This window comes from Cyanistes caeruleus, unplaced genomic scaffold (genome assembly GCF_971803275.1).
Source record: "Cyanistes caeruleus unplaced genomic scaffold, bCyaCae1.hap1.1 HAP1_SCAFFOLD_74, whole genome shotgun sequence".
In the NCBI taxonomy this organism is placed as follows: domain Eukaryota; kingdom Metazoa; phylum Chordata; class Aves; order Passeriformes; family Paridae; genus Cyanistes; species Cyanistes caeruleus.
In genome coordinates, this window is record NW_028255887.1 from 225,719 (window position 1) to 369,897 (window position 144,179).

Genomic DNA, 144,179 nt, shown 5'->3' on the forward strand with positions numbered 1-144,179 from the left:
TTCATTTGAGAATGCATTTATTCCTAGGAATTGGCTGGTTCATGAATCACTGAGAAGTACATTGTCATGTTGAGCAATGAGCATCTATTCCCTGCATTTTCACAGCCTTCCAACAGATTGCAAATTTTGGATTTGCATATGTGTGTCACTCGAATCACTATGATAAAAATTAATGCAATTAATTACTGCAATTAATGTAATGAATGTAAAAAGGAGTATGTCTTCAAAGAGCCAGTACTCAATCTGGGAAGTAGTCTTCTCAATACTTTAAAATCTCTCTACAAATACTTTTGACTTAGAAGTTTTTTTCATTCCCAAATGTCTAGTCTGCTTGATAAAATGAAACAAATAGTTTGAACCTCATAAGTCATATCCAAAAATGTAATGATATGTTGAACAGTTGTTGTATATATGTGCTCCAAGCCATGCATTTTATAATTTAATTTCCAATATTTTCCTTTAATGACTTTTGCTTTATTCCAGAAAATGAATAATGCTATTAATTCAGTTTCCTCCCTCAAAGAGGTACTGTGTAAAAAGGCTGCTTTTTAAAAGTAAAAATCTGATATGAATGCTGATGAATATTAAATCCAGAATACAGACATTTTGTTCCCAAAGACTCTATGGGAAAAAATTCAAAAAGAATAATCTATAAAACAATATTGCAAGAAATACCCTTAAAATTAGTTCCATTATTCTTTACTAGGCATTAGTATTGAACAATTCAAAAATTATTTTCATTTCATTATATCAGGCTTGATGAATAGATGATATAGTAAATTGTTTGAATGGAAAGAGCTTTGTTTGTCCACTGCCCTGATCTTCTGTGTGCCTGTGCCTGAGAACAGCATATGAGAAAGCAGCTTTGACAATTTAGACTGAAATATTGAGTATTTTCAGATCTGGACACAATAGGAACTATGTAAGAATTTGGTACCTACTGGTGAAGAAGGCAGGAAGAGAAATTTGGCTTACACTGTAAGAAAGAAAAGATTAGACCTTTTCTTGGGTCACACTTTTTTAGAGTCTTTATTTAACCAAATACATCAAGTAAAATAAAATTACATACTAAACCTTGTAGAAGCAGGTCAGCCTGTCAAGGTTTTCCCTTAGAGCGATGTGCCCTGAGGCAGCTGTGATAAACTTATCTCAACCCTCTCCTGGAGAGATACCCCTTAGACCGGACCATCCTGTCTCGTCATGATGAGATATCCCACCATACTTTGGTGACTATGCCAATCCTTTGTAACCCATTGGTTTTCCCCCCTGGTACCACTCTGGCTTTCCTCCATAAAAACCCCAGTTTCTGCCCAGTTCAGCAGGGAGCTGCCATCCCTGGCTACCCTTCTTCAGAGCTGCTGGACAATAAAGGCTGTCTCTGTGGAATTGCCACATGACACTCCTGTCTCTATCTCTGAGCTGGCCCGGAATAACCTTGCAAGCAGAGCTGAAATCACTGAGCTGAAATCAATTGCAGCTGCAGGCTGCCCCTTGCTGAGGTTACTCTGTGGACAGGGATTGCCAGAGAACCCGTGGAGGCTGTCTCTTGTGGGACAACTCTCTCTGGGAAAGTCGTGGCATCCTGGGTCAGACCAATGGACCTGGCCTGCCTACCACAAGGCCTCCCTCCTTCTAAACTGAAGAGTAGTTTAAAAAAAATTTTATCATAAATAAATAAACAAAAACCAAAAACAAACAAACAAGCCCAAAACAAAACAAGAAAACCCCACAGACACAAACTGACAAAAACTGAAAAATCATTTTCCAGCAGTTCATGGTTTACATACCACTATAACAAAAGGGCAACCATTTTTGTTCTGAGAGAAAAAGTGAATAAAAAAAAATAAAATTAAAATATACAGAAAATCTGCTGTGAAATATGTTTTCCTTCTCATTATGACTGGAAAATCCAGCTAGTTGAGTTAGAATATGCAGAGATTAAAAACTACTGCTCTAGCTAAAAAGTAGAGTCAGTGGAAATAGCAAAAGGCATCTGGGCATTTTGTTAATTATTTGTTCAGCAGTTATCTTCAGCCTAATGTATAAAGACACTGTCAAAAATTGTGAGCCAAAATATAACTTGTTTCTGTTCTGCTTTCAGTCAAACAGATGGTTGTTTCCTTTTTCTCTTTTCTTGTTTTACACTGATGTTTCTCATTAGTTTTTAGCCTTGATCTACAAATGTCATCTGCTGTACATTCTCTGCAATGTAGAAGAAGAACTCCACTGTAAATTACCATGGTTAATCATAATGTAGAACACATCAACTGGAAATAGTTTCCATTTGGCTAGGCACATTCTTCACCAGTTAAAGCATTTGGGAATTATTACCAGAAATGCTGATATCATTCCCTCAGAAAAATATCTTCCATTATCTATGTAACGTTTTGTCTTGTATTATAAGTTCTTCTGTATGTTGAAGGAGACATACTATCATGACATATTCTGCCTTTGTTTTTTAAGAGCGAGGCTATTTCTCCACCTTGTTCTAATTCTGGGTTATAAATTTGTTGCTTTGCAGGACATGGAAATGCTATATAAGAACCTGCAGAGATCCGAACAGTCAAGAAATAAGCCACACTAAAACACAGAATTCTGTCTATACTTCAGTAGCACTTAAAAAATTAACTACCAACCTTGTAATGTAATATACAAGGAGTTGGTAAAATTTGGAAGTCTCCTCTTTACGACAGGGGTTTTGTTTGTTTGTTTTTCTGTATGGTCTATTTTGCATTTATTTTCTTTTTTTTTATTATTTTTTGGGGGGGGAGTTGTCTTTCAGAAGGTTTTGTTTCTTTGTTTTTTAATAGTGTAGTCTCACAAGAGCAAAGAAATGCAGTTTCTCAGCTGGAAAGTAATGCTTTCATCTTTGAAACCTGTTGCAAAAGTTAGTTAAATTCAGACATCTACTGGCCAACAAGCCATTGCTTAACAACAGAGTTAAAATACCAATTATTAGTTTATTTGTTGTTCTATAAACAGTGGAAGTGGAGGTAAGAAACATATTAATCAAAAGAATATTTTCAAAGCATGTGAGGGAAATAATAAAGGGAAATAAAGATACACCACCTTTAACATATTTCTCTTCTGATTTGCAGATCACCAGTGAACTTGATATATTATCAGACATTGGGTCTTGAGGATGAAAGCAAGAAAACTGCAGCAACTTACTTTAGGAAAAGCATCAAGGCTGCTTCAAGGTAGAAGAAGAAATGAGAAACACTGAATGGCCCTAATCATGACCATCAGATATCTCCAAATCAGACCAGCCAGGAGATTTAATTGTGAGGTTACCAGAGAGAGACCAGTTTAATTTATCAGGAGCTACTCAGAAAGAATGGAGTCATGAATGCAATGTCATAATCCTGATGGCCATGCCTCTCCAGAGGGTATAATGAGGATTCTTTTCAATCTGTTCATGTCAAAATGGTGATAGAAGAAAAAGAGTTAACAGTGGTTTTTTTCACTTTTTTTATCAGTTTACAAGGCAAGGTATAAATCAAATTTAATATCTGCAGTATATATAAAAAGACAAGGTGGGTGTTGATCCTCTAGTTCTGAAATTTCTCCATATATGTCTGCACAAGCCTATAATTGTAGGAAGAGGAAAGGGGAATCTCAAAATAATCTTCCTTTGAATTTCACAGTCTCTGAAGTGTTCTTGCTTTGATTTATGACTGTGTAGGTAGGAATGTGCAGCTGCCCTGAAGTTCAATTAATGATTCTGGATCAAATTTAGGCTTTCTAAAATAAATGGATTTTGAATTGGGACAGTTTCTAACTGGTGATTTTCTACAGCTGTGGAAATGGAATAACTTTAAGACAATAAGAGACAGCTGACAAGGATAACTCATAGCTGCCTTATAGCTATGACCAAACTGAAATGGGAATAGCTGAGTATCAGTAAATACCAGTCAAAGATCACTGTCCAGTGGAAAACTGGCTTCACTTTGATGAAAGGGTAGGAGTACCCTGTAGCCAGGTATAGAGATAGATAGCTGAGCTATGAAAACACAGAGACTCCATCACTTATTTTAAAGATTTTTAATTCTGCACAGGTTAAAAAATTTCTTTGCAAGACAACACATGCTATGGGAATGTAAATACAGGATATAGGGTAGAGGATTGCTCAGACAAAGCAAAAAGAAAATATTTGTTTCCTAGCTTATACATTCCTTGTTTTTCTACATGGGCCACTGCTATTCACACCAAGAAACCCAGCCAAATTCCTTCTTTGCTATCACAATTCAGTCCTCATATTTGTATGTAAACATTAAGGAATTTGATTCCTTATTCAAGGACTGCAATATTTAAATTCTGCAAGTGTCAGGAAAGATGTTATTTTTCTCTGGTTTTGACATACCAGTTGAACAGTGGGATTTTCCCCATAGTTCATATGGTTGGTGATTGCCCATCTCTCTGATATGTCAAGGTCTCTCCTCAGGGCCTCTCTGCCCTCAAGAGTCAAGAGCTCTTCCCAATTTAGTGTCCCTGGCAAACTTATTTCATATTTGTTCAATTCCTGTGGCCAGATCATGAAAGAAGATGTTGAAGAGCACAGGGCCAAGGATGGGCCCTGCTGAATCCAACCAGTGACAAGTCACCAGTATGATGTCTCCCCATTCACTGTAACTCTGTCCCCAAGCCATGAGCCAGTTGGTCACCCATTGCATAGCATGGCTATCCAGCTGGACAATAGACAAGAGCTCTAACTGTTATGACTTTTATTTTTATTCTTTGAATCAAGAACTAGAAGAAAGATTAATGTAACAGTGTTGCTCATCTCTGATTTTACTAACTGGAATATTAATTCCCATGAGTAACTTGGATATTTAAAAATATCTAAGGTCAAAGTAGTATTTGCATAAGTAAAATGGTAGTAACAATCATTGCAGATAAACCCAGCATAAGGATATCCTTTTTTATTAGATAGCCATTTGTGGAGGCTCTGGAGCCAAAGGCTATGATGGTGTGGAAGGAGGCCTCTAAGGTGCAAAGTTAAGGGATAAAAGGGAGGTTTTCTCCCCACATGAAAACAGAAGGAAAAAGCTTTTCACATAGTTCTCTGTACCACCAGCTCAGCGTACCCCACTTATATGTAACCAGTCGGTCTGTGGGCTGTCCCTCCCCTTTTTTACCTTCAATGTCCTTTCCCTAGAAAGTTCTCCCATCCTCATTTCCCCATTGGCCCCAGTTTGCTGCAATCCTCCACCCCTGTTACCCCATTGGCTCTCCCTCTCCCTGGCCCCTCCTATGCACCACTTTACCCTGTTCCTATTGAACCCTGACCCTCAGATCCACCCCCTCAAACCATATATTTCCCTGGACCCGCCATTGATCCCTGTCTTTGTTCCTGGACCCCTTCAGTGTGTAGCTGCAATAAATCCCACTGGAACTCCATACAAAGACCCTTCCTGGCTCTCCAACATTACTCTGCTAACTGTGGCATGGTTGTGCATATGTACGTGTGAGTGTAATTGCAGCCTGCCCAGACGCCTTCCTCTCTGGAGGCGCTTTCAGGAAAGTAGCATCATCTGACCATCACCATCTGACACTACAGCCATTTTCAAAATATCTGACATAATAAGTATTTTTATTACATCTTCTAACAAAATCTAACACAGTTAAATGGGGACAACCAATTCTCATGATCTCTTTTAAAAAAAAAAGCAAACTAAAGCACAACAACATAATTTTTGTATCAGGTAAATCTATCAAAATCTTGGGAAACCCATTTCTGGCAGAATTCAGGAGTTTACCCTGGACGCCCTGGGGCCTGCCACCAGGGTGGTTGTGCCTCAGCTCTGGAGGGGCAAAGGCAAATCAGGAGAGACACCCCTCTAGTATAGAATGAGAAAAGGTCTCCCTCCTGCGGAGCTTTATAGATGCATAGTTTTCGAGGTTCAGTGTTCTATTGGTTCACCAAATTGAAGCAATACTTCTGCACTGTTTGTCCAGTCAGGTTAAACCCCAGAATGTTCTCCCTTCTCCTGTTTGCTGCATTTCCACTCCCTTGTTACCCTATTGGTAACATATTTTAATAATCTGCTTAATGCCACCTTTGCTGCACATGTTATGGTGCCCCATGACCTGAGGCACTGTATGCAAATCCTGCTCTGTCCCACTGAATTCATCTTGTTGGAGGGAATATGGAAAAAATTGCTGGTGCAATTGTTAAAAGACTATGCTCAGGAGGATGGATGGGCACACTTCACAATGGACCACATGGCATGGGAAGGGGATTTTACTGAGCCAGAAGGCCAGGCCATAGACCTTCCCCAGCCCAGAGGATGTAAAGGGTGCTACAAAAACCCTTTTGCAAGTTCCAGATGGGATCACACCAAACTTGGATTTTACGAACATTCACCAAGGGCCCGATGAGTCGTTCATAAAGTTTATTGACTGCCTTACACAGGTGATCAACAAAAAAATAAAGCACCGCAAGGCTAGGAACTACTTACAAAGCTAGTGGTGACCAACTTGAATATGACTGTTGGGAAGTTTTACATTCTCTCCACCTGCACCCAGCCAATCATGGTGGAGGCCTACACTCACTGAGTGACATCAGATTGGGATGCCAACCTTATGAAGGCTGCCAGTCAGGGTGCAGTGGAAGCACTGCTGACTGCAAAAGTAATTTCCACGTAACACAATGACACAAAGGAACAGTGCTTTAACTGTGGGAAGAGGGAACACTATAGAAAGGACTGTCACAATAAAGGTGATAACAAATCCCAATTCTCAGGATGCACTCCTTGCCACCCACACTGTCCTCAGTGCAAGCAACACTAGCACATGCACCATCCCCTGTGGTGTTACCAGCATCTGGGAAACTTCCAGCTGAGCGCAGAGTGGCCTCACATGATGACACCAAATGCAAGGCCGTTTTGCTCCTAGCCAACATGGAGACCCAGTGTGTGGAGCACCTTCAAGGTATCAGGACGGGACCATTGCTGTGAAGAAGCTTGACCCGTGGCAAGTCCAACCAGGAACCCAGAGGCAGCTGGTAAGTGCTCTTTCCGTCCACATTGAGGACAGTTTTGTGCACACCATCCCAATCGGCACATAAGGGCCTGAAGATGAGCCCTGGGATATTTTAATTTTATCTGATACACGTGATGGGATAGAGGGACTGATGATTTTGCCAGAGGTACTGACTGTAACATCTTTACAAGAGATAACAGTCTAGGTTTTATGCCTCAACCAATCCCCTGCCCAACTCCCTGTCAGCAGGGATGACTGTCCCAGTTTTTGAAGACAGGTGTCTGGTAGGGAGGGCAGGAGCCTCCCTTGGAATGAAAATGTAGACCCCCTCCCTCCATTTATTATAATTTTGAAATCAAGGGCTCTTAGGCAGAGATCTGGGGAGAGGAATAACAGTTCTTTACTATTATGTATAACAAGGCAAACAAACAACAATAACTACAGTGTTAATAACAAAACAGAACCAGGGACCCAGTGACAGCCTTCTCACCTGAGACAGGAGAGGATGGAGGAGAGGCTTTGCTTCACAAACCCCCGTGGGTGGGCAGTCCCGGTGCTCCTGCAGGGCTCTGAGGAACACTCAGCTGGAACAGCAGGAATGAGCTGAGATCCTGGCCAGGTGGATGTGGTATATCAGCAGCTCTGCGGCAGTGGCTGGCACTGCCACATCCCAGCAGGACAGGGGGTGTGAGGCCACCAACAAAGAGGGAAAGAAGAAGAAGCAGAAGCAGCTCCGTCTGGGTGATGGCGAAATTCCCCTCTCCCCACCGCAACAGCCGTCCACAAAGGTGTCCTTGTCTGAAGCTGAAGAAGCCCACCAAACTGCCCCCTTCCCCCCTGGGCCCAGCCAAACTCTTTGTGTTTCTCAGGTACCCACCAAGTACCTGCAGTCAAGTTTTCCCCACAACTAATGGGTAAAAATTCCACAGGCAAGCCAGAACTAAAAAAAAAACAACACCTAACCCCCAACATTATCCACCCTGAATTTTTTCTCATACCAAAATGTTACATCAAATATTAAACCTTTAAATTATATGCAAACACACACTACTTTATGCATATGTACATGCAGATACAGATAGAAGCACAGTGTCATGGGTAGTTCACCCTAAAACAAGGTCCCCTTGAGGTATGCACCGGGTCTCTCCATCCTTTTGCATCACCCACCAGGTGCAACCCGGTCCCTGAGCAAAGACAACCCCACAGATGGGATTGTCTTCGCTGGAGGCAGAATTAACCCAAACAGTTTTTCCCAGCATATGTACCACTGGAACCTTATCTCCATCTGTTGTTCTAAAGGGCTCAGATTGGGCAGGGCCTGCTTGATTAGTGGAACCTCGGGTGTTTACTGACCATGTGGCTTTTGCTAAGTTAATCTCCCAGTTCTTGAAAGTCCCCCCACCCAGTGCCTTCAAGCTGGTTTTAAGTAGGCCATTGCACCATTCAACTTTCCCAGCGGCTGGTGCATGATAAAAGATATGGTACACCCACTCAAGGCCATGTTCCCTAGCCCAGGTGTTTATAAGGCTGTTCTTGAAATGAGTCATTGTCTGACTCAATCCTGTCAGGGGTGCCATGCTGTCACGATCCGCAAGGTGGGATTCATGATGTGGTTCTTTTAGTCAGTCTTAGAGTACAAAAGATTATCAGCAAACCAAGGACTTAAACAGCAAAACACACTTTTTTGAGTGGTCATCAGCACTAATATGCGATAGAGAGAAAAGAGGAGAAAGCAAAGCATTAGGAAAAGAGAGTAAGGGGATTATAGCTACCAACATCAAAGTCCACTCAGTTGTGCAATGACGCAGAGTCTTCCGTCCGTTGGGGAGATCTCAAAGGAAGCTACGTTTGGGGTATAATTTTATAGTCTTTTGCAAAGTGAGGGGCGCAGGGCCAAAAACAGAGGAGATTGATGATCATTGTGATGAATTCCATTGCGCGGGGAGCAGGTGTAGGGTACAGAGCGATCCATGTCTTGCAAGTCTTTGCTCACCAGCAGGAACAAGGACAAGGTGTTGTGGAAAACCCATTGCACAGGGTACCACACACAAGCCTCTGCTCACCAGCAGGAACGAGAGCCATGAGTCGTGGAAAACCTGTTGCGCAGGTTACCAAGCCTCTGCTCACCAGCAGGAACGAGAGCAGTGTACCGTGCAACCACCTGCAAACAATCACTTGGCAAACATCCATCTCAGCTAGGCCCAAACCCCCAAAACAAGTCCCTTGTGATATTCAGGGTCTCAGTCTCTGTCCTTGAGACGGTTGTGAGACAGATGAGGGAATCTTCGGACTGTCTCTTACACCACCCCGTGGCTCACAATCGTCGAGGTCTTTCTGCACGATGTTGTAGTGCTGTTGCAGAATTCTTCTTTGAAGTCTTCAGGACTCGTTACAGTTGGTAGTATATGCCAGAAAAAACAGAGACTGGTAGTAGGGAAAAGATAAGGGACAGAAAAAGGAAAAAGAGAAAACAAAAACAGTAAGAAAATCAATATATTGGTTTCAAAGAAAAACTATTCCATATATATAATTTCAACTAAGACTTACATATTGGTTTCTTATCTTAAAACAAACAATAAATTATATTCTAAAGTACAACATGATAAAATGATTAACCTCATAGTCACAATGTCAAATTATTATAGTGCCTGCATAATTCATCGAGTATCGATAACCTTAGGGGTATCAGCAGCATGTGAAGTACCAATCATATTGTGTGCATCCATTATGGAAGTCAATTCTGCCAACTGCTTCATCATTCTCCAATTCAGGATGTACAAGATTGCTGATAGAACAAAACCAAGTAAAACTAAAACCAAGAGGACGATGATGGGATGACACAATTTGTTCAAAATACCTGTAGCAGTTGGTGACCACCCAAAAAGAGCGTCCCACCACTCGTGCTCAGCATCTTTCCTTACTCTTTCCAGAACACGATGTATTCCTTTCACTTTGTGGTGAACCGTAACTAAGGTCTTTTGTCCATCCTTTTTGATCTTTTCCAAAATTTCAATTAAATCCTGGTGAAGCAACAATTGCCTCACCAGAGTAAAGTTCATTCCAATTGGAGCAGGCACTAAATGATGAATCAAAGTGTAATTATACTGCAAAAGATAATATGAAGTAACTGGAGCTAAATAAGAAAAGTCACAACCTACAATCTCAGTAAAATTGCATACACAAAAATTTGAATGATTCTTAGTATCCACTACTATGTTTTCTACAAGCATACTATCACAAGCAGTTCTCAAGCATACACATCCATTGCCTACATACACAAGCACTGTTTCAGAAGTGTCATTAGGATGGATTTCAAAATGAGAGATATTCTGTTCTGTGTCTAAACAAATGTCTTGAGCTTTGATTGCATTACTTTCACTGATAAACCCTTGTTGTTCCCGGACAATACAATTTTCTAAACCAACAGTTTGCCATTTCCCACCAATCTAACGGGCCCATTCCCTGTGCTCTAAAGGATAGAGAACAGCTCCGTCATGATTCAGCCGCAGTGCAATGATAGGAAAGATTGAATGTACTGAAGCATTACGTATTGTCAACACAAAAGCTGTAGCTGTGTTTGTGGTGGGATCGTAGGTAAAATTTACCAAATTCCACCAAGATTGAAATTCTTTTTCAAAATCATTGGCATTGTCCCAGACTATTTTCCGAATCTCAGTGGGAAAAGGTGCCTTCTTAATTTATGCAGCAACTGACTGCACCCACAACTGGGCCTGAATACAGCTAAGAGCCAGAGAAACATTGTTTTGGGTAGCACTGAGTGCATCAATTATTAATCTGTGATCATCTACATTTACCCTTTCCCAATTTGGTAATATGTTTGATAGCAACCACTGTTGGCTTCCCAAAGCAGTTAAAGATGACCTCAGTGGTTGTTGTATTTTGGTCAAATCTTTAGTTGCAACAGCCAATTTATTCATCAATACTTCTGAATCATTACTATTCAAAATTCCTAGTCCTGATCCCACAACACCGGTTATATCTCTTGTCATCTGTTTGTGAAAAGAATTTTGCTTTCGCAACCAGGTTGTCCACCCCTCAAAGGAAGTTTGCAAAAAAGGTGAACAAGCTGGCTGAATCTCTGAGACATTGTTTTGCATTAGTAATTTGACTTGTTCAATAGATCATGCTGGATTAAATAGCATTTGTTGTTGGCCAGTTTTCCTGATTACATAGGGTCAAATTTCGGAAATTTTTGGAGTCAATCTAATTGGTGGCTGTGTGGTAGGTACTACAACCTCAACATTAAGCTCTTCCCAATATTTGGTATTGTTTTTACCACACACGACTTTGGAGGACAATTGTACAGCTGTTAAATTCAGCCAACAATCTTGATTCCAAGTTTCACAAGCTATAACCTGGCCACGAGATCCGGCGACTTGACTGTGTACAGGCTCAGTGTGGGATCCGGTACTCAGTCTGCAGCGTATTGAAACATCATGACCTTGAGTTAACAGAAAAGAAGGGAAAACATTAGCTTTGTCATTTAGCACAAAAAGGGGTATTCACACCATGGTATATGATTATTATACTTAATATCGGCCTTGCTACAGCATTTATTTTAAATCTATAAGTTCATGATTTATCTGATCTTCATGTCCCTCGGTGTTCTTCTATAGAAAATAAACAAAACAGAGTCTGCCACATAGGGGCAGGAGATTAAAATGATGGAATTATCCAGTGGGTGTTTATCCAATGCTCTATCCCCAGGGCATTGGAGGCTACCCATGCATATTCTCCTGTAGTTCTTTTAAAAGTTTCAGTTTGGACTAACCAAGATATAATCCCCACTCTTACCAGCAGAAAGCATAGAATTTCTTGCCACTTTTCCTTTTGCCATACTGTTTACTTCCCAGTCCTTTTGTTGCCAAAAAGGAAGCCCCTCAGTATATCCCTTGAACATATCATAGGAGTTAGTGTAGATACAGAGAAGAGAGGTATTCTGTACCTCATGTTGGAAAACATTCCAAACAGCTATCAGCTCTGCAGCCTGAGTGCTGCTTTCTTCCTCAGTAATGATTTGTTCAGCAGAGGAAAGGTGGAGGGCTACTGCCCCGCACCTCCACACCTCTCCCTCTCGTTTGGCAGAGGTATCAGTGAACCAAGAGTTTGCTGATTGTTTTTGCTCACTGTCCAGAACCTGTGAGTGGTGTTGCTTTGGCCCACTGCCCAGAATCAGTTGAGGGCAACGTGGAGTGCTTGGTACAATGGGGCTGGAATCCTGCCACTGAGAGACCAATTTACTTAATTTTTCAAGTGGCAGGTTAACCATTAAACCCTTCGGTACCCCTTTCTTCACCCCCAAGTTCCACCAATACTGTAGGCTAGAAATCAGCCTACCCTTTTCTTTTTTTATGTTAAGAGGAGTTTCTTTAATTACCAAGTTATGTTTGTCATGGCTGCTACTTAAGCTCTCAGTTTTTTGTATCACCTGATTTTTTACAGCTTCTTCTGTTATTGAGAAGATGTTAGAGTCATGTTCAATCTGGGCATACCACTTTCTCACTGAGGCCCTCTGGGCCACCCCGTCAGGGTGGAGAGTCCCAGTAGTGACTGTCTTAGTAATTTCAAAAGGGCCTTTTAATGCAATTGGTTGTTGTGTAATTTTTTCTACTTCTATGAGAGCTGGATTAACTACCAACAATCTCTTTTCCTAGGTAGTGTACCTCTTCAGCATCTTTATTTTTTATTACTTCTTTTTCATCTCCTCCCACAAGGATATCATCTATGGTTGTTTGGAGGAGAATTGCTGTAGGTTTCAGTGATTCTAAAAGACCACAAATTAAAGGGGTCATAATTTCAGCTTTCACAGGTAACAAAATTGGTGATTCATAACCAACAATTAATTTTCTTTCATGAATCAGTTGTAGACAAGCTGCCTTATGAATGTTTTAGAGAATTTGGTCTGGGGAGCTGTTTAGAGATACAGGATCTCCCCTTATCAGGGGGTTAAGTCCCCCTGCCCAATATGCAGCTCGCTGTATTAGGGACCATGGGTTGTGGTTATCTCCTGTTGTTAAGAAAACACCATGTCCCCAATAACCACTTGCTTCTTGTTCAGATAATCGAATTTGATCACCCCCTGTGAGAGACACTCGAAATACGTATTCTGTCTCTGACTCGTGAGGGAGACGCCCGTACTCCTTCTTTAACTTAGCCTATTCAGTAGCAGTGTACGGGATTTCTTTAGTGGTTATATGTGGATCAAGGTCTTCATCATTGATATAGTTATATTCTGTTTTAATCAAAGGTCTTATTTGGGAGCAACAGTTTTCGCCACAATTTTTTACCAAATGTAATTCTGTTTGAGGATATATGTGATTTATCTGAGGAGTTTCTTTTTCCAGCGACTCCTTAAAGGAATCAGCACACTGTGAATTTTTGGCACACTCCTCACTCAGAGCAGTTCGTAACAAATTATTTTCATTTTGCAAACTTTCAACTAAATTTTGTAGGGATTCAATAATTGCATTTTCTTCCTGCCTTCGTCTCGTGCGAGCCTCTACAGCTGACGTAAGGCAAGCTCCCAATACAGAACAAATTATGGTTTTATTACGGCCAAATTTGAATTTTGCCTCATGTTGCAGGGAGCAAATTCTATCAGTTACATTTTCCAGGTTGTACCAATTATTTTGAGCCCATTCTTCCCCAGCTGGGGAGGGCTTAGCATTGTGTTTTGCTAACAAAGCAATGAATGCAGCTTTATATTTTATACTAGAGTTTTCAGAGTGTTCACTCATGTTTGTGTGTGTGAAGGGTTCAGTACCACTACAGGGAGGTAAGACTTAAGTTACGCACAGACGCAGCCTTTGCCACGTCACCCTTCGCGTCCCTGTATGGATGAAGAGACAAAATCTGCTTGGGAGGCACCCCTTTATGTTAAAATTCAAGTTGTCTCTTTACTACACCAAGCAGTCAAAATTCATCAAAAACACATAACAGTACACAGAACCACTACAGGGAGGTAAAACTCACACTACATCAGACGCAGCCAACGCTGCGTTCCCCCCTGTCGTGGGTGGAGAGACCAAATCTGCTTGGGAGGCACACCTTTATGTTAAAATTCAGACTCTCCGCTACACCAAGCAGTCAGCATATAAAAAACCAGTAAGTCCCACCTTTTGTACTCAAAGATCCCGTGTAAAATTCTGAAGACAGAGCCCTCAAATGAGTGTAGGGGTGCTTTGCACCTGGGCGTGTGCAGTTTGCGAGAAATTCGAGTCGCCTCCCTTGCTTTCTAGACACTGCTCACCAGCATGGCAGGCTAGGTGCGGCTGAAGCGAAACATCCTTCCCCTGATACAGACTGCACAACAACCTGCAACCCCTTCTGTCTCTCAGAATCCTGTCCGTGACGCCAATTTATGTCACGATCCGCAAGGTGGGATTCGTGATGTGGTTCTTTTAGCCGGTCTTAGAGTACAAAAGATTATCAGCAAACCAAGGACTTAAACAAGAAAACACAGTTTATTGAGTGCTCATCAGCACTAATATGCGATAGAGGGAAAGAAAAGAGAAAGCAAAGCATAAGGAAAAGAGAGTAAGGGGATTATAGCTACCAACGTCGAAGTCCACTCAGCCGTCCAACGACGCAGAGTCTTCTGTCCGTTGGGGAGATCTCAAAGGAAGGTGAGTTTGGGGTATAATTTTATAGTCTTTTGCAAAGCGAGGGGCGCAGGGCCAAAACCAGATGAGACTGATGATCATTGTGCTGAATTCCATTCCATGGGGAGCAGGTGTAGGGTACAGAGCGATCCATGTCTTGCAAGTCTTTGCTCACCAGCAGGAACAAGGACAAGGTGTTGTGGAAAACCCATTGCACCGGGTACCAGGCACAAACCTCTGCTCACCAGCAGGAATGAGAGCCATGAGTCGTGGAAAACCTGTTGTGCAGGTTACCAAGCCTCTGCTCACCAGCAGGAACGAGAGCAGTGTACCGTGCAATCACCTGCAAACAATCACTGAGCAAACACCCATCTCAGCTAGGCCCAAACCCCCAAACCAAGTCCCTTGTGATATTCAGGGTCTCAGTCTCTGTCCTTGAGACGGTTGTGAGACAGATGAGGGAATCTTCGGGCCGTCTCTTACAGGGGTCTATGTGCTGCACTCAGGGAAGAATGCTGTGTATATGTAAACAAAAGTGGGGTAGTAAGAGAAACTATGGCCAAATTACGGGAAGGACTGGAAAAGAGAAAGAGAGAACAAGAAATGCAACAAAGTTGGTACGAATCCTGGTTTAACTATTCTCCCTGGTTAACAACTCTGCTATCTACCATAGCAGGACCGCTAATTTTACTAATTTTAGGACTTACTTTTGGCCCTTGCATTTTCAACAAAACCATTAGCATCATGAAAAGCAAGTTAGAAGCAGCTCACCGTATGTTAATACAAGCTAAATATGAAACCTTAAATGGGGAAGAGACAGAAGATTATTTAGGACTAAGTAAATAAGAACTACAAAGATTTAGCGAACAAAAGTAAGAAATAGAAAAAAAGGGGGGATTGTGATAAGCAGAGACCCTTTTGTTCTCCTAAACATGTAGATACGATGCTTTGCAAAACTATGCTTTGTGGAATCAGGATGAGGTTGAAGGTTGCTACTGACGCTTGCACAAGTCACTAACAGCCTTACGAGCTTTCTTGAATACCAGAAAGTCACCAAAGATAAGCCTTAACAGAAAACAGTGAAGAAAGGTCAAAGGATAAGATTGAGGAAGACCTGTGATCTTCATCCCGCGACCACCAGAAGGCAGAAAAAAGACCCCCTAGCAACCGGAGACACATGCGCAGAGACACCAGAGAAAGGACACGTAACCCGGAAGCTGGGTTAAAAGGGGGAGTACAGAAACCAGCGGTGCAGCAGTTTCGCGGAGCGGGAACTCTCCTGCTCCCCTGTCGCCCAGCACTGATCTTTTGCTTATTGCTTGCTTGCTGTAATTAATAAAACTTTTTTCTCATTGAACCATATCACTCTCTTGAGTGAATTCATAACACTATGCAAGTTGAATTGGGGGACAGCACAGCTGGCAAATACCTCCCCCTTTTCCTTTTAATTCGGAAAACCATCCTACAGAGGCAAAAGCCTCCGGCTTGCTCTTCCCCTCACCTTCCCTCAGCACCCCCGTCAGAGGGTTTGTCCCAGGCATTACAGGCAGACAAAAACTGCCCGTGCCCTTCCCTCCCCGCAGAAAACCCCAAAAAACATAGCTTTAAATCCTCCCTGCAAGGAGGGGAGAGCTCTGCTGAACTTACTCAAGAACATGTGCAGAGCCAAAATGGCGCCGGCCACGTGTTACCCGGCCACATGGTGAATCCTCCAGTGTATCCCCTTTCTCCTACCCATAATCCCTCCCACCCACCGGGTCCCGCCCATAACTCTTATCACAGCCCCTTTGTTCCTCCTGATGTTCCACCCTGCACCACCCCCCAGCCCTGCCTGGCCCCACCCTATGACCTTGTCCCCCGAGGCTGTAACCCTATCCCCTATCCCTCTGGCCCCTGTCCCATGGGGAGGAGGGGCGGGGAGGGAGAGAGTTACACCCTTTGCTTATGCAGAGGGGCAGGGGGAGGGGTGTCCCGGCCCTGCCCCTCGATGGGGGGCTGTGAGCCTTCCGAGCCCGGCATGGAGGGTTGCGGGCTCTCTCCTGGCTCCTGCAGGGGTGGGGCTGAGTCTGTCCACAGACCCGATGAGGGAATGAAACCCCCAGAACCCGGCATGGAGGGGGTGGGGGGGAACCCCAGGACCCGGCATGGGGGGGGGGGGTGGAACCCCAAAGCCTGGCGTGAGGGGATGCGGACCCCCTGAACCCGGCATAAGGGGGGGCCGCCCCCTGCTCGGCTCCTGCGGGGGAACAGGCACCCCGGAGCCCAGCGTGGGGGTGGGGCGGAACCCCGGAACCCAAGTGGGGGGTGAGGGGCGGAGCCCCTCCCAGTTCCCACGGTCTGAGGGGAGGTCCGGGGGGCGGAGATGAGGTGGGAGTTGGGGCGGGGGCTAGAAATGGGGCAGGAGCCAGGGGCGTGGCTGGGGGCTGGGCCGAGTGGGGGGTGAGGGGCGGAGCCCCTCCCAGTTCCCACGGTCCGGGAGGCGGGCCTGAGACCAAGCAGGGAGGTGAAGTTGCCTCACCACATTCCAAAGGCGGGTGTGGTTGTGCTGCTGCAAATTGCCCTGATGGCCCCGGGGGACGCCCCGGGGGATGGAAGGGTGGATCCTCTCAGCCTGCTCCCAGTGTAGAGCCACATGGTGCCCCTGGGGGATGGGGGAATGCAAGCCTTCCCAATATCTGGGCAGGATAAGCCTGTCCCCACTGCCGGTTCAATGCAACTCCCAGGAATGGAGAACAAAATGATTGTGACTCAGCCTTTTTCCCTACTGCTGCTCCGGTAACTTTTACTGGAACAAGACCACAGAATCGTACTTACAAACCGTTTTCATACCAAGGCAAAAAAGAAATTTGCAAAGTACAAAGAGAATTTGGCCGTAATAGTGAAATATTTAAAAGCATTGTTAAAACAACATTAACCTCAAATGATTTAGTTCCTACAGATATTAAAGATCTTTTTAGGTGTTTGCTTACACCATCTGAATTTGAATTATGGGAAAACACATGGAAGCGATTTCTAAAAAAAAACATACTGGTGGAATTATTAAAAACTAATCACCAATATGTAGATTTATTAAATAATCCTATTACTTTAGAGCATTTATGTGGTGAAGGAGTATGGGAAAAACCTGAGGACCAAACTAGGGCATTGCCAAAAGCTGTGATAGATAAAATCACTACAGTTGCAGAAAAGGTTTTCACCCAGCTACCTACAGCTGACACTAAGGGCAGTTATATTAATGTAAAACAAATGCCCTCAGAAGGATTCCTGCAATTCTTAGACCGATTAAGAGAACAAGTCTCCCGTCAGGTAGAAGACCCTGTGGTACAGACAGAGTTAGTCAAGGAAATTGCTCAGAGAAATGCTAATGAATCTTGCCATAGAATTATTTTAGGTTTGCCTGTGGATCCCCCTCCGACCCTTGCACAGATGTCAGCAGCCTGTGCAAGGAAAGCAGAGATGTTTTCCCAGGAAAAGAGACCTCCCTGGACCACCCCAAGACCTGTTGCTGCAGTTTCATCTGAGACAAGGAATGAACAGATGACGTCTGACCAGCAACAGCGAATTTGTTTTTACTGGAGAAAACTGGGACATTTTGCTAAAAACTGTCCTTTAAAACAACAGAAACACACGGATACCAGCTTGCCAAAAAACTTACATCACAGCGCTTATCCACTCAGCATGCAGACATAAATGAAGTGGAAACGAATCTCTGTCCTTTAATAAAAAGGGGGAAGCGGGGTGAAAAACTGCAAAAAATATAATTGTGAAAAACGTTTGCCTAATAAGGTCTGGCAACCACAAAAGCAATTCAGACTTGTAACTTCTAAAGCTTTTTGTTTCAGATCTGACCGCTGGACTGTCGTGGGAGTAGATTTGAAGGATAATTCACAAGACCTGGCTGGACTGGATAGTAGGTATTTTGTTATTGGAGACACAGCACACACACCAATAGAGCCACCAATAGGTGGCTCCCATGACAATCACGGGAGACCTAACACACCTCATTCTCTTAGCTAGGTGCCCCCAACCACCTTTCTATATAGACAAAGGGCAGGTAATAGCCCAGGTAATCCCTGTTCCAACAGAAGTCCCAGTAGATGACAAAGCACCAGGAGTTTACTGGGCAGAAGTAGTGGGTGAAAACAAGCCCATTATGGGGTGTAATTTAACACATAAATCAGAACATCTCCATGTAGAAGGGTTAATTGACACTGGGGCAGATGTGACTATCATACCGGAGAAGGTGTGGCCCTCACACTGGGAACTACAACCAGTGGCAGGAAAAATACAGGGTGTTGGAGGGATGAAACTGGCAAAAATTGCTGGAGATATCGTCCAGATCGAAGGTCCGGACAGTAGGATAGCTAGTGTCCGACCTTTTGTAATTGACTACAAGTGCCCCTTGTGGGGGAGAGATACCATGTCTCAGTGGGGGGTAAAACTCACTATTCCTGAGACACCTCAGGATTTTTGATAGAGGCCACTGTAGAGAGTCCTGTCCAAAAATTATCTTGGCTAGATAATGATCCAATTTGGGTGAACCAGTGGCCTCTCAGCAAACAAAAATTTGGGGCGCTAGAAAAATTAGTGGAAGAAGAATTGTCTAAAGGACACATAGTAGAAACAACCAGCCCTTGGAATTCCCCGGTGTTTGTAATAAAAACACCAGGGAAAGATAAATGGCGTCTCCTTCAAGATTTAAGAGAAATAAACAAAAAAATACAAGACATGGGATCTCTCCAACCAGGAATGCCCTCCCCAACCATGCTACCACAAAATTGGCTACTAGCAGTACTGGATATTAAAGACGGCTTTTTTCAAATTCCCCTGCATCCAGAGGATGCACCAAGGTTTGCCTTTTCCATTCCTACCATTAACAGGGAAGCCCCAATGAAACGGTACCACTGGACAGTATTACCTCAGGGGATGAAAGCCAGCCCCTTCATCTTCCAGTGGTATGTGGGGTCATTGCTGTCCTCAGTGTGTGCTGAAAAGAGAGAGGCTATCATTTTGCATTATATGGACGATATTTTAATATGCTGTCCCAATAACAACATACTGAAAGATACCCTTGACCTAGTGGTTAAAGTTTTAACCTCTTCTGGATTCTAATTGCAGGAAGACAAAGTTCAAAGGATGCCACCTTGGAAATAGCTGGGCCTGGAAATTACAGCACGGACTGTTGTTCCACAAAAATTGGAAATTATTGGTAATCCTAAAACTCTAGCAGATCTTCATTCTCTATGTGGGTCACTAAACTGGGTCAGACCCTGGCTAGGTCTCACCAATGAGGACCTGGGCCCCCTACTGAATTTATTGAAAGGGGAGAGAGAGTTACTGTCTCCCAGGGAACTGACTCCAGAAGCAAAAACTGTAATTGAAAAGGCACAAAAGGCCTTGACAGAAAGACAGGCACACCGCCTCAAACCTGAGCTGCCTTTCAAATTTATTGTCCTGGGGAAATTGCCACACCTACATGGGTTAATATTCCAATGGGCCAAGGGGCAGAGGGACCCACTCTTAATAATAGAATGGGTTTTCCTCTCCCATCAAAGACCCAAGACTATCACCAAGCTACAAGAGCTGATAGCTCAGCTGATTCAAAAGGCCAGGGTAAGGCTGCGGGAACTGGCAGGTTGTGACTTTATGTGTATTCACCTCCCAGTCAGGCTCTCTGGAGAAGGGAGAAACTCCCCTGAGAGACTGACCAAAGAGATGTTTGAGCATCTGCTGCAGAGCAATGCTAACCTCCAGTTAGCTCTGGACAGCTATAGTGAGCAAATTTGAGTTCATGCACCATCACACAAATTGTTTCATGAGGCATTCCCTCTCTTTCCTCGTGAGAAAAGGAGCCAGAGGCCACTCAAAGCCCTCACAGTGTTCACTGATGCATCTGGGACATCCCACAAGTCGGTGATGACTTGGAGAAATCCACACTCAGCTTTGGGAAGCTGATGTTGAGTTTGTAGAGGGGTCACCCCAGATAGCTGAACTAGCTGCGGTCGTGAGAGTCTTTGAAAAATTTTCAGAACCAATTAATTTAGTTACTGACTCAGCCTACGTAGCAGGAGTGGTGTCCAGAGCGGAACAGGCAGTTCTCAAGGACATTGAGAAAGAGCATCTCTTTAGATTGCTTTCAAAACTGATTTACTTAGTCTCAAATAGAGAACAACCTTTCTATGTGATGCATATAAGGGTGAACACCCCATTGCCAGGTGAAATCGCTGAGGGGAACTGGAAGGCTGATTCCTTTGCTGCCCCAGCCGAAAAGGTATGTCTCCCTGGTGTGTTTCAGCAGGCAAAAATAAGTCAACAGCAATATCATCAAAATGTGCCAGGACTGATTCGTCAGTTCCAGCTGACACAGAATCAGGCCAAAGCCATCATGGCTACCTGTCCCAATTGTCAGCTCCAGGCAGTGCCATCATTAGGCATCGGGGTTAATCCCAGAGGCCTTAAGAGCTGTGAGGTGTGGCAAACAGATATCACTCACATTCCCAGTTTTGGTCGCCTTAAGTATGTACATGTGAGTATTGATACATACTCAGGAGTAGTGTATGCCTCTGCTCATGCAGGAGAAAAGTCTGTGCATGCTAAACAACACTTAGTACAGGCCTTTTCTGTATTGGGAATCCCTAAAGAAATTAAAACAGATAATGGCCCAGCGTATAAATCCAAGGAGTTCCTGGAATTTGTCCAGCAGTGGGGAGTGGAACATAAAACTGGCATCCCCCACTCCCCCACAGGTCAGGCTGTAATCGAGCGTACACACCAGACGCTCAAACAAGTCCTAGCCAAGCAAGGTAGCGAAGCAGTGTGGATGTCTCCCCAACAGAAGCTCTGTAAAGCTCTGTTTACTATTAATTTCCTAAACTGCTCATTTGAAAACATGAATCCTCCTGTAACTCGGCATTTTAATGGTGGTGATCAGTTTAAATTGTCACAGCATCCACTGGTGTTAATCAGGGACTCTGAAACTTGGCAAACCAAGGGTCCCTATGAACTTGTCACCTGGGGGCGAGGTTACGCATGTGTATCCACCCCTTCAGGCCCCCGATGGATCCCTCAGAAATGGGTAAAACCTTTTGTTCCAAAGAATCCAGCACCAGCAAGAAGAGAAGCAAGTGGCTGTCGCTTCCAAGAGAAGACGTTGCTGAAGAGAGCAAGAAGAAACCTCTCTAGCCTCTGACCTGCATACTGTAACTGTGAATATGTTTTAAAGAATGTCTGTTTCCTTTTTTTTTAGAAATAACCTACCTCTTACTCAAATCCATGTTGAGCCTTAACCCTGCTGTCATCCTGCTCGCACTGAGCAGCCTGACAGCAGCCTGGATCGTCCCACAGCCAAGCCAGAACGTCTGGGTGACCCTGGCACAAACACTCCAACAGGAAAACATATGTCTATCGACTGCAGCAGCAAAAAATCCTATGTCTACCTGCCTGGTAGGAATTCCCTTGCAGCATGATGAATTCACACACAGCTTTAGTACACTGACTCCTGAGGCAGATAATTAACTACACAGCACTCATGTAGAAGCAGAGTTAAGAAACCCAGTAGAAGAGTGGCTACCTCATTTTCCTAAGGCAACCCAGGAACCCCAGGAGTTAGAGTTGCTGGGTTCCGCCCCAGCATCATACTGTGTACACTTTAGGGTCTGTCCTCCAACTCATAAAGAAACCTTCCACCATATAGTACAACATCGAGAAGAGTTCACAGCAAAAAGGTGGTGCCATGTACTAAGCTACATCAAAGTGCACTCTTCAGCTCATACACATCCCAAAAGCCTCCCCAAAGGACTGTTCCTAATTTGTGGGGACCGTGCATGGGCAGGAATTCCATCCCGTCTCCTTGGAGGGCCGTGTACCATAGGGCGTCTATCACTGGTAGCACCCAATCAAACATTAATTGGCGAGTGGACCCATAAAAACAATTTGACCAAAAAAATTCAAAAGAGAAGTGCTACAAAATTAGATGAAAATTCTGACTCAGAGATTTTTCATTGGTCAAAATCAAAAAGAATTGCTGCATCCATTCTCCTTCCCTGGGTAGCTGCAGCTAAGGCCCTAGGTGAATTGGGACACCTAGAATGCTGGGTAGTAAAACAAGCGAATTTAACATCTAATGCCATAAGTGCCCTCCTAGAAGATGAGGAAATTACCAGGCAGGCGACACTTCAAAACTGTGTTGCAATAGACTTTCTCCTATTGCTCCACGGGCACGAGTGCCAGGAGTTCGAGGGTCTTTGCTGTATGGATCTAACATCGAAAGCTCCTAACATCCATGCCACTCTCTGAGAGATGAAAAGCATGATCAGACAAGTCAAGCAAGAAGCAGATGACTGGTTCAATGGACTGTTTAAGAACTGGGGACTCTCGGGGTGGTGGGCTTCAGTAGTGAAAACTATTCTGTCACTGCTAGTCATTGTTTTGCTGACGGTGTTAGTGTTTGGAGTGCTAAGCAAAATACTGTACAGAAGCATAATTAAGCTAGTCTCAGCTACCTCAGATGTTAACCATATAGAGTTCGCAGACCGGAGTAACCCTCACCAGCCTGCAAATGGGGATTGGTGGGCCACTTCAGGTCAGTAAGTCGTATAAGCTCATTACCTTTCATTTAATTACATATATCAAAGTAGGGGCAGATGTGGTGGTGCATAGTTCTGGGAGTTACTTTGTTTCTCTGTGACGTATTTTTCCCCTCCCCTCCCTGTCCCTGAAACATTATCCCATTGGTTGGTGTTATATGTCTCCCCGCCCCTCTCCCGAGGTTTGAAAAGATCCGGGAAAGAGTAACCCGGCCTCTTCTCTCTTCTGGAAGCTAGCCAGCATAAACATCCTCCAATCCCCCGGAGGGAGAAGCAGCACCTTTTTGGTCTTTTCTTGGTCTCAAAGGGCCTCCCTGACCCCTCCATTCAACAGAGCTAGCTTGGATTTACTTCGGGGGGCAAAGGGAAGGTCTCTTCATCCTCACTCAGAGCAGTTAATAAGAAATGAATTTCATTTTGCAAACTTTCAACTAAATTTTGTAGGGATTGTATAATTGCATTTTCTTCCTGCCTTCGTCTCGTGCGAGCCTCTACAGCTGACGTAAGGCAAGCTCCCAATACAGAACAAATTATGGTTTTATTACGGCCAAATTTGAATTTAGCCTCATGTTGCAGGGAGCAAATTCTATCAGTTACATTTTCCAGGCTGAACCAATTATTTTGAGCCCATTCTTCCCTGGCTGGGGAGGGCTTAGCATTGTGTTTTGCTAACAAAGCAATGAATGCAGCTTTATCTTTTATACTAGAGTTTTCAGAGTGTTCACTCATCTTTGTGTGTGAAGGGTTCAGTAGCACTACAGGGAGGTAAGACTTAAGTTACGCACAAACGCAGCCTTTGTCACGTCACCCTTCGCGTCCCTATATGGATGAAGAGACCAAATCTGCTTGGGAGGTACCCCTTTATGTTAAAATTCAAGTTGTCTCTTCACTACACCAAGCATCCAAAAATTCATCAAAAACACATAACAGTACACAGAACCACTACAGGGAGGTAAAACTCAGTCACACTACATCAGATGCAGCCAACGCTGCATTCCCCCCTGTCGTGGGTGGAGAGACCAAATCTGCTTGGGAGGCATCCCTTTATGTTAAAACTCAGGTTGTCTCTCCGCTACACCAAGCAGTCAGCATATAAAAAACCAGTAAGTCCCACCTTTTGTACTCAAAGATCCCGTGTAAAATTCTGAAGACAGAGCCCTCAAATGAGTGTAGGGGTGCTTTGCACCTGGGCGTGTGCAGTTTGCGAGAAATTCGAGTCGCCTCCCTTGCTTTCTAGACACTGCTCACCAGCGTGGCAGGCTAGGGGCGGCTGAAGCAAAACGTCCTTCCCCTGATTACAGACTGCACAACAACCTGCAACCCCTTCTGTCTCTCAGAATCCTGTCCGTGACGCCAATTTATGTCATGATCCGCAAGGTGGGATTCGTGATGTGGTTCTTTTAGTCAGTCTTAGAGTACAAAAGATTATCAGCAAACCTATGACTTAAACAAGAAAACACAGTTTATTGAGTGCTCATCAGCACTAATATGCGATAGAGAGAAAAGAGGAGAAAGCAAAGCATAAGAAAAAGAGAGTAAGGGGATTATAGCTACCAACGTTGAAGTCCACTCAGACGTCCAACGACGCAGAGTCTTCTGTCCGTTGGGGAGATCTCAAAGGAAGCTACGTTTGGGGTATAATTTTATAGTCTTTTGCAAAGTGAGGGGCGCAGGGCCAAAAACAGAGGAGATTGATGATCATTGTGATGAATTCCATTGCGCAGGGAGCAGGTGTAGGGTACAGAGCGATCCATGTCTTGCAAGTCTTTGCTCACCAGCAGGAACAAGGACAAGGTGTTGTGGAAAACCCATTGCACAGGGTACCACACACAAGCCTCTGCTCACCAGCAGGAACGAGAGCCATGAGTCGTGGAAAACCTGTTGCGCAGGTTACCAAGCCTCTGCTCACCAGCAGGAACGAGAGCAGTGTACCGTGCAACCACCTGCAAACAATCACTTGGCAAACATCCATCTCAGCTAGGCCCAAACCCACAAAACAAGTCCCTTGTGATATTCAGGGTCTCAGTCTCTGTCCTTGAGACAGTTGTGAGACAGATGAGGGAATCTTCGGACCATCTCTTACACATGCCTCCAAAGGACCTGCTTTTCAAGTCCCAGGATGGTGTTCCGGGCAGTGGCATGAGGCACAGGGTAGGTTTCCAACCATCCAGTGGTGGCTTCTACCATTGTAAGCACGTAGCACTTGCCTTGGCGGGTTTGGGGCAGTGTGATGTAGTCCATCTGCCAAGCTTCTCCATACTTATATTTGGACTAATGCTCACCATACCATAGCGGCTTCAGCCGCTTGGCCTGCTTGATCGTGGCACACGTGTCACAGTCATGGATAACCTGAGAAATACTGTCCATGGTTAGATCCACCCCTCAGTCTTGTGCCCACTTAAAGGTGGCATCTCTACCCTGATGACCTGACGTATCATTGGCCCATCGAGCTAGGAACAACTCTCTCTTGTGTTGCCAATCTAAGTCTGTTTTTGACACCTCTATCTTTGCAGCCTGATCCACCTGCTCATTGTTTCGGTGCTCTTCATTAGCCCTGCTCTTGGGGACATGAGCATCTACATGACGGACCCTCACAGAGAGTTTCTCTACACTGGTAGCAACGTCTTTCCACTCATCAGCAGCCCAGATTGGTTTTCCCCTACACTGCCAATTGGCCCTTTTCCACCTTTCCAGCCGTCCCTACAGAGCATTGGCCACCATCCATGAATCAATGTAGAGGTAGAGCTTCAGCCACTTGTCTCTTTCAGCAATGTCCAGGGCCAGTTGAACAGCTTTGAGTTCAGCAAGTTGGCTTGATCCACCCTCTCCTTCAGTAGCTTCTGTGACCTGTCGTGTGGGGCTCCATACGGCTGCTTTCCACTTCTGGTTCATCCCTACAATGCGACAGGAGCCATCAGTGAACAGAACATATAGCATGTTTCTTCTGCTGGCAGTTGGTTGTACAGTGGAGCTTCTTCAGCTCGTGTCACTTGTTCCTGCTCCTTTTCATCAGTGAGACCAAGGTTTTCTCCTTCCAGCCAGTTTATAATTATCTCCAAAATCCCAGGGCAATTTGGGTTTCCAATATGGGCGCGCTGTGTGTTGAGGGCCATCCACTTGCTCCATGTAGTGTCGGTGGCGTGGTGGGTAGCAGGAACCTTTCCTTTAAACATCCATCCCAGCACTGGTAGTCGGGGTGCCAGGAGGAGTTGTGCTTCTGTGCCAGTCACGTCTGAGGCAGCTTGAACTCCTTCATAGGTGGCTAAGATTTCCTTCTCTGTGGGAGTGTAGTTGGCTTCGGACCCTCTGTAACTTCGGCTCCAGAATCCCAGTGGTTGGGCTTGAGTCTCCCCAGGCACTTTCTGCCAAAGGCTCCAGGACAAGCCATTGTTCCTGGTTGCAGAGTAGAGCACATTCTTCACATCTGGTCCTGTCCTGACTGGGCCAAGGGCTACCACATGAGCAATCTTCTGCTTGATCTAGGCAAAGGCTTATTGCTGTTCAGGGCCCCACTGGAAAGTGTTCTTTTTGCGGGTGACCAGGTAAAGAGGGCTCACAATCTGGCTGTACTCAGGAATGTGCATCCTCCAAAAACCTGTGGTGCCTAGGAAGGCTTGCATTTCCTTCGTGCTGGTTGGTGGAGACATTGCAGTGATCTTATTGATGACCTCAGTGAGAATCTGATACCGTCCGTCTTGCCACTTTACCCCCAGGAACTGGATCTCTCGAGCAGGTCCTTTGACTTTGTTCTTCTTGATGGCAAAGCCGGCTTGTAGTAGAATCTGGATGATCTTTTCTCCTTTCTCAAATACTTCCACTGCCGTGTTCCCCCACACAATGATGTCATCAATGTACTGCAGATGTTCTGGAGCTTCACCCTTTTCCAGGGCAGCCTGGATCAGTCCATGGCAGATGGTGGGGCTGTGCTTCCACCCGTGGGGCAGTCGGTTCTAAGTGTACTGCACTTCCCTCCAGATGAAGGCAAACTGAGGCCTGCATTCTGCTGCCAGGGGAATGGAGAAAAATGCATAAGCAATGTCAATAGTGGCATACCACTTCGCTGCCTTGGACTCCAGCTCATACTGGAGCTCCAGCATGTCTGGCACAGGAGCGCTCTGTGGTGGAGTCACTTCATTCAAGCCATGATAGCCCACAGTCAATCTCCATTCTCTGTCATATTTACACACAGGCCAAATGGGACTGTGGAAGGGTGAGTGGGTTTTGTTGACCACTCCTTGGCTCTCCAGCTCTCGGATCATCTTGTGGATCACAGCATCTCAATTTGTCCTATACTGCCGGCGGTGCACCATTGAGGTGTCAATTGGTACTTGATGTTCTTTCAGGAGTCGTACTTCAGATGGGTTCTCTGATAGTCCAGGCAAGCTGTTCCATTCTTTAATGTCCTCTGCCTCCACAGCAGCTATTCCAAAAGCCCACCTGAGTGCCTTTCGGTCTTTGTAATAGCCATTCCAAATGAAGTCTATGCCCAGAACACACAGGGCCTCTGGGCCTGTCACAATAGGATGTTTCTGCCACTCCTTCCCAGTCAGGCTCACCTCGGCTTCCAACAGAGTCAATTGCTGTAATCCCCCCATCACTCCAGCAATGGAAACAGGTTCTGCCCCCACATGTCTTGATGGCATTAGGGTACACTGTGCCCCAGTATCAACTAAAGCTTTGTATTTTTGTAGCTCTGATGTGCCAGGCTATTGGATCCACACCGTCCAAAAGACTCGGTTTTCCCGTGCCTCTTCCTGGCTAGAGGCAGGGCCCTTCTAGCACTGGTCATCCTCTCCTCCCTGGGCATACATGCTAGAGGTTCCTTCAAGGGGATCATCCTCTTTCCTGTAATATCTGGCAGTTTGCTCATGGGAGGTTGAGGCTACCTTCACTTTAGTGGAACTTATCTGGTTAGTGTTTCCCTCCCTGAGTTGACACACTCATGCTGCCAGGGCAGAAGTGGGTTTCCCATCCCACTTTCCCATGTCTTCCCCATGGTCACACAGAAAGAACCACAGCTCAGCTCGTGGGGGGTACCTTCTCTGTCTAGCTGGGGAGTTTTGGGCCTGTGACTCACACTGTGCCATATGGGAACTGCTCTTCCTCATCTCTTCCCTCATTTTCCTCATCTCCTCTTTGAGTTCCTTAATCACGGCAGAGACCTGAGCCTGGCCATGGCCATGGACCGTACTCTCATAATTTCTAAACTTGGTGGCAACAGAACCCACTGTCTCTCTGTCATAGGATGACTTTACCTTTAAGATAGCTTTGGGAGCTAAGGAAGTTGAAGCTGCTGGTGGCTGATGGGAGTCTTTTCTCTTGACCAGTTATCGGTCATTTCTGAGAATTGGTGGCAGTTTTAACCATCCAGAAATGAGATCAACTTGTGAACACCTCAAGATGTAAAGCCAGAGCTCTCTTGATCTCTTTGGTTTCCGGCTTCTGAAGAGGTAACAGGCTCTGTCTTGGCCTCCTCCCCCGCTCCAGGCCAGACAAGGCCGCAAAGGGCCGGGGGGGAGAAATGGAGCCAGCTGGCCTGACTTAGTTTGTAGTTTCTGCTGTTGAACTGAAACCTGACACCGTGAACATCTGCAGCTTTCCAAGACTTTAATTCTTTTACTACCTGGATGAGACATACAGATTACTCCTTTTTCCGAAAGAAAGAGAGAAAGAGAGAGACAATCAACATGAAAAAGACATCATAAAACCATCAAAGACAGTGAAGAAAAGAGTTAAGTTTTAGATGGGGAAGAGAGAATAAGGAGATGCTTTATAAGCTGAAATATTTTTCTGTTAAAGCTATGGAGATGGGCAATAGTGTCCTGAAAAAAACTCCTTTAATTCATGGCAGAGTATATTGGGAGGAATGGAGTGTTCAAAGTGTGGATTTTGAGCAAAAGGTGGAGTAATTTTGATACAGTGAGGTGCTGGAACAGAGGAGGGAGAAGTAATAGTTGAAGATTTGGGGCCATTGTAGAGGCAAAGAGAAAACTTGTTTCCAGGAAAGCTCACAGAGACAGATGAAGAGAACTTTTGCCTTTGAATAACTCATCCTTAATAATGACATCCCTAGACTCATTGACCCATAAACACCTCAGAGTGATGTGAAATGGGAGGAGTAAACTCTGATGACAGGATTTCCGGGCAGCTGGCATCAGAAAAATAGAAAGCTATAACAGAAATAGTTTTCTTGTAAGAAACTCCATAGATTAGCAGAAGAAGATTTCTGTTTCTCTACAAAGGCCGATGAAAAGGTTTTAGCAGGAATTGGGACTGTTTTAAGCACCAAAGTTCCAAAGTTTTTTGTCTCTATGTTGTCATGCGAACAAGGAAATGGTTGGGTAGTGGGGGATAAAGGAGTTTTCTGGAAGTTTATTCTGGTGTTCTTGTAGCTTTGTCAATAAACTTTCTTTATTCCTTTTAAGCCTGTTTTGCTCTTGTTCTAATCCATATCTCACAGCAAGAAATAAGTAAGTTTTCTAGCAATTTTTTTAATTACCGCTTTAAAACCACGACACTCTCGGTTGTTATTGGCATTAATCACTGAAATGAAGGTGGTGTATTCATGTGGTCCTAGATTTCCCAGATTCCACATCTGCCCAGTGCACCTGACTTTGTTGGGGTCATTATCATGCTGTCCACCCCTCCCAAAAAGGACCTCCAATACCACCACTTCTCTCAGCTGTTGGATCCCTTCCTCAAGGGTTTTCCAGAGTCTTCTATGATGGTGTTCCTCCATTCTCTCTCTGTGGACAAACCTCTCTCTTACACTCATTCAAACCTGCTCCCAGAGGGAAAGGGGCTCTGGCTCCTTTACGAATACCTGATTCACACCTGAGTCCTGCGTCAAGGGTCGCATATTCCTTGCCTCACCAGCATTCAGTTGCACACCTGTACCCGTAAGGTCCCAAGACCCAAAATAACTAGGTTGCATAAGCCTCATGCCCCCACCTGACAATGTCTTTTTGCAGATTACAGAGGCTCTCATACGTTGGAGACTCGGTGATGATTTAAACCTCTGCCTCCCCTGTGGGTTTTAAGGACCCTCCTTTCTTATCCTTATCAATTGGGTGCTGTGATTTCATCTTAGACTTCCTCATTTCCACAGGGGCAACTGCTGCTGGTTGTGACTGCCCTTGTGGTTCAGCTGCAACCTGGACAGTTGTAACATCTGTCGGTTCCACAGCTGCATCATCAGACACTCCCTCTTCAAGGCAGGGGGAGGGTTTCCCAGAAGATGAGGAAATGCACTCTAGCCTCTGGCCCATTTATCTCCCTCACCAGAACCTCCACCCACTCTGGGTGGTTCATTTCTGAGGTGGGCTGTGGGGCAGGGTCAGGCTCTGGGGCAGCACCCCTAGGCTCTGAGATGGGTGTCAGGGTACTTAGTCCAGTCGATTTCCCTTTATCTCTGAATGTTTAGTAGAACAGGCCAAGCAGCAACGCCAGCCACTGTATGATGTCATTAGCATCCAGAGAAGATTTTAACCTTTTGAAAACTGGTGGGGTAGGCCCAAGGAACTGCGTGAAAAGTTGGGAGAAAATTTCCCCAGCTGTCATTTTCTCCCAGTAGGTACCATTATTAAAGCAACCCCAAAACCATCCAGTTAGTGTGTGATAGCTCTGAATCCATGAGCCTGCCTTCCAAAGGAAGTTAAACATCCATGAATTCCTCACCTTATCAACCCACAAAACAAACTGGATAATAGCCACAGTAGCCTTAGTTATAGGACCCCTATTTAGATAAGGTGCAGCAAATTGGAGAAATATAGCCATGACCACATCCCCCCCAAGCCTGGGTAAGCTGGACCACATGATTCTACCTAACGAGGTTTCTAAATCCAGCACACATAGATTAGGTTATTTAAGAATTGTTATTCCTTTTCTGCCCTTTTTCTCTCAGTGCCCTTAGGCCCCACCATTGGGCACCAAAGTCTGTTCCGGTTTTGGAAGACAGGTGTCTGGTAGGGAGGGCAGGAGCCTCCCTTGGAATGAAAATGTAGGCCCCCTCCCTCCCATTTATTATAATTTTGAAATCAAGGGCTCTTAGGCAGAGATCTGGGGATAGGAATAACAGTTCTTTACTATTATGTATAACAAGGCAAACAAACAACAATAACTACAGTGTTAACAACAAAACAGAACCAGCAACCCAGTGATAGCCTTCTCAGCTGAGACAGGAGAGGATGGAGGTGTCATGGAGTTACTTTACCTTTAAGGGAGTTGGAGTTGCTGGGAACTGCCTGGAGTCTTTTCTCCTGACCAATTATCGGTCATTGCTGAGAATTGGCAGCAGTTTAGGCCATTGAAAAGTGGGATCAACTTGTGAACCCTACCTTAAAGTGTAAAACCAGAGCTCTCTGGGCTCTCTTTGTTTCCTGGCTGTGAAGGGTGGCGGAGCTCCAGGCCTCCCGTCCCTGCCCAGGCCATGCGGCCGGGCAGGGATGGGGTCGGGCTTGCCCCGTCTCCCGGCCAGGAGATGGGGGGGGGGGGGGGGGGGGGGGGGGCATGCCTGGGGAAGGTTTTCCTCGGGCCCGGGCCGGGCTGCGCTGATCTCTGGCTCGGCTGCAGGTTTTGCTGTAACTACATTCACTAGAAACTGCCGAGTGAAGAAAGAGAGAGGCCCTGGACTTGCAGCGAGCTGGAGCAGCGACTACACTCTCCAGAGCAGCTATGAAAGACTTTCCATCACAGACAGCTCTAGTTCCTGTTCGGCAGAGATCACCGAACCACCTACAGAAAGCCTGGGCAAGATTTTAACTCTTTCATTACCCAGATGAGACTTGCGGATTAATCTTATTTATCCAGAGAGAGAGAGAGAGAGTGATCAACATGAAAAGAGACTTTATAAACTACCAGTGACAGGAAAGAAAAGAAGCTTCAGGAAAGGTGGAGAATTAAGAAGATGCTTTAATTAAGCTGAAATATCTTTCTGTTCAAACTATGGAGATGGACAATGAAGTCCTGAAAAAAACTCCTTTAATTCATGATACAGTATCTAGAGAAGAATAAAGTGTTCAAAGTGTAAATTTGAGTAAAAAGTAGAGTAATTATGGTATAGTGAAGTGCTGGGAGATTTGAAGCCTTGAGAGGTAATGAGAAAACTGTTTTCTGGTGAAGCTCACAGAAACAGATGAAGAAGACTTTTTTGCCTTTGAATAACTTATCCTTAAAAATGCTATCTCTGGACTCATGGCCCATACACACTTCAGAGTGATGTGAAAATGGGAGGAGTGAACTCTAATAATAGCAGCTCTGGGCAGCTAACATTAGGGCAATGGAAAACTATAACAAAAATAGTTTTCTTGTGAGAAACTCCATAAATTAACAGGAAGAAACTTCTGTTTCTCTACAAAGACTGGTGAAAAGACTGTAGCAAGAATTGGGACTGTTTTAACCATCCACGTTCCAAAGTTTTTGTCTCTGTTGTCATGTGAACAAGGGAATAGTGGGTAGATAGAGGATGGAAAGGTTTTTCTGGAAGTTTATTCTGGTGTTCTTATTATTGTGGTTTGTCAATAAACTTTCTTTTTTTTCCTTTTAAGTTTTATGCCTGTTTTGTTCTTGTTCTAATCCATATCTCACAGCAAGAAATAAGTAATTTTCTTAGTTATTAGTTTAAAACCACAACAGGAGGAGAGGCTTTGCTTCAGAAACCCCCATGGGTGGGCAGTCCCGGTGCTCATGCAGGGCTCTGAGGAACACTTAGCTGGAACAGCAGGAATGAGCTGAGATCCTGGCCAGGTGGATGTGGTATATCAGCCGCTCTGCGGCAGTGGCTGGCACTGCCACATCCCAGCAGGACAGGGGGTGTGAGGCCACCAACAAAGAGGGAAAGAAGCAGAAGCAGCTCCGTCTGGGTGATGGCGAAATTCCCCTCTCCCCACCGCAACAGCCGTCCACAAAGGTGTCCTTGTCTGAAGCTGAAGAAGCCCACCAAACTGTCCCCTCCCTCCCCTCTTCCTGCCCCCTTCCCCCCTGGGCCCAGCCGAACTCTTTGTGTTTCTCAAGTACCCACCAAGTACCCGCAGTCAGGTTTTCCCCACAACTAATGGGTAAAAATTCCACAGGTGAGCCAGAACTAAAAGAAGGACACCTAACCGCCAACAACGATGCTCTTGGGACAAGCAGCAGGACTTGTCATCTCATAGTGCCTACACAGTCCGCGTTTGCTGCTTTTTCCTGCCAGCCCATCTGGACTTCCGAAGACACCAACTACCTTCTCTGATACAGTTTTGGATGGAACACCATGGTCCTGAAGCTGAGAGAAAGTCTGACAAAATACACTTTAATAAAGGTTTCTCTCCATAGTCCCACCTTGTCAGTTTCGGGGTGAGAAAGTTTGTCTTCTGAGTGTTTTATGCTTTTAACTTTTCCTATGTTTGTTTTAAAGATTTCCCATGTGCTCTTCCTGTGGCGCCACAGGTAGCGGCCCCCCCACTCCTCTCTCCGGTGTTAGATAGGGCCAGGGTGGCGGCCTGGTGGGGGGTTGACAGACAGCAGCTCAAGTTTCTTGGTCCAGGCTCCCCTTCCCACCCTGCTGCGCAGCGTGGCAGGCGCCACTGTGATGTTAGCACACAGCACGGCAGGGGATGGGAGTGGCTTCCCTGCTCCCACAGAGCAGCTCTACCAAGGGGAACGGCTTCGTTCCCCCTTCCCTTCCCCTGGGGGTCAGGAAAGGGTACTGATATATTGACATATATATACATATATACATAAAGTAATTTCACAGGAGATTAATTATTAGGGGTTCATTTGGTTATTACCCCAGGATTTTTGGGAAACTTGTTTTAAAATTATATCATGTAGGCAATTCTTTTCTGGTCAGGGCGGGCACTGGCTGTGCCTTAGCTCTGTCAGGAAAATTAATCCACAAACACCAGAGGTTTATGTCCAAAAAGGAGACAGAGGACTCCTTTTTCTTTATTCGAATAAAGGGAGAGGCCATGGGGCATTCCCCTGGGGTCTCTCAAATTTTTGGAGGGCACAGCCTCCTTTTTATCCTAATTCCCGGCCGCTTGTCCCTTCTCTCTTTCCCCATAGGCTGAGGTACTTGAGAAGTACAGGCTTCCCGGAATGCCTGATACCTGCGATACCTTCCCCCCCCACCCCCAATGCATAATCCCTTCTTAACTTTCATGGAATTCATTGTGTTCTTTCAATGCATCTTTGATCTTCTACTGGAATCCATCCCATTGTTTCTGTTGTCTCTCACTGGTAGCGACATCTTATCAACTGACCCACAGCTTGTTCGTAAAGACAAGCTCATCATTCCTCTCGGCTCTTTCTGGATAAGAATTATTAATGGATCCAGATATTTCTGCAGCAAAAATTACACTAGTTCTTTGACTTGGCAATTAGACTTGTAAATATAACAGCTGAATCAATCTTTGGAGTGAACCTGAAACCCTTGCCATGGAGAGGTGTTCAGGTCTTTCCATTGGAAAGAAACACTTCAGCTGTTTTTAGTTTCTGGGATGATCAAATTTATAGAAAATAGAAAAAAAATCATCTGAACAAGGTATATTTATATTAGAAATTTGAGAAATTAATTATTAAATCTAAAATTTGATTGACTAACAACAGTAAAGTCTAATTAATTAACTGACTTGGGAGAAGATATGCCTGTGTTTTATTTTCAGCAGGTTCTAGCAGTCACATCAGACACCCATCACTTTCCAGGAGTGAAAGGGGACACGTGTTTCAGGATATGAGAAGATATCTAGTGATGCTAAAGATCATTGTTGTCAGCTGATGGACTTTTCCTTGAGTTTCATTTATTTGGACTCTAAACCAAAAATTATTAATTTTCAAAAAAAAGATGTAAATGTACCTCATGTAATATTTCATGTGCCTTTGATGTGCTTTGTAGTTACCAAGAGCTGTGGTTTTACTTTGTAGTAACTGGGATCATGTGGATCTTTGGGAATCAGGTTTGTCAAGCAAATTCCTCCCCTGATATTGTTTTAAATTCAGATTCTCATCCTACAGGTATCATTGGCAAAATTGAGCAAGCAATGGTCTGATCCTGTACATTCTGTAATGGGTTTCTCTAAAGCCCATACAGCTCACTCTGGTATTTTTAACACACTTTCTGCAAAGGTAAAAAGTTAAGTGCAAATACAGTTTTCCAACAGCTCAGAAAGGACTTTGGAGATTCAAGTCTAAATATTTGGCCTTTACAGTCTTGCAGCCTTTATCGGAGTAGACCTGCTCCTTGGGAAAGTAGGGCATCTCATCAGCTATCACATGCCTTTGCATCCAAAAATAAAATAAAAAAAAACAACAACAACAAAAAAAAAACAACAAAAAAATCCAGCAGCCATGCTGTCTGAATTAATTGCTCATTTGAAACAATTTGAAAATTGTGAAAAACATGAAAAGCTATTGATACCTGGATTCATCCTGGAAAGGATGAATCTGACTGGCACGTGCTAGAAGGTCATGAACCAAGCTTGGCCCAGTTAGGTACCCCTGAATTTGGTAATTGAATCTGCTTATATAGCAGATATAACCAAATGTTTGGATTATTCACTTTTGAAAGAGGTCAATAATGCAACTGTGTTTCATTACTGAAAATTTTTCCTGCACATTCAGTCACTCCAATTTACCAGGTTTAACTGACTCCTTGCAAAAATGAACAACAAGACTTGATGGCCATGTGTCAAGGAATCGATGGCATGTGCCAGAGAATCTCCCTGACCATTCTAAAGTCAGTGTCTAAGCGAGGTTCTGCCTGGTAATTGACAAGCTACTAAAGGGACCTCTGATGCTGTGTTTATTCTCTTTCCTGCAAGGCCCCTGCAAGTGATTACAAATGTTGCCTTCCACCTTTAAACAAAAAGGGGGAGATGTGGTAACTGACTATGATCAAATAAGAGATTTTTAGGCTTCAGGCATTAGCTTCAGCTTGTGTGAAACCAAGTCACGTAACTTTCTCAGAGTGGCCTGAGTAAGCGTGGCCTGGGAAATCATAAGGAGGAATCAAAACAGTCCTTGGAGAAAGAAAACAACTTTTACAGGTGTTGTTTGTCACCTTGTTGTTTACTTGTAAGAAACAGTCAAGGTGTGTTGTTCCCAACTGTCCAACGATTAGTGTTAGTTTAATGACCAATGAGAGTTTTACCTTTCCAGACCTTCTTAGACCTGTCTATAAAAGAAGATCTGGAATAATAAAACTTGCTCTCTTTTGCAACCCAGCTAGACAGTCTGTGCCGTGCTTCTGTCTTTCCTAAATATAGCACAACACTTTGTGGCTAGAACAGCCATAACACTCTGGGGGAGGGACCTATTATCTCAATGGGGAATGACTCTAGATATCCTAACAATACCACAGGATTTGTAGTCGGGGCCACTGAGCAGTACACCACCCTTCAGCTAACCTGGAGGACTGATAAACCCATATGGGTGGATCAGTGGCCCCTTCCAGATAAAAAGCTAAAGGCGCTGCAGTCTCTTGTGCAGGAACAACTGTCTAAGGGCAGTACACCACCCTTCAGCTAACCTGGAGGACTGATAAACCCATATGGGTGGATCAGTGGCCCCTTCCAGATAAAAAGCTAAAGGCGCTGCAGTCTCTTGTGCAGGAACAACTGTCTAAGGGCCATATTGTACCATCCACTAGCCCTTGGAATACACTTGTCTTTGTCATTAAAAAGCCTGGCAAGGACACATGGTGGGTCTTGCAGGACCTCAGAAAGATCAATAAGGTCATTGAGGACATGGGTCCACTCCAGCCTGGACCACCCTCAGCACTCATGTTACCCAGAGATTGGCACTCAGTGGTCATTGGTCATTGGTCATTGACTTAAAGGACTGCTTTTTTAACATCCCTTTCCACCCAAGAAGATGCCCCCCAATTTGCCTTTTCAGTCCCATTCCTAAATCAACAGGCACTTCTACAGAGGTACCACTGGACAGTATTTCCCCAGGGCATGAAGAACTCACCCACAATCTGCCAGTGGTTTGCAGCCCATATCTTGTCACCCATTCACTTGAGATACCCCAACGTAATCATGCTCCACTACATGGATGACATTTTAATCTGTGCAGAGACTCAAACTATTTTAGACTGTGCTTTACAAGACATCATTGATGTGGTTCAAACCAGGGGATTTGAAATAGCTAAGGAAAAGATCCAGTGTACCGCCCCTTGGAAATACCTCAGCCTCAAGATTGCAGAAAGAACCATCGCACCCCAGCTGCTGCAGATTAAGGATGACCCCATGACCCTGTGGGAACTATACCACCTCCATGGGAGCATCAGCTGGGTTCGTCCACTGCTGGGGATCACCACTTCCTACTCTTGTTCCAGTTCCCAAAGGGTGACAAGGACCTCGTTGCTCTGTGCTCCCTAACATGAGAGGCCAGGGCAGCGGTAGAAAAGGTAGCTGATGCCATCCAGACCAAACAGGCACACAGGTACCACCCCCAGCTACCCTTTTCCTTAGCTATTCTTGGCACCAGTCCCAAATTTAATGCACTGATTTTTCAGTGGGACCCACACCTGATAGATCCCCTGATGATTGTACAACGGGTTTTTAGGACCCATGAACCTCACAAGACCATTACCACCCCACCGGAAATCATAGCACAGTTGTTTATTGCATTGGGCCAGAGCTTATCTGGCTCTATCACTTCGGCCTGCTTCAGGAGTAGGCCACTCCCCAGGAGCAGGATGACCCAAGGTGCAACTAGAGCACTCGCTCAACAGCTTTTTGGCTGTCAGTCTGTGCTCTGAGGAGGAAAGGACAAGAGGGAGGTCTTTTGCATGGGATAATAGAGGATTTATTACTCTGGGGAATCTTGGGGGTAAAAGACAGAAAATGTGAGCATGCAGCAGCTGAAATAGGGAGGCGGTTCAAAGGGAGGGAACAAAGCATCAGCTAATCAGAGATATCCTGGGGAAGGTAAAAGGCAGAGTTCACAAAATCATCATCCAATGAGGGAGGTAGCGGGGGAAAGTTGGGTCACATGGACTAATCCAGTGTTGAAGTTTAGGGGATTTCTGAAGTGGAATTCCAAGCATGTAGTGGGCCTAAGGTAGGATTGACAGGGGACTCAGAGTAGATTGACAATGTGGAGTGGGATGGTCTCCTTTGGACCAAACTATCTAGATTGACAACGTGGAGTGGGATGGTCTCCTTTGGACCAAACTATCAACTTAGGCAATAACAGAACATATTAACAAGAAACACACTGCAACATCTCCCTGTTTTCTATTTAATAAGGAGAGTTTTGGCACTGAGTAATAGACTCTGATCAGGGGAACACGTTTCTAAACCAGGACTGCTGTGTGGATACTGCTGCATGATTAACTTCGTTAGTGGGAAAGATGGTATCTTGGCCAGTCTTTAAGATAACTCTCTTTAAAATGGAAAAGGCAATTAGAGTAAGAAATATAACTAAGAAAATCAATAGAATGGTCCTGACAATAGAAGCTAGCCATCCTGTTAGTCCCCATCCTTTAAAGATGGAACTCAGCCAGTCCTTGGTTTCTTGTTTGATGTCTCTGAGGAGTTTCTTCATCTTATTTATGGAAGCATGGATGCTTTTGCTTTTGGATATTAAGTTAAAGCAACAGAGCCCTTCAAAGTCTTCACACCCATGGCCATGTGCAAGAAGGAGAAAGTCACTGGCAGTGTGATTTTGTAAGATTGCTTTTCTAGTTATCTCCTCATCATCTAGTAGGCCACTGAGACACATTGTTGGGGAAGAAATCAGAGACATGGTAAACATTAACTAAAAACATCTGACATATCATTGGGAAAAAGAACAGTCAGGGATAATCTGACACAATCAATTACGGGATTGAGATTTCCAGTTCCTTGGCTCTGGCGCCTCCAGAGGGAAGCCACAGCTACATCTTTGGTGGACTGACCTGATTGTGGTGTGGGCTTGAGGATATGCAATTTAATCAGTGTTTGAGGGACCTATCTCAACCCGGAGGGTGTGGACATGCAAGCACATCCCCAACCCCAAGTGATTAACTCAAATGGGCCCTCTACTTTTGCTGTCTCAGGACTCTTTATTAAAACTGGGGGGTGTTCTCGCAATTTCAGCTGTGTGTTACTGCTGAAATGCCGGACAACAGGTGTGTTCAGGTGTTCAAACAAGCAATTTAGAAAATTTATGGTAAACAGTGTCGTTAAACTCTGTCGTGGATCACTGGTTTTATTGCTCTGCTGTTGCTCTAGAACTCTCTTGAATGACCAATGTGTTTGCTCAATGATGGCTTGACCTGTGGGGTAGTGGGGGATGTCTGTTTTATGGTTTGCTCCCCATTTCTGCAGGAACTCCTGGAAGGCCTTGGAGGTATGTGTGGGACCATTATCTGTTTTAACCTCTTTAGGGATCCCCAACACAGAGAAGGCCCGCACTAAGTGTTTTTGCGCATCTGTGGTCTTCTCCCATGTGGGCAGAAGCATAGACTGTTCCGGAGAAAGTATCTACCGAAATGTGGACATACTTCAGCCTGCCAAATTGCAGAACATGAATCACGTCCATCCACCACACCTCACAGCTGTTGAGGCCTCTTGGATTTACACCAGCACTCAAGATCGGTTCTGCATACCTTTAGCAACTGGGACATGTAGCTATGATAGCCTTGGCCTGGTCCCGCTTTAGATGAAATTGGTGTACCAGCCAGGCACATTCTGATGGAATTGTTGATGGCTCAGCTTTACTTGCTGAAAGATGTCCAGCAGGTTGGCCATCTCAGCTGGGGCGGACAGGGCATCTGCTTTTCTGTTCTCCTCTGTGATGAAACCTGGCAGATCAGTGTATGACCTCACATGTATCACATAGAAGGTTGCTCTCAGTAGGAAACAAGATAAACTAATTTTGGGAGTAATTTAACAAGGTTAGGATTAGAGACCTCCTTTAAAACAGCATTTTTGGCTCTAGATACTACCCCTGCAACATAAGCCGAATCACTGACTAGATTAAGGGATTCAGAAAACCTCTTGAAGGCTCTGATGACTGCATCTAGCTTAATAATTTCAGGGGAGCCCTCAACCTCTTTTACATCTGTCTCCCAATTCTGAGACTGAGGATCCTTCCAGGTCATCACTGACTTGTGGGATGCTCTGGATACATCTGTGAAAACTGTCACAGCATTGAGTGGCCTCCAACTTTGTTTTTCCTTAGGGACTAATTTGAATGCCAAATTAAATAATTTGTGTCCAGGATTATGAATTGAAATTTGTCCTGGGTAGCTATCTAGAGCAAATTGGAGTGTCTCCTTTTCCCTAAGTAACTGCTACAGAACCACTTTTGTCAACTTACCTGATGTTAGGGAAAGTGGTAGATGGACGCAAGCTAGGTCACACCTTGCCAGTTCTTGCATTCTTTCCCTGGCCTTCCAGATCAATTGAGCCAATAATTCTTGTGGCCTGGTGATACTTTTGGACCGCTGGTGATTGAGGAATACCCACTTTATGGTCAGGAGTGGATCCCTCTGGCCCTGATCCTACTGGAAAATCAGGCCACGGAGGTGTGGCAGTCCTCCCAAAACAATAAACTTAAATGGTAAGTCTGGCAGACAGCAATGAGCTTGTTTTGTTGCCATCACCTCTTGAGCTTTCTCCAGAGCTCGCTTGGCCTCTTGGGTCAGGACCCTAGGAGAACTCAGCTCCTCTTCCCCTTTCAATCAATTGAAAAGTGGGGCTATGTCTTCTGTTGTTAAGCCCAGCCAGGGTCTCACCCAATTTAAGGACCCACACAGCTGGTGAAGATTGGCTAAGGTTTTCGGGTTGCTTCTGATCATCAGCTTTTGAGGAGTAATGGTCCTCTTGCTAATTTGGAGCCCAAGATACTTCCAAGGGGGCACTCGTTTAACTTTGTCCTTTTGGAGTTCAAATCCTGCAGCAATCAAAACATTGACAGCTAGGTCAAGCACATGCTGTAGTGTATCATCATCGGGGGCGCATCATTCATATAGTGTAGGATGATGGTTTCTCTTGCTTTGGCGCGCACTGGGGACAGCAATGAAGCAACGTACCACTGGCAGATACTGGGACTGCTTTTCATGCCTTGAGGCAAGGTTCGCCAATGGTAGCGTTTCATTGGCGCTTCTCGATTGATGGAGGGAACTGAGAAGGCAAACCATGGGTCATCAGCAGGGTCAAGGGGAATTTGGAAGAAACAGTATTTTATATCAATAACTGCCAAATTCCAATTCTGGGGGAGCATTGACAGGGAGGGCATTCCTGGTTGAAGAGACCCCATGTCTTCAATGACTTTGTTAATTTCTCTAAGGTCATGGATGAGCTGGCACTTGTCCTTTCCCAGCTTCCTGATAACAAAGACCGGGGAATTCCAAGGGCTGGTGGTTGGCACAATGTTGCCTTTTGCTAACTGCTCTCCTACAAGTTCATTGAGAGCCTTCATTCAGCGGCCACTGATCTTCCCATACTGGCTCTTCTGTTTTCCAGCTCAGCTTATGGTCAGGGAGCTTATCAGCGGCTGCTATGAAAAATCCTGAGGGGTTTTTGGGATTTCAATTTTCACTCCCCGTTGGGACATGGTGTCTTTCCATCATAGGGGAACCTTATAATCTAAAATGAATGGGCGTAAGCTGGCCAATTGCCCATATGGCCCTTCAATTTGGACTACTGTCTTAGATTGTTTGACTAATTGGGTACCCCCAATGCCTTGTACTTTACCTATCACGGGTTGCAATTCCCAATGTGATGGCCATCTGGTGGTTGGGATGGTCGTCACATCTGCCCCTGTGTCCAACACTCTATCGAGGTGAAGGTAATCTTCACCTTGCCAGGGTCCATACCCCATCCAAGGCTAGTGTTCTCCAATGACTTCTGCCCAGTTTGGCATGGGAATTGCCTGGGCGATGATTTGGCCCTGTGGCATAAAGAAGAGTGGGTGGACACAACGTGCCATGAGAATGAGCGCCTCTGGCTCTGATGTTATGAATGCCAGAGAGATTTTGATTTCCTGGGGTGTGTGCTTGGTGTCCCCAATAACGACATACTTAAGAGTTCAGTCCAGCAAATAAGTCCTTGTCAAGTGGATCACTGACACAACCTGCCAGTTGTCTGTATTAAAGAATCTGTTTTCTGTCACAACTAGCTTAAAGGGAGCTTGTGGCTTCCAAACCTTCTCTGGGCCCCCGTTCTGACCTGCTTAATTTTTGTCTGCACACGAAGCAGGCCCGCATTTCCCATCTAGTCTTTTGGAAGCAGTTGTCCCCCCTCCCCCCGAGAACTTACTGGTTTATTTTGCAGAAGCTGCCACTTCAGGCAAACTTTTGCTATGTGTCCCTCCTGCCCACAGTTAAAACACGGAAAAGGCTGTTGGTGTATTTTTGGAGTAGCAGCAGCAGCAGCTGTTTTCTCCATTCTGTGTCCTTTTCCTCAAGGCTCTGGGGTGATGGCTCTCTTTGAGTACCAGTACAGGCTTCGATGATCAAGTCGAGGGTCAGTGGTGGCTCAAAGGGCAGGCCTAGGATGATCTTCTTGCAGACGTCATCAGCATTTGCTTGGGCCACCTCCATTATTATCTGTTCCTGTAGTTGATGACTCTCAACCTGCCTTTCCCCCTTGACTCAGAGCCTTTCAACAAAATCTATAAAAACCTCAAAGGGAAACTGTTTAATAGTCACATAACTTTGCTTAGATTCTTTTGTAGGCATAAGGATAAAGGCCTTCTCTGCAGCTCTCTTCACCTGTTCTAACACAGGCTGTGGTATTTTTTCAGCCTGCGTTCTAGTTTGTGATCAATCCCCTTCACCACACAAGTGGTCCATTGAGATACTGTTGTTATCTGCATCAATGGCACAGTCAGGGCTTTGCAAGAGCTCAGGAAAAAGCTCCTGTAATAATCTCTTCCATGTCCTCTCCCACAACAGATATTCTGTTTGGGTTAGAAGACATGCAAACAGATCCCTGATATCATCAAACATAGTGTGTTTGAGGAAAAGGTGGCCTTTAAAAGGCCTTTAAAATGTTCACTTTTTCTCCCAAATTCCGTCTGAGCCTTGCAAAGCTCCTTTTTATACTGATGTGATAAACGGGCCAGGAGACCAGCTCCTTTTAAAAAGGCCTTTATTAAGCAGCACAGCTCTGGGGTGGGGGCCCGAGGGGTCGCGCACACCACCACTGCTCCCACTGGACACCGCAGAAGAGGAGGATCTGTGCAGCTCTGTCACTAGAGCAGAGCTGGGCCTTCCTTCCTCACGGGAGTCCCCGGGAAGACTCGTTCTTTCAGGCTCATAGTCTAGGCTGTCATCCCAGTCGAGTCTCCTCGAGGTTATGTCGGCCTCTGGAAAGAAGTCAGGGGACTCCTCTGGGTCTTCCTTGTTAGATGGTGCTGGTTCTATTCCTTCCCTTTTGCGTGGCTCGTTGTTTTGGGGTCTTTTCCAGTCTGGGTGCATCCCATAAGTCTCTGGTCTCTCTCGTTTGCATAAAAGTCAGTATGTCATCTTCCTCCTCAGAGCGGTACAGCAACTTGGGAAAGGGATACAATGTTGCCATGTGGGAGTCTAGGAGCAGTGGGGGCAGTGCCTGGCTGAACACAGAACAAGAAACACAGGGTACAGCAACTTGGGAGAGGGGGCAGGGCCTGGCTGAACAAGGAACAAAAATATGGGGTACAGCAATTTGCGACAGGGGTACAAGGTAAGTAAACCTGGGACAGGGGTACAAGGTAAGTAAGGAGTTTACAAACAGCAACTGGAACGTATTATTCTTAACAATATCCCCCCTCTTATATTTTGATCGGGCTCTAGCCCGCATCAACCATTAACTTCTGGCTCTTGGGAATATTTATCTCTTAATTCTCGATATTGCTCATATATTTCCCTGGCAGTTTTGTGCTCTCGATCCTGACTTTGAGTCTCCATTAACATGATCCTGGCCTGCTTCTTATCTTTTATTTCAGGGATCTGGATGCTTGCTTGTACTGTGGTAGTCACTGTCTTGATTAGGCAGGGGATTAAACAGTGCAGGAACAAGAAACTTGCAAATGCACAGACAGCAATAAAGACTATTTTTTTCCACCACCCTTTTTTAAAGGACCAAAGGTCATTCCACCAGTCTGAGTTCACCAGAGGAGTCCATTCCTGGGTGCCCACATAAGCTATCTTTCGTATTTCTTTTGAGATGTTTTTGATTACCTCACTCTTATCATCTATCTCCAGGCAACATTCAGAGGAATTAAACTTTCCACAAATGCCTCCTTCATCTGCCAATAGGTAGTCCACCGCCAGCCGAATCTGATAGACTACAGCCCTGGTTTGTGCCAATTGTATGCTAATGTGGTCTAAAGCAAGGGCAGTTCTGTTTGACACCACTTCTAATACTGCCTGGAGACGGATGATTCGGTTTAACATATAGACTGGGGTACGATACCCCCAGGATCCATCCTGGGCCCACGTGGCCGGTCCATATGTCTTAATTATTTCCTCAGGGGTCCAGATCTTCCCCTTCCATTTCTGATTGCTTCCTAGGTCCATTACATGCCTCCTCTTTCGACTGCCTTTTTTTAAGTCATCATACAAGGGGACTCCCAAGTATGACCCTGATTTCTTAGGTAGGAGAAAAAAAGCAGGCTTTATTATCCCTATTGTGCAGCTTCCTGCCCAATCTCCTGGGAGGTGGGTATAGGCAGTGCTCCCACAAATCCAAAATAAATACTCAGGGGCCTTCCAGAAAGTGTCCTGTGTGTCTGTAGGATGTTCCCAGTATTTTGAGAGTTCTCTTAACCCCCAAAAAGGGTTTATTCCTTTTTCTGCGCACTCATACAGTTTGTACCCCTCATGATAAATACACCCCCTTTCCTTTCTCCCAGTGGCCCAATACCTGTTTGGTTCTTGGGGAATCCACCTGCTACCTGAGTGTTTCACCGTCAGGTATCTTTTGCAGGCCATTTTTCCCACAGGGGTTTTGTATCTTCTTCCTGTCCTTTTAATGCATTCTTCCCCAATCACTCTTGCTTTCAGATCCCATTGTTCCCGTCCCCTGTTCCCTGTCTGGGGTTTTTGCTCAGTTAATTTCCACCTTAGAATGTCTAAAGGTGCCAGGCTGATCCCTTCCCAGGGCCAAATATCTGACATCTGGGTGTTCCCACATACCCAACAATTGGTTAAGTTTAACTCTCTGCTGATTCTCTCCATCAGGTCAATGAATAGGTTCTTACCTCGTGTTTCATCCAGATCACCTTTCCTTATCTTCAATTGTTTTTCTTTTATTACATCATTCAGTCCCTCCTGTTCAAAGCAGAGCCAGGATTCTCCTACAGGGCATTCTCCAAGCAGACGTTGCCTAAATGAGGCAGTATTTCTAGTAATCCAATATGTCTTTCCTTCCTCCTGACATGTTTCCAATTTGGTGTGATCAAAACAGGTGGGATTGATGTTTGTGTGGACCCTCATCAGTGATCCTAGATCCTCTCCATCATATAGGGGATAGTAGCACTTTGTACATGCTTCTCCACTGTCCCCTATCCCAAGGCTCACCAGCTGGACCAACACCAGTCCACCTAAGAGTCCGGTATGAGCTAGTTTTGTTCTAGGGAGCTTCATGGCTCACCTTCCCTGTTAGCCTCACCCGGTCTTGCCTCTTAGGTCTTTTTGGGGGATCAGGAGAGATGGTATGGTCCTTTTCCTCCCACCTTCTTCTTTAATTTAGTTGCCTTTTTGGAGAATGTCCTGTGGGAGAAGTTAATGTGTGGGGTTTTCATTCAACCAACTTTGCTAACATCAAAATTATTTTACAGCAACAACCACAAGAACTTTAAGAACACTCCCAGTTAAACCAACTCACTCAGCAGAGTTCTGCAGTCTTTGTTTATATTCTTTCTCTCTCAGTCTGTTTTCTGGCTGCCTCTTAAGAGTCACTCTTAGACTGGTAGGATCTGTAATGGCAGTCCACTTGGGAGAATTCGTGGGGGATTTTTCTGTGCCTTGTCCACAGTCAGGAGGAGGCGATACCGGTCCTTTTACACGTGAGACGTGAGTCCACCCCTTTTCTTGGGTCCGAATAGCAGCGTGGGTCACCAGCAGAACCTGGAAGGGACCTTCAAATTTCGGGGTTAAGGGGGTGTCTTTCCAGGATTTAATCAATACCCAATCCCCCGGATTGATCTGGTGGATGTTTGTGTCAAGTGGGAAGGTTTGGGGGAGATATCCTCTCTTTCTTAGGTTATTCAGGGTCCTCCCAATTGTCTCTAGGTACTTTTTAGCTATTTCTTCCCCTTCTATGTAATCTCCAGTGCTGTAAGGGGTCATTAGAAAGGGGAGCCCAAACATCATTTCATATGGGGAGGCACCAAGGTCAGATCGTGGCCTGGTTCTGATTCTCAGGAGGGCGAGAGGCAAACACTTTAACCAGTTCATCTGGGTCTCAGCTATTAGTTTTGTTAACACATTTTTTAATGTCTTGTTCATACGTTCCACCCGACCCGAACTCTGGGGGTGCCATGGAGTGTGCAGTCTCCACTTTATTCCTAGAGCCTTTACAATGGCCTGTAAGGCTTGGGAGGTGAAATGGGATCCCCTGTCTGAGTCAATGGTATTCACTAGCCCATATCTGGGGATAATACTTTCCAGTATTACCCGGGCGACTTCTTCTGCTGTCTCTTTTTTTGTGGGGAATGCCTCTACCCAATGGGTTAGATGGTCAACTATCACCAATAGGTGTTTATATCCTTGTATAGGAGGCATTTCCGTGAAGTCTACTTGCACACTCTGGAATGGTCTCATGGCTAACTCTCTTCCCCCAGGTTCAGCCTTTCTCATTACTTTCTGGTTTACTTTCTGGCATATTACACACCCCTTTGTTATGGCCTTTGCTAGATCATAAACTCCCAAGCATAAGTTTTCCCTCAGAAAATGATCACACAACCCTTGGGTTCCCCAATGCGTCAGTTCATGTATCTCATTTAATATTTTCCGGGCTAAAGCCTTGTTCAGAAACTTTCGCCCATCTGAGGTTAACCATTCCCCTTGTTCCCCTTGAGACAGTTCTAATTTTTTTATTACTTCCCACTCTTTCTTGGTAAATATTGGTTCCTTCTTTCCTTCCTCTTCAGTTACTACCTCATCCAGTTTAAAAACTTTCACCGATTCCTTTGGATCTAAGGCCACTTCTTTAGCTGCTTGGTCAGCAAGTCGGTTCCCTCTGCTTTCTAAGGAGTCTCCCTTCTGATGCCCCTTCATGTGGACCACTGCAATCTCTGTGGGTTTGGTCAAGGACTCTAATACTGATTTAATCAGCCCTTCATGTGCCAGGTTCTTCCCTTTGGAGTTCAGGTAGCCTCTCTCCTCCCAGATCTTACCAAAGGTATGGACTATCCCAAAGGCATACTTTGAATCTGTATAGATGGTTCCTTTTTCTCTCTCTAGCAAGTCCAGACCCCTCTTTAGAGCATGAACCTCACAGCACTGAGCTGACCAACTGGGGGGTAGTCTCCCTTTTTCTAGGACCTCTAGTTTTCCTTCCCCTACCTCTATGACCACTGCATACCCTTATTGTAGTTGCAAAAACACTCGCTCGCGGTGAGAGACTTCTCCAGGGTCAAGCTGTTCAAGTATAAGCGATTTATTATAAGAGTAAAAGGAGGGGAGACCCGTGTCCGCCACCAGCCTTGGCGTCCACGTGGTCTGGGGGAGGGGAGAGAGACCAGGTAGAGCAGGGAAGGTGAGGTTGGAAGGGAGAGGGAGGGAGTAAGAGCGGAACAGAGGGAAGGAGTAGGGAAGGCGAGAGGGGTAGGAACAGGGAGAGGGGGCTGAGAGTTAAGAGGGGGGAGAGGGGAGAGGGGTAAAGGGAGGAGGGAAGAGAGAAGAGGCAAGAGGTAAGAGGTAAGAGTAAAGAGTAAAGAGTAAAGAGAGCGAAGTTCTTGTTACAATCCAATATATCTTTTTCTATCGTGAATATTCTAATTACCAGAAACCAATCACCATGAGACACACCCACTAAAGAATTTACATACAACCTATGGGCTTCCCTATATTAACATACAGTGTTGCATTTTATACTCTACAGAGCTTTACAAGTTCTTTCCTTGCTTCTTTACTTTTGGACTCTTCTTATCAGCAGAAGGACATTGTTTTATCAACAGGGATTCTCCTCTAGCTGGCTAGGCTATTGTTCTTTGGTTAACCAGTACTCAGTATCCTATAACTCAAAGCAGGCTTTCATTTCTACTTTGATTCTAGCCTTCATATTTTCACAATCTAGTGCCAAACAATCACATTCATAAGGTTTCCCTGTTTCACCTTCCCCAACATACCCTGAATATCTTTTCCCCTCCACCACCCTGGAGGAACCATCAGTAAATAGTACCTTCCCATAGGGCAGGGGTACATCTCCCAGATCCTCCCTCACTTTGGTTTGGAGATTTACCAATTCTAAGCAGTCATGTTCTAATTCAGGCAGAGGCTCCCCTGACAAAAATTGTGCCGGGTTTAGGCCCTTGGAGGTTACTAGCTCCAAATTGCTAGTATCCATTAGGATGACTTCATATTTTAATATCCTGGCATCTGTCAGCCACTGCTGAGCCTTTCGGCTCAAGATTGTTTTTAAATCATGTGGTGTGTGGACTCTGATCTTACCCTGTAGGGTTAGCTTTTGGGCCTCTTCTATTAAAATGGCAGCAGCAGCTATTGATTGCACGCAGGTGGGCCACCCACGAGCTACTGGGTCCAGCAGTTTGGATAGATAGGCTATGGGCTTACGACATCCTCCCCATTCCTGGGTCAGAACCCCATATGCATCCCTTCTTCAGAGTTGACAAACAAATCAAATTCTTTCTTTAGGTCAGGCAGGCTTAAAACTGGTGCTGTGGACAGCTTAACCTTTAGCTGATTTAATTGCGCTTCATCTTCAGCTGTCCACTTTATGGGTTCACAATCAACCAGCTTTTCATAAAGAAACTTGACGCTCTGAGTATATTGTTCTATCCATAGTTTGCAATATCCAAAAAGGCCTAAGAGTTTTCTTATGTCTCTCTTTGTTTTTGGTGCAGGTATGGCTAGAATGCCTGATACTCTCTCTGGGCTCAGTTCCTTACTGCCCTGTCTTATTATGTGTCCCAAGTAAATGACTTTGGGCTCTACAAACTGTAATTTATTCCGAGACACCCTTAACCCTTTGGTCCCCAAGAAGTTTAACAGCCGCACACTGGTTTTTCTTACCCTGTCTTGATCTTCCCCTGATATCAAGAGATCATCAACATATTGTAAAATTTGGATGTCACCTTCGGGATCAAATTGGCTCAGTAATTCTTCTAACGCTTGCCCAAAAAGGTTCGGAGACTCTGTAAAGCCTTGAGGCAACCGAGTCCACCTTAGCTGTTGTTTTCTTTTCTTTTCAGGATATTCCCATTCAAAGGCAAACCAATCACGGCATTCTTCTGCTAGGGGACATGCCCAGAATGCATCCTTTAGATCGATAACTGTGAACCAAACATGTTCATTGGGTACTTGACTCAGGAGGGTGTATGGATTCGACACCACTGGGTGCCTGGTAACAGTCCTCTTATTCACTTCCCTCAGGTCTTGGACTAACTGGTACTTCCCTTCTGCTTTTTTAACAGCCAAAATCGGGGTGTTATGGGGGGACATGCATGGCTCTAAAATGCCTTCTGCCAGCAGGTGATCAACAACTGGGGCCAATCCTTTTCTGCTCTCTAGGGACATTGGGTACTGCCTGATCCTGATAGGAGGGGTTTTCTTCTGGATTTCAATCTTTATTGGGGAAATATCTAAATATCCAAACTTCCCTTCTTCCGCCCAAACCTCAGAGTTAATCTCTTCTATATCTTTGGTTGTTAGCTTCATCATATGGACCACCATTTTTCCGTTCACTGGTATTACTCCCACTCCCAGTTGTACCTGCAAGTCTCTTCCCAGCAAGTTAGTCTCTAAGTCTGGTAGGTACACGAAGTCTGCATAGCACTGCCGAGAATTTCCTTTCACTTCAACATTTTTTATCACAGGAGCCATGAAGGGTTTTCCCTCAGCTCCTGACACTTCACAAACTTTGTTGCTTAAAAACATTCCAGTTGGGAGCTTGTTCAAACTTGAACGGTCTGCTCCCGTGTCTGCTAAAAATTCTACTTCCTCACTCTGGGGACCTACCTCAAGGTTTACCAGGGGCTCTTCTCGGTGTTTCATCGGGTCCTCTATTACATATAGCCCCTGACACCCCTAATCACGACTTTCCTCTCCCCTTAAGATTTTCTCCATGACATCCTGCTCTCTAGCTATTTCCTCATCCAGGGATAATTTCTTGCAGTCTCTTTTGAGATGTCCAATCTCTCCACAGTAGTAACACCTCCCACTCACTCGAGAGTTCCTAGGGTTGGTCCATGGAGACATAACCGATTTCTTCCTATCTCCCTCAAACTGGGACTTTGGCTTTCCATCACTTTGTTGATTCCTATCTGTCTGATCCTTGTCTGCCCTAACAATCTCCCGGGCCACCGCCACCATGAGCTTTGTCCTTGTCTTCGTCTTCTCCTCTTCTCTCCTCAAGTAGACTTTTAGAGCTTCTTTTAATAGCTCATTGATCCCCTTTTCTTGCCAGTCCTCTAGTTTTTCAAGCTTCCTCCTGATATCAGGCCAGGACTTAGTCACAAACTGCACTTTTAATAACACCTGGCCCTCAGGGCTGTCAGGGTCTATGTTTGAATACAGCTGAAAATTTCTCCTCAACCTATTCAACCAGGTGGCTGGAGTCTCGTCCTTCTCCTGGGTCCCATCAAAGGCTAGTTTTGTGTTATTACCCCGGGGAACTGATTCCTTAATACCCTTCACTATTAGGGACCTGTAGTCCCTCATGTTCCGTCTTCCCTCCTCCCTGTTAGGATCCCACCCTGGATCTACTTGTGGGAGTTTATACTCTCCTGGGAGTCCTGATCTATTCTCCCTTTCCCAGATTCGTATCCCCGCAGTACGGATCATGGCTACCTCTTCAGGGTTAAATAAGATGTTTAAAGTAGAGTTTAACTCCCCCCAGGTGTAAGTATTTGGACCCAGGAACTGGTCTACCTGGTTGGCTATCCCTACTGGGTCTTCAACTAAGTTCCCTAGCTCTTTCTTGAATCCCCGGACTTCTGAAGCTGTCAATGGGGCATTGACAAACCCTACCCCTCCAGCTATTCCTCCCATAGGGACTTCTCTCAGGGGAAGGAGCTTAGTTGTCTTAGATCGTGTGTGACAGTAGGGTCCATCTCCAAAATCTTGTTCTTGACTAGGGGTGGGAGTCCTAGGGAGCTGCTGGTTGTTAGGAGGAGGAGGATTGGTATTAAATTTGGGGGTACTCAGTTCCCAGTTGGGAGGGGGCAAAGGGACGGTACTAGGCGAGGGAGAAGAAACTTGGTCTGATGTAGGGGTTTCTGGAGGTAAGGGGGAGGTAGGAAGTAGATTAGAAAGGACTGGGGCCACCAACGGTGGTGGGGTTGAGGAAAAGGGTATCGGGATAGTAGAGGAAGCTGAAGATGTAGAGGGGGATTGGTTTGGGTGGAAAGGGTTTGAATCGGGTGTACAAGGGTTTTGTGGGGGTGATGCAGAAGGGGAAAAGGTCGGGGAATTGGGTGAAGAAGTCTGGGGTGCTGTTGGGTATGTAGGAGGAGGGGGTAGATGATCTAGGGGGTCCCATTTACTACCTGTTTCGCTAGCTTCTTTTTCTTGCTTCTTACTTTCTTTCCCTTCCCCCTTCTCTTCCTTCAACTTACATACTTTCACCATCTCTGTGTCTGCTCTTTGTTTCAGCCACAAGGCTGCATAACTGATCTCTTCTGGACTTGAGCCTCTTCTGGTTTTCAGATGCTGGTACAGTTGGGAGCACATCCAAGGATCTTTAGTACCATACCAAGGCCACTGTCCTTGTATCTCTAGTTTGGGCCAGACCTCTATACAGTAATGGATCATCTTGATCCGGTCCAGGCCCTTGGTGGCCTCTTGTGCATCCCAGCAATTTAACATTTGCCCTAGTGGGCTATCGGGGGGAATGGTTCTGGTGGCCTCTTCATTCCCCTTGGGACCTACTCTCTTACTTAAACACTGTCCCATTGCTCCTCCTACCTCTGGACCTTCACTTAAAACTTACGGTGCCTTTTCCTGAATAAAACTGGAACTGACAGACAACACAACTTCCAACCAACTTAAAACTGGCTCTTACTTAAATTAAACTTTATAAAGGTGCTCCTACTCAAACTGAAAATTTCTAATGACGGACAACTGACCTTTCAAACCTCAACAAAAACTCACACTTTAGGAACTCACTCTCTCCTTTCACACTAGGGAATACACTCAATCTTATCACACAAGAATCCACACCCTTTCTTACACTCGGCCGGCCTTCCACTCACACTTTAAATTTTCTGGGGCTTGCAGTCTCCGCTTGCCCCGGGGGTTAGGTCCCAGCGGGGCTTGCAGGTTCCGCTTGCCCCTCCCTACACCCCAATCCCGTTCCCCTCGTGCCTCGCCTCCCTGACCCCCTTGCCAGCGAAGACTATGAGCACTCCTGGGTCGACGTCGGGGGGACCCTAGCACTAGACACTCCTGGGACCTTCCCCCGTCCCTGTCTCAGTGCCGTCCACAAGATTTGGTCATCAGGGCTCACCCCGGAACCTCCTGCCCCTCCACTCCCTGACTATCCCCCTTCCCCAGTGAGAATAGCTTCTGCGCGAGGGCTGACTGTAAGTGAGTGGTGGGAGAATTCCCCCTTGCCTCCTAGCCGCTCCGCCCACCAGGGAATGGCTTCGGCTAAGGGATGCGTGAGTGTATTACTCTAGCTGCCTCGCCCGCCCGCGCAGACTACCTTCCCCTGTGCTCTCCGGCAGCAGGTTAACGACCTCCCTTCTCAGGAACCCCCTGAGCCAAGACTGAGCCGCGACAACTAGAGCCTTTCAGCACGTCCTGTGTCACAGACCCTGGGAAGCGAGGGCCCTTCGCTGACCACCTGGTGCCGGTAGGGCCTGGGGACCCCCAATTCCAATTCCCCGGTCAGGTCGTCTAAGTACCCAAGCAGGGGGGGTGTGTTCACTCACATCGAACCTAGGCACCCCCACACACCACCCCGGGAGTTACCTAGATTGCCTGCGTGTGACTCTCACTCACCTAGGCCTTCCACACGCCCGGAGCAGCCTAGGCCGTTTAGCCCTTTTCAGTAGAGGGGCCTACCCCTATGTGCGCCACTCACTCTCTTAGGTACCCTCTGCGCACTCAGAGGGGGGCTTTTATCCCCAGGAGACACCTCACTCGTTTCTCTGGGCCCAAGTGAGCCTCTTTCGCTTCCTGCCGTTCCCGGCCGGCCCCCTCGCGGGAGTCCGGAACCGCGGTACTGGGCAGTCCGCACTCGCCCCGGGGGTCTGAGCTGCCAGCCCCCGTCTCACTCACACATCCACTCACTCGCCTCCTACTCCCGCCACCGGTGGCTTACCCAATCCGGCGCTCTTCTGCGATGTCGATCCCAGGCTGTTCTTCTGGGTCTGGTATAGCCAGCTGTCCCCCGGAGGCCCAATAGAGTGGGCGGCCGTCCCGTCCCTGGTCCTCTTCAGGGCGTGGCTATCCCGGATGAGCCCCCAAGCTGTGATAAACGGGCCAGGAGACCAGCTCCTTTTAAAAAGGCCTTTATTAAGCAGCACAGCTCTGGGGTGGGGGCCCGAGGGGTCGCGCACACCGCCACTGCTCCCACTGGACACCGCAGAAGAGGAGGATCTGTGCAGCTCTGTCACTAGGGCAGAGCTGGGCCTTCCTTCCTCACGGGAGTCCCCGGGAAGACTCGTTCTTTCAGGCTCGTAGTCTAGGCTGTCATCCCAGTCGAGTCTCCTCGAGGTTATGTCGGCCTCTGGAAAGAAGTCAGGGGACTCCTCTGGGTCTTCCTTGTTAGATGGTGCTGGTTCTATTCCTTCCCTTTTGCGTGGCTCGTTGTTTTGGGGTCTTTTCCAGTCTGGGTGCATCCCATAAGTCTCTGGTCTCTCTCGTTTGCATAAAAGTCAGTATGTCATCTTCCTCCTCAGAGCGGTACAGCAACTTGGGAAAGGGATACAATGTTGCCATGTGGGAGTCTAGGAGCAGTGGGGGCAGTGCCTGGCTGAACACAGAACAAGAAACACAGGGTACAGCAACTTGGGAGAGGGGGCAGGGCCTGGCTGAACAAGGAACAAAAATATGGGGTACAGCAATTTGCGACAGGGGTACAAGGTAAGTAAACCTGGGACAGGGGTACAAGGTAAGTAAGGAGTTTACAAACAGCAACTGGAACGTATTATTCTTAACAATATCCTGGGACCGGGGTACAAGATAAATAAGGAGTTTACAAACAGCAACTGGAACGTATTATTCTTAACAACTGATAATCAAAAGGTTGCCACTTAGGGGTTCTTCTTGTTCGGGTATAGGTAACAGGTGCAGCAAAGGGGATGGTCTCCTGTTCCAGATTCTGTTTTTTGGGCTTGTGGCTTCTGGTTCCCACGCCATTGTGCAAACCCAAAGCTGGAAGAGGATGAGAGCTGCTGGAGGAGGGAACAGGGGTGGGACAGCAATTGGAATGGGAGTTGCTGATCACAGGTGACATCATGGGAAGAGATGATGTCAGGGGAACAGGAGGCAGAGCCAGTGGAAAGGAAGGGGTGGGGTTTGAGGAGAGGGAAGGAGGAGGGGCATGGCCATAGGGGTGGCGTCAGAGGATAGGAAGGGGTTCACCTGGAAGAACTAGGGTGAAAGGGAATCTAGGAAGAAAAAGCATAAGGTGGGGATCAAGCCATGTGGCTTCCACACTCTTGTCTCTCTTGAGGGTCATTCTGAGGGGCAAGGGAGGACTCAGGAAAAACTTGGGAATCTCCTTTGAGGGCATTCACTTGTACTGGAGGGTTAACAACTGGGAAATAAGGGTTTAGGAAAGGGTCCTTGACAGTGTGGCCATCACTCTCAAGGCACGGGTACCGAGAAGGGTGTGGGAGGCCAGGGAGTTGGTAGCACTCCTGCGCTTCATTGCGGTTTGCCTGGCACAGTCTTCCCAATGCAGGGGACAAGGATTTTGGATCAGGTGAAGGGGGAGCTGGGGGCATTAGTTTGAGTCTTTCCTCCACTTTCTTTTCTTCAACTATTACTGATTGAATTAGCACAAACAATTAAAACAATTTGGCAACTGAAACATCACCTTTATTTGTCAAGGCTGTTAATTTGTTCCCAAATACACCCCAGAAGAGGATGGTTGATATTTCCTCTGAGGATAACCTTGGAAAGGGGAGGAAAAGCCATTTTAAACAAACTTTTTCAGCAACCCTTTTGAAAACTTTCATTTCCCACCCTCCAGAGCACACAGAAATTTAAAATAGATCAGTCTCTGCTGTGCTCCCAATTTCACACCCCTTTTCTTTGATGTTAACCTGATGGCACAGGAAAAATCTACCCTCCTCTGCAGCAAAAGAAACAACAATCTACAGATAAAGGTTCCACAGCCAGTCTCAGGGACAGGGTGGTTTCTGCAGCCAATTATCATGGCCTGTAGGTTTGTGGTCCCCCCTCCACCACCCCCAGGGGGCAATGCACCCTTCCCACAACTTCTGAGCACCTTCATCTTAACTTGGGGAATACTCACCCTCTTTTGGTCCACTAGACATGGGCTGCAGAGAAGTCCTCTTCAGGGAAGTGGTCCTCTGGATGATAAGGGTTATCACTTCCTCCCCTTAAGAGCTACCAGAGAAAAACCAATCTGCTGCACTTACAGGCAGCTGGAGGCCAGAACTTCCTGGGTAAAATCCACAGTTCGTCTGTGGGGTCGGTTCACAGGGCCCCATGGTGGGCGTCAGCTATCATATTGGGCCGGAGCTTATCTGGCTCTATCACTTTGGCCTGCTTCAGGAGTAGGCCACTCCCCAGGAGCAGGATGACCCAAGGTGCAACTAGAGCACTTGCTCAACAGCTTTTTGGCTGTCAGTCTGTGCTCTGAGGAGGCAGGGACAAGAGGGAGGTCTTTTGCATGGGATAATAGAGGATTTATTGCTCTGAGGAATCTTGGGGGTAAAAGACAGAAAATGCGAGCATGCAACAGCTGAAATAGGGAGGTGGCTCAAAGGGAGAGTAAAAAGCATCAGCTAATCAGAGATATCCTGGGGAAGGTAAAAGGCAGAGTTCACAAAATCATCATCCAATGAGGGAGGTAGCGGGGGAAAGTTGGGTCACATGGACTAATCCAGTGTTGAAGTTTAGGGGATTTCTGAAGTGGAATTCCAAGCATGTAGTGGGCCTAAGGTAGGATTGACAGGGGACTCAGAGTAGATTGACAATGTGGAGTGGGACAGTCTCATTTGGACCAAACCATCAACTTAGGTAATAACCGAACATACCGTTAACAAGAAACACACTGCATCAATGTTCAGCTTCTGATACCCTAGTAACTTCACAGGCACCTTACAACCTACCTGAGACATAATAACTAATAATCCTCCTATCTTGATATTTTTCAGAATTGCATGGAATTTTGGTGAGTACTTAAAATGTAATGTTTTGGCTTCAGGCTTGTCATCTAAAAAAAAGTTTACTGAATTCCTACTCCTAATAAAAAAACTATTTGTTTTGTGTGATTCATGCAAATATCAGTGAATTTCAAATGGTGTGAAATTCTTGACTACCAAGTATTTTAGATAAATTTTTAGAGCAAGTTAATGTGATTTTATAACACCACTCATGAACCAAAACCAGCAAGGACATCAGTTAAAAAAAAAAAAAAAAAGAAAAAGAAAAAAAAAAGTGGCTTTTCTTAACTCACATAGTATATGTAATAATACTTCCAATAGAACTAAATAGAAGTAATGAGTAGAAATAATTTAGTTGTTTATTTGAAATGTACAAGATTTCTCCTCACCCAGTTTGTGTTGTGTGTCCAATGCACGTGTACTCATCTGTCATGGGGTAGCTTTACCTTTAAAGTGGTTTTGGAAGCTAAAGAAATTGAAGCTGCTGGAGGCTGATGGGAGTCTTTCCTTCTGACCAATTATCAGTCATTTCTAAGAACTGACAGCAGTTTTGACCATTAAATAAGTGAAGTCAACTTGTAAGCACCTCCTTAAAATGGAAAGTCAGAGCACTCTCGCTCTCTTTGATTTTCTGGCTGTGAAAGGTAACAGAACTCCAGCTGGCCTCCCGTTCCCTGCCCCGGCCATGCAGCCCGGGCCGGGGCTGGGCTGGGCCCAGCAGCTCCTGGCCAGGAGAGGGGGGCCTGTGAAGCTTGCCCTGGGCTCTGGCCGGGCCAGGCCAGTTCCTGGCTCGGCTGCAGTTTTTGCTGTGACTGAATTCACCAGAGACTGCCAAGTAAAGAAAGGAAAAAAAGCTCTTGAGCTGCGGCGTGCTGAGACAGTGACCACACTCTCCAGAGCAGCCATGAAAAATCTTCTATCGCAGACAGCTCCAGCTGCTGCTCCGGCAGAGATCACAGAACCATCTACAAAAGCCTGGGCAAGATTTTAACCCTTTCATTACCCAGATGAGACTTGCAGATTAATCCTTTTATCCAGAGAGAGAAAAAGAGAGTAATCAACATGTAAGGAGACTTTATAAACTATCAGAGACAGTAAAGAAAAGAAGCTTCAGAAAAGGCAGAGAATAAGGAGATGCTTTATAAGCTGAAATATTTTTCTGTTAAAGCTATAGAGATGGACAATAAAGTCCTGAAAGAATTCCTTTAATTCATGATAGAGTATATAGGGAGTAATAGAGTTTTCAAAGTGTAGATTTTGAGTAAAAAGTAGAGTAATTGTGATACAGTGAAGTGCTGGAAGATTTGAAGCCTTGAGGGGGCAATGAGAAAACTGTTTTCTAGTGGAGCTCACAGAGACAGATAAAGAAGACTTTTCTTTTTGAATAACTCATCCTTAAAATGACATCCCTAGACTCATGGCCCATACACACCTCAGAGTGATGTGAAATGGGAGGAGTAAATTCTGATGATAAGAGTTCTGAGCAGCTGGCATCAGAAAAATAGAAAGCTATAACAGAAATAGCTTTCTCATGGAAAACTCCATAAATTAGCAGAAGAAAACTTCTGTTTCTCTACAAAGACTGATGAAAAGACTCTAGCAAGAATTTGGACTGTTTTAAACACCAAAGTTCCAAAGTTTTTGTCTCTATGTTGTCATGTGAACAAAGGAATGGTGGGTAGTAAGGGATAAAAAGGGTTTTCTGGAAGTTTATTCTGGTGTTCTTATTCTGGTGTTCTTACTGTAGTTTGTTAATAAACTTCCTTTATTCCTTTTTAAGTTCTAAGCCTGTTTTGCTCTTGCTCTAATCCATATCTCACAGCAAGAAATAAGTAATTTTTTTAGTTACTGGTTTAAAATCATGACATCATCCTATCTGTGAAAACAAGAACACTCATTTTCTGTGCTATTAAAAGTCAATTTTTTGTGCTTTTTAAAAGTCTATTTTAAATATTAATATAAAGTCTAATATATATTTTTGGACCCAGTTTGCCTACCTAAGGATCAAAGTCATCAAAAACTAAATCTGTTTTGTTTTTGCAACTGGACTTGCATCAACCCTCTGATTCATTAAATAAGGGTCTGATTGCATTTAAAAATTGTCATAAATGACATGGAACAAATAAAGCAAATCCATTTATATAAAAACGATAAACTAAAAGACAAGGAACTGAGAAGTGTTTTATATAATATATATTATCCATGTACCTAGAAATACTGTAGGTGGCTATCTTGTGAATTCTTAGGTTTAAAATGCACATGGCCATTGCTGAATGGAAAAACAAGAATATAAGACTTGTTGTTAAAAACTCACTGTTTTTAATCCCTACTTGAATTTCCTATTACTGCACTAAAAGATCAGAATTTTGTATCCCATCTTTATCTTCAAATCAAGTTTAATCAAAGCGCTTTGTATGGACCCTTCAGTGAACTTAGAAAAAGAATTATAGTGAAAATTAAATAAAATTTTTGGAACTAAATTAAGTGTCTGAAATATTTCAAAGTAGACATAGTGACTTAGTAGAATTTGATTAATTAATCATGAATGTAAAGTCTTGAATAACAGCAGATTGAATGGAAATAGACTTTATTACACAAAATTGAATAACTCACAATTTGGCCAATGAAAGTTATTAACTGGCTAAAATAGAAAAAAAAAAAGCAGCTGATTTTGTGTTTGAAACAGTGTAACAAGACAAACCACTAAAGTGAAGAAATAAAAAGAATACTACAGTTTCCTGCTTTTGAAATTGAATGGAGCCTCTGCCAACCATGCAGTAATCTGGAAGTGCTGAGAGGCTGGGAAGGACAGAAAATGAAAAGGACTGACTGAGCAGAAAAGTCTGATTTTTTTTTTCCTTTTGAATTTAACAGCAGCATAAAGGAGAATCTCTTACCACTCCACACTCAGGTACCCAGGATTATTCCAGTAAGAGCTAAAAAATGACTTGTATATTTCTTCACTTGACAGCAGGCGAGTGGTTGAGGAAGAAGGACTTTCTACATAAACCCCTTGAGCATGGAGGCTGCAGCAATTATGTAGGTAAATCATTATTTTGGCATAGAACTTGCAAAAAAATAAAAAAGACACACTAAAGTTTTATTCAGCAGCTCTTCCCTCTAAGCAAGGAACACAATAAAAAAACTGGTTTGCATTTATGCAAGTGTCACATCCTCAGAATCATAGATCTTGTATCTTACAAGACAGCAAAAAAAATTCCTGACTGTGAAAAACCAAACTAGACATTTTATTGTGCAAATTATAGCTTGAAACTGGTCTAATTAATGTTAGATATCTAAAGGAAATATGTCATGCTTGAGTATAACATGTTATACTCCAGGTATGAAATTTTGTCATGAAATGGTGCTATCTTATTAGATTCTTATAACGTTATTAGAAAAATCTTAAGAACATTTATATGTTGTATTCAGCTAGTATTTTGCATTTAATATAATATAATATGGAGAGAGAACAAATTTTTAAAATCCTATCATCATGATATTAGAGCCATTTACTTCATACTGCATTTTTTACATTTGTAATATTTATTAATGTTGTAATAAATTGTTAATTGTAATTGTTGTAAATAAATATAGCTAACCATACCAACAAATCATGCAGCTGATGTCAAAGAGTATTCCACATTTATTTTCTCTTCAGGAAAATTAGATTTTTTTTTTATTGTACCACCCATTGCATCCTTTTAGAAAAATAATGTAACTGGTTTTGCATCCTGTTATTTCACTTCAAGTAACAAAGATACTATTTCCAGGTATGATGAATACCAAACATTGTTACAGCAAAATGATATACATTAGTTGCTCTCTAAAATGGATGATAACATTTGAAATTCCATCTTAGATTCACCCAGAGATTATGATGTTACATAGCATAACAAAAAGGATAGTCTCATTTCAGTGCATGAAAGGCGCTAGCTGCCTTTCCTGCATATTCAGATTTGCATGTCTATGGAATCCCATGTTTTGACTTGTTAAAATTCTTCTGAAATACTTTTTGTATTGTGTTTTTATATAGTGACAACATGTAGTTCAAATTATACAAATTTAACAATTGTGTTGATACGAAATGTCTCAGATTGCGAGGCTGACTTTTGATGAGGTAGGAAGACTTCCTAATTGTTGTCTCTTCCAGAAAAATGACCATAATGACCAGGTTACAGCACTCTACAATACATGCTACTTGAACAGCAAGAGATTACATAGCTTCCATGCACAGTACACAGCCTAATTTTTAGTCAAGGTTGTAATGCAAACATACTGGAATAAGTAGACAAGATCCTTCACGCTTGAACTGTTTATCGTTTATTACACTGTTGTTCAAGCATATTTGCATGTACATATATTACTGAAATCAGCGTTTAATCCGTGTTCAGAATTAGTTTACAGACTTACAACTGCTTCAACTCATTTGTCATACTAGAGACATCACCTTTTTTCAGACTTTGTCATTATACTTTTTCAGTGTTGCAGATGTTAAAGAGAATTTCAATAATTCACAACACTAATTTATATTGCTCATCTGTAGATATTCAACTCAGACCCACCAGCAATGCCGTATGAGATATAGAATAGTGTAATTATTATTGTCAATAGTGTTTGTTTCTTTTGAGAATTAGTTAAAAATTATGCACTTTGCATATTTGAATACTTTAATTTATCATCTATTAAAGTTATGTTGGAGAGAGAAATCTTCACAAATATCTTGATCAAAAAAGTGAAAGCAAAAGGATATGTTATATTAACAGGTTTATAGTTTAAAGTGTATAAGATTGTCTGGAATTGGTTTAATTTGGTATATGAGAGTTTATTCTAAAGTGTATAATTAGGTTCCATCTGCTTATACTGCCACTATAATGTGATGTGTTATCTGCCATCAGCAAGGCAGAATAGTTATTTCTAGCTGTCTCTCTTTGACAGAAAGACCAATTTATTTTTATTGTTTTCTTGTCTGGTACAGAAATGTACATGTACTTTTCTGCCCTGTCTCTATTCTGCTTCCATTAGCTTACAAGCAACAAATTTGGAATTTTCCTTCCCTAGTTTTCCCACTCTAGCAGATTGGTGTTTGAGAATCACTCCACTGTTTAAAAGAGCTTATACGTAAAAAGGCATCAGCTGGGAAGCAAAAAAGGACGGTGATTTCTTCCTAAACTTTGTAGTGAGAGCAGTGTGAGGTAGCAGCTACACTCATGAGCTAAGCAAACCACGTATGGAAAATATTGAGGGACAGGGGCGAGGCAGGGCTCATCATGTGCTTCAGAGGGACCCATGGGGCAGAGGCTTCACGCATAACCAGCATGTGCCTGCGCTTACTTTCTGTTTGCTGTTTACCCGGGTTTCAGCAAGTGTGGTGGCCCACAAGGGCAAGGCAGAGCTCAGGTGTCTCTCAAACTGGCAAAAGGTGTTAAGAATAACAAGGATTTTACAGGTATGTAAAATGGTGACAAGCAGAAGTCCAGGTTGTTTTCCGCTGTTCAAGAGAGTCTTTGTAAACTTTGAGATAGTCTTATGAAGCCTGTTGGAGTCAGAGGCAAAGAGAGTGTGTCCTTATCTCTGATACCTGGCTCTGACATCCAAGAAAACACTGAATTTCATATAACACCCTGAAATCAACTGTTAAATAGAAAAACTAAAAATGTAAGTGTGTAGATTAGAAAGTTTTCTTAAGTCACTGGGTGAAAAAGTTAAAGTTTGGAGTTTAAACTAGTTTAGAGAACAGTAGACAAAATGGAGGATTTAGGGTGTTGTCTCTTGTCCTTCTTTCTGCTTCATCTTCTTCTAGAGGTTTTTGGGTAGTAGTAGGTGATTGGATAGAGAATACTGCAGTGCAGCATGCAGGTGTTGGGCCATTGGGTCACTAAGAAAAACAATTTACTTGTCATTTGTTAATTGGGTAAACAGACATATAAAAAACCTTGAAGAAGATCTTTGTTAGCCATTTTGCACCTTTCTATCTTAGTGCATGTAGCTCCTTGTACCTTGTATGCATGTAATGCAGATAAGAGAAGAATAAACAACCTAGTCTGAACTAGAGAAAACTGCCTCTCTCTCATCAATCTCAGTCCAAGGGGGAAAAGAACCCAACTACAGATGTCCTATCAAAGCCCACCAAAATGAGCACAGTCTTGAAGACCATGACAACTGGAGAAACTTTAGCCTAGGAAATAAAAGGAGACTTAGGTAATCTGGTTGTCCCAAGGTACTTGTAGAGAAGGTAAAGATACTGTCTTCACAAGGATCTACAGTAATAACAGAAAATGGGCACAAGTTACTTCAAGGGAAATTCTACCTAGACTAAGAAAAATACTTCATTCACCATGAGAACAATTACTTGTTGGAATAGTTGTCCAGAGAAGTGATGGAATATCCCTTGCTGGAAAAATACAGGACTGTGTTTTACAGAGCACTGGGTGATTTAATGTAGAGTTCAGACAGAGGATCTCCCGAGATCCCTTCCACTGTAGACTTTTCTATTATTCCACATTTCAGTGATTCTATAGTTTTGCTCCTTGGACTTAGACCACCTGATAACATAATAGGGTGAAACATAAACCACAGAAATGAAAGCACAGATCTATTGTCAGTGGAAAGCTGAATAATGCATGAAAATATACAAAATACTATTATGTTAGGGGTTGTTGGTTGGAGACAGAAATTACATGAAATCTCAAGGGTCCTCAACGAACAGCCCGTTTTATTGTCTGGAACATACTTATACAGTAGGTTGAAAACTCCCAGGTCTAGACAACTGCTTGGCTGAAGTTTTAGCACCGGCCAGCTCTTTGACCAGTGATATGTCTGCTTTCTGGATTGAATGTGATTGACTGAGGTCCTTGCTTGGGTTTGAATCTAACCCATCCCTGCCCCATCTCAGGACTTGTTTTGCTTCTAGGCTGGTTGTGTTTGGGGGTTCGATATAGTCAAATTTATTTGGCAGCTACAGGCTAGCTACAACTCTGACAAAATACTATGCATAAATTCTATTAATTATGTTTTTGCAGGTGTTTCTGATGGTTGATTATTTGGCCCAGTTTTTGCTGGGAAGATCAGGTTTACGTGGAAGCTAGAACAAGTTAAATATGAGGATAGGATTTGTGCTTGAAATGTAAAGGATGCTACAGAAATTTGAATCTCTAAGCAAATGACGGGCAGTTCAAGAACTGTTCCAATTAGAAAGCAGCCTTCAGAATTGTATGTCATCTGGAGTCCCTGAAGGAATTTACACCTGATTGCTATTCAACAGGAGCTCCAGTACTTTTATTCTTTAGAATGATATTAGAAATATCTGAAAGTATTGATGAAGTGGCCTCCTTCATATTGGAAACATCCAATACGAGGGAAGCCACTTCATCAATACTTTCAGAAGTTTCTAATCTTTTAGTCAAAGAGCCATTTGTGTTTTAGGAAAATGATGTGCAAGGAATAAAGATGCTAAAAGTGAAAGAGGCTTCCTTCATATTGGATGTTTCCTTGTTTCATACTGAGGTTCCTGTTCCTTGTCCTCTATTACCACTTACATTAAGATCCATGTATGTGATTGTGTTTTGTATCCTTAGTCACTCTGTTTAAAACTAAAATAGGATTCTTAAAAATAAAAGTTTTGCCTGGACTCCATTTCTAAGACAGTGTACCTTATTGCCCTAGGTTCTCTGAAATTCATGTAAATAAATAATTTCAACTATATTACTTACGGTATTTCCACATTCCATGTCTTTAACATGATGCAGACTTTCACTTTTTTCCTAGATGTTTTTTTTTTATCTAACTGCTGACAGCTATGTCCTCCTCATCTATTTATTGAAAAAGAAGCAAAAAAAAAAAAGTATCACCTTACAATTACACCTTTCAACTGGACAGACTTCCAAGATTTTTAACAAAGGACAGCAGTTTGTATTCCATCCTCATCATGCTCTTATTTCAAAACACAGAAAATGGCCTGAGGAATGAGGAGCTTGCTGCTTTTACATATTCCTAGTGTTCATGTTGGAATTACAGTGTTTTGGACCATACCTGTACAAACAATTGGTGTCTGGTAGCACAACTTGAAAAGACTTCATAACAGTATAAGGTTAAGCTATACTATCAGTAAACTCAGACTAAAAGTCCTCAGAGCTAGTTAAGTGGAAAATTGATGCAATACTACATCAAAGAGAAAAAATTCTCAGTTTATTTAGTTTAAACTTAATCAGGACAGAAACAAATTTTAGATTTATAAATGACATTAAAAAACCCTGCAATCATAATTGTTTTCAGGGTCAATATCAGTAATACAACATATAAATCACAACGCAACACACTTTCAAAATCTATCAACCACCTAAAAATGTCTAAATATTTTTTAATAAGCAGTATCCAAAAATTTATAATCATAAACACACACAGAGACAGGTATCACAGACTTACCATCACACCCATGGCATCTTCAAAGGATGTCTGGTTTACAAGCACCATTGCTCCTTCAAAAGCACTGGTTACCCTGCTTGCATTTTGTACTGTAAGACATGGATGCTACAGACTTACAGGTGTCTGTGTTGCTCTCTATAACCTATTAATTCACAAGCTGTTGAGAAAGCACCTCATGAGTTCTTGTGCACAGACAAACCCGAGGTGGGTGTCCCTGGTTTTTTTGCTGACTGAACTGCTGCCCCATCAGCTGAAGAGCAGGGAGCTCATGGTGTCTCAGAGGGAATTTGATCTTGCTGGCCAAAGCAAAGAGTTTATGCTGGTGGGGCAAATTCTGGCAGTGTTGAATCAAGTTTTGATGGCTCCTGTTTCCACTCCAAGGTCTCTGATTCTCGCTATGAATTTTCATTATTCTTTTATACTGCTTTCAAGATTAATTTATTCTTTGTTTCTAAAGTTCCCCCATTACTGTTTTATCCTGCTGATGGCAGTGATCAGGTTTTGGCAAACACACCGTTTTTTGTGTGTTTGATACACAACATACTGACTTCACTTTCTTACTAACGAAGTTTGTTAGCATTTAATACCAAAAGATTAAGATTATAAAGCTTAATAGAAAAGATTTCACAAGGATAGACAGAATGAATGTTGTCATAGTAGGTGATTAGCTAGAATAGCTACAAAAGACTCCTGCTAGGAGATATTTGTAGGTAGACAAAGTAGGTAGAAAGACTTCTACTCAAAAAAAAATTCTTCTTTGCCTGGAATTGAGAATGTATATAATGAAAAATAAGCATAACACTATTAATACTACTTTAAAATCCCCTCACTTGACTATGGTCTGCATGTATGAGAACCTCTGTTGTGATTGCAAATACAGCATGTCTGAAACATGAAAACCTGCTCAGAAGAGATACGGTGTGTCGATACATGTCCATGATCAAAAACCCAGAACAGGTGGCTTAAATGTAGTTACACTACAGATGGCACTGCAGATACAGCTTGTTTTCTCAACTGCATTGCTTCTTGATGGGAACGGACAGTGGTCAAATAAGAGATTTTTAGGCTTCAGGCACTAGCTTGAGCCTGTGGGTAAGTCAAGTACACAACTTTCACACTCTAGCCTGAGAAATCATAAGGAGGAATTCAAACAGTCCTTAGAGAAGGAAAACAACCTTTGCAGGTGTTGTTTGTCTCCTTGTTGTTTACTTGCAAGAGACGGTCAAGGGTTGCTGCTCCTAATTGTCCAGTGATGGTGATGTGTTGGTTTAATGACCAGTGAGAGTTTTACGTTTCCGGACCTTCTCAGACCTGTCTATAAAAGAAGATCTGTAAGAATAAAAAGTGTTCTCTTTTGCAACTAAAGCTAGAGAGTCAGTGTCATCACTTCTCCATTCCTAATACAGTGCAACACTTCTCTTTGTCTACCTGCTTTGATACCCCTTTTTTGCCTACTTATCCAGCTAAATACAGGTTTTATGAAAGGAGATATATTTTTATTTTGTTTTTTCTTGAGAATAAACCCTTTTCTTGACATGACAGAAGTCGTATCAGGAAAGAAGGAAAGAAAGAATGTTTGCACTTGTTAAAAAAAACACTTTCTTGGTTTGATTCTGCATAATGCACTAACCCATTCTGTCAGAGGCTTCTCTGATTGTAAGATCCATCCATCATTGGGATTGTAAATTTTTAAGCACATTATGTAAGCTTAAAAAACTTATTTTTCTTATGACTTATGGGTCTTCAAGGACATCAGATGTGTGCAGCACTAATTATCTAATTATATAATGTGAGTTACTTAGATTGAGTTGAAAAAACTAGCAGCATGAATTATGCTACAAAGAAGAATTTTACTCTCTACCTTCCTATAAATCAATTAGGAACAATTTGAACACCAGCAGACATAACACTTCAGCATACATGCTAAATAATTTTTGAGTTACATACAGAAACCAGAACTTTTTTTCAGCACAGATTGTTTTCACCTTCTAGAAATTCTAGAAAAATATCCCACCAAATCTCCACAAATTCCCACAAAATACATGAAAAATCCCTCAAGATCCCTAAATCGCCTCAATATCCCACAAAATTCCACAAAAATCACACAAAACCTCCACAAGTTTCCACAAAATCTAAGAAAAATTCCTCAAAATTCTTCAAGACTCCTCAGAATCCCACACAATTCCAGAAAAACCACACAAAATCCCAGAGAAGTCCCACAAAATTCCCTAAATCATTTCAAAACCCTACCAATTCACAGGAATGTCCCACAAAATCTCCACCGATTCCCAGAAAGTCCCACAAAAATCTCACAAAAATCCCTAAATCTTCTGAAAACTCAACCAAATTCCAGAAATGCCCCATAAAATCAGCACAGTTTCCCACAAAATTCAAGGAAAACACCACAAAATTCCCTAACTCTTTTCAAAATACCACAAAATTTTTGAAAAGCCCCACCAAATTCCAGAAATATCCCACAAAATGACCTAAATCATTCCAAAACTCTACCAAATTCCACAAAAATCCCACAGAATCTCCACAAATTCCCAAAGAATACATGAAAAATTCGTGATAATTCGTCAATTCTCTGCAGAATCCCCCAAAATTCTTGAAAAGTGTTGATATATTTTATATATTAGTAAAGGCCTGTCTGCACAAACCAGCCTTTGAAATACATCCTGATATTAAGGGCTAAAATCCTTGAAACTTGCCTGCAGAAGAGAGAGTAAAGCAAAACAATATCCTTGTGTGTAGGGGAAAATATGTAAACTGTGTGTCTTAGCCAATAGTAGCTTGCTCTGCCCGCAGACCCTGTAGAACCCTATAAAAGGTGTGTTAATAATAGAAATAAAGAGCATTCACAATTACTTCTGTGAAGACTGGTGAACAGCTCGCGTATCCTTCAACATCTGGCGCTCCGACCAGAGACACCCCTGTGGGCAGAGGGGCTTTGGAGTCAGCGGAGTGGATCTGGGCATTAGACGTCGCGGGCTTGGATCAGCACCGGATAAGCAGCCTGAGCGCGGTGAAACGCTGAGCGGTAGGACGTGGAAAGTCAGGCTGCTGGGGGTGGCCCAGGAAGGCAAGGACGTGGTAGAAGGGCCACAACCTTCCGTCTTGCGGGTGGCCGTCAGCATGGAGGCAGAGTTTGCGGCAGTTAAAAAACTGCTTCTCTGCATCCTCGTTAAACGAGGCAAAGCAGCCCAGGAAAAGGACCTGGATATGCTCATTATATGGGCTAATTGTCATGGGCATTTGCAGTGCTCACACTGCTTTTTGCGGTGCAAGAACGGACTGATATATCGGCTCTGATATGGGAAATGGCAATTACAGAAAAGAGCAAGGACACTGTCTCTCGGTTGAACTTGGCAGATTGCAATTAATACCTTAAAAGACAGAAAAGCAAGATATGCTGAGGCTGTGAGCCCCGTAATTCTACCTGCGTCACAGCGGCAGATGCCTTTACCTCCCACTTCTGGGCAAGGAATCCTATCTATGCTGCCCTTGGAAAGAGGGAGGGAGAGTCAAAGAGAAGAAAATAATGAGAAAAAAGTTCCACAGCGAACGCTGAAACAACGAACAGAATCTGTTCAGTTATGGCAGGATGTGATACATCCAGAAATATTTGCTTCATTTTTGGAGTCACTTTTAGCATTACAATCTTATTTAAGTTCCATCTTTACCACCCTGGAAAAAAAGAAGCCAAATTTAGATTGGTTTCCACCCGAACCAGGGGGACATGGGGGAGCACAGATGTGGGCTCTGTGAGAACAAAGGCACCCTGGGGGTAGAAGCAGCAGCAAGAAAAGTTCCAAGGCCACGCTGATAAGCTGCAATGATCGCTGTTGTTAGCACCTGGCCATGAGAGACTTTACGTGTAAAATCGCCTGCTTTTGTAAAATCGTGCCCTTTTTTCCCCTATCTGCGAACAAGAGAGATTGAGAGAAAAAACTGCATTTGTTAAAGTTAACTTTGTGAGGTTTTTTTTCTTTCTCTCCGTTTTTCCTAGATGCAAGAGTATGTAGAGAATGTAAAGGAACATAAGAGCAGAGTTGCAGCAGCAGCAGAGTGGGCAGTCCACCCCACCGCTCCCTCTCTAAGAAGAAGCACCCGGACAATACCCAGTTTGTTAAAAAGTCATAATTTATTGGGTTTTCAAAATGTTTTTATATACCATTTTAGAGTTAATTCTGTGTTTTAAGTAATTATGAGTTTATGCAATTGCAGTTTTTAGGATTTTACTGAGAAGTTACTGTGATTCTTTGAAAGTGAAAAAAAAGAAAGAAAAAAAAAAAAAGAAAGAAAAGGTGTTTAACAGAAGTTGCCTTGCAATAATTTGTTTTAGAACCCAAGTTTAAAATATGGTGTGATTTACAGCTTCTAGGAAAACCTTCAAATTAATGTTATCTGCAGAAGAGATTTGTGGTTTAAAAAATAATTAGTTAAGAGAACTTTACTGTACAAGACAAAGTTAAGTTAAAGTATATATTATCTATTTGCTTGTTTTTTCTACAATTTTAATAAGGTAATTTTAATGTAAGTTCTTTTAAGTTATATAAAACACATATAACTGCATATACACCAATTTGGATTTGGGGTTTTAGTTTAAGAATTGGACTTGATGTTTCTGAAAAAATGTAAATGTAGTACTTTTGAAAAGTGCTACAAAAGCTAAATGGCAACTTGCCAAATCCTGTGTTGTTGTGGTTTTTCTCTAGAAAAACTGCACTTTAACATCCTAACCAATTTAAGCATATACTAGGCAAATTCCTGTTATGAATAAGTATTTTTAGTAACATTTGCAGTTATTGTGGGTTATTCTCAAAGCTAGATGACATAGAATTGTGATGTATTTGTTACATTCTTTTAATCTTTATAGTGAATTCATGTTACTGTTATATTGTGTTTAAAAAGTATATATCAAACTTTTAGTTGCTTTTTGTACTAACAGAATAATATTATGTTTTTATTTAATATAGATTAAGTCTTAATAGAATTAAGGATAGTTAAGTTTTATAATGTTTAGGCTTGAATGTTTTTAAGTTAAGTTTTCTAACTTAGATATTCTTTTAAGGTTAAGTTTGTTATTTCCTTTTATCATATATAATTATTGGTAGGTTTAAATATTGTTTAATTTAAATTGTTTTATGTTTTATTGGAGACACTTGTTTAAACTGCAAAGTATAGTTATTTTCCTAGAGATATGAAGACAGCCACAACTGAAACAGCAGTGATGGAACACTGGTGAACACCTGCTTGTGGATAGAAGTGAATGCAGTCTGTGACACCCTTGACTTCACCAGGAGCTCTATTGGTTGTTGCAATCTCTGCAGTTTTGTTTGTTATAGCTTCCTTATTTTTCAGTGTTTCCAGAATTTTAAGAAGATGTATCATTGCTGAGGATCAGCTGCCATAGGAGAGGCTGCAGATTAAACCAACTGCTGCATGGTTTAATTGATCTGGTACCTAAGGCTTCTGATCATTTGATTTGTACAAATGTATTTTAACAGTTTGCTGTGCTGTAAGCATCTCATAGCTGCTACTATTGAGAACCTTGTTCTAGAAATATGTTAAGAGGCATCTTTCCAGTTTAAAGCCAGGCCCTGGCCAAGCCTTGACTTTACCTGGAGGGAAGGTTTGCCATCAGATCCAGATGTTTTCTGTCCCAAATCAGTATTTGAGTCACTTTTTGACTCAGCAATTTGACCCTATTGATATGACAGCTGGATCAATTTTGAAGTGAGCTTGGAGAATCATTTCCGGAGGTGATTACCCAATCCTTCACTGATTGTTTTCTTTCTATTTGTTTGCTAACTATGGGATGCTAGTGCAGTGTTTTAGTAATTAATAGTAGTTTTATATTACATATGTTATTAATAATGTTTATTATTTAATTGATTTTTAACTGGTATAAGTTCTTATTAATTGTGTATATGGTTTTGTGTTGATGTTGATGTTTATAACAGAAGTACATCTCATTTTATTCTTTTTAAGAAAACGGGGGAGATTGATGCCTTAAAAGCATTTAGTTAGTGTAACTCATTAACTTCAAGGGGAGAAGTGTCTGTGTTTTGTTGGCAGGTTCAAAAAGGTCACCTGTCCATCTGACCAGACTGTGTGCCTCTGAACACATGAGATCCAGTGAACAGAGAAGTCATCACAAAGCCTTGGTACTCGACCTGGATCAGAAGTAGACCTGTCAGGACAAAGTTTTGTCTGAACACTACACAGGTAGTTTACCAACAGAAATTTTATGTTGTTATTATGGTGTTGTGTCTCTACCAATTTTTCAGGTATCCTTTGTTTTAAGATTTAGAAGGTTTTGAAGAACAACTTGAACATCAAAGCCCTCAGTCACCGATCATCTGCCAGCTGACATCACGGGAGCAGTGAACGTTCCAGGACTGAATCATGTTGGAGAAATGCTGTGGAAGATCTAAAAAAAGTGTAAAGACTCCATTTAACTGTATATAAAGCAAATTGTAGTTGTGTGTTTACCCTTTTAGCAAATTGCTTTCACGCTTAGACTACATATATACCAGAGCACGTGTGTTAAAGGTAGATAATAGATTAAGATAACAAGTTTAGCCTGTGTAGTAATTGTTATGTTAGGATAAAGTATAAGTATTCCCCCTTCAAGAGTCAGTGTAAGCATCTTTGAAAGTTCATTTAACGATTGAAGTTTTAGCTGTAAGTTTGCAAATATGTCATTTACATGGAACAAACTGATTATGGTAATTGTGTTGTGTATAGTCCCAACCAACTGTCTGCTAACTAACATCTAAAAGCGGCAGAACATATGGGTCACTGGCACATTGAACTGGCCAAAGGTCTATGTATTTGAGCCTAGCCACCCCTGGAGATCCTTTCGCACCTGTCTCGTAGGAGTCCCTGAATGGGATCCTCCAGCATTTAAAGGTTTAATTAGTAATGAGACTCAACTGAATCGATTGGCAATGTTGCAAGAGTGCAATTGCACTGTTGGCTTCACATTAAGACAACCTGAAGCCTGTTGGCAAGCAAAAATTACCAAAGTTCTCAATGTTACAACCCCCAGAAGAATTAGATTTGTTAAGTTCCACCAATACCACAGGTGGATGCATAATGTTTGAACCCCTGACAAAAAGTCATTCTAACAAAGTAATGTAGCCCTGAGCTGCAGTCAACCCTATAGCTGATCTCATTACTACCATTGAAAGTAAAGCCTTTGTTCGGGGTGCAATCTCACAAGACAATTATCAAAGCGATTACCTAGTTCCAATTTCCTAATCTGTGGGGATAGGGCATGGAATGGGATTCCTGCTAGTCCACATAGAAGACCCTGTTATCTTGGGAAACTTAATCTTTTTCCACCCAAGCTTACATCAATTGCTGAATATAGCTAGCAAAATGAAGAACATCGAACAGTCAAAGCGAAGCCTGAATGAATGAAAGTTTAGCCACCCTAAAAAGGCTCGCTTGCTGGACTAAGGAAGGATTGAACTTAACATCCACAAGGTTAAGTGAGCTTTCAGCCGATGTGAGTAGTGTATGTCATGCAGTATTATGAAATCGAGCTGCAATGGACCTTTTGCTCTTGGCACAGGGACGTGGTTGTGGGGAGATTGAAGGCATGTGCTGCTTGGATCTTACTGATCATTCAGCTTCCATCCATAAGAAACTGCAACAGCTACAGAATGGGTTACATGCCCTGAAAGAAGATAGTGACACCATTGGAAGTTGGTTCGCCAGCTGGGGCATCACCGGATGGTTGAGGTCTCTTGTGCTAGAAGGGGGACGGACTTTATTTATAATGTTAATTGAGATGACAGTCTAAGTTGTGTGTTATCTTATCCAAAGCCTGGTTTGTGCAAAAAGAGAAAGGGGGAATTGTTGATATATTTTATATATTAGTAAAGACCTGTCTGCACAAACAAGCCTTTGAAATAAGTCGTGATGTTAAGAGCTAAAATCCTTGAAACTTGCCTGCAGAAGAGAGAGTAAAGCAAAACAATATCCTTGCCTGTAGGGGAAAATACGTAAACTGTGTGTCTTAGCCAATAGTAGCTTGCTTTGCCCGCAGACCCTGTAGAACCCTATAAAAGGTGTGTTAATAATAGAAATAAAGGGCATTCACAATTACTTCTGTGAAGACTGGTGAACAGCTCGGGGGTCCTTCAACAGAAAAGTCCCTCAAAGTTCCACAAACATCCCACAATATCTCCTCAATATCCAACAAAATTCCAGGAAAAATCCCACAAAATTCCCTAAATCTTCCCAAAGCACGACCAAATTCTAGAAAAATATCCCACCAAATCTCCACAAATTCCCACAAAATACATGAAAAATCCCTCAAGATCCCTAAATCGCCTCAATATCCCACAAAATTCCACAAAAATCCCACAAAACCTCCACAAGTTTCCACAAAATCTAAGAAAAATTCCTCAAAATTCTTCAAGTCTGTTCAGAACTCCACAGAATTCCAGAAAAATCCTACAGAATTCCTGGGAAGTGCCACAAAATTCCCTAAATGTTCTCAAAACCATACCAATTCACAGGAACATCCCACAAAATCTCCACCGATTCCCACAAAATCCCACAAAATTCCCTAAATCTTCTCAAAACACGACCAAATTCTAGAAAAATCCCACCAAATCTCCACAAATTCCCACAAAATACATGAAAAATCCCTCAAGATCCCTAAATCACCTCAATATCCCACACAATTCCACAAAAATCCCACAAAATCTCTACAGGTTTGGTTGAGTTTTCAGAAGATTTAGGGATTTTTGTGGGAATTTTGTCGGATGTTCTGGGAATTGGAGATTTTGTGGGGCATTCCTGTGAATTGGTAGGGTTTTGAAATGATATAGGGAATTTTGTGGGACTTCTCTGGAAATTTGTGGGGTTTTTCAAGAATTCTGTGGGATTCTGGGGAGACGAAGAATTTTGAGGAATTTTTCTTAGATTTTGTGGAAACTTGTGGAGGTTTTGTGTGATTTTTGTGGAATTTTGTGGGATATTGAGGCGATTTAGGGATCTTGAGGGATTTTTCATGTATTCTGTGAGAATTTGTGGAGATTTGGTGTGATTTTTTGGAATTTGGTAGAGTTTTAAGAAGATTTAGGCAATTTTGTGGGATTTCTCTGGAATTTTGTTGGATATTGAGGAGATTTTGTGGGATGTTTTTGGAACATGGGGGACTTTTCAGGAATTTTGTGGGATTCTGCAGAGAATTGACAAATTATCACAAATTTATCATGTATTCTTTGGGAATTTGTGGAGATTCTGTGGGATTTTTGTGGAATTTGGTAGAGTTTTGGAATGATTTAGGTCATTTTGTGGGATGTTTCTGGAATTTGGTGGGGCTTTTCAAGAATTTTGTGGTATTTTGAAAAGATTTAGGGAATTGTGTGGTGTTTTCCTTGAATTTTGTGGGAAACTGTGGTGATTTTATGCGGTGTTTCTGGAATTTGGTCGAGTTTTCAGAAGATTCAGGGATTTTTGTGGGATTTTTGTGGGATGTTCTGGGAATTGGTGGAGATTTTGTGGGACATTCCTGTGAATTGGTAGGGTTTTGAAATGATATAGGGAATTTTGTGGGACATCTCTGGAATTTTGTGGGGATTTTTCTGGAATTGTGTGGGATTCTGAGGAGACTTGAAGAATTTTGAGGAATTTTTCTTAGATTTTGTGGAAACTTGTGGAGGTTTTGTGTGATTTTTGTGGAATTTTGTGGGATATTGAGGTGATTTAGGGATCTTGAGGGATTTTTCATGTATTTTGTGGGAATTTGTGGAGATTTGGTGGGATTTTTCTAGAATTTGGTTGTGTTTTGAGAAGATTTAGGGAATTTTATGGGATTTTGTGGGAATCGGTGGAGATTTTGTGGGATGTTCCTGTGAATTGGTATGGTTTTGAGAACATTTAGGGAATTTTGTGGCACTTCCCAGGAATTTTTTAGGATATTTCTGGAATTCTGTGGGATTCTGAACAGACTTGAAGAATTTTGAGGAATTTTTCTTAGATTTTGTGGAAACTTGTGGAGGTTTTGTGGGATTTTTGTGGAATTTTGTGGAATATTGAGGCGATTTAGGGATCTTGAGGAATTTTTCATGTATTTTGTGGGAATTTGTGGAGATTTGGTGGGATTTTTTCTAGAATTTGGTCGTGTTTTGAGAAGATTTAGGGAATTTTGTGGGATTTTGTGGGAATCGGTGGAGATTTTTTGACGCATTCTTATCATTTCATTGGTGATTGGGTTGACTGTCCAGATACCTTTTAGGGATGATCCATGGCTGTCGTCTTCCCAACTGGTTAATCTTCTTTCACAGTAAAGGTTTTAGATTTAAATGTTGCTTTCCAAATGGCACAAGTCTGCCGCCACTCACATTATGGTCCAAGCACAACTTCCTTTCCAGGGTTTTGTGTGGCTCAGAAGCCATCTATGTTTGTTGCTGAATTGATAAGAGCTTTTTAACAGTAAAATATTTTACCCAGCCACTACTTCCACCACTAAAAACCAACCAAACAAAAAGACTAGACATCTTGACTTGTTGTGTAGGTCATGATGTAGAAAATTGGTCAAAGATTATTTCTGGGGGAAAAAAGGTGTTGTGCTGCTTATGGTAATTTAAAAAACTTACGGACTTCAGTGCTAAAAATTAGAATCTAGGCCTTTGAGGAGATTTATTTGTTCTTGCAATTATCCTTGTTTAATGGAGTTGACTAAGATATTTGAGATGTTTTTTCACTGTATTGCACCAAAGCACTTGAAATAAGCATCTGAAATGTAGTTTTTATGTCTGAACAGACCAGCCTTTTCAAATACTGGCTTCAAAATCCTGACCTGAAAGAATGTGCTTCAGACAAAACCAACAAAGATGAGCTTAACACTTGGATGCTAGGAAAAAAACCCTCAACTAAACAAATCTGTAATCACTTTTTTTAACATGAAATATAAAACTTGGTTGAAGATTCTGTTACTTAAAGTAGGTGATAGTGTTCAGTAGTGTGAATTCTGACCTTCAATTTTTCATGTCCTTTTCTCTTTTTTTCTGCTATGAAAACCCCTCTAAGTCACACATGTTCATTTGTTACATCATTGATACTTGTGGTACCTACTGCATTAGTTACTGCATACTAGAATATGATTTGTGGTTTATAGAATCTTTGCCCAGTCCTCAGGAGGTCTCCTGGCAGATCTCTTGTGCCCTCCTGCAAGTCATTTTTACTGTTCCTAGAAGCCCAGGAGAAATTCCACTTACACTGTTCTTAATTGGATTAATAGATGTTGATTAAAGAAGGAACAACCTAGATAAATTATATTGAGGAAAAATACAGTCTTGGAAGGATTCTTAAAGGTTGCATTGCATTCTGCTTAAGTTGATGGGGCAAGGTTAGATTTGATTTTCATTCAGGTGTTGACTCTGGTTCATGGAAGGGTCACCAGTCTAAATATCACATGGCCTGTCAGCAATGACTTCAGCTGTTGTGTACATTTGTCTTTGTTTATTCAACACTAAAATATCTAAATCCTCTGAGAAATTGAAAAATGTTATCACATGACTGAGTTTCTTGTCAAACTGAAACACAGAAAAGCATTTAAGATATATGGGTCTCAGGTTCTGACAGAGGAAGCGGTTTTAAACGATAATGCACATCCATGAAATAGGCAGCAGTGTATCATTAGGTTTAGAGTAGTTACTTAAGTCCTCTACAAATAAGATTGTTTTAAAAGGGAACATTAAATCTGAGCCACATCCTCTGTGGGAAGGTGCGTATGTATGTGTATATATATATATATATGGAAAATATAGGTGTGTATGTATGTATATATATATATATATATATATACACACACACACACACCTTCAAAGGAATATATATATCCTCCCTTTGAAAGAGAGTACCGTGAATTTAGGGCTCAAACTAGTCTCTAACAGTTGTGGTGGTTTTGTTTTACTGTTTGCTGGTTTGGTTTTTTGGGGGGGTTGTTTGTTTCTAAATGGTTATGTATTGTTGCAGGGTATTTTCCTAGGAATTTAAAGAACATGTGGATGTTCAGTTTGTACAAATAACCAGTGGTGGTTTGCAGTGACCCGTTTTGGAAATACATTGCATTTGGCATCTCCTAGCTTAGGGAAGACAAATGCATAGGAACTATTTCTGTAGTATTTATTCTGAAACATGTAATCAGCTTACGCAACCAAATTTGAACAAATGCTCAAGAAAAAGGAGTGATTATCTTACTTGTTATAAAACAAATTATACTATTTTAAGAACTTTAAGTCTGATTTCAAAGCAATGATATATAGTATAAGCCATAAACAAAAATAGGTTTATACCTGTAAATCCCTGAAGCATTAACACATAAACTTTTTAATTAACAAGAATTTTGTAGTTCTTGGCATATAAATAGAATTAAAATCTCCATGCAAATGCTCTTTATGTTGCCTTGCCTCCGTGTTAATACCATACCAGTAATCACACACGTGGAATGTAATGGTAATGTGAAGCTGAATAACACATACTGTGAAATGAAAGCAAGGGATGCTTCACTAATGCTGACTTTCGTGTGCATGGTATGAACATATGGTTTAGTGTGGAAGAGAATGAAATATCTGTTAGTGTTATGGTGGGATTTGTTTTCCATACTTAGGATAATCTACTGATCTCGCACTGGTTTTTTTATATCGCTAAAGGTTTGTAGAGAGAGAATCAAATCTGTGAAATCAGCCTATGTGAGCTTGTGATGCCAGTGACACAGCCATTTCATTGAGCTTGTTGCAGCTGCCACCAATCCTACTTATGAACAGAAATCTTTTGGAATCTTCACCTGATCATTTCACCTGATACCTGGTTTATGAAGGCTGAGATACTGTTGAATGTCTTGCCGTGCTAACTCTGAAAAAACTGTACCGTGTATAGTATATCATGTCTAAAAGTGAAATTAAAGCTCTTAGTGAAGATGCTATTTTAATTTTCAGGTTCGCTGGATGATGTACTGGATTGTGTGTGCTCTTTATATAGTTACTGAAACGATAACTGACCTAACAGTCTCTTGGTAAGACCCTGCTTTTTATGAACTGTAGAGGAAACTATATTTGTTTCTGATGTTTTTTGAGTTGTATTGATTTATTTTATATAAAGAAGTCATGTTAATTTAATAGCCCATTTTACAGGAAAAGATCTTGGTGCATAGATGAACAGCATCTGCTTTCAAATTTGCTATACACTGTTACTTGAAGTAGGGATTATAACATTTCTAGCTCCACTGTAGAAACTGAATACGAGAATGAAACTCTTATAAGGATGGCCTAGAATTTCTCTGTGTAAGAATATATAATGAAAAACAAGCATATTAACTGTTTTGATTGCTTAAATGACAGTCCTTAAATCCGTAACTCATTTAATTTTTGTCTGATGTAACTTCTTGTATTTGAAGAATCCTAAATGCTAATATAATTGTGGTTTTTTAATAGATCTCTTTATAAAGATTAGTTACTGTGCATTTTCTACTGCAGTTGTTGATTTTGTGCAACCTTTAATTTGTCTGTAGGTTTCCACTGTACTATGAATTGAAGACAGCTTTTGTTATCTGGCTCCTTTCCCCATATACTAGAGGGACAAGTTTAATCTACAGAAAATTCCTCCACCCACTGCTTTCTTCTAAAGAAAGGGTAATAAATAACTTCTCAGATTTCTAATGCCTAATATGGAAACAACATATGCTGAAATAAAAGCTGTTGCTAGATACAGTATAAGAGCAGAGTAGCTTGTTACTGTCTTGCCAGGCAGCATGAATTTGGACTAGCGGAAGCAAGTGCACATGATTGTCCATGTCTATGCTTTTGTTTAACTTGCCTGAGCAGACCAGGTCCTGCTTCCTATTAACATGAGAGTTTCGTGTGCCCTGCTCTACTTGATGCACTCTGAGGAGCCCAGTTAAGTGGAAGTGATACAGTTTAACTTTCTACTGCAAGCATGTGAATGTATGAACACAGCTTTACTAAAAGCTGTTAATGTTAACATTTTTTTCTAGCATAAATGAGGAATAACACTTCTCAGGATGATTGACATCAATGACTTTTTTTGGTTTGCAAACTGACAAGAGGAGAGACTTGTTTAAAGGGTAAACCAGTCTGCAGCAGTAAATACCCAAACATAAAAATAGCCAGAAGATGGTTTGCTTTAGTCAAAGTATGACAGGGACACAGCTCTGCTTAGCTCTTTTTCAGCATCCTGTTTGGATGAGGGGAAAGAGCAATTAGCAAAGGTCTGAAGACAAGCACTGAGAAACCTCACACTACAGAAAAGAGCATTCCTGAAGGTCAGTGCTAGGCTTGGCCTTTATTAGGTAAAGCAGGTAGTAAGATTGTCACTGATAGGAACAGAGCAAGTATCTTGACATTCTGAACGTTGTGCAATAAACAACTTGCAACTTTGTGAGCTAGAGGGATACTTCCCTGTACTCTCCAAACTATTGGGAAGTACCTTGAAGTCTTTATCTTCAACTCTAGGCATTTACCAGAGCTGGAGATAAATGTCGTAACTGTTTTGTCCTTGGTACTTAACTATTTCAAAGCTGTGGTTTTGGAAGTTCTTTGCAAGTTGACTCTACCTTTCTAGGGAGCTGACTGAGTTCTTCATGTAAGATGATGGTATTTCTTGAAATGCATGATATTTCTTGAAAAACTTCTGTCCAACAAGTTACGCTTACACTCTCTAAGGAACATTTTGCAACGTTTCTGAGCTGTACTGAAGTGATGTACTTTATCTTCTTGTTTGACCACATACAATAATTTTTTAAATGAGAGAGTTGTAATGAATAAAACACCTGTATACAAAGATATATCCCATTAAATATTTTCTTAAATATTTTTTCTGTCTTCCTTTACAGATGGGAAAATAATACTGTGGGGTAACTTTGCTCTCTTATGAACAGCCCTCTAAAATTTAAATACGTTTTTCTTTTAGGAGATTGATGAGTACATTGTCCAAGCCAAAGAAAGAGGCTATGAGACCATGGTGAATTTTGGAAGGCAGGGGTTGAATTTGGCAGCAACTGCTGCAGTGACAGCAGCTGTAAAGGTAAGTTTCTGCTTGCGTTAATTGCTTTTGAGCTTGATATCAAACAGTGTCATTGCACTGGGGATTTACCACTCTTATATAAAAAAGATAAATTCTGCAAGTGTATTGAAATCCTGGGACACAATTAAAGGCTTGCAGCCCTCTTCTCATAGTACATTTGTTGTTTTTTTTGTTTAAGATGGCTTGCAGTTATTTCTTGGATTATGAGGATCGGTTTACTCTAAATTCAAAAGTTACCATTCAGTTTTCTGTGCAGGCTTTTAACATAGATGTCCATTGTTTCTTTTCTGTCTGTGTTGTGCTTTCTTACTGATAAACAAACTTTTTAAAGGACTTCTGGCTTTTCTGCTGTTTTTCTCCAATCATCCTGAGGTAATGCCACATAATGAATTTAAGCATGAAGGACTACTACCATCGATAAAAATTATCTTGACACAATTAACCTGTTTGCAATTTGAGTGAATTATTAAATTATTATGCTAAGCATAAGCCTGCCTATTGGTGTTTAGAATACATTTGCTTTGCCATGGATTTGCCATTAAATTATGAAATAATCTGTCATTTTTTCTAGATTACCTTCCCGCAAAAATTCACTACCTTTAATATTTCAGAGGGCTCTGGGTCTAGAAAGACAAAATACAGGCTAATATGTAAGATTGTAACCAATTTGTGCACCACTGAAGGGAATATACTTCAGACCATGTGTATCCTACCTAATAGTAATTCAAACCAAAACACACACACAAACACGCACACACACAAAAAAAAGAAAAAAATAAAAAAATAAAAGGTATAGAGAGAAAAAGTTGTATGTCCAAGTGAAATCACAGGTTTAAGGCAATCATGATTAATTTCTTCCTGGGAATAAATGGAATCATTGTGCTCATAGTAACAGCACTGAAAACCTGAACACTGTCTGTAGATAACAGAAAACAACGAAGAGATCCCTGGCTGTCAAAGTCAAGTATGTACAGCTGTCATTAACTTAAATGTCTGGGCTTCTATGTGAACTTTCTGCATTATAAATAAAAGACATTCCTAAAAACTACACTTTTACATGCTACCTCAAAAAGCTTTGGAAAAGTAGTCATGTATATCTTGTTTGCTCATTTTCTCTGTTCTTAAAGATGCATGTGGGTGGTATAGCATTGTAACTTTTTGTTTTAAAATATGGTCATAATGAGCCTAAAATACTGAGAAAGTGATTGCATTTGATCACTGTGGGTTTCTTCTTCATTATTCAAATTCTTAATAATGCCTTAAGACATGAAATAATTTTGAATGCAATAGAATGCACCTCCAAAGGAATTAAAGTCTCCAGAGTGAAAATAGGTTATTTAAACAAGCCAAGGAAACCCAACAAACAAACACCCAAAGTGCTCTATGGGGAAATCAAGTTTAATTGCTAAATGCTAAAATTCAAGTTCTTTGCATTACAAATTTATTACAAGAAGCGCCTGTAAGAATTCCTATGATTGGTGTGTGTTCTTCATGTTTGGCTATGGTTGGATATTTCTTTGTTAACTTTTAGGGTGTAACTGAAGTACTGTAAAATAAATAACACCAATATCTCCTCAATTTTTTCTGAAATAATGAATAACTTTTTCTGAAATGTCTATGTTTAGACTTCATTGCTATTCAGCTGTGACTCGCTAGATGCCTGCTCTTTTTGTTAAAACTTGTTAAACACGCTCATGAATATTTGTACAGAATTAGTTCAGTGCAGATCAGATGCTTGGGAAAAAAAAACACCACAATACCAAGACCTAAAATAGGCATGATTTTTAAACAGATGAAGGAGAAGACTCACTGAAAAAAAATAAATAAAATCTTTATTTTGGCATGTTAAGCCTCTTATGTTTGTCATTCCAAAATGCTGAGCATGCCTGCTTCATGCAAGCAAATGGACACAATGCATGTGTTCTTGATTTTGTTCCCTGTTTTTCAAGAGTTAACTGCTGCCTCTAGCAGGTGAAATTATTATCCCTTCACCAAGAGCTAGTGGAGCATGCTATATGATTTCAGGAACTGAATTGAAGTAGTGGGATCAGGACACACTTTCATCACTATTCTTATTTTTTTATTTTTTTTTTAAATAGAGCACACATGCTTATTCTGACATGGCAGATCTCGAATTAGGAGAGGGGGAGAGGCTAAACATGTGCAAGATTAAACCTATGTCAAAAGACACTAAAGTGTCCAAGAAAACTGCTTATAGTGACTTTAGGAGGATGTTAAAAATGGCTTGGAAACTTGCTGAAATATTTTGAATATCAAATGTGGAAGAGAGTGATTTTCTTCAAGGGTTGTCAAAGGAATAGGGGATTACCATTAAAAGGCTTGCTGGCTCTGTTAGGGAGGTTGGAGCAGCCAGCCAGGTGAGTCTACTGAAATTTGACATAGATTTAAACCCTCTCCCCTATAGTTAAATTTAAATGTATTTGGCAAGAGTATTGACTTATAGCTTACATTCTCATACTGTATTTTTAGCTGGTACTAGTTAGCCACTGGTCATATAAAATGTAGTGTTTCAAAACCAACTAAATACATGAGCAAAATAGTGTTAAATAAGCATGTCAGAAAACAAATCTTTGTGAAATCCTGATTTCAGGAAATTTAGAGATGATAGTCTGTGCTGAATTTGTATATAAGGAAATTTTTATTAGTTAAGGAATCAAAAACAAGATACCTCAATAGCTCAGTTGTTTATGGATTTGGGGGAATTCTATTCACAGCGCTTAGGTTCCAGTGTTCTACATCTCATACTTGGATACATCTCATACTCCTCTGTTTTTCAGGTCTTCTGAGATGATGGTTACCGCTGTGTTTCAATTTCTGCCAACCCATGCATTCAGATTTCTTGAGCTACTAGTGAAATCTGGTGTCTTTATCATTATGAGCAGGGGGACTGCTAATTAAGCTGTGAAATACTCGGGGGGTATTTCACAGCTTATGGGGTTACACAAATAGTGTTAATTTGTAAAGTGTTATTGGTGATGATAATATGTTTTGAGGGCTGTGTTTTCTGAATGTGTTCTAGTCATCCTGAATCTGCTGCCCTTTTGCTAATTGAGTGTTATTCTCCTGGCCTTGCTCACACTTCCCCTTGTTCCCACTCAGGACATGGCAGAGGAAGGAGGTATCTTGCAGCCGGCTGTGGCACACAGCCAGTATCACTATGGGGAGCAGTACTGCTTTCATCTTCCTCCCTGCTGGGACAGCCTGTCATGCTGCAGAGGTCATTCACGGGACAGGAGTCCCTCTCCAGGTTGAGAGGGAACAGAAGTCATTCCCTGTCAGCTTGGATTGGATCAGGGAGAGAACAGCTGAGAATGTGGGTACTGCATGCTGTAGAGTCCATTGAGAACTCGTCCAAGGGAGGCAGGCAGCTTCTGTCAGTGATCCTGGCCAGTGGGGGGTGCAAGTCCAATTTAAAGAACAAAGAGTCCCTGAGGCAGACAAAGTGGTGTTTGTTTACTTCCCTGGGTTAAGCATACAGACTGTAAAAGCACATGCTCAATAACAGAATAGAAAATGGAATTTCATTTATGAGGGTCAGCTGATGAGACTGCATACTAATAACATACCAGAGGCTGAGTAGTCTTGAAAGGAGATCCTTAAATAGGCTTTATTTATTTTTAAAAATTGATTTAAAAACATATTATGACTTTAATTGGTCACATTGGTCACTGTTAATGAATGTGGACTCCAAAAAATGGTTAGTAAGTTTTAGGAAATGCTATTGAATAATGAAGAAAAATCATTCTCAAAGACTTGCATTTTCTTTAAGACAACACACAGACTTCACAGTTCATCCCTCTTCAGTGTTTGCATACATAGAAATTTTAGTGCTAAGTTGTGTAATTTTTTTTTTAATTTTTTTTTTTCTTCCCCTGGCATTGTAAATATATGTGTCTCAATCTTTTATGCTGTAATTTAGTCACCAGCCTCTGGCCTGAGTGCAACCTAATGTATACCTTCCTTACTGGCAGGAACTGTCAGTATAACAGGCCACCAGTGGTAACTGCTCTGCCATCTTCTCCTGAGCAGCATCTTGGAGTGTGTATATCTGGGGAGAGCTGGCAGCTTCTGCCATATCCATGGCATGGGAGTGGAAGCAGGAGGTCCTCTTCAGCTCCACCTACAACTGAATTTCAGTTTTTAGGGCAAACATGCTGCTTTCAAGCTGTAACTCTGACCTTTCAAACAAAATATCAAAGCTCTTAAAGCATTATTTTAAATGTGAATGTTACTCTCACATTTCCTGCAGTGGAGAACATTTAATCACACATTTCCTGCAGTAGGAAAGAATTTAGTATTTTTCAGCCAGACTTTTATCCTAAGCTGATAGTAATCCAGATCTTCACAGAACGCTTTGCTTCAGCAGAAAGCAATTAACAGCTGCTTTTGAGCATGGGGGTGGAAGAATCTTAAGTCTTACATGCAGTGTGAACACAGTGATATGTACACTCCCACAGAACACCTTGAATTTGTCCTTCAGTCTATGCAGTGGAGTTAAAGTAGATATCAATCTTGATTTGGCTAGACTGGATGTTCCCAGGGGTGGGATAGAGACTGGAGGCACTGTAGGGAGTATCTACATAGGGTTAGTATGTGTGATGGGGACTGTCCAGTTGTTGTGCATCTCCCATTCCTACTGTGACTCTCAGGCATGTGTACTGCATCATTACTTGTATATATATCCTTTCAAACTTCTCAATGTTTTCTGTGTGTAACTGTGTGTAACTTGAGTAAAACTTTCCATCTTGGCAAGTAGTTCTGAAACAAAGGGCCCATTTACCTCCTCTCTGAGGTGCCACAGGAGCTCCAGCTCAACCATGCAGTTTGGTTAAGGACATGATGTTATTTTATGGCACATCCTTGACTTTTTTTTTCCCTTTGAAAAACAAAATTCTATATCCAAAAGCTTCACTGGAAAATAGGGTTGAATGTTCCTAGCTTGGATCTAGTCCTTTATCTACAGTGGAATAAGAACTACAGGCTTGTAATGTGAATTCTTAGTATTTTAGTTGTTATGTTTAGTTGCTATACAATTTCCAAATGTCTTTTTGTAGTATATCACATGATGAATGAACTTCCTGGGCAACTAAACAAGTGTCTTTCTATACTTCTGCTGCTGGCCAAAACCAGCTTCTGTCACTATTTTAAGTAGACTCTTCACATTTGGTGAGTGGAATTGTGCTGAATTTGCATGGATTCTGCTGTGAACCAACTAGGCCCATTTTACATATTCACCAGCATTCAGTGACTGAGACTTAAGTCCTCTTCAAGCATTGGACATGGACTTATGAACAGTCTTTATGCTATAGCAGAGTAATGTATATACTGTAAGCTGTTACTTGTCAAAAGAAGCAGTTCCTTCTCCAGTCCTCTTCTCCATGTCCTAGCAGCTGATAAAGTATAACTGGTTCCTGATGTATTTTACTTGAAATGCTTTTCAGTGCAAGAAGTGGAGTAGTGGAAGGGCAGGATTTTTTCTGCCTTAGGAGGAACCTTAGGAGACCTGTCTTAAGCCATTTTGGGGAAATCAATTTGACTTCAGAATTTCTATAACCTTTAATACAGACACTGTACAGCATTCATAGTGCATTTTTAACTCAAAGGCAAGCTGTACTTAAGTTTTTGAGAACTGAGTAATCATACAAGTTTGTAGAAAGAGAGAGAAAAGTTAAGGCTCCTACTTCTCTCACAAGAAACCTTTTCTTTGTTGTTGTTTGGTGACAATGTATGAATGGTGGAGTAAGAATTATAATAGGTTTCTTGTGCTTAAATAGCACTCTGTTCACTATGTTAATTTTATATACTGTACTAATAGCTAATCATTAGAAAATTAAAATTAGGTTTCAGCCACTTTTCCCTCCTGCCCTTTGGTACCCAAGCAAACTCAAATAGCTTTCATTCAATTGTCTCTTCACTTTACATGGCTATTCTTAGCATGGAATAATTCAGTATGCTGGTCTACCAATGGCAAACAGTTGTTGTCATAAGTGCGGGAACAAACGGCTGTGGCCAGCAACACCAGAATTGCCTTCTGCTGGTGCTGTTGCAGAAAAAGTTGTATGGAATTGTACCCAGGTTTCTGCTCCTGCTAGCTAACATGCTGATCAAACAAAGAATTTTACTTAAAATCTTCATTTGTAAGAATGAAATTAACTATTTTAACACTTGCTTGAAGTGGAATTCATGCACAGGCTTGTTATCCTTTCCCTAAAATGGTTATTTTTTGCCTTATGCCAGAGAGGGAAGAATTAGGTGTTATTTTAACATGACTTTGAGTACTTTACTCGTGGTCATATTCTTTTAGTTGCTTGTGTAATAAATTAATCTTTAATGCTTTAGTAGTAACATCATCTAATGTAAGATGAAAGAGCTGCTGGATGACCTTTCTTTCCAACAGGGAAATTTCCATATGTTCCATACAGAAAAGAAGTGAAGACAATTGGAGAAGAAATACTTAATGTTCATATGTGATTAACTATTCTCCTGTGTAGCATTCGATTTTGCATTGGTATTATGTCAGTAAAGCTATACTAGTAAGAGAACTTGCTATCCTGTAGTCTAGGCTGGACCTCTTTGTAGTTTCAAGTTTCTGTCAACTGGAGCTCCTTTTGTAGTGCTGCTAGTTTCTCAGTTATTTGAATTAATGTTACAGAGTGTATTTTTAACATGTTTCTCCTTAACTTTATTCAGATTTGTGGAGGATAAAATATAAAATAGCAGAAGAAAATGTCGCCAGAGGTCGGGGATTACCGGAGCCACGGAAGACAAGCCTCATGCTATCATGGTCAGCAAGTATCAGTTTATTGAAATCTTATGCACAACTTATAATGCTTTTAATTAGCTTATACATATTGCAAAAACTCAGCTCATTATTGGTGTGCTACCATTGACGCATGTTGTTCTTTGTGGTTTGCCTTGCAGTTACCAGTTCTTTATCTTCAGCTTGCAGTTCTGCATATTTTGGCAGTTTCGACATCTTGTTATCTATGTAACTCTCTCTTCAGGGACATACTGACCCTGAGGCCTCATACTTTAACTAATCTTACAGTATCATGTCCTTTTTCTCTTAGCCATTCTTCTGTCAGGCTCTCAACAAGAAAACTATCTTCAACCATACTCTTTAAAATGCAGGTGTTACTGTCATGCTACCTTAAGCTACTATGTTTGAAGTGAACATTTCTGATGTGTGTTTCTTTTAAGCACTTGCCCTCACCCACGTCTTTATTTGCTCTGATTAAAGGAGTAAAGTGTCGCATTTGTAATTAAGCTGCTAGCTTGTGTAACTTTGTCATCTGCAAGCAATGTACAGTTAAGCATGGGTAAAAGTAATACCTTAATCAGATGTAAAGCAGCTGCATGTGTATGTTCAATGTATTTTGTTGTGCAGCAAGGAAGCATGGGCTTAAACATCTTAACCCAAGCTGAGCAGCAAAGTTAAACCTCTGCCTGGTTTCCAAAGATACTGTTGTTGTATTTCAGAGCCAAGGTGCAATAACCGAGAAACTGAGAAGTTTCAGTATGCATGATTTGACTACTATACAAGGAGATGAGTCTGTTGGACAGAGACCTTATCAGACATTGCCAGAAGCTAAAAAGAAAACCAGAGCCTCTGCAAGTGAATCTTCAGGCATGTATCTTTTCTTTTCCCTGCCTAAAAGAACAATTCACCCAAAGCAAAAGTGGAAGAGCAGAAATACATTTACCCCATTTCTAAATGGAAAAGGCCTCAAAGAACTCCAGTAGACTTAAACAGAGTACACTCAAAGTAAATTATGGCAGTTCAGTTCTTCCTGAATTACTTTCTTCTCCCATCCACTCCCAGTGTAATCACACTGTATTCATTACTCCTGTCATTGCCAATTGGCAACAAGAACTTATTACCAAAGTAAAACTTAATTGGAAGTCAAACGTTATATAATTAAGTAGTGTTTCTGTGACAAATGTAAAAGAAGTTAAACATGAAAACATATGGAAGCTCAGTAAATAAAAGAGAAAACTAATAGAATATTACTTCACCAGGTGTCCTGGGGTGACTTTATGATACTAGTATTCCCAATCTCCTGCTTTATATATATCTGTTAAGTTCTTCACCTTTAATATTAGCTTTGAGAGCTAGGGAAGTTAAAACTGCTGGAGGCTGATGGGAGTTTTTTCTCCGACCAATAACTAGCTATTTCTGAGAACTGACAGTGGTTTTGACCATTGAAAAGTGAGATCAACCTGTGAACACCTCCTTTAAGACCTAAACCCGAGAATTTCTTGTTCTCTTTGGTTTCTGGCTTTTGAAGAAGTAACAGGTTCCAGCTCAGCCTTCTCCTCCACCACAGAAGGCCAGACAAGGCCACGGAGGGGAGTGGCGGGGAGGTGAGCAGGCCCAGGCCAGGTCAGGCCAGTACCCCCGGCTCGGCTGCAGTTTCTGCCACTGCTGAGTTTTACCAGAGACTGCCAAGTAAGGAGAGGCCATCACAGACAGCTCTAGCCGCCGCTCTGGCAGAGATAACAGAACCACCTACCAGGCCTGGGCAAGATTTAACCCTTTCATTACCCAGATGAGACTTGCAGATTAATCCTTTTTTCCAGAGAGAGAAAGTGATCAGCATGTAAAAGAGACCCTATAAACTATCAAAGATAGTGAAGAAAGGAATTAAGCCTCAGAGGAGGTAGAGAAAGAAAAAGATGCTTTAATAAGCTGAAATATTTTTCTGTTAAAGCTATGAAGATGTACAGTAGTGTTCTGAAAAAAACTTTAATTCATGACAGTATATTGGGAGGAATGGAGTGTTTCAAAGTGAGGATTTTGAGCAAATGGTGAAGTGGTTGTGGTACTGTGAGATGCTGGAACAGAGGGGGAGAAGTAATAGTTGAAGATTTGCAGCCTTTAAGAGGCAAAGAGAACACTTCTGTTTCCAGAGTAGCTCACAGAGACACATGAAGAGAACTTCTGCCTTTGAATGACTCATCCTTAAAAATGACATCCCTAGACTCATTTGACCCATAACACACCTCAGAGTGATGTGAAACGAGAGGAGAGAACCGATGGCAGAATTTCCAGGCAGCTGGCATCAGAGAAATAAAAAGCTATAAAAGAAATAGTTTTCTTGTGAGAAACTCCATAGATAGCAGAAGAAGACTTCTGTTTCTTTACAAAGACTGATGAAAAGACTCTAGCAAGAATTGGGACTGTTTTAAACAAGAGTTTTTTTGTCTCTATGTTGTCATGTGAAGAAGGGAATGGTTGGGTAGTGAGGCAGAAAAGGGTTGTTCTGGAGGTTTTATTCTGGTTTCTTATTCTTGTAGTTTTTGTTAATAAACTTTCTTTATTCCTTTTAAGTTTTAAGCCTGTTTTGCTCTTGTTCTAATCCACATCTCGCAGCAAGAAATAAGTAAGTTTTCTAGTTATTTTTTAGTTACTGCTTTAAAACCACAACACCAGATTTGTAGTAATAGATCAAAATGTAAAATTGTATATGGTGATACGAATAATAAAGGCATCAAGTTGTCATAACAGACTGATGTCTTTTAACACTCAGAAGATGGTGTGTGGTGATCAATATATGGTTTTGTTGAAAGATAGTATTATTTCATTATTATGTTACATATACTGTTATTGTCATCATCACTTTGCCCTTGAGCTTGTGATGCTTGAAGGAAGGTTTTGCTGAAGGTCTGCTAACTACGTAATTTTTAAATAGCAAGACTGTGATGTATAGGAACTGCTGTTTCCCACAAAAGAAGTGGGTCTGGGCTATTTCTTTTCACCTAAGACTGTCATTCCTTCTCATCCCTCCATTTTGGGGAGGGATAGCATTTGTGGGGTCCAAGGAATTTCATGAATAGTGTGCTAGCCCATTCTAAGGAATAGGTGACCAGCTGAAGGGACCTAATCTGAACTGGAGTTTCCAGAAGGTATCCTGTGCAGGGCAGTGTGAACTGGAGCCTCTGGCTGGAGAGAAAGCCAAGAATTCACAAAGAGCTGCACTAGAGATAATGTCACTGCAGCTGTTGTGCAGGATCTGTTCCTCAGTAAGAGAGCATTATTTACCTGTCTGAAATAGCTTAAAAATGCTCTAATTTTTTTAAAAAAATTCTTCAGTTTATACTATATAAATAATCACCGATTGTGAGATTCAGTCTCAAATGTCAAAAAGCTTTCTTACAGCTAGTTGAACTTAATTAATTTTTTTCTGGTCCTGGTCTCATCTAGCATACACCTCTCATGCTTTCTTTGAATTTTCTTCAGCATTAGGAACTTAAAAAAGATCAAAAGTACGCATAGATTTAGGAACACTGTGTAGCAATATTCTCTTGTGCTGAGCTGGATCTTATTTTTTGTCTGGGCCAGGAGTTCTGTGCAAATTGATTTAAAAGGCCTAGTTTTAGGATGTGGATTGTAGGATGATGCTGAGCTGGCAGTGCTCTTGCTGTGAAAAAGGCAGATGGGATGCCAATGCATCAGGTATTACAAATGCAGATAAAAAAGTATTGATGTCACTGCAAACACTGCTACTCTGAAACAGAGAAAGAGATGTGATTCAAATCTTCTGTATTGAAAAAGATTAATTGAAACTGTACTGGAAGCAGAGACATGTTGCCTCTAAAATGGCAGAAGAGAATGACCGAATGTTTGTCTCAAGTAGCTGTGGAATGGATGATGTGATTCTAATTTCTAGGGGAAAAAATTGATGAAAAAAATTAGATAAGCCTAAATAAAATATTGGCTTAAGATAAAATGTACACAGGTCATTGATAAAATTTGGTTTAGAGTCTAAAAGGTGTTCCTGAGTGTTACAGCCAGTAGATTCTGGGATAAAAGGAGTGTTCAGTGGAGGAAGGAATCAGACTGGATTTGGTAGCTTTGCGATAGGTCTGTGGTGGAGATTCGAGGCTGTTGGACCCCAAGGAGCTTTCGGATTGTATTTTTAAGCAGTTAGTGCCCTCTAGTGAGAGTCTTAGGAAATAATCTTGGTCCTGGTTTTGTAGTATGTTAACAACTCTTAACAGTACTTTGGTGTGTTACCGAAATGAAAGAAGCTTTGGTATTAAAAATGCAGGAGGATGAGTGTATGCAGAAAGATCCTATGAATGCAAGTCATCAAATGGTTTGTATTGGGAGGGATCTTTAAAGGTTTATTATAAGTGTAACCACCTTCTCATGTGGATTGTGTCCTAAAATCTTAGGTACTTCTTTAGACGATCACTAAAGTTTTTGTAGTTCAGTGTAAAGCAGAAGATGTCAGCAAACTTGTGATTTCAGTCTTGACAACTGAAGAAGCACTGCATTACATACTTGTGGATCCAAGTGGCAGGATTAGAAGTACCAAACTCGTGGCAAAGTAGATGTTTCTGTTTTGAAATAAGCACATCATCTAAAAGCATAAATCAAGATAAAAATTGCTGCTTTCTTAGAAGTCAAAAAGTTACAGCTACTATTTTTTAAATATTTTTTTTTAAAGGTTACAAAACCCCACTGGAAAAAAATCCTGGAGATGATAAAAACAGATGAAGAGATGGAGAGGACACATTCAGAGGATGAAATGTTTGCTCAGAGAGGCCTTCGCAGAACTCAGAGTATGAAGTCTGTGAAAACTATTAAAGGACGTAAAGAGGCAAGTATAATCCTGGTTAATTGAGTTTGTTCTTTCAGTGTATATGCAGTGTATATTTCTGCATTATTCATAGTGCAGAAATTTATTTTTATTTTTAATATTGGAGAAGTTGTCAACAATAACTGGGTTCCAGAATGCTAAATGGGGAAGAAAGCATGTGACAACAATATCTAAGTTTGGAGCTTTTGTAGTTTGATGTGTTTAGGGGAAATATATGTATGAAATTAATGAAGCAAGGAGTAAGGGAGAGGAGACGAAACAGACTCTGTATTTGAAATGCTAATTTTGGCACCACCAAGCCTAACTTCAGGAAGTGTTCGCCTTGAAAGGGGTATGGATAACAATAATATTATCTGTGTGTTGTGCACACTTAAACATCTGCTGTTTAATAGATAAAAAATATTCAGAATTTTTTAGTTGCCATAGACAAACAGCCTGACTCTTTGTGATCTACAAAGAGAAGATCCTACTTAGCATCCTAGTGCATGCATCACAAAATTTAAAGATACTCCAGTATAAATCTCTGTGAAGTCTCATAAAAGTTTTTGGGTCATTCCAGGAAAACAATTGATACTTACTCTTCTTGCCCAATTCTGTTGAAACTTTATCTTATTCAGTCATAGGTAGATTCCCTTAGTGAAACCAGGTGTCCAAAGCACATTGGAAGACATTTGCTAAATAGGATTAGTGGGGAGGTGAATCATATTTCCATTTCATGTGACTTAGTATTTCATTATAATTTTGTTTTTCCCCTGAGATACGATACGGATCACTAAAATACAGAGTAAAGAAGAGACCCGTTGTATACTTTTAAGTGTACCGCACAATTCCTGCAAGAGAAACTGCTGTACTATAGTAACTTGAATTCAAGTGTTAAAGATCTGTGTACAATGCCTAGAATGAGTCTGTATGAACAGATATGGTAGGACTTGGTTTTGTGAGCCCAAGTGATCAGATAAAGTATTACTCTGTTTTTCTATAATTGTGTCATGTTTAGATTTAAATCTGGACAAGTTACAGCATGGATTTCAGCACTGCTTAAATAGGAGTAAAATGAGTAATAGGAAATACTCCTTTGCCAGAGGTATTGAACAGATTGAAATAATTGCAAATCAAATTGAATTAAGAGAAGCTGTAAGTATGTAGAGCTTGTGAAAATTGAACCATAGTGTCCCCAAGTTTACACTGAAAGATAAATATACTTGAAACATTTTTCTGAACTACAATTCCTGAAAAGGCCTTTGTGTAATTTTTAAATGTACAGTTTAAAAGACAGTGGGTGATGGTGGGAAAGGAAAAGGAAAGATGAGGTAGGTAGGACACATCCTTAACTTCATCATTTTGTGTCATATTGCCAAGCTTAGCAAACTGGGGTACATACAGCACTTTATGCAAAACTGTATAGTTTTGCACACTCTTAATGATTTACAACTGCACGTCATTTTAGTGACTTGCTACATAGGCTAGAGTTACATTTTGAATGCCAGCAATTCTTGTATTTCATGATATTTTTAAAATTCATCTTGATTCCTTAAGTACACTTAGGATGCTGTAGATATCTGCTACTAATGATATTATCAGGTGCCTTTCTATGTATTACTGGGCTGTGTAGGTTTTGTGGTTTTGGGGCTTTGTGTTTTTTTTGTTTGTTTGTGGGTTGTTTTGTTCGTGTCTGTCTTCCTCCATCTAAAGAGATATAACATGATTTAAGTCAGATTTTGGTTAAAATTGTGGTAAGTAAAACTTGTAGCAATTCCAGTGATGCACCTCAGGGATCTTATCAGCCCATGAGCTGTGTGTTCAAGTCATGCTGCCGTAAAGTCATATATGATAGGTTAGTCAGGCCCTGGTTTAGTTTTGCTCTACATTGCTTTAAGAAAAAATATATTTTTATATATATGTACTTTAGAACATGTATGAGTGTATATTTCATACTATATGTGGATTCTAAGATGGTCTGTGTAGTACTTTTTTTTTATTGCTAAAGTTATTACTAAAATATTTGCATATAAATAGCTCCTTCTAAAGATCTAGTTGATTTAGTCAATCATTTTATAACCTAGAATCCCATGGCATATCTACACAGAGATTAATTTTGAAATGACTTTCAATGCAGTGATTTGTCAAAATTACTTTTTTAGGTCACCTTTGGTATTATTTTCTGCAGTTCTGAGAATTAGACTGATTCTAATTTTCTGTGTGACTATATTTCTACTGTGGCTTTAGGGAGAAACAACCCATTTCTTGCAGATAGTACTTTATTATGTATCTTTGGAACAGACCTTGTTACTTGCCTCAAAGAGAACATAGCATGGATTCCTCATATCCTTCGATCTCTGACTTCAATCCTCAGACCTTCCCCCAGGTATTGACAATCATCTGCTGTTGGTGTTGTTCCTCTCTAGCTGTGGGAAATGTCTGCAAGCCATGTGCAAAGCTGTGCTCCAAATGCAACAGCACTTAGAGCGTCTCTGAGGAACCTCGGTGCTTTAGTGAGAAGTCCCAGCAGGCCATGTGTGATTAAAAGGATGAAGTTTGCAACACTTAACTCAGAAACACAGTTTGATACCAGAAGACAGGAAGGCTGCTGTCTCCCAAATGAGTACAGTGCAAAACTCCCATCCCCTAAACAAAACTGTACCTAGTTATCCAGCTTTTCTAAGGAGCTGTAGGCAAGGAGTGATCAAAAAAAAAACCTCCCTGGGAGTGTGGGACTTCTGCCCCAGGAGTGTTTGTGCTTCTCATCTGTTTCCCTGAGGCTTGTCTGTATGTTAAGGTACATAAGAAATTAAGGAACCTAGAGCTCTTGTATTTGCATCTCACCAGTCTCTGAATAGTAGACTAACCAGGGCCTGAGATGGACACTCTTACTATATAGTTGAGCATTTGCTGACACATTTTTCTGTAACTAGTCATGCTTGTTTTACCAGCAAGCATTGCAAAAAAAGATCCTCTTTCTACAAGTCATAATCCTGCATGAAGGAGTAGGGTAAGCCATTTTTTCAGAATTACAGTTCCTGTTACAAGTTCATGTAGATCCTGTTTGGGGAGTTGTGTTTTTACCCCATCTCTAGGACTAGAGATCATTGAAGTATTTTAGGCTCTACCACACTCTTGTCAGGAAGTTGCTCTATGTGTCTCTATGTACCTGAGGCTGTAACTTCTGGCAGACTTAACTTGCCAGCTCAGTAGTGATAAAGACTAAATAAATACTCCTCTATCTGGAACTTGCATGGAATTAGGAAAGCTGGCAGTGTTATTAATATTCATTACTGTTTGCATAAAAATGTACTTCTTTCAGATCTTACATGATCAAATCTTCAATGTTTTCCTAGCTGTTGTCTTCATTCTAATAGCCAACTATAAAAATATTTTCTTTTTATATCTCAGACTGATTTTGATCTTTGAATTCATCCTCAAACTTGTTCACTGGATTATCTTAATTTTTTTCCTCTTACTGTTCATTGTTAGCTGATGCTAACAATGCACACAATGGCATGATTAGCTTTCATCCCAGTGATACATAGTTCTCCTTACTGAATTTAGTTTAGTTTGGGTTTGAAATATTACAATCTTTTAACTTTAGTTACAGGAAATTTTCAAACTTTTCTTGCCTTAGCAACTGCAGAAGTCATCTGTCTAGCTCTTACAGGAAACTTCTTGAAAAAAATGTTAAAAATTGATGTTTATTATTCATTGTGGATTTGGAATGTAAAATGTAGTTCATGCCAAATTATCTAATCTTCTGAAAAAAGTGTTTTCTGAGAACTGACTGACTGCCACCAACAGGACTGCTGGTGTACTTAAACAAAGACTTGGGGTTTAAAAGTGTTTTAAAGGAGAATATGTATTTCCATTTAAATCGTATAAAGGTTTGAAGCCTTTCCAAAATATATCTGAACTGACAGCTTTCTTAGCAAGAGCCTACTGTACTTCTAAAATACCCAGTCTGAGATGAGGATTAAATTGGTGGCCTCAGCTGCAAATAAGCTTAGGCTGGACTTTGATTACAATGTAATTGCCAATATTGCTAATTCCTTTGGTATGTGAAACTAACCAAATAATATCCAACATACATTTTGCAAAATATAATGAATTTTAAAATAGAAGATAACTTAGTAAAAGAGAATGGTGGAGAAAATTCTGGACGCATTCAACGTACTGTTCATGACAAAAATATGTTTTACTTTTGGTGTTGCTTTTATTAATGGGAAGTTGGTATTTTAAGGTATTTTTTCTACAAAAATGTATGTGCAAAGGCAATACTTTAACATTTTTCAAGAACTTGTACTGTTAAATGCTACAAACCACAGAATATACATTTGGACTGAAGGTAGTAGCTTTAAAAAAATGCAATGTAAGCTTTAATTTTTATATTATAGTAATAACTTGCTGTCAACTTGTTTACCTATTTGTAGGATGGAAACTTCATTATGCATTGACTTACCTTGATGCTGTCTTTAATAAATACTGCTTTGAGCCTGATGCAGTGGATATTTTATTATCTGAATTACTATTATAAACCTAGTCACTATGTAATCTGCATTCTGTTACTTATTATAATGGTTCAAACACAAAAACAATCTATCTGAAGTTTGGAGAAACTTTTAAAACTCGTTGAATTATGACTAAGCTACTCTTGATTTTCTGCCACCAAGTTTGAAGCTGATTTAGGCTGAAATAAAATGTACCCTGCCAGAGGCAACTTGAACATACTATAGTGTCACCTGGTTTGATTAGGTGATTGGTTCAGAGTAAATTAAAATTGAATTGCTCAATGTACCAAAAGAGTGTAACTTCCTGTGGAACTGCTGGACATGAAACTGATTCTGTTCTGTATTCCCTAGTCAGGGTTCTTCTGGTAGTCCAGAGGAGGACATGCATAGGTGAATTTGGCCCTTTCCTTTTTCAAACCTCCCTTCAAGTCATCTGTTAACACCCCTACCAAAACTCAAGTAAAAACCTCAGTAACCACATTTTCTAGGCCTTGTTTGCAAGGCTTCCTCAAGGCTTGTTTTCAAGCCTCAATAAAATATATTTTTTATATGGTTCATTGAGGAGAAAGATTTAAAAGACAGTAGCAATAAATGATTTTTAAGCATTATGAAAATCCATCCCAGAAGCACACACAGACTCTTAAGGGACCTTGCCATGATTCAGTTTCTGATGTCAGAAAAGTTCATGCAGTACAAGCACCCTGCCAAGAAATTGTGGACGTCTGAAAGTAATGCTGACTTTTTTCCTTTATTTCTTCAACTAACGTTTAGCAGGTAGTGGGAAAGTGGACTAAAAGCTGTCTACCTGATGCTGGTAAGATCCAATCGGGGAATAATCTGAAAATTCAAAACTAATGCTGGTACATACATCTTAGGTTAAAATGTTAATTATTCAGCAGCAGCAATGGTGACAGGTCTTTTGTGGGGGTTTTGTTGTAGTTGTTTTGTTTTTTGTTTTGGGGGGCTTTTTAAGTTCTGAGGCATTATGTATTTTCCTCACTAGTATGGGAAAACAAATGGTGGAATAGGAGGGGAAATCTAATATGTATTGTAAAAGCAGTAGACTTCCAAAATTATTTTCTTCCTTTATGTAGATGTACTCAGGGGACAGAATGGGAGCCTGTCTTATATCTGCCTGCCTTTGCCAAATTTCAGCAACAGATTGCTCTGTTTGCATTAGGATAGGAATCATGAAAGCAAGCTGGAGTAGAGACTACAAGGAGTTCAAAACAAAAGATTTCACTATTGTCTGCTAATGTACTGTGACTACATAGATAGGGAAAGTTATAAATGACAATATAGTATTGGCTTTTGTATTTATGTATTAGCTTTTGCATATTATTAGTCACAAATATATTGATATGGTACAATTTTCTTTTAACTGCTTTTTGGTATAGTATAACCGGTGAGTTTATGTATGCACCATATAACTTATATAAACAGCAGTGTGATAAATATAGCTTAAGCCATAGCATAATATTAAAATAGAGACTGTGATATTAAAATGCACCACTCAGAAAATGGTGTAAGATAATTAGGTGGATTCTCACATTGGTGGATTATCCTATGTGAATGATAAGAGAACAGTGACAAAAACCAGAACACCAAGAAGAATTTACTGACTCTTTGTTAGCAGGTAGTGTAAAAACAACAGGATAGAACCACAAGAAGAAATAAAATATATTGATTTAATCTACAGGATGGCATGAAGAAAAGTCAAAGGTTAAAACCAAGCAAAAGAAATTCCTGGAACATCTAAACTCACAGGTATGTTTGAATAATGTATAAACTCTCATGAATATGCACATAACTCCTGTAATGTAACAGTATATAAGAACATTGCCTTAAGCAAATTGTGTGGTTTTGGCATATTGCCGAACACCCCAGCCTGGATATTGTCCCTTTTATCTCTCATTAAACTTATTTAAAAAAACTTTAAATAGCGAAACTTGTTTTTCACAGGGAAGCTTAGAAATTATTTAGAAAGTTTGTTTTTTACAGGCTGTAACAGTTCAAAGGTAAAGAGTAATTTGACCCTCACTTAGCTCTTCCTGTGTACCACACTCACTATGTTGCATGGCCCACACTGCTTCCTCAGGGAGCTGCACCACTCCAGACAATATTTCTACTAATTTTAGTTCTCCTGAACTAAGAATACTGAGGGAAAGTCATCCTACCTTACTAAAGGAAAACCACTTGGAATATTCACGGAGTCCTCATAGAGGTAAAAGTGAACTTCGTTTATTGCATAACTCAGTACATTCTTATAGGGTTCTTTCAGGGTTCACACAGCTTAGGTAAAACTGCTGTTGGCTAGTGTATTGTGTTGTAGTGTGTTTCTTGTTAATGGTATGTTCTGTTATTACCCAAGTTGATAGTTTGGTCCAAATGAGACCCTCCCACCCCATGTTGTCAATCTACCCTGAGTCTCCTGTCAATCTGTCTTAAGCCCACCGCATGCTTGGAATTCCACTTCGGAAACCCCCTAAACTTCAGCACTTGATTAGTCCATGTGACCCAACTTTCCCCCGCTTGATTTCGTGATTTTGTGAACCCTGCCTTTTACCCTCTCCAGGATATCTCTGATTAGCTGATGCTTTGTACCCTCCCTTTGAACTGCCTCCCTATTTCAGCTGCTGCATGCTCGCAATTTTCTGTCTTTTGCCCCCAAGATTCCCCAGAGTAATAAATGCTTTATCATCCCATGCAAAAGACCTCCCTCTTGTCCTTGTCTCCTCAGAGCACAGACTGACAGCCAAAAAGCCATTGAGCAAGTGCTCTAGTCGCACCTCGGGTCATCCTGCTCCTGGGGTGTGACCCACTCCTGTTGCAGGCCAAAGTGATAGAGCCAGATAAGCTCCAGCCCAATGCGATATTCTCCTTCTTTGTTTTCATTCTTCACAGTGACTTCAAGGTCAGTGTAATCTGAGTTGTGCAAACAGGTTTTGAATAAAATATTGTGTCTACGCCTTACTGCCTTAAACAATAGCATTTCTTCATATGGCTGAAGAGAAAGACTTTTTAAAAAAGTCCCAGTGGAAACCTAAAACTCTTTATAAAGTTAATGTGATTGTAAACAAATGTAATGCTAGGGAAAATGCAGCCATGACCACGTGTGTTAGTCTTGAAGGAATTCTAACAACAGCCACTCTCTGTGCTTTTGTCAAACCTCTTTCTGCCATGTTTAATTGAGAGTTGATGTCTTTATGCTTGCTAACTTGTTGGCAGCGAGTTTCTTGTGCTGTGCATAGGATGTGGAGCATTCTAGGTGTTGCTTTGCAAGCCCCTGGGTGAAGAGAGCACTTATAGTAGTGATAGTAAAAGATTTCCACAGAAAATTTGGGGAGTTAGAAAGAAAGTTAGGCTTGGCAAGCCCTGGGAAAAGAAGGCCCTGGGAAGGCCTCATGCTTGCTAAGATCATGTGAAACTACACCTGTGTAGTCAAGATATGATAAATAATATAACTGTTGCTTAAAGAATCATGAGAAACTATGTTAAGGGTTTGAGGGGAATCATGAGAAATCCATGCTTGGATGGAATCAATGTATAAAATACAACATTGTAAGTTTAATAATAATGAAAATGTGAGTTATATAGCGATAGAGTATAGAATAGGTTCAGCTCGAAACCAAGTCCGGTCAGGTTTGGGTATGTGTACCCCTGATACCCAGAGCTCTTTAATAAAGAACCTTCATATAATCATTCCATGATTATGTGTTCCTGAATGGTAGCTGCCATGGTGGGGTCGATGGCATGGGTGTCAGGACTACCCTGTAGAAGCTGTCCTGAAAAGGACAGCCCAAGGGCACAGGCACGTCCCTTGCCCAGCGAGTGATCTCAGCTCAGCGGCAGCTTGCAGGCGACACGGAGAGAGAGATTAGAGCGCTGTATGGCATTCCACCGAGAAATAGCCTTTATTATAACACAGTCCTCAGTGAAGGGAGCCAGTGACAGCAGCTCTCTTCAACTGGGGAAAAACCACAGTATATATAGGGAAGGAGAGGGGCGGAGGAAACTTGGATACAAGTAGCAGGGTGGAATGGCAGGGGAGAACACCAATGGGGTGCAACAGTTTAACATAAAACAGGAAAGGGTGTCTGGGAGATACATTTCTCTCGCTATGAGGGGAAGTGCCTGGCCTAGTATGAAGCTCTCCAGGGGAGTGTCAGCACTCATCTGTTTGCCAGTTCCTTGCCCCCCACAACTCCCTTCTTTATTTAATAAAAATGCATCTTCCAGAGACCTCGCTAACAACCTTTTACAACAACTAAACATACAAAGTAAAATAATGATGATTAAGAAAATCTAGAAAATGTTCTTTAGAAGGGAGGAAGCCCGCCCTCTGAGTCCGCAGCTTCCAAAAAGGTCCTCAAACCACTGGGGCTCTTTTTCTCTTTTTCTTTTTCTTGAGTTCCTGGACCATGTTGCTGGTCTTCTGGATGCATGTGTGGATGCTCTCGCTATGGTTGGACAGGTTAAAGCAGTACAACCTGTCAAATTCCTTCTCCTGGGGCTGTGCTACCAGCCAGGCATCCACAACTGATGTTTCCAGAAGTATCAAGAGGGTCAGGAACTCAAAGATGGTTCTGCCTCCCATGGTCTATAACGGAACATAAAAAGTTTAACTTCTGGTTTTGGAGCAGGGGCTCCACCTTTTTTCTTTTAAAACGAAAAAAGAACAGGTATGGGTTGAGGTAGTGGTTTGCTGGTGGAGTCATTCTGTGCAGAGGGGGCGCATGACCTGTCACCAGCAGCAGCAGCATTAAGGTGCATTGCAATTGTATAAAAGGGTAGGTTTTTGAGGAGAAAGGAGCATAGGGAACAGGAAGGGAAAGGGGAGGGAGTTTCAGGAGCTCTACTTATCCGGCATGGTCTCGGCTGTGATGTGGTGTCTCATTTGAGATTTGGTAACGATTGGAGTGGTTCTCTGCGTCAACTTCTTTTGGCGATTTCTCCGTCTCCAGGCAGCGGTGGCTTGTTGTTTTTGAGAAGCTGTGTGGGTCTCAGGAGACGTTAAGATGTCTGTGTCCAGTACAGGGTTTGCAGGGCCTAGGTATGGTTTTATTTTTTTCCCTGGGAGCCACCTAGGACCAGATGGTGTTAACACACAAGCATACCCTCTCCCCCAGGTAATCAATGGGAAAGGCCCTGATGTCTGTTGTGACTCAGGATCCTTGATCAGCATTGGTGACCTCTCTGTGAGTTTGGCATGGGTCAAATTAGAGAAGTGCCATACTACAGGGGGGTCGGGCTCTGTAGGTGAGCAATTTAGAAAATTCATATCATACAGAGCCTTACAGAGCCTCTCAATGGGAGGAATGATCTTTGTTCCTCCCCACTGCTGATCAAGGACTCTTTTAAGGTTCTGATATGTCCTTTCCACTATTGATTGCCCTGTGGGAGAGTGAGGTATGCCTGTGGCGTGCTTCACCCCGCACTGGCTGAAGAAATCTCTCAGTCTATGGGAGGTGTAAGCGGGCCCATGATCTGTTTTTATTTGTTCTGGGACTCCCAGGGTAGCAAACACAAGGAGAAAATGTTGGATGGTATGTTTGGCATTTTCTCCTGCGTGGGCTGAAGCAAACACTGCACCTGTGACCTAAGTCCCCATGGAGGCGGGATGGTAGTTTTTGCAGGAGGGATGGAGCGGTGCGGCATTTGATTTGATGTCAGTGCACGGGGCTGTCCCACGCTCTGATTGAAGTTTCCTTAACACCAGTGGTTGGTGGCTATAAAAAATGTCTCTGGGGGCAATCCTTAAAAAAGTGTCCAGGCTTGCCGCAGTTAAAACAGTGGCTTGAGCTTGAGTCCTTTATCATTTCAGCTGCATAGGCACCGGATATCCTTTCTGCCACCCCTTTAGCACCCGCAAGGGCTACTGTGTTTTCGGTAGAAGTGGAGACATGCTTGGCGCAGGCTTCAACCATTTGGTCTATGGTTGGTTCAGGGTCAAGTGGGAGGGCCTGTAAAACTGCTTTACATTCCATGTTGGCATTGGCCATTGCTATTTTTACCAACAATTCTTTTTGTGCCTTTGGGCACTCTATTTGCTTTTCAATGGCAATTTCAGCTTGTCTATATATTTAATGAAATACTCACTTGCCCCTTGCTTAATGTTAGTGAAGCACTGCGTTGGCACCTTGTTACCTGGGGTGACAAGAAGAGATGTCTTTGCAGCATTGGCAATACCATGGAGAGCTGCCTCGGGCAGTTCTCAGGCCTGTTCCCATGGTTTCTGGAAGTCACTTGCTCCTGCCAACTGCTCTAGTGTTAAATTAGGTTTGTTGGCATCTTTCATATATGATGCGTCTGCCAATTGCTTAAAATGTTTCTTCCACTGCCTTCCCCACAGCATATATTCTGATGGGGAGAGAAGACAGTTCATAATATTTTTAATGTCATGGGATACCATGACATGGGCTGCGAAGGTGGCTTCCAGTAAGTGTTTAAAAAAATGAGAGCCTTGACTATGCTCCTCAGTGGCTGCACAGCACCTGCAAATCCCTGTAGTGTAGGGACTCCCATACATTTATGAGTGCCCCTGCCCTGTTCTTCTTATATACCACAGGGAAAGCTAATATTGTTTTAGACAGGGCTGAGTCTCCTGCCCGTGTGGCTTCCCTTTGTACCTCGGCCCAGTGGTCTTCACATTCAGATTCTGAATATGAGGGCTCACTGCTCTCATCTCCTGGTGGGGATGGGGGGGCTCTTGATGACAGTGCATGGCCGTTTCCAGCAACCGGTACTGGCTTGCTTGTGAGCATCTGAAGAAGCCAAGATGGCTTCCTTCCGGTTGCCGCTATTCTGACTTCCAGTCCTCATGTTGGGAGGACTGGAGGTTGGAGTGACATCGGGAGTGGAGCTCTGGTAGGAAGGGGCATGACTGGGGTCCACAACGGGGAGGAGTTTCTCGGTGGATGGGGAAGGCCCCAAAGCGGTTACACCCAACGACGCAGTGGAAAGGGAGGAGGAGCAGGGCGTGGCAGGAAGAGAAGGGGTAGAGGCGGGAAAGTGGCCATTTTGAGGTACAAGGGCAGGAAAACTGGCGTGTGAGGGAGACAAGATGGCAGGGCTGGCCATGTTACCAGCGCCATCTTTAGCATTATCATGATATAACTGGGTATGTAAGCATAGGGAGGAAGGTAGAGGAAAGACCCAGAAGGGCATGGCCAGTACCATCCTGGCAAGGGTAGAGAGGCGGTGGGGGGGTGTTAGAGAGACGGAAGCAACCCTGTGCCTGGTGGCTACGTCCACCCACCAAGATAAGGAAGAGGGTTTAAGGACACTCGGAGAGGTTAATGGGGATGGGGGTTTTAACTGGGGATTCAAAACACCCTCAACATTTTCCCCCCTCTTTCTCAAATGAAAGAATAATAGTTTGAAACAAAGAAAAAATCTTAGCAACAAAAAAATCTCCATCCGCTTGAACCGTGTACAACTTTCTCTCCACATTGTCCCAAAAATCTCCCAACTAAACAGAATGAGAATCAACTTTAAAATGCTTAAAAATCTAATGAATAAATCTCTCCAACTCCTCTTTTGAAAACTTAAAACTTCCCGCATTAAGGGTGCCCACAACTTGGAGGTAAAAATCTCTCTCAAGAGGGCTCAGCTTGGGTCTAGAAAACTGATTCCCCATCCTTTTCACTCCCCACCCAGCAGTGAAATACAAACTGAAATAAGAAAGGCCAAAAAAACCCTTGAGAGTATAAATTTACAACTTTTCTTTGGCCGATGCCTATGGAGCCAATGGAAAGGTGGTGGGCAGGTGGTCATCTGGAGGCCGGTCCTCAGGGGTTCTTCTGTCTTCTGTCTTCTTGGCCCCAGATGGTCAACGAGGGTCCCAGTCGCAGCCCTTCGGATTGCCTCTTGCTAGAATGCGAGAGGTTCTCCTCAAGGGGTGGCAGCTCCAACAGCAGCACACTCTGCAGTTAAAACTGCAGGCGGACGCTTCTTCCGGGGCTCTTCAGATGCCCCATGTTGGGCGTCACTTGCCATAATGGGGTCAATGGCAGGGAGTGCCACGACTACTCTGAAGAAGCTGTCCTGAAAAGGACGGCTCAGGGGCACAGGCACGTCCCTTGCCCAGCGAGTGATCTCAGCTCAGCGGCAGCTTGCAGATGACGCGGAGAGAGAGATTAGAGCGCTGTATGGCATTCCACCGAGAAATGGCCTTTATTATAACACAGTCCTCAGTGAAGGGAGCCAGTGACAGCAGCTCTCTTCAACTGGGGAAAAACCACAGTATATATAGGGAAGGAGAGGGGCGGGGAAAACTTGGATACAAGTAGCAGGGTGGAATGACAATGCACCAATGGGGTGCAACAGTTTAACATAAAACACGAAAGGGTGTCTGGGAGATACATTTCTCTCACTATGAAGGGAAGTGCCTGGCCCAGCACTCATCTGTTTGCCAGTTCCTTGCCCCCCACACTAGCAGTAGTTCAAAGTGATCATTGAATTGACAGGATAATCTCCTAGCCTTTGGAGAAGGCTATTGAGCAAAACAAACCTTTGGCAGAGGCCTGCAATTATCTAGTCTAAATTAAATCTTGATGAAAAGCAATGCTTCTCTTAAAATCGAGGTCATGAGAAAGAAGGAAAACTTCTCCCTTGTTGAAACAATGATGGATCAGTTACCAAGCTGTTCTGCTCTTCTCAGGGGTGTCTCTCACAGCTCCCCTTTGGAACGTGTTTGATGGAGAGATGTGGCCATATACCCGTGCATCCTGCCTGGACCAACTTCCTCTCTTGGCAGCCCTTTGTCCCTGGACCAGTGGCAAAGGCTTTCCCCACTGCCTGATGCTGCTGCTTCTCACTCTGCTCACCTCACTCCCTAGCTGTTTGGGCTCACCTGTTTTACAGTAAAGAAATGGGTGCTTCAGGCTGTGCAGAGGCTGGTTCTACCCACTGTGTATGAGCGCTTTACTGGCGGGGCGGGGTAACACAGATGTGGCTCTACTCCTGCTGGGGACGGAGATGGAGATGGAGGAGGCCTTTGTAGTGGCAAGGGTGTGCAGTGCCTCACGGTATTCCTGGCGCTGCTGCAAGTGAGATGGGGCCGCCGGGGCTCTCCACACAGCACCAGACTCCAACTCCCTTTTCCATTTTCTCGACATTTGGGGAGCTGGAGCATGGCTTTAGTTTCTCTTTCCGCAGTGCAGGCAGCATCCTGGAAGGGTGCAGGCTGAGCCAGAACGGCAATGCTGCTTCCAGGCACAGGCTGCTGCTGACACAGCTGGCCGGCCCAGCTCCAGCCAGAATGCTACACGCGTGCTTCTTCCCCTGTTCTTGCCCCTCCCCGCCGCCATCTGCTGGTGGTTTGGGCATCCCTCTGGGGAAGGGGATCACACAGGACCCCAAGCTCTTCTGTCTAACTGTTATAAATCCATATTGTGATATTGGCTTTTCGCAAGTATTAAGATGAACGTTATATGTTATATGCTTTTGCTATGTCTTTTTCTCCTGCTAGCAAGCTTAGGTATAGGTCGAGAAGAATTCTGAATGTTAGAGTGAGGTCCTGACTGTTACAAAACAAGATAACTTCCAGTGGACAAGATGATGGGGTCCAGACTGTTATCAGCACTGACCGCCTGCAGAAGAAGGAACCCCAGCCCAAATAAAATTATGAAAAGAAGGAATCAAGCTTCTACGATACATGCTCTAAAAAGATGGCTCCAAGGAGTGGCTATGCAAACTAGTTCTTGGAAAAGATGGAATTTGCATTAAACTTCTACAGCAAAAATAGATAAAAGGAACATTCCAAAGACACCAGGTGTGGTCTTGGCAGAGAGACAGGCACCTGGCCCTTTTTTACCCTTTGATTTCTTATCATTGTCTCCTAAAGGTCTTTCTGTTTATATTAAACCTTTTATAATTGATAAAGCGAGTGAACCTCATTTTTCACATCCCCCACCTCCCCTGTTCCTCCGGCTGTGAAGACCTTTACCCTGCTGGTCCTGGTGGCTGTGCCTTGCTCATGGCCTGCTCTGCTGGCTCCTGTGGAGACTGGCACAGGAGTCCTCCCTTCCCAACTCTGTGACATCAAACATCTTGTTGGAGCACCACTTGGATTCATGGGAGATCCAAAACATATTTGTTTCTTTCCTAAGTTGCCAGTCAAACCTCTTGCTTACCTCATTGATGTCTTACATTCTATGCATGTCTTTTTGTCTAGTTCAATTTCTGAAGAGCAACTTTTAAACTTCTGCATACTGGAGGGAAGTGGAGTCTAACCCCACCAATTTTTTGTTTGTTTCTTTTTTTACTTCCTCTTCTTCGGTTGTGAAAGTACAATGCAGAGTGCTCTCTTTGCATGCTGAAGTGTGGATACTATTTAAACCTTCATGTATCTGTCCTTTAATTTTCTTGTATCAGGCTACTTCCTATTAGTGTAGCTCTGTATTTTGAATTAAAAACTGTTGGGTGATTGGGCTGATTGCAGGTTTTTGTTTGTAATTTGTTTCTGCAAAAGCATCCACATATGGTGGGTTTGGTGCTGGCTAAAATCACCAGTGCACCTACTACAAGAATGTACTCATTTCCTGCTGCGAGATACAAATTAGGAGGAAGGCAAAAGAGGCTCAGAACTTAAAAGGTATGAAGAAAACTATTAACAAAATTAAAGAATAATAAGAATCAAATTAAAACCTTCTCCTTCCCTCCCCACAATCTCCTTGCTTTTCTACAGACAACGTAGAGAAAAAACCAAGGATTTTCAATCAGTTACTACTCTACAATAGTCTTTCATCAGTTCCTATATAGAGGGAAGTTTCTCTTTCCATGCCATAGAGACTTCTCCACAAGAAAGAGTTATCCTGTGTCTTCAACTTCACAGTGGTAAAACACAAGGTCCATTCTCCTAATAAATTTTAAAAGGTTTAATATAAACAAAAAGACAACAGGAGACAAAGATAATAAAGCAAAGGCTTAAAATGGCTGGGTGCTTGGCTCTCTGCCAAGAACACACATAGTGTCTTGGAAACACCCTTTATTTATTGTGCCACATGGACTTTCATGCATATGTAAATTTTTCCGGGAAATGTTTTGCATAGCCACTCCTTAGATCCGCCTTTTTAGAGGATGCTTATTTCTTAGTTTTGTGGTTTTATCTTCTCTGTTATTATCTTTTCATTTGGGCCTAGGCTTCTTCTTTCACAGGCAGTAAACATTGACAGCAGTGTTGAGTAGCCTGGGCCTCATTCTTCTGTTCACTGGAGGTTATCTTTCCTGTTGAAGTAAGACCTAAATCTAACATCCAAAATTCTTCTGACCTATGCCTAAATTCTAGCTAATAGCAGGAGAAAAAGAAAATTACATAGCAAAAGCTATTCTAACATTATACATATAACATTCATCTTAATACTTGCAAAAAGCCAATAGCACAATATATATTTATTACACAGTCAACCCGTCGCCCAAGGAAAGGATAGTCTGTTTGCAGTATCAAAGTCCCTCCCATGCCTTGCAGCTTTCCCAAACTGCTTTCATGGGCCATGTCACCTTTTGGGGTACTATTTCAAGGATGAGCTGCTCTATCATTAAAAACCAAAAGTTCTTTTATCTCTGGGAACAGAGGCTTCACTGCTTTTCTCCCTGGGACAATGTTTCTCATCTCTCTCTGTTCAAAATCCTAATTGGGTTGCAGCTTTTCAGCATCCACACGCTCCAACATGAGTGCCCTTTTCTCATGGGGTACAGATGAATTCTGCATCCCCCTATGCACTTTATTAATTAAAAGGAAAAAATAAAATATGATATATCTTCACCGTAACCTTACAAAGAGAATTTCAGCCCAAGACCAAGGTATCTCCTCAATCCCATCCTAACTAGAATTTGACTTCTTCTTTAATGACTTCAGTGTCTGTTGTGGTTTTAAAGCAGCAACTAAAAAATCACTAGAAAACTTACTTATTTCTTGCTATGAGATATAGATAAGAACAAGAGCAAAACAGGCTTAAAACTTAAAAGGAATAAAGAAAGGTAATTAACAAAACGACAAGAATAAGAAAAACCAAAATAAAACCTCCAGAACAACCCTTTTCTCCCCCACTACATATTTCCTTGTTCACATGACAACATAGAGACAAAAAAAACTTTGCTGTTTAAAAGAGTCCCAATTCTTGCTAGAGTTTTTTCATCAGTCTTTGTAGAGAAACAGAAGTCTTCTTCTGCTATCTATGGAGTTTCTCACAAGAAAACTATTTCTTTTATAGCTTTTTATTTCTCTGATGCCAGCTGCCTGGAAATTCTGCCATCGGTTCTCTCCTCTCGTTTCACATCACTCTGAGGTGTGTTATGCGTCAAATGAGTCATTTTTAAGGATGAGTTATTCAAAGGCAAAAGTTCTCTTCATGTGTCTCTGTGAGCTTCTCTGGAAACAGAAGTGTTCTCTTTGCCTCTTAAAGGCTGCAAATCTTCAACTATTACTTCTCCCCCTCTGTTCCAGCATCTCACAGTACCACAACCACTTCACCATTTGCTCAAAATCCTCACTTTGAAACACTCCATTCCTCCCAATATACTCTGTCATGAATTAATGGAGTTTTTTTCAGAACTCTACTGTCCATCTCCATAGCTTTAACAGAAAAATATTTCAGCTTCTAAAGCATCTCTTTATTCTCTCTTCCCCATCTAAAACTTAACTCTTTTCTTCACTGTCTTTTATGGATTTATTGTATCTTCTTCATGTTGATTATCCCTCTCTTTCTCTCTCTTCCCCTGTCTCTGGGAAAAAGAAGTAATCTGTAAGTCTCATCATGATAGTAAAAGAGTTAAAGTCTTGCAAAAGTTGCAGATGTTTATGGTGTCATGTTTCAGTTCAGCAGCAGAAACTGCAAACTAAATCTGGCCAGATGGCTGCGTTTCTCCACCCTCCCTGGTGGCTTTGTTTGGCCTGGGGTGGAGGAGAAGGGAGAGACAGAGCCCTGTTACCTCGTCAGAAGCCGGAAACCAAAGAAAACAAGAGAGCCCTGGCCTTACATCTTAAGGTGGTGTTCACAAGTTGATCTTACTTCTCAATAGTTAAAACCGCCATCAGCTCTCAGAAATGACTAATGACTGGTCAGGAGAAAAAACTCCCATCAGGCTCCAGCAGATTCTACTTCCTTAGCTCCCAAAGCTATCTTAAAGTCACCCCATGACACCTGTCTTTAAATGGACATCTCTCATGACCAGTGCGGTTTATAAGGTGTTACCCTGACTATCCAATCCCTAGTCGTGGTCAGAAATCTATAAATTCAGAGAGAAGAAATCAAGTTTGCTCTCTTCCTTTCACCACACCAGGAGCTGCATCTGTATCACTCAATTCGTGTCCAGCAGCAACAGGGTACAGTCATTATTTGAATATTTTGAACCACATTAATTAGTTAGATAAGGCATGAGAATAAAGGCATGAGGGAAAACTAGACATGTTTTACGTAGCATTAAAAACCTAACTTTTTTCTAATAGGGTACTCTAAAAAATCTTCTAACCATCCTTTATTCATTATAGATTCTCATTTTTATACTGTTACATTGGCTGTTTTCTAGATGTTTCTGGTTACATCTAAAATTGCATCTCTATTATAAGCAATTAGATTTGTAAAATCTGTGCAGACCCCTCCTTCTGTTAATAAAAAGTTTAGTGCTAACTAATATTGATATACTGCAGTTCTGGTTTGGTTTTGCTGCCTATCTATTAATTCTATGGCTCTGGCTGTTTTATTAGTTGTCATTTTTACAACTGCTTAGAGATTTATGATGAAAGTTCACATACAAATTTCGGTCCGATTCCTTCAACTCTCATTTTATGCCGAGGTACATGGATTATATGTGTGTATGATCTGTTCAGGAGGCCACCCCTCATTACCCGACTTTTGATATCTTTCAATACCTCTGACTGAATTCTTTGTGTAGGATATTGTGTAGTAGTTTAGATACTGTAGACCAGTATTTCCAAATAATTTCTGTCTTAGTTTAGTGAAAAGAAAAATCCTTGATTGTAACTTCTTTTCCATAGGGAAAGAAGTTTTGATAAGCTTTTTCTTCCCATACAAAGAATATTTGCAGCCCTCTCTTCTACACTTGGTTCAGCAACTTTCTGTACTCCACAGGGTGTTCCTGTGCATCTCAGAGCCTAAGAGAAAGCTCAAGAGCTCCCGCAGAGAGCAGTAGCAGCAACAGGTAGCAGCATAAGGAAGCCGCGAATGAACTCTTTCCCAAACCACAACTAACGTCAATTTGACAAGCTGACGAGCAGCAGTTAAGTTCCACTTACAGTCCGTAAGCTTGGCGCACAAGCCGGCTGCTAAGCGCCTTCCTTCTTCGCCCTCTCGAGGCGCTGGCGTTTTCCAGCGGCCGGACGGGAACCGACGTTTTCTTGCACACACAGTTTGTTCAGCCGGCTGCCAAGTGATCCCAAGCGCTGCTACAACTGAAAGAGGATGACCTCTTGCTGTTACATTCTCAGATCTCCGGAGTGCCGGCTTCTGCTTTTCTTGGTCTTCATGCAAGCGGGAAGCTCTTCCAGGGCTTCAAAAGAGAACATGCGCCAGGATAACAAATATTGGCCGGAGCTCAGCCCTGCTACTTGCGCGAACACGGATTTGCAGCCCCCTCTTCTACACTTGGTTCAGCAACTTTCTGCGCAACACAGGGCGTTTCTGTGCATCTCAGAGCCAAAGAGAAAGCTCAAGAGCTCCCGCAGAGAGCAGTAACAGCAACAGGTAGCAGCACAAAAAAGCCTCTTGCGGTTACATTCTCCGAACTCCGGAGCCCCCATTTCTGCCTTTCTAGCTCTTAATGCAAGCGGAAAGCTTTTGCACTGCGTCTGGCGAGGAGAACGTGTGACAGGAGAGCACATGTTTGTGCAGCTTACCCCTGGAACTGACACAAGCACGGATTTGCGCTGCGGGCAGGCGAATAAGGAAGGTGTTGAACAGGCATCTGGCACGCGAAACTTTCAGACTGCAACTGGAACGTAGCTGCCGCTCGCGCGCTTGCTGATTAGTCGCTAGTTGTCCTGTGGAACAAGTACGGCCACGACTTCCTTCTGCTGCTCCCTACTGCTGTTGCTGCTCTCTGCGACAACAATTGCGCTTTCCCTTGGACTCCCAGATGCAGAGAAATGCCCTGGGCAGCACAGAAAGCTGTCACCCCATTGGTGGGATAGGGTGCTGCAAATCCGTGCTTGTGTCAGTGGCAGGGGTAAGCTGCACAAACATGTGCTCTCCTGTCACACGTTCTCCTCGGCAGACGCAGTGCAAAAGCTTTCCGCTTGCATTAAGAGCAAAGAAAGGCAGAAGCCGCGACTCCGCAGTTCGGAGAAGGTAACCGCAAGAGGCGAGCCTCCTTCGGCAGAAGCTGCATTCCGGAGCTCTTGGCAACCGGCCAACTTCCCATGTATGTCTGAGGGAGAGTGCCGGTCAGCGCGCGGGCGGGGGAAAGCGCGAGCGCTGCAGGCAGGCGAATAAGGAAGGTGTTGAACAGGCATCTGGCACGCGTAACTTTCAGACTGCAACTGGAACGTAGCTGCTGCTCGCACGCTTGCTGATTAGTCGCTAGTTGTCCTGTGGAACAAGTACGGCCATGATTTCCTTCTGCTGCTCCCTACTGCTGTTGCTGCTCTCTGCAACAAAAATTACGCTTTCCCTTGGAATCCCAGATTCTGTGGGAATTTGTGGAGATTTGGTGGGATTTTTCTGGAATTTGGTAGAGTTTTGAGAAGATTTAGGGAATTCTGTAAGATTTTTCGGGAATTTAGTGGGCCTTTTTGAAGGACTTTGTGTGGTTTTGAGGAGACTTGAAGAATTTTGAGGAATTTTTCTTAGATTTTGGGGAAACTTGTGGAGGTTTTGTGTGATTTTTGTGGGATTTTGTGGGATATTGAGGCGATTTAGGGATCTTGAGGGATTTTTCATGTATTTTGTGGGAATTTGTGGAGATTTGGTGGGATATTTTTCTAGAATTTGGTCGTGTTTTGAGAAGATTTAGGGAATTTGGTGGGATTTTTCCTGGAATTTTGTTGGATACTGGGGAGATTTTGTGGGATGTTTCTGGAACTTTGAGGGACTTTTCTGGAATTTGGTGAGATTCTGTAGAGAACTGACGAATTATCAGGGATTTTTCATGTATTCTGTGGGAATTTGTGGAGATTTGGTGGGATTTTTGTGGATTTTGGCCGTGTTTTGAGAAGATTTAGAGAATTTTGTGGGATTTTTCTGGGATTTTGTTGGGTATTGAGGACATTTTGTGGGATGTTTCTGGAATTTGGTGGGGCTTTTCAAGAATTTTGTGGTATTTTGAAAAGATTTAGGGAATTTTGTGGTGTTTTTTCTTGAATTTTGTGGGAAACTGTGCTGATTTTATGGGGCGTTTCTGGAATTTGGTCAAGTTTTCAGAAGATTTAGGGATTTTTGTGAGATTTTTGTGGGATGTTCTGGGAATTGGTGGAGATTTTGTGGGACATTCCTGTGAATTGGTAGGGTTTTGAAATGATTTAGGGAGTTTTGTGGGACTTCTCTGGAATTTTGTGGGTTTTTTCTGGAATTGTGTGGGATTCTGAGGAGACTTGAAGAATTTTGAGGAATTTGTTTTAGATTTTGTGGGAATTTGTGTAGATTCTGTGGGATTTTTCTGGAATTTGGTGGGCCTTTTCAAGGACTTTGTGTGGTTTTGAGGAGACTTGAAGAATTTTGAGGAATTTCTCTTAGATTTTGTGGAAACTTGTGGAGGTTTTGTGTGATTTTTGTGGGATTTTGTGGGATATTGAGGCGATTTAGGGATCTTGAGGGATTTTTCATGTATTTTGTGGGATTTTGTGGAGATTTGGTGGGATATTTTTCTAGAATTTGGTCGTGTTTTGGGGCGATTTAGGGAATTTGGTGGGATTTTTCCTGGAATTTTGTTGGATACTGGGGAGATTTTGTGGGATGTTTCTGGAACTTTGAGGGACTTTTCTGGAATTTGGTGAGATTCTGTAGAGAACTGAAGAATTATCAGGGATTTTTCATGTATTCTGTGGGAATTTGTGGAGATTCGGTGGGATTTTTGTGGATTTTGGCCGTGTTTTGAGAAGATTTAGGGAATTTGGTGGGATTTTTCCTGGAATTTTGTTGGATACTGGGGAGATTTTGCGGGGTGTTTGTGGAACCTTGAGGGACTTTTCTGGAATTTGGTGAGATTCTGTAGAGAACTGACGAATTATCAGGGATTTTTCATGTATTCTGTGGGAATTTGTGGAGATTTGGTGGGATTTTTGTGGAATTTGGTAGAGTTTTGAGAAGATTTAGGGAATTCTGCAAGATATTTCTGGAATTTGGTGGGCCTTTTTGAAGGACTTTGTGTGGTTTTGCGGAGACTTGAATAATTTTGAGGAATTTTTCTTAGATTTTGTGGAAACTTGTGGAGGTTTTGTGTGATTTTTGTGGGATTTTGTGGGATATTGAGGCGATTTAGGGATCTTGAGGGATTTTTCATGTATTTTGTGGGAATTTGTGGAGATTTGGTGGGATATTTTTCTAGAATTTGGTTGTGTTTTGGGAAGATTTAGGGAATTTTGTGGGATTTTTCCTGGAATTTTGTTGGATACTGGGGAGATTTTGTGGGATGTTTCTGGAACTTTGAGGGACTTTTCTGGAATTTGGTGAGATTCTGTAGAGAACTGACGAATTATCAGGGATTTTTCATGTATTCTGTGGGAATTTGTGGAGATTTGGTGGGATTTTTGTGGATTTTGGCCGTGTCTTGATAAGATCTAGGGAATTTTGTGGGATGTTTCTGGGATTTTGTTGGGTATTGAGGACATTTTGTGGGATGTTTCTGGAATTTGGTAGGGCTTTTCAAGAATTTTGTGGTATTTTGAAAAGATTTAAGGAATTTAGTGGTGTTTTTTCTTGAATTTTATGGGAAACTGCTGATTTTATGGGGCGTTTCTGGAATTTGGTAAGACTTTTCAAGAATTTTGTGGTATTTTGAAAAGATTTAAGGAATTTAGTGGTGTTTTTTCTTGAATTTTATGGGAAACTGCTGATTTTATGGGGTGTTTCTGGAATTTGGCCGAGTTTTCAGAAGATTTAGGGATTTTTGTGAGATTTTTGTGGGATGTTCTGGGAATTGGTGGAGATTTTGTGGGACATTCCTGTGAATTGGTAGGGTTTTGAAATGATTTAGGGAGTTTTGTGGGACTTCTCTGGAATTTTGTGGGTTTTTTCTGGAATTGTGTGGGATTCTGTGGAGATTTGAAGAATTTTGAGGAATTTGTTTTAGATTTTGTGGGAATTTGTGTAGATTCTGTGGGATTTTACTGGAATTTCGTGGGCCTTTTCAAGGACTTTGTGTGGTTTTGAGGAGACTTGAAGAATTTTGAGGATTTTTTTTTATATTTTGTGGAAACTTGTGGAGGTTTTGTGTGATTTTTGTGGGATTTTGTGGGATATTGAGGCGATTTAGGGATCTTGAGGGATTTTTCATGTATTTTGTGGGATTTTGTAAAGATTTGGTGGGATATTTTTCTAGAATTTGGTCGTGTTTTGGGAAGATTTAGGGAATTTTGTGGGATTTTTCCTGGAATTTTGTTGGATACTGGGGAGATTTTGTGGGATGTTTGTGGAACTTTGAGGGACTTTTCTGGAATTTGGTGAGATTCTGTAGAGAACTGACGAATTATCAGGGATTTTTCATGTATTCTGTGGGAATTTGTGGAGATTTGGTGGGATTTTTCTGGAATTTGGTAGAGTTTTGAGAAGATTTAGGGAATTCTGCAAGATATTTCTGGAATTTGGTGGGCCATTTTGAAGGACTTTGTGTGGTTTTGAGGAGACTTGAAGAATTTTGAGGAATTTTTCTTAGATTTTGGGGAAACTTGTGGAGGTTTTGTGTGATTTTTGTGGGATTTTGTGAAATATTGAGGAGATTTAGGGATCTTGAGGGATTTTTCATGTATTTTGTGGGAATTTGTGGAGATTTGGTGGGATATTTTTCTAGAATTTGGTCATGTTTTGAGAAGATTTAGGGAATTTTTTGGGATTTTTCCTGGAATTTTATTGGATACTGGGGAGATTTTGTGGAATGCTTGTGGAACTTTGAGGGACTTTTCTGGAATTTGGTGAGATTCTGTAGAGAACTGACGAATTATCAGGGATTTTTCATGTATTCTGTGGGAATTTGTGGAGATTTGGTGGGATTTTTGTGGATTTTGGCCGTGTTTTGAGAAGATTTAGGGAATTTTGTGTGATTTTTCTGGGATTTTGTTGGGTATTGAGGACATTTTGTGGGATGTTTCTGGAATTTGGTGGGGCTTTTCAAGAATTTTGTGGTATTTTGAAAAGATTTAGGGAATTTTGTGGTGTTTTTTCTTGAATTTTGTGGGAAACTGTGCTGATTTTATGGGGCGTTTCTGGAATTTGGCCGAGTTTTCAGAAGATTTAGGGATTTTTGTGAGATTTTTGTGGGATGTTCTGGGAATTGGTGGAGATTTTGTGGGACATTCCTGTGAATTGGTAGGGTTTTGAAATGATTTAGGGAGTTTTGTGGGACTTCTCTGGAATTTTGTGGGTTTTTTCTGGAATTGTGTGGGATTCTGAGGAGACTTGAAGAATTTTGAGGAATTTGTTTTAGATTTTGTGGGAATTTGTGTAGATTCTGTGGGATTTTACTGGAATTTCGTGGGCCTTTTCAAGGACTTTGTGTGGTTTTGAGGAGACTTGAAGAATTTTGAGGATTTTTTTTTATATTTTGTGGAAACTTGTGGAGGTTTTGTGTGATTTTTGTGGGATTTTGTAGGATATTGAGGCGATTTAGGGATCTTGAGGGATTTTTCATGTATTTTGTGGGATTTTGTAAAGATTTGGTGGGATATTTTTCTAGAATTTGGTTGTGTTTTGGGAAGATTTAGGGAATTTTGTGGGATTTTTCCTGGAATTTTGTTGGATACTGGGGAGATTTTGTGGGATGTTTGTGGAACTTTGAGGGACTTTTCTGGAATTTGGTGAGATTCTGTAGAGAACTGACGAATTATCAGGGATTTTTCATGTATTCTGTGGGAATTTGTGGAGATTTGGTGGGATTTTTCTGGAATTTGGTAGAGTTTTGAGAAGATTTAGGGAATTCTGCAAGATATTTCTGGAATTTGGTGGGCCTTTTTGAAGGACTTTGTGTGGTTTTGAGGAGACTTGAAGAATTTTGAGGAATTTTTCTTAGATTCTGTGGAAACTTGTGGAGGTTTTCTGGGATTTTTGTGGGATTTTGTGGGATATTGAGGCGATTTAGGGATCTTGAGGGATTTTTCATGTATTTTGTGGGATATTGTAAAGATTTGGTGGGATATTTTTCTAGAATTTGGTCGTGTTTTGAGAAGATTTAGGGAATTTTGTGGGATTTTTCTTGAATTTTGTTTGATACTGGTGAGATTTTGTGGAACTTTGAGGGACTTTTCTGGAATTTGGTGAGATTCTGTAGAGAACTGACGAATTATCAGGGATTTTTCATGTATTCTGTGGGAATTTGTGGAGATTTGGTGGGATTTTTGTGGATTTTGGCCGTATTTTAAGAAGATTTAGGGAATTTTGTGGGATTTTTCCTGGAATTTTGTTGGATACTGGGGAGATTTTGTGGGGTGTTTGTGGAACTTTGAGGGACTTTTCTGGAATTTGGTGAGATTCTGTAGAGAACTGAAGAATTATCAGGGATTTTTCATGTATTCTGTGGGAATTTGTGGAGATTCGGTGGGATATTTTTCTGGAAATTGGTCATGTTTTGAGAAGATTTAGGAATTTTGTGGAATTTTTCTGGGATATGGTTGGGTATTGAGGACATTTTGTTGGATGTTTCTGGAATTTGGTGGTGCTTTTCAAGAATTTTGTGGTATTTTGAAAAGATTTAGGGAATTTTGTGGTGTTTTTTCTTGAATTTTGTGGGAAACTGTGCTGATTTTATGGGGCGTTTCTGGAATTTGGTCGAGTTTTCAGAAGATTTAGGGATTTTTGTGAGATTTTTGTGGGATGTTCTGGGAATTGGTGGAGATTTTGTGGGACATTCCTGTGAATTGGTAGGGTTTTGAAATGATTTAGGGAGTTTTGTGGGACTTCTCTGGAATTTTGTGGGTTTTTTCTGGAATTGTGTGGGATTCTGAGGAGACTTGAAGAATTTTGAGGAATTTGTTTTAGATTTTGTGGGAATTTGTGGAGATTCTGTGGGATTTTACTGGAATTTGGTGGGCCTTTTCAAGGACTTTGTGTGGTTTTGAGGAGACTTGAAGAATTTTGAGGATTTTTTCTTAGATTTTGTACAAACCTGCGGAGGTTTTGTGTGATTTTTGTGGGATTTTGTGGGCTATTGAGGCGATTTAGGGATCTTGAGGGATTTTTCATGTATTTTGTGGGAATTTGTGGAGATTTGGTGGGATATTTTTCTAGAATTTGGTCGTGTTTTGAGAAGATTTAGGGAATTTTGTGGGATTTTTCCTGGAATTTTATTGGATACTGGGGAGATTTTGTGGGATGCTTGTGGAACTTTGAGGGACTTTTCTGGAATTTGGTGAGATTCTGTAGAGAACTGACGAATTATCAGGGATTTTTCATGTATTCTGTGGGAATTTGTGGAGATTTGGTGGGATTTTTGTGGATTTTGGCCGTGTCTTGATAAGATCTAGGGAATTTTGTGTGATTTTTCTGGGATTTTGTTGGGTATTGAGGACATTTTGTGGGATGTTTCTGGAATTTGGTTGGGCTTTTCAGGAATTTTGTGGTATTTTGAAAAGATTTAGGGAATATTGTGGTGTTTTTTCTTGAATTTTGTGGGAAACTGTGCTGATTTTATGGGGCGTTTCTGGAATTTGGTAGAGTTTTCAGAAGATTTAGGGATTTTTGTGAGATTTTTCCTGGAATTTTGTTGGATATTAGGGAGATTTTTTGGGATGCTTGTGTAACTTCGAGGGACTTTTCTGGAATTTGGTGAGATTCTGTAGAGAACCGACGAATTATCAGGGATTTTTCATCTATTCTGAGGGAATTTGTGGAGATTTGGTGGGATTTTTGTGGATTTTGGCCGTGTTTTGAGAAGATTTTGGGAATTTTGTGGGATTTTTCCTGGAATTTTATTGGATACTGGGGAGATTTTGTGGGATGTTTGTGGAACTTTGAGGGACTTTTCAAGAATTTGGTGAGATTCTGTAGAGAACTGAAGAATTATCAGGGATTTTTCATGTATTCTGTGGGAATTTGTGGAGATTTGGTGGGATTTTTGTGGATTTTGGCCGTGTTTTGAGAAGATTTAGGGAATTTTGTGGGATGTTTCTGGAATTTGGTGGGGCTTTTCAAGAATTTTGTGGTATTTTGAAAAGATTTAGGGAATTTTGTGGTGTTTTTTCTTGAATTTTGTGGGAAACTGTGCTGATTTTATGGGGCGTTTCTGGAATTTGGTCGAGTTTTCAGAAGATTTAGGGATTTTTGTGAGATTTTTGTGGGATGTTCTGGGAATTGGTGGAGATTTTGTGGGACATTCCTGTGAATTGGTAGGGTTTTGAAATGATTTAGGGAGTTTTGTGGGACTTCTCTGGAATTTTGTGGGGTTTTTTCCGGAATTGTGTGGGATTCTGAAAAGACTTGAAGAATTTTGAGGAATTTGTTTTAGATTTTGTGGGAATTTGTGTAGATTCTGTGGGATTTTACTGGAATTTGGTGGGCCTTTTCAAGGACTTTGTGTGGTTTTGAGGAGACTTGAAGAATTTTGAGGATTTTTTTTTATATTTTGTGGAAACTTGTGGAGGTTTTGTGTGATTTTTGTGGGATTTTGTGGGATATTGAGGCGATTTAGGGATCTTGAGGGATTTTTCATGTATTCTGTGGGAATTTGTGGAGATTTGGTGGGATTTTTCTGGAATTTGGTCATGTTTTGAGAAGATTTAGGGAATTCTGCAAGATATTTCTGGAATTTGGTAGGCCTTTTTGAAGGACTTTGTGTGGTTTTGAGGAGACTTGAAGAATTTTGAGGAATTTTTCTTAGATTCTGTGGAAACTTGTGGAGGTTTTGTGTGATCTTTGTGGGATTTTGTGGGATATTGAGGCGATTTAGGGATCTTGAGGGATTTTTCATGTATTTTGTGGGAATTTGTGGAGATTTGGTGGGATATTTTTCTAGAATTTGGTCGTGTTTTGAGAAGATTTAGGGAATTTTGTGGGATTTTTCCTGGAATTTTGTTGGATACTGGGGAGATTTTGTGGGATGCTTGTGGAACTTTGAGGGACTTTTCTGGAATTTGGTGAGATTCTGTAGAGAACTGACAAATTATCAGGGATTTTTCATGTATTCTGTGGGAATTTGTGGAGATTTGGTGGGATTTTTCTGGAATTTGGTAGAGTTTTGAGAAGATTTAGGGAATTCTGCAAGATATTTCTGGAATTTGTTGGGCCTTTTTCAAGGACTTTGTGTGGTTTTGAGGAGACTTGAAGAATTTTGAGGAATTTTTCTTAGATTTTGGGGAAACTTGTGGAGGCTTGGTGGGATTTTTGTGTGATTTTGTGGGATATTGAGGCGATTTAGGGATCTTGAGGGATTTTTCATGTATTTTGTGGGAATTTGTGGAGATTTGGTGGGATATTTTTCTAGAATTTGGTTGTGTTTTGGGAAGATTTAGGGAATTTTTGGGGATTTTTCCTGGAATTTTATTGGATACTGGGGAGATTTTGTGGAATGCTTGTGGAACTTTGAGGGACTTTTCTGGAATTTGGTGAGATTCTGTAGAGAACTGACGAATTATCAGGGATTTTTCAGGTATTCTGTGGGAATTTGTGGAGATTTGGTGGGATTTTTGTGGATTTTGGCCGTGTTTTGAGAAGATTTAGGGAATTTTGTGTGATTTTTCTGGGATTTTGTTGGGTATTGAGGACATTTTGTGGGATGTTTCTGGAATTTGGTGGGGCTTTTCAAGAATTTTGTGGTATTTTGAAAAGATTTAGGGAATTTTGTGGTGTTTTTTCTTGAATTTTGTGGGAAACTGTGCTGATTTTATGGGGCGTTTCTGGAATTTGGCCGAGTTTTCAGAAGATTTAGGGATTTTTGTGAGATTTTTGTGGGATGTTCTGTGAATTGGTGGAGATTTTGTGGGACATTCCTGTGAATTGGTAGGGTTTTGAAATGATTTAGGGAGTTTTGTGGGACTTCTCTGGAATTTTTTGGGTTTTTTCTGGAATTGTGTGGGATTCTGAGGAGACTTGAAGAATTTGGAGGAATTTGTTTTAGATTTTGTGGGAATTTGTGTAGATTCTGTGGGATTTTACTGGAATTTGGTGGGCCTTTTCAAGGACTTTGTGTGGTTTTGAGGAGACTTGAAGAATTTTGAGGATTTTTTTTTATATTTTGTGGAAACTTGTGGAGGTTTTGTGTGATTTTTGTGGGATTTTGTAGGATATTGAGGCGATTTAGGGATCTTGAGGGATTTTTCATGTATTTTGTGGGATTTTGTAAAGATTTGGTGGGATATTTTTCTAGAATTTGGTTGTGTTTTGGGAAGATTTAGGGAATTTTTTGGGATTTTTCCTGGAAGTTTGTTGGATACTGGGGAGATTTTTGTGGCCTGTTTGTGGAATTTTGAGGGACTTTTCTGGAATTTGGTGAGATTCTGTAGAGAACTGAAGAATTATCAGGGATTTTTCATGTATTCTGTGGGAATTTGTGGAGATTTGGTGGGATTTTTCTGGAATTTGGTAGAGTTTTGAGAAGATTTAGGGAATTCTGTAAGATTTTTCTGGAATTTGGTGGGCCTTTTCAAGGACTTTGTGTGGTTTTGAGGAGACTTGAAGAATTTTGAGGAAATTTTCTTAGATTTTGTGGAAACTTGTGGAGGTTTTGTGTGATTTTTGTGGGATTTTGTGAGATATTGAGGCGATTTAGGGATCTTGAGGGATTTTTCATGTATTCTGTGGGAATTTGTGGAGATTTGGTGGGATTTTTGTGGATTTTGGCCGTGTTTAGAGAAGATTTAGGGAATTTTGTGGGATGTTTCTGGGATTTTGTTGGGTATTGAGGACATTTTGTGGGATGTTTCTGGAATTTGGTGGGGCTTTTCAAGAATTTTGTGGTATTTTGAAAAGATTTAGGGAATTTTGTGGTGTTTTTTCTTGAATTTTGTGGGAAACTGTGCTGATTTTATGGGGCGTTTCTGGAATTTGGTCGAGTTTTCAGAAGATTTAGGGATTTTTGTGAGATTTTTGTGGGATGTTCTGGGAATTGGTGGAGATTTTGTGGGACATTCCTGTGAATTGGTAGGGTTTTGAAATGATTTAGGGAGTTTTGTGGGACTTCTCTGGAATTTTGTGGGGTTTTTCTGGAATTGTGGGGGATTCTGAGGAGACTTGAAAAATTTTGAGGAATTTGTTTTAGATTTTGGGGAATTTGTGTAGATTCTGTGGGATTTTTCTGGAATTTGGTGGGCCTTTTCAAGGACTTTGTGTGGTTTTGAGGAGACTTGAAGAATTTTGAGGATTTTTTTTTATATTTTGTGGAAACTTGTGGAGGTTTTGTGTGATTTTTGTGGGATTTTGTGGGATATTGAGGCGATTTAAGGATCTTGAGGGATTTTTCATGTATTTTGTGGGAATTTGTGGAGATTTGGTGGGATATTTTTCTAGAATTTGGTCGTGTTTTGGGGCGATTTAGGGAATTTTGTGGGATTTTTCCTGGAATTTTATTGGATACTGGGGAGATTTTGTGGAATGTTTGTGGAACTTTGAGGGACTCTTCTGGAATTTGGTGAGATTCTGTAGAGAACTGACGAATTATCAAGGATTTTTCATGTATTCTGGGGGAATTTGTGGAGATTCGGTGGGATATTTTTCTAGAATTTGGTCATGTTTTAAGAAGATTTAGGGAATTTTGTGGGATTTTTTTTGGAATTTTGTTGGATACTGGGGAGATTTTGTGGGATATTTCTGGAACTTCGAGGGACTTTTCTGGAATTTGGTGAGATTCTGTAGAGAACTGACGAATTATCAGGGATTTTTCATGTATTCTGTGGGAATTTGTGGAGATTTAGTGGGATTTTTCTGGAATTTGGTAGAGTTTTGAGAAGATTTAGGGAATTTTGTGGGATGTTTCTGGGATTTTGTTGGGTATTGAGGACATTTTGTGGGATGTTTCTGGAATTTGGTGGGGCTTTTCAAGAATTTTGTGGTATTTTGAAAAGATTTAGGGAATTTTGTGGTGTTTTTTCTTGAATTTTGTGGGAAACTGTGCTGATTTTATGGGGCGTTTCTGGAATTCGGTCGAGTTTTCAGAAGATTTAGGGATTTTTGTGAGATTTTTGTGGGATGTTCTGGGAATTGGTGGAGATTTTGTGGGACATTCCTGTGAATTGGTAGGGTTTTGAAATGATTTAGGGAGTTTTGTGGGACTTCTCTGGAATTTTGTGGGGTTTTTCTGGAATTGTGTGGGATTCTGAGGAGACTTGAAAAATTTTGAGGAATTTGTTTTAGATTTTGGGGAATTTGTGTAGATTCTGTGGGATTTTTCTGGAATTTGGTGGGCCTTTTCAAGGACTTTGTGTGGTTTTGAGGAGACTTGAAGAATTTTGAGGATTTTTTTTTATATTTTGTGGAAACTTGTGGAGGTTTTGTGTGATTTTTGTGGGATTTTGTGGGATATTGAGGCGATTTAAGGATCTTGAGGGATTTTTCATGTATTTAGTGGGAATTTGTGGAGATTTGGTGGGATATTTTTCTAGAATTTGGTCGTGTTTTGGGGCGATTTAGGGAATTTTGTGGGATTTTTCCTGGAATTTTATTGGATACTGGGGAGATTTTGTGGGATATTTCTGGAACTTCGAGGGACTTTTCTGGTATTTGGTGAGATTCTGTAGAGAACTGAAGAATTATCAGGGATTTTTCATGTATTCTGTGGGAATTTGTGGAGATTTGGTGGGATTTTTCTGGAATTTGGTAGAGTTTTGAGAAGATTTAGGGAATTCTGTAAGATTTTACTGGAATTTGGTGGGCCTTTTCAAGGACTTTGTGTGGTTTTGAGGAGACTTGAAGAATTTTGAGGAATTTTTCTTAGATTTTGGGGAAACTTGTGGAGGCTTGGTGGGATTTTTGTGTGATTTTGTGGGATATTGAGGCGATTTAGGGATCTTGAGGGATTTTTCATGTATTTTGTGGGAATTTGTGGAGATTTGGTGGGATATTTTTCTAGAATTTGGTTGTGTTTTGGGAAGATTTAGGGAATTTTTGGGGATTTTTCCTGGAATTTTATTGGATACTGGGGAGATTTTGTGGAATGCTTGTGGAACTTTGAGGGACTTTTCTGGAATTTGGTGAGATTCTGTAGAGAACTGACGAATTATCAGGGATTTTTCAGGTATTCTGTGGGAATTTGTGGAGATTTGGTGGGATTTTTGTGGATTTTGGCCGTGTTTTGAGAAGATTTAGGGAATTTTGTGGGATTTTTCTGGGATTTTGTTGGATACTGTGCTGATTTTATGGGGCGTTTCTGGAATTTCGTCAAGTTTTCAGAAGATTTAGGGAATTTTGTGGGATTTTTCTGGGATTTTGTTGGGTATTGAGGACATTTTGTGGGATGTTTCTGGAATTTGGTGGGGCTTTTCAAGAATTTTGTGGTATTTTGAAAAGATTTAGGGAATTTTGTGGTGTTTTTTCTTGAATTTTGTGGGAAACTGTGCTGATTTAATGGGGTGTTTCTGGAATTCGGTCGAGTTTTCAGAAGATTTAGGGATTTTTGTGAGATTTTTGTGGGATGTTCTGGGAATTGGTGGAGATTTTGTGGGACATTCCTGTGAATTGGTAGGGTTTTGAAATGATTTAGGGAGTTTTGTGGGACTTCTCTGGAATTTTGTGGGGTTTTTCTGGAATTGTGGGGGATTCTGAGGAGACTTGAAAAATTTTGAGGAATTTGTTTTAGATTTTGGGGAATTTGTGTAGATTCTGTGGGATTTTTCTGGAATTTGGTGGGCCTTTTCAAGGACTTTGTGTGGTTTTGAGGAGACTTGAAGAATTTTGAGGATTTTTTTTTATATTTTGTGGAAACTTGTGGAGGTTTTGTGTGATTTTTGTGGGATTTTGTGGGATATTGAGGCGATTTAAGGATCTTGAGGGATTTTTCATGTATTTTGTGGGAATTTGTGGAGATTTGGTGGGATATTTTTCTAGAATTTGGTCGTGTTTTGGGGCGATTTAGGGAATTTTGTGGGATTTTTCCTGGAATTTTATTGGATACTGGGGAGATTTTGTGGAATGTTTGTGGAACTTTGAGGGACTCTTCTGGAATTTGGTGAGATTCTGTAGAGAACTGACGAATTATCAAGGATTTTTCATGTATTCTGGGGGAATTTGTGGAGATTCGGTGGGATATTTTTCTAGAATTTGGTCATGTTTTAAGAAGATTTAGGGAATTTTGTGGGATTTTTCCTGGAATTTTGTTGGATACTGGGGAGATTTTGTGGGATATTTCTGGAACTTCGAGGGACTTTTCTGGAATTTGGTGAGATTCTGTAGAGAACTGACGAATTATCAGGGATTTTTCATGTATTCTGTGGGAATTTGTGGAGATTTAGTGGGATTTTTCTGGAATTTGGTAGAGTTTTGAGAAGATTTAGGGAATTTTGTGGGATGTTTCTGGGATTTTGTTGGGTATTGAGGACATTTTGTGGGATGTTTCTGGAATTTGGTAGGGCTTTTCAAGAATTTTGTGGTATTTTGAAAAGATTTAGGGAATTTTGTGGTGTTTTTTCTTGAATTTTGTGGGAAACTGTGCTGATTTTATGGGGCGTTTCTGGAATTCGGTCGAGTTTTCAGAAGATTTAGGGATTTTTGTGAGATTTTTGTGGGATGTTCTGGGAATTGGTGGAGATTTTGTGGGACATTCCTGTGAATTGGTAGGGTTTTGAAATGATTTAGGGAGTTTTGTGGGACTTCTCTGGAATTTTGTGGGGTTTTTCTGGAATTGTGTGGGATTCTGAGGAGACTTGAAAAATTTTGAGGAATTTGTTTTAGATTTTGGGGAATTTGTGTAGATTCTGTGGGATTTTTCTGGAATTTGGTGGGCCTTTTCAAGGACTTTGTGTGGTTTTGAGGAGACTTGAAGAATTTTGAGGATTTTTTTTTATATTTTGTGGAAACTTGTGGAGGTTTTGTGTGATTTTTGTGGGATTTTGTGGGATATTGAGGCGATTTAAGGATCTTGAGGGATTTTTCATGTATTTTGTGGGAATTTGTGGAGATTTGGTGGGATATTTTTCTAGAATTTGGTCGTGTTTTGGGGCGATTTAGGGAATTTTGTGGGATTTTTCCTGGAATTTTATTGGATACTGGGGAGATTTTGTGGGATATTTCTGGAACTTCGAGGGACTTTTCTGGTATTTGGTGAGATTCTGTAGAGAACTGACGAATTATCAGGGATTTTTCATGTATTCTGTGGGAATTTGTGGAGATTTGGTGGGATTTTTCTGGAATTTGGTAGAGTTTTGAGAAGATTTAGGGAATTCTGTAAGATTTTACTGGAATTTGGTGGGCCTTTTCAAGGACTTTGTGTGGTTTTGAGGAGACTTGAAGAATTTTGAGGAATTTTTCTTAGATTTTGTGGAAACTTGTGGAGGTTTTGTGGGATTTTTGTGGAATTTTGTGGGATATTGAGGCGATTTAGGGATCTTGAGGGATTTTTCATGTATTTTGTAGGAATTTGTGGAGATTTGGTGGGATATTTTTCTAGAATTTGGTCGTGTTTTGGGAAGATTTAGGGAATTTTGTGGGATTTTTCCTGGAATTTTATTGGATACTGGGGAGATTTTGTGGGACATTTCTGGAACTTTGAGGGACTTTTCTGGAATTTGGTGAGATTCTGTAGAGAACTGACGAATTATCAGGGATTTTTCATGTATTCTGTGGGAATTTGTGGAGATTCGGTGGGATATTTTTCTAGAATTTGGTCATGTTTTGAGAAGATTTAGGGAATTTTGTGTGATTTTTCTGGGATTTTGTTGGGTATTGAGGACATTTTGTGGGATGTTTCTGGAATTTGGTGGGGCTTTTCAAGAATTTTGTGGTATTTTGAAAAGATTTAGGGAATTTTGTGGTGTTTTTTCTTGAATTTTGTGGGAAACTGTGCTGATTTTATGTGGCGTTTCTGGAATTTGGTCGAGTTTTCAGAAGATTTAGGGATTTTTGTGAGATTTTTGTGGGATGTTCTGGGAATTGGTGGAGATTTTGTGGGACATTCCTGTGAATTGGTAGGGTTTTGAAATGATTTAGGGAGTTTTGTGGGACTTCTCTGGAATTTTGTGGGGTTTTTCTGGAATTGTGTGGGATTCTGAGGAGACTTGAAGAATTTTGAGGAATTTATTTTAGATTTTGTGGGAATTTGTGGAGATTCTGTGGGATTTTACTGGAATTTGGTGGGCCTTTTCAAGGACTTTGTGTGGTTTTGAGGAGACTTGAAGAATTTTGAGGATTTTTTTTTTATATTTTGTGGAAACTTGTGGAGGTTTTGTGTGATTTTTGTGGGATTTTGTGGGATATTGAGGCGATTTAGGGATCTTGAGGGATTATTCATGTATTTTGTGGGATTTTGTGGAGATTTGGTGGGATATTTTTCTAGAATTTGGTCGTGTTTTGAGAATATTTAGGGGAATTTTGTGGGATTTTTTCTGGAATTTTGTTGGATACTGGGGAGTTTTTGTGGAATTTTTGTGGAACTTTGAGGGACTCTTCTGGAATTTTGTGAGATTTTGTAGAGAACTGACGAACTATCAGGGATTTTTCATGTATTCTGTGGGAATTTGTGAAGATTTGGTGGGATTTTTCTGGAATTTGGTAGAGTTTTGAGAAGATTTAGGGAATTTTGTGGGATTTTTCCTGGAATTTTGTTGGATACTGGGGAGATTTTGTGGGATGTTTCTGGAACTTCGAGGGACTTCTCTGGAATTTGGTGAGATTCTGTAGAGAACTGAAGAATTATCAGGGATTTTTCATGTATTCTGTGGGAATTTGTGGAGATTTGGTGGGATTTTTCTGGAATTTGGTAGAGTTTTGAGAAGATTTAGGGAATTCTGTAAGATTTTTCTGGAATTTTGGTGGGCCTTTTCAAGGACTTTGTGTGTTTTTGAGGAGACTTGAAGAATTTTGAGGAATTTTTCTTAGATTTTGTGGAAACTTGTGGAGGTTTTGTGTGATTTTTGTGGGATTTTGTGAGATATTGAGGCGATTTAGGGATCTTGAGGGATTTTTCATGTATTCTGTGGGAATTTGTGGAGATTTGGTGGGATTTTTGTGGATTTTGGCCGTGTTTAGAGAAGATTTAGGGAATTTTGTGGGATGTTTCTGGAATTTTGTTGGGTATTGAGGTCATTTTGTGGGATGTTTCTGGAATTTGGTGGGGCTTTTCAAGAATTTTGTGGTATTTTGAAAAGATTTAGGGAATTTTGTGGTGTTTTTTCTTGAATTTTGTGGGAAACTGTGCTGATTTAATGGGGTGTTTCTGGAATTCGGTCGAGTTTTCAGAAGATTTAGGGATTTTTGTGAGATTTTTGTGGGATGTTCTGTGAATTGGTGGAGATTTTGTGGGACATTCCTGTGAATTGGTAGGGTTTTGAAATGATTTAGGGAGTTTTGTGGGACTTCTCTGGAATTTTGTGGGGTTTTTCTGGAATTGTGTGGGATTCTGAGGAGACTTGAAAAATTTTGAGGAATTTGTTTTAGATTTTGGGGAATTTGTGTAGATTCTGTGGGATTTTTCTGGAATTTGGTGGGCCTTTTCAAGGACTTTGTGTGGTTTTGAGGAGACTTGAAGAATTTTGAGGATTTTTTTTTATATTTTGTGGAAACTTGTGGAGGTTTTGTGTGATTTTTGTGGGATTTTGTGGGATATTGAGGCGATTTAAGGATCTTGAGGGATTTTTCATGTATTCTGTGGGAATTTGTGGAGATTTGGTGGGATATTTTTCTAGAATTTGGTCGTGTTTTGGGGCGATTTAGGGAATTTTGTGGGATTTTTCCTGGAATTTTATTGGATACTGGGGAGATTTTGTGGGATATTTCTGGAACTTCGAGGGACTTTTCTGGTATTTGGTGAGATTCTGTAGAGAACTGACGAATTATCAGGGATTTTTCATGTATTCTGTGGGAATTTGTGGAGATTTGGTGGGATTTTTCTGGAATTTGGTAGAGTTTTGAATAGATTTAGGGAATTCTGTAAGATTTTACTGGAATTTGGTGGGCCTTTTCAAGGACTTTGTGTGGTTTTGAGGAGACTTGAAGAATTTTGAGGAATTTTTCTTAGATTTTGTGGAAACTTGTGGAGGTTTTGTGGGATTTTTGTGGAATTTTGTGGGATATTGAGGCGATTTAGGGATCTTGAGGGATTTTTCATGTATTCTGTGGGAATTTGTGGAGATTTGGTGGGATTTTTGTGGATTTTGGCCGTGTTTAGAGAAGATTTAGGGAATTTTGTGTGATTTTTCTGGGATTTTGTTGGGTATTGAGGACATTTTGTGGGATGTTTCTGGAATTTGGTGGGGCTTTTCAAGAATTTTGTGGTATTTTGAAAAGATTTAGGGAATTTTGTGGTGTTTTTTCTTGAATTTTGTGGGAAACTGTGCTGATTTTATGGGGCGTTTCTGGAATTTGGTCGAGTCTTCAGAAGATTTAGGGATTTTTGTGAGATTTTTGTGGGATGTTCTGGGAATTGGTGGAGATTTTGTGGGACATTCCTGTGAATTGGTAGGGTTTTGAAATGATTTAGGGAGTTTTGTGGGACTTCTCTGGAATTTTGTGGGGTTTTTCTGGAATTGTGTGGGATTCTGAGGAGACTTGAAGAATTTTGAGGAATTTGTTTTAGATTTTGTGGGAATTTGTGGAGATTCTGTGGGATTTTTCTAGAATTTGGTGGGCCTTTTCAAGGACTTTGTGTGGTTTTGAGGAGACTTGAAGAATTTTGAGGATTTTTTTTTATATTTTGTGGAAACTTGTGGAGGTTTTGTGTGATTTTTGTGGGATTTTGTGGGATATTGAGGCGATTTAGGGATCTTGAGGGATTTTTCATGTATTTTGTGGGAATTTGTGGAGATTTGGTGGGATATTTTTCTAGAATTTGGTCGTGTTTTGAGAATATTTAGGGGAATTTTGTGGGATTTTTCCTGGAATTTTGTTGGATACTGGGGAGTTTTTGTGGAATTTTTGTGGAACTTTGAGGGACTCTTCTGGAATTTTGTGAGATTTTGTAGAGAACTGACGAACTATCAGGGATTTTTCATGTATTCTGTGGGAATTTGTGAAGATTTGGTGGGATTTTTCTGGAATTTGGTAGAGTTTTGAGAAGATTTAGGGAATTTTGTGGGATTTTTCCTGGAATTTTGTTGGATACTGGGGAGATTTTGTGGGATGTTTCTGGAACTTCGAGGGACTTCTCTGGAATTTGGTGAGATTCTGTAGAGAACTGAAGAATTATCAGGGATTTTTCATGTATTCTGTGGGAATTTGTGGAGATTTGGTGGGATTTTTCTGGAATTTGGTAGAGTTTTGAGAAGATTTAGGGAATTCTGTAAGATTTTTCTGGAATTTTGGTGGGCCTTTTCAAGGACTTTGTGTGTTTTTGAGGAGACTTGAAGAATTTTGAGGAATTTTTCTTAGATTTTGTGGAAACTTGTGGAGGTTTTGTCTGATTTTTGTGGGATTTTGTGAGATATTGAGGCGATTTAGGGATCTTGAGGGATTTTTCATGTATTCTGTGGGAATTTGTGGAGATTTGGTGGGATTTTTGTGGATTTTGGCCGTGTTTAGAGAAGATTTAGGGAATTTTGTGGGATTTTTCCTGGAATTTTATTGGATACTGGGGAGATTTTGTGGGACATTTCTGGAACTTTGAGGGACTTTTCTGGAATTTGGTGAGATTCTGTAGAGAACTGACGAATTATCAGGGATTTTTCATGAATTCTGTGGGAATTTGTGGAGATTCGGTGGGATATTTTTCTAGAATTTGGTCATGTTTTGAGAAGATTTAGGGAATTTTGTGTGATTTTTCTGGGATTTTGTTGGGTATTGAGGACATTTTGTGGGATGTTTCTGGAATTTGGTGGGGCTTTTCAAGAATTTTGTGGTATTTTGAAAAGATTTAAGGAATTTTGTGGTGTTTTTTCTTGAATTTTGTGGGAAACTGTGCTGATTTTATGGGGCGTTTCTGGAATTTGGTCGAGTTTTCAGAAGATTTAGGGATTTTTGTGAGATTTTTGTGGGATGTTCTGGGAATTGGTGGAGATTTTGTGGGACATTCCTGTGAATTGGTAGGGTTTTGAAATGATTTAGGGAGTTTTGTGGGACTTCTCTGGAATTTTGTGGGGTTTTTCTGGAATTGTGTGGGATTCTGAGGAGACTTGAAGAATTTTGAGGAATTTGTTTTAGATTTTGTGGGAATTGTTGGAGATTCTGTGGGATTTTACTGGAATTTGGTGGGCCTTTTCAAGGACTTTGTGTGGTTTTGAGGAGACTTGAAGAATTTTGAGGATTTTTTCTTAGATTTTGTACAAACCTGTGGAGGTTTTGTGTGATTTTTGTGGGATTTTGTGGGATATCGAGGCGATTTAGGGATCTTGAGGGATTTTTCATGTATTTTGTGGGAATTTGTGAAGATTTGGTGGGATATTTTTCTAGAATTTGGTAGAGTTTTGAGAAGATTTAGGGAATTTTGTGGGATTTTTCCTGGAATTTTGTTGGATACTGGGGAGATTTTGTGGGATGTTTCTGGAACTTCGAGGGACTTCTCTGGAATTTGGTGAGATTCTGTAGAGAACTGAAGAATTATCAGGGATTTTTCATGTATTCTGTGGGAATTTGTGGAGATTTGGTGGGATTTTTCTGGAATTTGGTAGAGTTTTGAGAAGATTTAGGGAATTCTGTAAGATTTTTCTGGAATTTTGGTGGGCCTTTTCAAGGACTTTGTGTGTTTTTGAGGAGACTTGAAGAATTTTGAGGAATTTTTCTTAGATTTTGTGGAAACTTGTAGAGGTTTTGTGTGATTTTTGTGGGATTTTGTGAGATATTGAGGCGATTTAGGGATCTTGAGGGATTTTTCATGTATTCTGTGGGAATTTGTGGAGATTTGGTGGGATTTTTGTGGATTTTGGCCGTGTTTAGAGAAGATTTAGGGAATTTTGTGGGATTTTTCCTGGAATTTTATTGGATACTGGGGAGATTTTGTGGGATATTTCTGGAACTTCGAGGGACTTTTCTGGTATTTGGTGAGATTCTGTAGAGAACTGACGAATTATCAGGGATTTTTCATGTATTCTGTGGGAATTTGTGGAGATTTGGTGGGATTTTTCTGGAATTTGGTAGAGTTTTGAGAAGATTTAGGGAATTGTGTAAGATTTTACTGGAATTTGGTGGGCCTTTTCAAGGACTTTGTGTGGTTTTGAGGAGACTTGAAGAATTTTGAGGAATTTTTCTTAGATTTTGTGGAAACTTGTGGAGGTTCTGTGGGATTTTTGTGGAATTTTGTGGGATATTGAGGCGATTTAGGGATCTTGAGGGATTTTTCATGTATTTTGTAGGAATTTGTGGAGATTTGGTGGGATATTTTTCTAGAATTTGGTCGTGTTTTGGGAAGATTTAGGGAATTTTGTGGGATTTTTCCTGGAATTTTATTGGATACTGGTGAGATTTTGTGGGACATTTCTGGAACTTTGAGGGACTTTTCTGGAATTTGGTGAGATTCTGTAGAGAACTGACGAATTATCAGGGATTTTTCATGTATTCTGTGGGAATTTGTGGAGATTCGGTGGGATATTTTTCTAGAATTTGGTCATGTTTTGAGAAGATTTAGGGAATTTTGTGTGATTTTTCTGGGATTTTGTTGGGTATTGAGGACATTTTGTGGGATGTTTCTGGAATTTGGTGGGGCTTTTCAAGAATTTTGTGGTATTTTGAAAAGATTTAGGGAATTTTGTGGTGTTTTTTCTTGAATTTTGTGGGAAACTGTGCTGATTTTATGGGGCGTTTCTGGAATTTGGTCGAGTTTTCAGAAGATTTAGGGATTTTTGTGAGATTTTTGTGGGATGTTCTGGGAATTGGTGGAGATTTTGTGGGACATTCCTGTGAATTGGTAGGGTTTTGAAATGATTTAGGGAGTTTTGTGGGACTTCTCTGGAATTTTGTGGGGTTTTTCTGGAATTGTGTGGGATTCTGAGGAGACTTGAAGAATTTTGAGGAATTTGTTTTAGATTTTGTGGGAATTTGTGGAGATTCTGTGGGATTTTACTGGAATTTGGTGGGCCTTTTCAAGGACTTTGTGTGGTTTTGAGGAGACTTGAAGAATTTTGAGGATTTTTTTTTTATATTTTGTGGAAACTTGTGGAGGTTTTGTGTGATTTTTGTGGGATTTTGTGGGATATTGAGGCGATTTAGGGATCTTGAGGGATTATTCATGTATTTTGTGGGATTTTGTGGAGATTTGGTGGGATATTTTTCTAGAATTTGGTCGTGTTTTGAGAATATTTAGGGGAATTTTGTGGGATTTTTCCTGGAATTTTGTTGGATACTGGGGAGTTTTTGTGGAATTTTTGTGGAACTTTGAGGGACTCTTCTGGAATTTTGTGAGATTTTGTAGAGAACTGACGAACTATCAGGGATTTTTCATGTATTCTGTGGGAATTTGTGAAGATTTGGTGGGATTTTTCTGGAATTTGGTAGAGTTTTGAGAAGATTTAGGGAATTTTGTGGGATTTTTCCTGGAATTTTGTTGGATACTGGGGAGATTTTGTGGGATGTTTCTGGAACTTCGAGGGACTTCTCTGGAATTTGGTGAGATTCTGTAGAGAACTGAAGAATTATCAGGGATTTTTCATGTATTCTGTGGGAATTTGTGGAGATTTGGTGGGATTTTTCTGGAATTTGGTAGAGTTTTGAGAAGATTTAGGGAATTCTGTAAGATTTTTCTGGAATTTTGGTGGGCCTTTTCAAGGACTTTGTGTGTTTTTGAGGAGACTTGAAGAATTTTGAGGAATTTTTCTTAGATTTTGTGGAAACTTGTGGAGGTTTTGTGTGATTTTTGTGGGATTTTTTGGGATATTGAGGCGATTTAGGGATCTGGAGGGATTTTTCATGTATTTAGTGGGATTTTGTGGAGATTTGGTGGGATATTTTTCTAGAATTTGGTCTTGTTTTGAGAAGATTTAGGGGAATTTTGTGGGATTTTTCCTGGAATTTTGTTGGATACTGGGGAGTTTTTGTGGAATGTTTGTGGAACTTTGAGGGACTCTTCTGGAATTTTGTGAGATTTTGTAGAGAACTGACGAACTATCAGGGATTTTTCATGTATTCTGTGGGAATTTGTGGAGATTTGGTGGGATTTTTCTGGAATTTGGTAGAGTTTTGAGAAGATTTAGGGAATTCTGTAAGATTTTTCTGGAATTTGGTGGGCCTTTTCAAGGACTTTGTGTGGTTTTGAGGAGACTTGAAGAATTTTGAGGAATTTTTCTTAGATTTTGTGGAAATTTGTGGAGGTTTTGTGGGATTTTTGTGGAATTTTGTGGGATATTGAGGCGATTTAGGGATCTTGAGGGATTTTTCATGTATTCTGTGGGAATTTGTGGAGATTTGGTGGGATTTTTGTGGATTTTGGCCGTGTTTAGAGAAGATTTAGGGAATTTTGTGTGATTTTTCTGGGATTTTGTTGGGTATTGAGGACATTTTGTGGGATGTTTCTGGAATTTGGTGGGGCTTTTCAAGAATTTTGTGGTATTCTGAAAAGATTTAGGGAATTTTGTGGTGTTTTTTCTTGAATTTTGTGGGAAACTGTGCTGATTTTATAGGGTGTTTCTGGAATTCGGTCGAGTTTTCAGAAGATTTAGGGATTTTTGTGAGATTTTTGTGGGATGTTCTGGGAATTGGTGGAGATTTTGTGGGACATTCCTGTGAATTGGTAGGGTTTTGAAATGATTTAGGGAGTTTTGTGGGACTTCTCTGGAATTTTGTGGGGTTTTTCTGGAATTGTGTGGGATTCTGAGGAGACTTGAAAAATTTTGAGGAATTTGTTTTCGATTTTGGGGAATTTGTGTAGATTCTGTGGGATTTTTCTGGAATTTGGTGGGCCTTCTCAAGGACTTTGTGTGGTTTTGAGGAGACTTGAAGGATTTTGAGGATTTTTTTTTATATTTTGTGGAAACTTGTGGAGGTTTTGTGTGATTTTTGTGGGATTTTGTGGGATATTGAGGCGATTTAAGGATCTTGAGGGATTTTTCATGTATTTTGTGGGAATTTGTGGAGATTTGGTGGGATATTTTTCTAGAATTTGGTCGTGTTTTGGGGCGATTTAGGGAATTTTGTGGGATTTTTCCTGGAATTTTATTGGATACTGGGGAGATTTTGTGGGATATTTCTGGAACTTCGAGGGACTCTTCTGGAATTTGGTGAGATTCTGTAGAGAACTGACGAATTATCAGGGATTTTTCATGTATTCTGTGGGAATTTGTGGAGATTTGGTGGGATTTTTCTGGAATTTGGTAGAGTTTTGAGAAGATTTAGGGAATTCTGTAAGATTTTACTGGAATTTGGTGGGCCTTTTCAAGGACTTTGTGTGGTTTTGAGGAGACTTGAAGAATTTTGAGGAATTTTTCTTAGATTTTGTGGAAACTTGTGGAGGTTTTGTGGGATTTTTGTGGAATTTTGTGGGATATTGAGGCGATTTAGGGATCTTGAGGGATTTTTCATGTATTTTGTAGGAATTTGTGGAGATTTGGTGGGATATTTTTCTGGAATTTGGTCGTGTTTTGGGAAGATTTAGGGAATTTTGTGGGATTTTTCCTGGAATTTTATTGGATACTGGGGAGATTTTGTGGGACATTTCTGGAACTTTGAGGGACTTTTCTGGAATTTGGTGAGATTCTGTAGAGAACTGACGAATTATCAGGGATTTTTCATGTATTCTGTGGGAATTTGTGGAGATTCGGTGGGATATTTTTCTAGAATTTGGTCATGTTTTGAGAAGATTTAGGGAATTTTGTGTGATTTTTCTGGGATTTTGTTGGGTATTGAGGACATTTTGTGGGATGTTTCTGGAATTTGGTGGGGCTTTTCAAGAATTTTGTGGTATTTTGAAAAGATTTAGGGAATTTTGTGGTGTTTTTTCTTGAATTTTGTGGGAAACTGTGCTGATTTTATGGGGCGTTTCTGGAATTTGGTCGAGTCTTCAGAAGATTTAGGGATTTTTGTGAGATTTTTGTGGGATGTTCTGGGAATTGGTGGAGATTTTGTGGGACATTCCTGTGAATTGGTAGGGTTTTGAAATGATTTAGGGAGTTTTGTGGGACTTCTCTGGAATTTTGTGGGGTTTTTCTGGAATTGTGTGGGATTCTGAGGAGACTTGAAGAATTTTGAGGAATTTGTTTTAGATTTTGTGGGAATTTGTGGAGATTCTGTGGGATTTTACTGGAATTTGGTGGGCCTTTTCAAGGACTTTGTGTGGTTTTGAGGAGACTTGAAGAATTTTGAGGATTTTTTTTTTATATTTTGTGGAAACTTGTGGAGGTTTTGTGTGATTTTTGTGGGATTTTGTGGGATATTGAGGCGATTTAGGGATCTTGAGGGATTATTCATGTATTTTGTGGGATTTTGTGGAGATTTGGTGGGATATTTTTCTAGAATTTGGTCGTGTTTTGAGAAGATTTAGGGGAATTTTGTGGGATTTTTCCTGGAATTTTGTTGGATACTGGGGAGTTTTTGTGGAATTTTTGTGGAACTTTGAGGGACTCTTCTGGAATTTTGTGAGATTTTGTAGAGAACTGACGAACTATCAGGGATTTTTCATGTATTCTGTGGGAATTTGTGAAGATTTGGTGGGATTTTTCTGGAATTTGGTAGAGTTTTGAGAAGATTTAGGGAATTCTGTAAGATTTTTCTGGAATTTGGTGGGCCTTTTCAAGGACTTTGTGTGGTTTTGAGGAGACTTGAAGAATTTTGAGGAATTTTTCTTAGATTCTGTGGAAACTTGTGGAGGTTTTGTGGGATTTTTGTGGAATTTTGTGGGATATTGAGGCGATTTAGGGATCTTGAGGGATTTTTCATGTATTTTGTGGGAATTTGTGGAGATTTGGTGGGATATTTTTCTAGAATTTGGTCGTGTTTTGAGAAGATTTAGGGAATTTTGTGGGATTTTTCCTGGAATTTTGTTGGATACTGGGGAGATTTTGTGGAATGTTTGTGGAACTTTGAGGGACTCTTCTGGAATTTTGTGAGATTCTGTAGAGAACTGACGAATTATCAGGGATTTTTCATGTATTCTGTGGGAATTTGTGGAGATTCGGTGGGATATTTTTCTAGAATTTTGTCATGTTTTGAGAAGATTTATGGAATTTTGTGGGATTTTTCCTGGAATTTTGTTGGATACTGGGGAGATTTTGTGGGATGCTTGTGGAACTTTGAGGGACTCTTCTGGAATTTGGTGAGATTCTGTAGAGAACTGACGAATTATCAGGGATTTTTCATGTATTCTGTGGGAATTTGTGGAGATTTGGTGGGATTTTTGTGGATTTTGGCCGTGTTTTGAGAAGATTTAGGGAATTTTGTGTGATTTTTCTGGGATTTTGTTGGGTATTGAGGACATTTTGTGGGATGTTTCTGGAATTTGGTGGGGCTTTTCAAGAATTTTGTGGTATTTTGAAAAGATTTAGGGAATTTTGTGGTGTTTTTTCTTGAATTTTGAGGGAAACTGTGCTGATTTTATGGAGCGTTTCTGGAATTTGGTCGAGTTTTCAGAAGATTTAGGGATTTTTGTGAGATTTTTGTGGGATGTTCTGGGAATTGGTGGAGATTTTGTGGGACATTCCTGTGAATTGGTAGGGTTTTGAAATGATTTAGGGAGTTTTGTGGGACTTCTCTGGAATTTTGTGGGTTTTTTCTGGAATTGTGTGGGATTCTGAGGAGACTTGAAGAATTTTGAGGAATTTGTTTTAGATTTTGTGAAAATTGTTGGAGATTCTGTGGGATTTTACTGGAATTTGGTGGGCCTTTTCAAGGACTTTGTGTGGTTTTGAGGAGACTTGAAGAATTTTGAGGATTTTTTCTTAGATTTTGTACAAACCTGTGGAGGTTTTGTGTGATTTTTGTGGGATTTTGTGGGATATTGAGGCGATTTAGGGATCTTGAGGGATTTTTCATGTATTTTGTGGGAATTTGTGGAGATTTGGTGGGATATTTTTCTAGAATTTGGTCGTGTTTTGGGAAGATTTAGGGAATTTTGTGGGATTTTTCCTGGAATTTTGTTGGATACTGGGGAGATTTTGTGGGATGCTTGTGGAACTTGGAGGGACTTTTCTGGAATTTGGTGAGATTCTGTAGAGAACTGACGAATTATCAGGGATTTTTCATGTATTCTGTGGGAATTTGTGGAGATTCGGTGGGATATTTTTCTAGAATTTGGTCATGTTTTGAGAAGATTTAGGGAATTTTGTGTGATTTTTCCTGGAATTTTGTTGGATACTGGGGAGATTTTGTGGGATGTTTGTGGAACTTTGAAGGACTCTTCTGGAATTTGGTGAGATTCTGTAGAGAACTGACGAATTATCAGGGATTTTTCCTGTATTCTGTGGAAACTTGTGGAGGTTTGGTGGGATTTTTGTGGAATTTTGTGGGATATTGAGGCGATTTAGGGATCTTGAGGGATTTTTCATGTATTTTGTGGGAATTTGTGGAGATTCGGTGGGATATTTTTCTAGAATTTGGTCGTGTTTTGAGAAGATTTTGGGAATTTTGTGGGTTTTTTCCTGGAATTTTGTTGGATACTGGGGAGATTTTGTGGGATGTTTCTGGAACTTCGAGGGACTTCTCTGGAATTTGGTGAGATTCTGTATAGAACTGAAGAATTATCAGGGATTTTTCATGTATTCTGTGGGAATTTGTGTAGATTCGGTGGGATTTTTATTGATTTTGGCCGTTTTTTGAGAAGATTTAGGGAATTCTGTGGGATTTTTCCTGGAATTTTGTTGGATATTGAGGAGATTTTGTGGGATGTTTGGGGAACTTTGAGGGACTTTTCTGGAATTTGGTGAGATTCTGTAGAGAACTGACGAATTATCAGGGATTTTTCATGTATTCTGTGGGAATTTGTGGAGATTCGGTGGGATATTTTTCTGGAATTTGGTCATGTTTTGAGAAGATTTAGGGAATTTTGTGGGATTTTTCCTGGAATTTTGTTGGATATTGAGGAGATTTTGTGGAACTTTGAGGGACTTTTCTGGAATTTGGTGAGATTCTGTAGAGAACTGAAGAATTATCAGGGATTTTTCATGTATTCTGTGGGAATTTGTGGAGATTTGGTGGGATTTTTCTGGAATTTGGTAGAGTTTTGAGAAGATTTAGGGAATTCTGTAAGATTTTTCTGGAATTTGGTGGGCCTCTTTGAAGGACTTTGTGTGGTTTTGATGAGACTTGAAGAATTTTGAGGAATTTTTCTTAGATTCTGTGGAAACTTGTGGAGGTTTTGTGGGATTTTTGTGGAATTTTGTGGGATATTGAGGCGATTTAGGGATCTTGAGGGATTTTTCATATATTTTGTGGGAATTTGTGGAGATTCGGTGGGATATTTTTCTAGAATTTTGTCATGTTTTGAGAAGATTTATGGAATTTTGTGGGATTTTTCCTGGAATTTTGTTGGATACTGGGGAGATTTTGTGGGATGCTTGTGGAACTTTGAGGGACTCTTCTGGAATTTGGTGAGATTCTGTAGAGAACTGACGAATTATCAGGGATTTTTCATGTATTCTGTGGGAATTTGTGGAGATTTGGTGGGATTTTTGTGGATTTTGACCGTGTTTTGAGAAGATTTAGGGAATTTTGTGGGATTTTTCTGGGATTTTGTTGGGTATTGAGGACATTTTGTGGGATGTTTCTGGAATTTGGTGGGCCTTTTCAAGAATTTTGTGGTATTTTGAAAAGATTTTGGGAATTTTGTGGTGTTTTTTCTTGAATTTTGAGGGAAACTGTGCTGATTTTATGGAGCGTTTCTGGAATTTGGTCGAGTTTTCAGAAGATTTAGGGATTTTTGTGAGATTTTTGTGGGATGTTCTGGGAATTGGTGGAGATTTTGTGGGACATTCCTGTGAATTGGTAGGGTTTTGAAATGATTTAGGGAGTTTTGTGGGACTTCTCTGGAATTTTGTGGGTTTTTTCTGGAATTGTGTGGGATTCTGAGGAGACTTGAAGAATTTTGAGGAATTTGTTTTAGATTTTGTGAAAATTGTTGGAGATTCTGTGGGATTTTACTGGAATTTGGTGGGCCTTTTCAAGGACTTTGTGTGGTTTTGAGGAGACTTGAAGAATTTTGAGGATTTTTTCTTAGATTTTGTACAAACCTGTGGAGGTTTTGTGTGATTTTTGTGGGATTTTGTGGGATATTGAGGCGATTTAGGGATCTTGAGGGATTTTTCATGTATTTTGTGGGAATTTGTGGAGATTTGGTGGGATATTTTTCTAGAATTTGGTCGTGTTTTGGGAAGATTTAGGGAATTTTGTGGGATTTTTCCTGGAATTTTGTTGGATACTGGGGAGATTTTGTGGGATGCTTGTGGAACTTGGAGGGACTTTTCTGGAATTTGGTGAGATTCTGTAGAGAACTGACGAATTATCAGGGATTTTTCATGTATTCTGTGGGAATTTGTGGAGATTCGGTGGGATATTTTTCTAGAATTTGGTCATGTTTTGAGAAGATTTAGGGAATTTTGTGTGATTTTTCCTGGAATTTTGTTGGATACTGGGGAGATTTTGTGGGATGTTTGTGGAACTTTGAGGGACTCTTCTGGAATTTGGTGAGATTCTGTAGAGAACTGACGAATTATCAGGGATTTTTCCTGTATTCTGTGGAAACTTGTGGAGGTTTGGTGGGATTTTTGTGGAATTTTGTGGGATATTGAGGCGATTTAGGGATCTTGAGGGATTTTTCATGTATTTTGTGGGAATTTGTGGAGATTCGGTGGGATATTTTTCTAGAATTTGGTCGTGTTTTGAGAAGATTTTGGGAATTTTGTGGGTTTTTTCCTGGAATTTTGTTGGATACTGGGGAGATTTTGTGGGATGTTTCTGGAACTTCGAGGGACTTCTCTGGAATTTGGTGAGATTCTGTATAGAACTGAAGAATTATCAGGGATTTTTCATGTATTCTGTGGGAATTTGTGTAGATTCGGTGGGATTTTTATTGATTTTGGCCGTTTTTAGAGAAGATTTAGGGAATTCTGTGGGATTTTTCCTGGAATTTTGTTGGATATTGAGGAGATTTTGTGGGATGTTTGTGGAACTTTGAGGGACTTTTCTGGAATTTGGTGAGATTCTGTAGAGAACTGACGAATTATCAGGGATTTTTCATGTATTCTGTGGGAATTTGTGGAGATTCGGTGGGATATTTTTCTGGAATTTGGTCATGTTTTGAGAAGATTTAGGGAATTTTGTGGGATTTTTCCTGGAATTTTGTTGGATATTGAGGAGATTTTGTGGAACTTTGAGGGACTTTTCTGGAATTTGGTGAGATTCTGTAGAGAACTGAAGAATTATCAGGGATTTTTCATGTATTCTGTGGGAATTTGTGGAGATTTGGTGGGATTTTTCTGGAATTTGGTAGAGTTTTGAGAAGATTTAGGGAATTCTGTAAGATTTTTCTGGAATTTGGTGGGCCTCTTTGAAGGACTTTGTGTGGTTTTGAGGAGACTTGAAGAATTTTGAGGAATTTTTCTTAGATTCTGTGGAAACTTGTGGAGGTTTTGTGTGATTTTTGTGGAATTTTGTGGGATATTGAGGCGATTTAGGGATCTTGAGGGATTTTTCATATATTTTGTGGGAATTTGTGGAGATTCGGTGGGATATTTTTCTAGAATTTTGTCATGTTTTGAGAAGATTTATGGAATTTTGTGGGATTTTTCCTGGAATTTTGTTGGATACTGGGGAGATTTTGTGGGATGCTTGTGGAACTTTGAGGGACTTTTCTGGAATTTGGTGAGATTCTGTAGAGAACTGACGAATTATCAGGGATTTTTCATGTATTCTGTGGGAATTTGTGGAGATTTGGTGGGATTTTTGTGGATTTTGGCCGTGTTTTGAGAAGATTTAGGGAATTTTGTGTGATTTTTCTGGGATTTTTTTGGGTATTGAGGACATTTTGTGGGATGTTTCTGGAATTTGGTGGGGCTTTTCAAGAATTTTGTGGTATTTTGAAAAGATTTAGGGAATTTTGTGGTGTTTTTTCTTGAATTTTGAGGGAAACTGTGCTGAGTTTATGGAGCGTTTCTGGAATTTGGTCGAGTTTTCAGAAGATTTAGGGATTTTTGTGAGATTTTTGTGGGATGTTCTGGGAATTGGTGGAGATTTTGTGGGACATTCCTGTGAATTGGTAGGGTTTTGAAATGATTTAGGGAGTTTTGTGGGACTTCTCTGGAATTTTGTGGGTTTTTTCTGGAATTGTGTGGGATTCTGAGGAGACTTGAAGAATTTTGAGGAATTTGTTTTAGATTTTGTGGGAATTGTTGGAGATTCTGTGGGATTTTACTGGAATTTGGTGGGCCTTTTCAAGGACTTTGTGTGGTTTTGAGGAGACTTGAAGAATTTTGAGGATTTTTTCTTAGATTTTGTACAAACCTGTGGAGGTTTTGTGTGATTTTTGTGGGATTTTGTGGGATATTGAGGCGATTTAGGGATCTTGAGGGATTTTTCATGTATTTTGTGGGAATTTGTGGAGATTTGGTGGGATATTTTTCTAGAATTTGGTCGTGTTTTGAGAAGATTTAGGGAATTTTGTGGGATTTTTCCTGGAATTTTGTTGGATACTGGGGAGATTTTGTGGGATGCTTGTGGAACTTGGAGGGACTTTTCTGGAATTTGGTGAGATTCTGTAGAGAACTGACGAATTATCAGGGATTTTTCATGTATTCTGTGGGAATTTGTGGAGATTCGGTGGGATATTTTTCTAGAATTTGGTCATGTTTTGAGAAGATTTAGGGAATTTTGTGGGATTTTTCCTGGAATTTTGTTGGATACTGGGGAGATTTTGTGGGATGTTTGTGGAACTTTGAGGGACTCTTCTGGAATTTGGTGAGATTCTGTAGAGAACTGACGAATTATCAGGGATTTTTCATGTATTCTGTGGGAATTTGTGGAGATTTGGTGGGATTTTTGTGGATTTTGGCCGTGTTTTGAGAAGATTTAGGGAATTTTGTGTGATTTTTCTGGGATTTTGTTGGATACTGTGCTGATTTTATGGGGCGTTTCTGGAATTTCATCAAGTTTTCAGAAGATTTAGGGAATTTTGTGGGATTTTTCTGGGATTTTGTTGGGTATTGAGGACATTTTGTGGGATGTTTCTGGAATTTGGTGGGGCTTTTCAAGAATTTTGTGGTATTTTGAAAAGATTTTTGGAATTTTGTGGTGGTTTTTCTTGAATTTTTTGGGAAACTGTGCTGATTTTATGGGGCGTTTCTGGAATTTGGTCGAGTTTTCAGAAGATTTAGGGATTTTTGTGAGATTTTTTTGGGATGTTCTGGGAATTGGTAGAGATTTTGTGGGACATTCCTGTGAATTGGTAGGGTTTTGAAATGATTTAGGGAGTTTTGTGGGACTTCTCTGGAATTTTGTGGGTTTTTTCTGGAATTGTGTGGGATTCTGAGGAGACTTGAAAAATTTTGAGGAATTTGTTTTAGATTTTGGGGAATTTGTGTAGATTCTGTGGGATTTTTCTGGAATTTGGTGGGCCTTTTCAAGGACTTTGTGTGGTTTTGAGGACACTTGAAGAATTTTGAGGATTTTTTTTTTATATTTTGTGGAAACTTGTGGAGGTTTTGTGTGATTTTTGTGGGATTTTGTGGGATATTGAGGCGATTTAGGGATCTTGAGGGATTTTTCATGTATTTTGTGGGATTTTGTGGAGATTTGGTGGGATATTTTTCTAGAATTTGGTCGTGTTTTGAGAATATTTAGGGGAATTTTGTGGGATTTTTCCTGGAATTTTGTTGGATACTGGGGAGTTTTTGTGGAATTTTTGTGGAACTTTGAGGGACTCTTCTGGAATTTTGTGAGATTTTCTAGAGAACTGACGAACTATCAGGGATTTTTCATGTATTCTGTGGGAATTTGTGAAGATTTGGTGGGATTTTTCTGGAATTTGGTAGAGTTTTGAGAAGATTTAGGGAATTTTGTGGGATTTTTCCTGGAATTTTATTGGATACTGGGGAGATTTTGTATGATGTTTCTGGAACTTCGAGGGACTTCTCTGGAATTTGGTGAGATTCTGTAGAGAACTGAAGAATTATCAGGGATTTTTCATGTATTCTGTGGGAATTTGTGGAGATTTGGTGGGATTTTTCTGGAATTTGGTAGAGTTTTGAGAAGATTTAGGGAATTCTGTAAGATTTTTCTGGAATTTGGTGGGCCTTTTCAAGGACTTTGTGTGTTTTTGAGGAGACTTGAAGAATTTTGAGGAATTTTTCTTAGATTTTGTGAAAACTTGTGGAGGTTTTGTGTGATTTTTGTGGGATTTTGTGAGATATTGAGGCGATTTAGGGATCTTGAGGGATTTTTCATGTATTCTGTGGGAATTTGTGGAGATTTGGTGGGATTTTTGTGGATTTTGGCCGTGTTTAGAGAAGATTTAGGGAATTTTGTGGGATTTTTCCTGGAATTTTGTTGGGTATTGAGGACATTTTGTGGGATGTTTCTGGAATTTGGTGGGGCTTTTCAAGAATTTTTTGGTATTTTGAAAAGATTTAGGGAATTTTGTGGTGTTTTTTCTTGAATTTTGTGGGAAACTGTGCTGATTTAATGGGGTGTTTCTGGAATTCGGTCGAGTTTTCAGAAGATTTAGGGATTTTTGTGAGATTTTTGTGGGATGTTCTGGGAATTGGTGGAGATTTTGTGGGACATTCCTGTGAATTGGTAGGGTTTTGAAATGATTTAGGGAGTTTTGTGGGACTTCTCTGGAATT

General features: G+C 41.1%; 1 protein-coding gene and 1 pseudogene across 2 annotated transcripts; one reads left to right on the top strand and one right to left on the bottom strand.

The window, feature by feature from the left end:
• Nucleotides 1–45,884: 45,884 nt before the first annotated feature.
• Nucleotides 45,885–54,210, bottom strand: LOC147646968 (uncharacterized). Its single transcript, XM_086872690.1, has 2 exons — nucleotides 53,596–54,210; nucleotides 45,885–46,225 (listed from the first exon to the last, which is right to left on the bottom strand). Exons 1-2 carry the CDS (start codon nucleotides 54,113–54,115, stop codon nucleotides 45,969–45,971), a joined length of 777 nt encoding a protein of 258 aa, XP_086728816.1. The 5' UTR covers nucleotides 54,116–54,210; the 3' UTR covers nucleotides 45,885–45,968.
• A 6,512-nt stretch (nucleotides 54,211–60,722) lies between these two features.
• On the top strand, nucleotides 60,723–91,813 carry LOC147646969 (receptor expression-enhancing protein 3-like; annotated as a pseudogene). Its single transcript, XR_015281752.1, has 8 exons — nucleotides 60,723–60,755; nucleotides 68,003–68,252; nucleotides 71,196–71,290; nucleotides 78,028–78,104; nucleotides 78,600–78,720; nucleotides 80,018–80,131; nucleotides 87,632–87,779; nucleotides 91,606–91,813. The product of XR_015281752.1 is annotated as a receptor expression-enhancing protein 3-like (transcript).
• Nucleotides 91,814–144,179: the final 52,366 nt, after the last annotated feature.

Bases quoted from the DNA above. Each gene is read 5' to 3' on its own strand.
- LOC147646968 (XM_086872690.1), bottom strand. From the start codon at position 54,115: ATGCACCCAGACTGGAAAAGACCCCAAAACAACGAGCCACGCAAAAGG. The intron at 46,226-53,595 runs GTAAGCCACCGG...CGAAATTTGAAG, and splicing joins GCAGAAGAGCGCCGGATTGG to GTCCCTTCCAGGTTCTGCTG.